Raw genomic sequence first — 116,483 nt, 5'->3', positions numbered from 1 at the left:
CGTCCAGTCCATTCTATGAGATAGAAAACTTCCCATGTGAAGGTCTTACCTGCAGAAGTGGAAGCACTTCCAGACATGGTGTACCTACTCCATATCTCCTACTAATTCTTCCTTGATATCCATCCTCAGGTACCTGCTAAACCTGAAATTGCTGGGATTGTTCCTGAGCTTGATCTAGGCTCCTTTAGCTGCCATCACTTCACTCTATTTTTTCAGTTAAGGGTTTCTCTGTCTTCACATATCCTATAATAGCAAAATTCCTTGAGGGTCTCCACCTGTTCCCTCCAGTGTGAGACTCTATCCTGCCCTGGGACCTCAGTTCAGTACCCTATACATTAAGGGTACATCTACACCGGAAGAACCAGGCTGTAGCTGGCCCACATCAGTTGATGGGGGCTCACGGGGCTTGGTCTAAAAATTGCTGTGTAGATATTCGGTCTTGTGCTAGAACCTGAGTTCTAGGACCCTTCCCCCTTCCTCCCAGACCTTGGGCTCTAGCCTGAGCCAAAACATCTGCTCAGCAATTTTACAGCCCCCCAGCCTGAGCCAATTGACCTGGGCTAGCCAGAGGTGTTTAATTGTTGCATAAACATATCCTAAGGCGGCCTCCTTTTGAGCCCTAGGCAACAAGCTCACTGCTCCCTCTATCCTTCAAGACTTCATTCCTGGTGGCAATCCCTCACCCAGAAGCGTAGCAGAACTTGGAGCCCTCATAGCTGACCCCTCCCCCATACAGTGTTGTAGCCATTTATATTGCATCCCCACCTTCACTTCCTCCCTAGTGTCAAGAGTTCCACATCAATCAGGCCATTCAACTGCTGGCCTTTTCCTCCAAGCCTCACTTGCTCCAGGAAAAAGACCAGCCTCCATATACTGGATGTAAGATGAGCCCTGGCTTCTTACCTTCACTGAACTAAGTCTTTCAGGGTCCCCCCACAGGGTTTTTGTTTTCCTTATTGAGAGGATGAGGGGTCACTCCATCTTCTCTCAGCTATAGTGGGTCTCAGGGTGCATTTTGGCATGCTATGAGTCCACTGAGGTGCACCCCCCCGTCCTAGAGTTTCACAGTTCACACCACTAGGGCTCAATCTACTTCCATTGCCCTCCTTAGGAAGATACCATTAAGGATGTTTGCAAGGCAGTCACCTAGCCCTCAGTTCACAAGTTTTCCCAGCATTATGCCTTACTCCATGATTCCAGAGTGGACGTGGCCTTTCCGAAGCTGTTCTACACTGTGTACTGTAAACTCCCCCTCCCCCTTCCCCCACATTAAGGTACTGCTCAGGAGTCTCCTCAGATGGAGCCCCAGAGGGACAATAATTGAAAAAGGAGAGGTTATTTACCTTGTACCATAACTGAACATTTTAAAGATACTACCATGCTCTACAGTTGAGAAGGAACTGAAGTGGTGCAGGTCCACTCCTCCCTATGCCTTTGTAGTGGAGCAAGAGGAAATGTACAGCACAGGCACTCCTCACATTTGAGTTCACAGAAGTGTGCACAGCATATCCCTCATTTGAAGAGCCTCTAGGGACAAAACATCTCAAAGAACTATTACTGTGTAAGTAAGTATTCTCAAAAGTTCTGAACTTTTCAGAGCTTGACTTTGCAATCTTACTGTTCTTTTAATGTAGCTTGTGCACGTGATATATAAAATAGAACAGGTGTTCCCAAAGTGGGGTCCCACCATGTGTTATGCAGGGGCTCTGTCCCTTGAGGAGTACTGCAGTGAAGCCAGAATGGCGTGCCAGCACTTTTAGCACTCTGCATGAGAGATCATGCTGGTGGGAGGCAGGGGCTGGGTTGCTGGTAATACCAGTACTTGCCCATTCAAAATGACACAATAAAATGTTAATGTGAAAATAAGAGTGATGTGATAACTTGTAATAATTGCAGACTGGTTTTTGGTTCCTTTGGGAGTCTTAATTACAACATTAAAAAAAATAAACTTAATAGAATAACATGAAACTTATGGATAAAAAATAAAAGGGGTCCAGGCAATTTAGTCAGATGCCATAGGCTGGTAAAAAATATGGGAACCACTGAAACTCAATGATGGTTTGCACTCCATAAAAATAGATGAATGTGCAATTATGGCCCCAGCTAGCATTAGTCATGCATCTGTATTTATATTTTCCCCAACCTAAGGTAACAGGAGATACAATTTTGTTTAGCAACTGCAAAACAGCTAGTTTATGAAAAAAAAAACATTGTCCAGAATTGTTTGTCTGATTGTTTACTTTATCAGTCATTTTTTATCCTGCTGTCCTTGCTCCATTTTCTGCCTATCTTTTATCTTTAGGGATAAAGCCACCAAGCTGTAGCAGTAAGGTGTAGTAACACCTCTGAAAAATGCCAGTAGTCTGTTTCTTCTTTTATGCCAGAGGGCTGGCGATAAACATTCAATTAAGCTTAGTTGTTACTGTCATTCTCCCTTTCAGTGATTTAACCTTTGTTGGCAACATTAAAAGTGTAAATAACACTAAGAGGTATAGCTTCTTTCAAAGCTTTCCCGGAGCAGCTGCATTAGTCTCAACCCTAGAAATAGAGAATTACAATCTCAGCAATATGCAGTATAATTCCTCCCAACTATTGCACTGTGTATTTGTAGTATTGCAGATAGACTTAATAGGCCTCTCTGTACTTTGAGAAGCAGGAACAAAATTCTTTAGCAAGCCTTTTGTTACAGCAGACTAAGGCCTGGTTTACACTTACCTTAAAATTTGGTGACAGTCAACGGGAGTTATGCAAGCTAAGCAGAGTAACTTGCATAACTCTCGTCGACTTCTTAACTTCTGTTGTGTGTGACGTCTTCACTGCACTGCACCACTTAAGGGGGTGGTTTTAACAAGTCGACTTCTGGATCGATTGAGCAGGTCTTCACTGACTGCTCAATTGATCCAGATAAATCAATCTGACGGCAGCGAAGATGTACCCTAATTTCCACAATAGATCTCAGATAAAGTGAATGGTATAAAACAAGTAATATTGTAATGATCGTAAATTCAAAATATGCTGCCTCTGGTACAGTTTAAGGAGTTCTTGGGAGGTAGGGATTGTTCAGAATTGTGGAACAAACACAAAGCACTGGATGCTAAAATAATTAAGTTTAATGTTGACAGTGCAGTGTTTACGTTTAAAAAGTCAACATTCTATTAAGATGTATGGGGCAGTTCATACATCTCACAGCTATTGTATTAAGCTGTCTGCAGTAATGGCTGCATGAGTCTGTATTAATTTACATTCATTTCACTTACAGAAGGATTTCTTCAAACAACAGAGTGGGATTTTTTAAGTGGAAATTTAGAAGATTGTGCCATGAAAAACAGCAGGCTTTAATTGCAACTGAAGAAATATGTTAAGACTGAAACAGCCAGCCACAAAGATGACTGCAGCCTAATCAAGCAGGATTAGTTTCTCAACACTGGAGGCTAGTGAAGTATGACGGGGAATTAGCATGGCAGATCATCCTCTGCTACTTAAGGCATTTCCTATTACAGCATTGTTACAAAGTTATTGGCCCATGCACAATGTCTACTCGCTCCATAATAGAAAGAAAAAGTTAGTTTTACTTGTCTGTTGAAGTTTTACTCTCCCTGGGAAAGTAAAATATTGCAACAGTGCACTATTTGTATTACTGTAGAACCTAGGAGCCCTATTTGTAGACCAGGACAGTGTTGTTGTACAGACACACCTGATGGTCCCTTCTCAAAAGAGCTTACAATCTGAAACCTGTTCTACTCTTAAAAGTTAAATAAGTCAAGCTAAGTCACTTTAGGGTGGTAAAAATGTTTGCGCCATTATTACGTCGACCTCCCACCCCAACGTAGATGCAGAATTCTTCTGTGATCAGATTCCGCTAAATTTCAACTTTCCAAAAAATAAATAAATTAATTAAATAAAAATCTAGCCCTAACAGTGGAAAAAATGCTGAGCACATGAACAAAATGTAACTGATAGACAGAGGCTCTCCCTACCAAGTTAACCATGAAATAACAGTTGAGTGTGTCAATACCCTTGCTCCCCCATTAGGGTGTTACTTCTGAAACATGACACTTTTTATAAACATTAACTATTTATTTAATCTTATCAGACAGAAGATAGGAATAAAGCCCTTGGGAAGTAACCAGTTACTGCAGAGATAGAGGGGACAAGAGACAAAGAGGGAGGGAATTGGTGCCACGGTTAGGCATTTTTTCCAAGACTAACACTGAATGCAACAGTTAAGGGGCTGATCAAATAACTCAAAGATGAAGTTATAATATTAAGATCATATTCTACCCTTGATCTTTGGACAAGGTCTATTAACATCAGAAGGACATTAACCATGTATCACTGGTAGCATAGCCTAGATCCTAAAAGAGAATCCAGTCATCTCCACCGCAGGAGCAACTCCCAAGAAATTCCCTTATTCTTACACTAGTGAAGTAGTACATAGTAACTTTGGATCTTTTATAACATAAAAATAAAGACTTTTGAAGTTTTTGCTATTTAAAAGTACAAGTTGCCCTGAGAAGCTCTGGCTACAGCTCTTATAGAAGAAGAAATAAAATTAAAATCTGCTAGTACAAACAAATAGGTTGTTTGCAGTGTTAGTCCCTGGACACGAGAGACAAGATAAGTGAGGAAATGTTATTAGACCAACTTCTTCTGCTGGTGAAAGATACAAACTTTTAAGCTGCACTGAGCTGAAGAACTTGCTGTAGCTTGAAAGCTTGTATCTTCCACCAGGAGAAGTTGGTACAATAAATCAAACAAACAGGAGGCCATGCAAAATACTTATACAAAAAACTCACATTTACTTCATTTTTTTACTTCACCCTTAGTTACTAATTCTGCTACCATTGAAAAGTGCTATGATATTTGAGTATCAGCTCCTGTAATGGTTGTGGAGCATACACAATTGTACATCTTAAAAATGCAGTAGGTAATTTACAATATTTGAATTTAGCACTATTTCAGGAGATATTAAGTTCTCCTACTTCAGTCTGATGGCACCTCAAAACACAGCTGTTGCTATTTTAGGTTATTGCCAGATATTTGGCATAACCAGAATGCATACTTCAAAAGACTTCCTAGGTCATTAACCAAAAACCTCCATGATTTATTATGTGATAGCTCCAGTACCAGTTGCTGATCCTTACCATTCTAGTATCATGGAGTGGGCTATTGTCCAGTTGTCACAGCCTCTGTTCTCTCATTTAGATGATTGTATTTTCCCTACATAGCTCAGATTTTGGGGGGGAGGAGGGGAATCAAATAAACCATTAATTAAAAAAGCCTGAGGTACTAGGATTGCGGAGATCAACAACTCACGCCAGAAACAAGATTGATTGTAGTCCTTTGCTCAATGCATGGGGGAAAACATTCCTTTATCAATGGAATTAAAAATTAGCATGTAAGTACTTTCTCCTCTATGCCTGATACAAAATTTCAGGCATTTTCCCAACACATTGGAGACTTTAAAACATAAGTATGCCTTCTGTGGATGAAGAGGGAAAAGGGAAGCTTCCGTCATCTTCCTAGATATAGAAAGGCAGAGAGAAATAAGAGCTCCTATCCTCTCAGCCAGGGAGGGAGAAGAGTCCTCTTTTTCTCTAACAAAAAGAAAAAAAAAATCAACAAGAGAAAGAACCCATTCAAGACTCAACAGGAAGACATCTGGACCAAGGCCTAGCTCCTGTGAACGTTTTCTCTATATGAAAATATACCAGAGTTTCAGTTCCTATTAAGAACACTGTATAAAGGCTGATCTTGAACAACATCTGATATTAGTATATTTTGAATCACTCTCAGGAACTTGAACTCAGTTTCCAACAGCTGTTTTTTCAAACTACATACTGCTCAGGAATAACCACCGTACAAGCGGTACTACATCTCCAAGTGTTGAAGTGCTGCAAGATGAGGTATTTTGAAGTCCTAGAAGGAAACAGTTCCTTGCTCCTCAAAATCCAGTCCACTTCCCCAGTGAGAGCTATATTTCAGCAAAAGCTTTTCACACATGTACAAAGTGGCAATTTAGCTTTCTCTGATATTTCTCAGGGTGATTGTTATTTCAGACTGCATTGTTCACCACAAGGAAGAAACCTTCAGTGATACACAAATGGTTCCATATTCTATGATGGCATATTAATTGCTCTACTTGATTCTTGCAAACCCTGGCTTTAGGCCAACTATCCTTGATGCATAGCCCTGCTTGTCAGCCACATTGTTCTGTTGGTTCAGTTCTTCCAGCCTCTTAATCAGTAACTCTAGGCGCACATGGACCACCACAAGCTGTTCTTTCAGCTACAAAAATAAAAAAGAAAGAAAAAAAAATGTAAGGGTAGATAAAGAACAGTTATTTACCTTACACTAGCTGTGGTTCTTTGAAATGTGTTCTCCAGATTCCACTGTCGGTGCACCTGTGCCAGAGATCAAATTATTTTGAATAGCAGTGTTCTTTGCAGTGGTGTCTATAACCCGGAGTGTCCTTTAACCCCTATAGAAAAGGGCATAAAGGGCAGAGTGCCTCAACCACCAGTCCTTTGCTAATAAGGATCCCATAGCAACAGGACTCCAAATTAGCAGAGGAGGGCAAGACATGGAATCTACAAAGACAACCCATCTCAAAGCTGTGTTACTGTAAGGTAAATAACCATTCTAGTGATTGTCTATACAAATTCCACTCATGGTGACTGAGGTGACTTGCTTGGAGGTTGGAAGAGGAGTTCTACTTAAATAGTGATTGCAGAATAACCCTACCAAAATTAGCGTACAATCTGGAGGCTCATACTAGGGAATAGTGAGCATATGGGTCAAGATCCATGTTGCTGCTCTACCTAACTCTGATGTGGGAATATTAGACAGGTAGCTAAAGCTACCTGGGCCCTAGGGGAATGACCTGTAATATGATTAGCGATAATCTTTTCTAGCTAACTCATAACTCTTATAGAGCCTGAGATCTTTTGGACAACTTCTGCGTCGATACAGATAGATACAGGGAACAAGGCTGCTGAGCTGCCCAGATAGAAAATCTCTTCCATTTATCTTTGTATGTCAGCCTGGTCAAAAGGTTTTCTACTTCAAAGTAAGATGTTTTGAACTACAGCAGAGCAACCTCTCATCCAGACAACATCTAGGTTGTCAGGTGCAAGGATGTCAGATTCAGGTGAAGAATCAGGATATTGTTCTGAGAGATCAGGTCTAGCAAAATCTAAGATAAGGTTATCGGTCTGTGGACAAACATTCACTATGCCAGAGCACCAAGCTACATCTTGTCTTAGCTTCTTCACAATTGTGGATATCAAGGAGATTGGATGGAAAGGCATGCATTAAGTTTGGAGCCCACAGGATGAAACAGGAATCCATGAGAAACCCTAGGCTTACACCTTCTCTAGAGCAGAACATCTGGTATTTGTTGTGCATCACGTCACAAGTAAGTCCACTTCTGGAAATCCCCATCTGCGAAAGATGTTGTAGAGCAGTGGTTCTCAACCTTTCCAGACTACTGTACCCCTTTCAGGAATCTGATTTTTCTTGCGTACCCCCAAGTTTCATCTCACTTAAAAACTACTTGGTTACAAAATCAGACGTAAAAATACAAAAGTGTCACAGCACATTATTATTGAAAAATTGCTTACTTTCATTTTTACCATATAATTAAAAAACAAATTGATTGGAATATAAATATTATTCTTACATTTCAGTGTGTAGTATATAGAGCAGTATAAACAAATCATTGTATTAAATTTTAGTCTGTACTGACTACACTACACTAGTGCTTTTTATGTAGCTTGTTGTAAAACTACAGAAATATCTAGATGAATTGATGTACCCCCTGGAAGACCTCTGCATACCACTGGTTGAGAACCACTATTGTAGAGGATTGAGGTGTTGAGGAACACTCGTGGATCTCTGAGAAGTCTCTGCTGAGTTGGTCTATCAGCACATTCTGAAGGCAGGGAAGATGTACTTCTACTAGTGGGATAAGGTGACAGATATACCAATCCAAAAGAAGCATGGCTTCTTGGTAGAGTGAAGAGGATCTGGCTCCCCTTTGCCTGTTAATATAGGGCATTGCTGTGGTGTTGTCTGTGAATACTTAGATTATCAGTCCCCAATTGAGAGGAAGAAAGGCTGTACATGCCAGCCAAATAGTCATGAGTTTTACACAAATATTCTAGAACAGTCTTCTGAGGATACTATTTCCCCAGTATTTAAATGGTCAAGGTACAATCTCCACCCTTGAGTGGAGGGATCTATTACTGGATTCTGGTTAGTAGAGGTGTGAAAAATGGAACACCACTCCACACTTGTGCTGGATCTATCCACCAATTTTGTGATAGAACTTCTGGAGGGATCATTACTAGCAGATCTGTTGGGTAGACGCACTGATCTCAGCCACCTTTGCAAAGGATGAAGGTGAAATCTGGCATGCAGTCTTAAATATGTGCATGCTGTGTTCATGAGTGAGACAGGTTCTCACTTGTGTCTTGGGGTGTGCTTGAAGTTGTCTGAGATCTGTCATACTTTGGAATCTCTACTGAGGGAGGTATGCACTCACCAGTGTGAAATCTAAACAATTCTAGGCTTTGAGTTAGCACAAGTGTGGATTTGTCTCTTAACTTGAGGCCCAGCAAGATGAAGATTTAAAGTCATATGAAGAGAGCGGATTACTTGCTATGGGGATTTCCCTCAAATGAGGGAGTTTAAGTAGGGGTATACCTGGATACTCTGCCTTCTCAGATAATCTGCTACCACTGTAAGAACTTTGAAGACTCATGGAGCTGTGGAGAGGCCTAAGGGTAGGAGCCTGTATTGTTAGCGAGATGCTCCTATGAATCTCAGCTACTTTTTGTGAGCTGAATAAATCTAAGTGTGAAAATAGGTATCCTGAAGTTGAGAACCACAAACCAATCCATTGGATCCAAAGAGGGGATTATAGAAGGTAAGGGAAGCATGTGTAGAATATGAAATGATGGATGAAAGCATTGAAAAGGGAAATAGAGTCCCATCTTCTTCTTTGGGATTAGGAAGTAATGGGAATAAAAGCCCTTGCCCACAGAAATCTAGGAGCATTTCATTCACTGCTCCCAGTCATATGAGAGACTTGTTAAAGCAGGAGGTAGATTCCCTCTTAAAAAGGGTTCCTGAAGAGAGACTGGGAGGATGAGAAAGGCATTGGAGAAGTTTAAAATTGGATGCGATACCCATTGATGATTATCTCGAGGATCCATAAATCTGAGGTTATCCTAGCCCAGGCTTCTTGAAAGTAAGGCAGTTGCCAGGCAGGGGTGAAAAAAGAAGAATCTAAAGGTGGTCCAGCCAGCCTTTTAACTGTGGTGCCACTTTGATTCCTGTCTGATGCCCTAGACTGTGAGGCTACTGAGGAAGAGGCAGCAGTTTGGCTTAGGGGAAGTCTCTGCCTCTTTCTTGGGGCTCTGAAAATCTGAGAAGAATATTGTGACAGTCTTTTATCTATAAAACAGCTATTGCCTCTGTTGCTTTCTCTTTGGGGCTGTATATTCCAGTCCCCAGATTGCTCTTGAGTTTTTCTGGGCGTGGAGTGCTCATCTGTACCATTATGAAACAGCTAGTTTCCCTCAAACGGGAGGTCATTAGTGATAACTTGGACCTCCCTCAGGATCCCAGATGCTTGCAGCCAAAAGGACCTTCTTATCATGACAGCAGTGGGCATGGTTCCTGCTGCTATAACATATGTATCTAGTGCTGCTTGAAGTGCCATGCTGCCTGTAAGATGACCTTCTGCCATTAGAGATTGAGTTCTCTTGGATCTCCTTCAAGAATTTGCTGAGAAATTTGGAAAGCCAATGCCAAATCAAAGAATCATATGTGGAGTAACACCTGGTAATCTGCCACTCATCTGGAGGCTCAACAAGTAGATTTTTCTACCAGAGATCTAGTTTCTTTGGATCCATCTCTCAAGGGATGGACTTCAGCTGTGCTGGTGTTTAGATTTGTTTGAAATGCCTATACCACCAGCATGCTTAACGTAGGATGCTGATAATATTCAAATCCCTTTGCTGATATCTGGTACCCTCCTGTCAATTTTCTTGGAGGTAGCTGGAATTGAGGCATATGTATGCCAAATTATCTTGGCTGGTTCCAGCAGTCCATCACTTCTTTTAGCCAATCTCCTTGAAGATGAAATTTACAGGATGTCATGATCTCCAGTGGGCTACCCAGCATCTCCACCATTCTTCATCTCATCAAGTCTTGAAAGACTTTTTTAGCTCATCCAATGAGACAACAGATAGAGGATTAACTGCCTCATCTGGAGTAGGAGGAGGATAGGGCATGAGGTGGTTGTCTCCACTATATTCTTCCTCAACTCTCATGAGTTGTGGCTAGGACAGGTACTTGTGCAGATTGGAGTTGTTTCTTTGGTGATGGAGCTCTGGCATTGTAGACTGTGAAGGATGTGGACTTCCTATGATATGGTTTCACAGCTCAGGGGGACCAGTGTGGCCAGGCCTGGTAAGGGCAGTGGGAAGGAGGGCTCATGGGTGGATACCAATGGAGTGAAATGACTTCCTGACATCCCTCAGAGATTAATCCATAGCTTCCCAGTCCAACTCCCATTGTACTGCCCACAGCGGCTGGAAGAGGATGCTCAGGAGAGGATGCCTGGTGTGTCCCACTGAGTAAAACAAAAAGGAGTGAACCCACTTGAGAGGTGGGGCAGTCCTGTCAGGAATTCCTGTCTGGTGAGGGTTGCTGTTGGTGCCCTAGATGGGTGAGAAGTTGGGAGTTTGGTGACCACCTTTCCAAGTCACTCAATAAGAGGTGACTCCAGTGCTGGGTCTGTAACAAGATCTCTTGATACTGTGAAGTTGTACTGTTGCCAAGGTGCCCAGGCATCTGCCGTGATGGTTTCAGACAGTACCTAAAAGGCCAATGCTGCAGACAGGGCACTTGGTGCTGAGAGGTCCTTATGCTGCAAAGGAACTATCAGTCCAATTTCAATATGGAGGTACTGAAGCAAGACTCCAATTTCAAGCTCTTCATAGTAGTAGTCTTAGGAAAAGTTCTGTCTCCTGCTTGGAAAGGAGTGGTACCTGCCCTGATCCCCGGAGCAGCTCTCCTTACAGCCCTTTTTGGAAATAAATGTGAATGTGGTGGACAAACAGGACTTATGAGAAGTGGAGCAGGAGCTCAGAGGGGCATCTCAGTTCACTGGGGATCTGGAGGCATGACTGACCTAACTGGTGAAGTTCTGCCATGGGTTTGTGATCTGATGAGGCTTATAATGGTTTTTTCAGGAGGAAGAGCTTAAACTTTGCCTCCCTCACCTGCTGAAGTACATTTAGAAAAGGACTGGAACACAGAGCAGCACTCCCAGACATATCCCTCTCCTAGGCAAATTAGGCACCTAAAATATCCATTAATAATGGGCATTGCTGCATCACAAGAGGGGCATGTTTTGAATCCTGGTGACTTGGTGTCAGGCATTTTAAAATATTGTATGTGGGGGAGGAGGGAAAGAAAACGTATCCCTTTTTTTTTTGTTTGTTTGTTTTTTTTTAAATAAAGCCAGTGGGTAAAAGTAACCTACAGAATAAGTAGTAACTATAGTAATGCTAAAGTAGCAAGGGATACAGGCACTGAAGGGGTTCTGTCTCACAGCCACAGGTCACAAGAAAGAACTGAGTGATGGCTGAGTCTTCTCTGCCCATGTCCCCAACTACAGGGGGCAATGAGACATCCAGGATACAGGTGAAGCCATAAAGGATTCTTTTTAAATAGCAGTGTCCGATCTCACGCACGTGGACATCAGCAGTGGAATCTATATAGACAATAGTTGGAGAACCTGAGATACTATCAGGCTACCACTGTAGACACCAGAGTCCTGCGCAGGTCATTATTTTATGAATGGCAAACATTCCATAAAGACTTCAATCCTGTGATCACTCTAGCAACATCCCTTGTAAGCAAACCTTTCAAAAACACTGTTTGCACTTCTGAGCAAATGCTACCATTATTTGAGCAAAACATTGATTGATTTCAGTGGAAATTTTGCTTGAACAAGGACTGCAACATTTGACTTCTTAAAATATTTAGTGTGACCATTAAGAACAGAGTGGTCCCTATTCAGGTCTTATGACACAGAGGATATGTCCACACAACAAAGAGACACCCACAGCTGGTCCATGCCAGCCAGCTTGGGCTTGTGGGGCCGTTTCATTGCTGAGTAGACTTCTAGGCTCAGCTGCAACCTGAGCACTGGGACCCTTCCATTCCATAGCTCAGACTCCAGCCTGATGCAGTTGCACCGCTATAAGATCTCTTGTGTAGCCGCTTTATGCCAACGGGAGAAAGCTCTCCCATTGACATAATTAATACACCCCCAACGAGTGGTGGTAGTTATGACATAGTGCTGTTCACATTGGCACCATGTCAGTGTAACTTACGTTGCTCAGGGAGTAGAATGTTGACCCCCTGAGCAACATAAATTTTGCCAACGTAAGTAGTAGCATAGACATAGAATAGCAGCATTCTCCTATATTTAGCACAGCCCAAACATTGCACTATAGACGTCAATTAGATAAGACTGACAAACTGTTATCCATCCTAAGTGTGATGCAGAAGGTAAACATCGGTGATGAAGAATGAAATTTGTTTTTCTTCAACTTAATAACAGGATGCTGACACAGATAAAGACTATATGTTAAATTAAACCTGCTTGTGTCCCTTTAAAGATAAGTTGCTGTCCTGTGCCAGAAGAACAAGCACATCCATTTGTTAATGGGCTCGTGAATAATGGCTGCTGCAATAGTTTAGTGTATTTGGAGTGGTGCTTAAAACTTAATTTGTATGAAATTTGCATTTCTTCCTGTTTTTACACACAAAATCATAAAGAAACTTTACTTTTCCCAGGTGTTCCTTCAGGCTCAAAGCAGGAAAGTTCATCTCAGAGGCTGCTATTATGGCTTTAGTTTTTAAGAGATAGCTGAAAAACAAAAGTCAAAAGAGAGAATAGTAATAAAAACCAGAGAAACATTCATTATATAAAAAGATGGTTTATGCAGAAACTAATGCAGGTACCAAGCTGTGACCAAAAACAGTCAATGTAATCGTAAAATAGAATAATAAAGCTTTCATTTTTCCTCAATTATTTGTTCTCTCCTTCACCAGTTACAATTTATAGCTGTCACAGATAGATCTTCAGTCTAAAAAGATCACTTTTGCTTAACAATCAGCATGCTATTATAACAATAATATATTAGTAACTATGATCTAATTCTAGTGAAGTGATATTTGACTGTGATAGATTTCAGTACTGTGAGGAACAAAACTTAGTGTTTATGACTAGGCTGGCTAGAAATAATCTTCAAGCAATACAGATATATTAGCTTAGATCAGTGGTTCTCAACCTATTTACAATGGTGGGTCGCATATGCAGCTCTCTATGTGTTATGTGGGCCACATCCACACAATATATATATTACCTGTATGGCCCTTGAAGATGTTACATGGGCTGCAGCTGTGCGCTGATTGGGCCGTGGGTTGAGAACTACTGGCTTTGATGTATTAATTTGAAAAGTTGCACTCTTTCTACTTCTAGTACCTTGCAGTAGAAAACAAGGGCTAACTAATTTCTTCAAATTAGGAATTTACATAGATGTTGCAGGCGCAGAATGGCTGCCTAATCCTACTACAACAGTGGCTACATTCTAGTGGTGGTATAAGGTAGAGCAATATAATGTACATTAATTAATACATTATAAAACGTAGCCAGTATCATTCTAAACAAAAAGGATTTATAACGATACTGGAATATTTGTTGAACACTCAAGTTTAATGTGCCTTCTTATAAGCTTCTCACCACTACATTAAAAAACGTAGAGTAGGTTGAGGATTTTGTTATTTATGGACAAAGTAAGGACTTCCACAGGAACCATTTTTGTTATTAGAATCCACATAGTTTTCGGTTGATCTGCATTTGCTACCAGAAGAGAAACTATGAGCAAGCAGTTCAGGGTTACCTTTGATTCTATCAGTTCTCACTGGCAGCACCAATATCAGCAACCTGCTTCTACCATTCTTGTTATATACAAATCAAGGTATTATTCCTTATACTGGTATTCTTCCCTTCCCAGGAAGAACTCTGCCCTGAAACTAATTTCTAAGTCATCATTCTCTGTCAGATTGGTGTGTACTAACCAGAGGATGCTGTCCTTGAAAAGACAAAAGAGGCCTCGCAGGTGAGCCAGGGCAGTGAAGGTGGAATAGAGACTGAAGCCCACCATTAATCCACATGAACGACAGTACAATGCATAGTAAGCGCTGAAAAGAGAGAGAAAAAGGTTGCAGTAGAGTGGAGATTTTCCAATTGTAGTCCAGACACTGCTTACTGTTGCCATCAGGACATAATACATGAAGTATTACTTCTCAAATAAGCAAGCATTATAATTATCACAGAGATTATGAGAATCCTAAGTAGTAGGGTAGGTGGTCCTCAAGATAGTCTTTGTATTAAAGGCAGTACCCACTCAAAAGTTTGGGAAACCCCAGAAGCTGAGGTTAAAATATGAAAACTGAAAACTAACTTAAAGGGACATTTCAGGACACCCAGCTGCTATTGAAACACATCTATGAATTTAAGAGAAAATAATTTCAGCCAGACTTAAAAATGAAGACAAGAGAGAAAGATGCACAGAGGAAACAGACATGTAAAACCGTAACAACATCAACTGATTAGCTGTACAACTATTAAGTTTTGCTTTTTGTCCTGTTCTTCCTAACCCATTAGAAAAGAAAAGCTAAAAATAACCACAAGAGAGGTTTGAGATACCTGTTGTGTATTAGTATAAAAGTTACAAATTGTGCAAGATGCCTATAGCCAGGACTATAAAAAATTCACTTTCCCATGGGTTGTAGAAAGCATCCCAGGCAAGTGCTATTCCCTGCTGCAGAATATAAACTTTCATTTAACAAAATTTCTAACTTTGACAGTTGTGACAAACCTTCCAAATGTCAATACATGTCAAATTTGCAGACAGCTCAAGTGTCTGTATCTACTCAACTTTGACAGCAGCAACCCCGAGTCAAACTCAGTTTTTTATTTTCTTCTGTGAAGTGTAATAACACTGAAAACCGTGCTTGACAAAGATACTCCCCTCTAGCCACTTGCCTTTATGCAGGGTTTTGATTAACTCAAATTATTTCCCTCCTGTTAGAATAATAATTTTCTTTACCTATTATGGGGTGAATCTATCTAGGTGAATTAGCTTCTACTGATTGTTTGATTACTTAACAGCAAAAGTTGTTCACTTTTCCAATATAAAAAAACATTCTAGCTTAACAGGTATATAAACATTTCTTTTTGGATAGAAATTGCTTAGTTTTTTGATTTACTCAAACATTCCCTCCTCGCCCCCCACACCTCAAGGATAAATAGGGCAAAAACCTATTTTTATTTGGAGGGGAAAATGGAGGATGGAGAGGGAGATAATACAGGCTATTGATTTACAAGGTGCTCAGTTGAAAAAGCAGTGGACAGGTCCAAAAACAAACTAGGTATTTGTCAGTTCCATGAGACACCTCTGGAAGGATTTTATAAACTTATTTTCTTCTGGCACAAAGACATTTCTGAAATTCAGAGGCAACACATTAACTCCTTTCTGCCCTGCTTAGTGACCATCTCAAATTGATAACTAATATTAAAAGCAAGAAGCAACATCTGAGGTACCTACCATCCTAGCAGGGCTCCTTCAATACCAACCATTAAAGAATCTTCCAAAACAACATCATTTGTGACTTCTGAGAAGATAAATCCATAGACAGTCATACATCACTGATCATTAACCAATATTTCTATTTGTCCCCAATCCTAAGATTCTGAACATTCTATCCTTAGGCTGGGAAGGATTCATTTTTCTTCTGTTTGTTTTAATGGAAAACATATTTTTAATCCTAAGGGGTTTTTATATGTTTGTGTCAATTTAAATATTTGCACTAATAGAAAATTAAAATCCTCCAGTACTGTTATTCAGACTATGTGACTGAATCCAAGATTCAAATATGGTTTGTACTATTTAACTTGTGTAAGCATAATAGAATACTGACTTATTTGCTAGAGCCAACCACTAGCACAAATACAGGTCTATTTAAAAACTCATGCAATTCCACTTCTGCTCTAGTGGGAGCATCTTTCTTGCACTGGAGCACAAGGAAAAGGAAAGGGACAGCTATACAGATCTCAGTAGGAATGAAACTAACAGTTGCTGACCAGGGCCAGGGGCTAAGTGGTGGGGAAGGCAATACTTTTACAGCCACTTATGTCCTCACTGAGTTTACAGGACTGCTGTATTACTTGCAAACTGAGTATAGCCGAGAGAGAGAGAGAGAGAGAGAGAGAGAGAGAGAGAGAGAGAGAGCGCGCTACTGATGGAGTCGTTTTTATTTTGTCACTTTAGAGCAGAAGTGCAATTGAAACCACATTTTATGAAGTCTCTAAACATCTCGTACTTTTCGAGCATGCATTAGAGGGCCGTTTGGCGGCCCAGCGAAAACAAGCAGCTGCAATTCCAGCTATGGGCAGGATAACCCACTGGCAACGCTGCTGTCCACGGAGAGGATGCTAGGCCCGCAGCCAGATTACCGAGGACCACAACTGCAGCAGCCGCATCCCTCCCCACAGGCACACGCCAGCGGCTGTGCAAGGTAGCTCTGTCCTGGGGCTCAGCCCTTCCGTAGGCAGCCAGGGAATCCAGCCCCTGGGGAGCCGTCCTGCCCTCGGCAAGGGGTGCTGGAACAATGTGTATAGCGGGGGTGCGGGGAGTCATTGAACCACGCTGCAAACCTTGCACAGAGTGGAAACCACTCCAAGCCAGGGGTGCAGCACCGCTCCGCTACTTCCAGCCCCTATGTCCCTCAGCGCCTCCCCCACTCCGAGCCCCAGGGGCAGCCGGGCAGCCGCCGGTCCGAGCCCCGCGCGGCGACTCACTGAAGCAGACGAGGACGCGCAGGCAGCGCTCCTCCTGGGCGCAGAGGTGCAGCGAGTCGCCCAGCACCGCGCGGCAGTCCCTGCAGTGGAACAGGGCGCACTCCTCCAGCCGGAGCCCCCGGCGCAGAAGAGTCTCGCCGCCTGGGCTGTCCGGCGCCTGCTGGGGGCGGGGCTCCGCGCCGCGCGGCATGACCGTGCCCGTGCCCGCGTCCGCCGGCGGCGGGCGGCCCCTGCTCCGCGGAAGGCCGGGCCGCTCGAAGGTGATGGCGCCGTCAATCTGAGGCTCCTGGAACAACTGCTTGATGCGCCACCGCAGCGCCATCTTCTCCAATCTCTCGCGCCGACACCGCCCAGGCCGGGCCGCGGGCCCGCCTACGAGCTACACGCGCTCCCTCCCGCCACGGATTCGAATCCAACGCCGGCCCCCTTGCCATCCCAATTGGTCTGCTGCCCACAGCTCTGCGTTCCGATTGGGTGAAATGCACATCAGTCACTTCACCATGGTCTCACACCAGGGAAGTCATCTCCTCCGGCCATTGGGTAATGGGGTTTACCGATCATTCTACTTCCCAATCAGAGAGCGATGATTTGGGTTAGGGCGGGGCTTTATCTTGAAAGACTGCATACAAGCGCCTATCGCGTTTGAAAAAAACAAATCTCCTTGCTCAGGACGCTATTGGTTGTCGGCGTATCTCCAGGCCCGTCCTCCGGTAGAGGCTCAGCCAATGACAGGACACGAAGGGCGAGTTCGAACGGTGGGGGTGGGAATCGGGAGTAAGCAGCCGCTCGGTGGCAGTTAGTTGAGCGCGAGATTCGAAGCCAGCCAGAGCCCGGCGGGCGGTTACTGCAGGCCGGCTGTTGGGATCTCGGTCGCTGCGATAGTCCTGCCGCCATGGGCCCGCCCTCGCCGACGCAGCTGGAGTCTCTCAAATACAGCGAGCTACAGCAGGTGGCCAAGGCCGCCGGTCTCCGGGCCAACCTGAAGGTGAGGGGGCGGCGTCCCGGCCGGGGAGAGGGTCCCCGGGCTGCTGGGAAGGGAGATGGGGGGGGTCCCCGGAGAGAGGAAAGGACACACGGGGTCTGGGCCAAGGAGGGACCGGGCGAGAGGACTCCTCCCTGAGCGGCGGGGCGGGGTGCGATACCTCTGGACGGGGACGTGGGGGAGCGGGGCTGACCCGGTGGAGAGCACTGGGTGCGCGTGTCTCTGTCAGGGCTGTGTGGACGCTGCCAACTTGCAGTGCGATCCCCGTCAAACAGGGAGCTTCGGCGGGACGGGGAGGGGGACGCAGCCCCTGAGCTTCCCTGTGGACCGCATGGCCATGGTCAGACCAAGGGTCCATCTTGCCAGGTATCCTGTCTTCCAAAAGTGGCCAATGCCAGGTGCTTCGGTGGGAATAAACAACCAAGCAATTCTGGAGTGATCCACCCCCACCCACCCCCCCTGGCCAGGCCAAGCAGCTAACAGTCAGAGGCTAGGACAGGGATACCCAGAGCATGGGGTTGTGTCCCTGATTATCTTGGCTCAGGTCCATCAGTGGAATATCTTTCATTAATTTATCTAATTCTTTTAAAAGCAAAGTTATATGTTTGGCCTTCACAACATCCCCTGGCAGAGAATTCCACAGGTTGACTATTGGTTGTGTGAAGAGATACTTCCTTCTGTTAGTGTTAAACTTGCTGCCTATTAATTTCATTAGGTGACCCTGGTTCTTGTGTTATGTGAAGGGGTAAATAACAGTTCCTTATTCACTTTCACCACACCATTCATGACTTTATAGACCTCTATTATATCTCCCTTTAGTCATCTCTTTTTCAAGGTGAAAAGTCTTAGTCTTTTTAATCTCTCCTCATATGGAAGTTGTTCAGTACACCGAATCATTTTTGTTATCTTTCTCTGTACTTTTTCCATTTCTAATATATCTTTTTTTGAGATGGGGCAACCAGAGCTGCATGCAGGATTCAAGGTACAGGTGTACCCTGGATTTATACAGTGGCATTTTGATATTTACCGTCTTATTTTCTATCCCTTTCCTAATAGTTCCTAACATTCTGTTAGCTTTTTTGACTGTCGCTGCACATTGAGCAGATGTTTTGAGGGAGTTCTCCACAATGACTGCAAGGTCTCTTTCTTGAGTGACAGTAGCTAATTTAGAACCCATCATTTGTATATGTAGTTGGGATTATGTTTTCCAGTGTTCATTACTTTGCATTTATCAGTGTTGAATGTCATGGGCCTTTTCGTTGCCTAGTTACCCAGTTTTCTGAGATCCCTTTGTAACTCTTCACAGTCAGCTTTGAACTTAACTCTTGAGTAATTTTGTATCATCTGCAAACTTTGTCACCTCACCATTTACCCCTTTATCCAGATCATTTATGAATATGTTGAACCCCTAAAAGAATTCTGCACTCTCATTTCTGATTCCCTTCCCCGCTAGCCCCCCATTCTGTGTGTGTCAGTAACTCGCAACACAAGGCCAGATGCGTTTCTGGCTATAAAGTACTGTCAAAGGCACAAAGTAAAATAGGGCAGGGGAATGTTTCCTCTCACTTGTCTGCTGTCATATGATAGGTAGCATCAGGCATGTGCAGGGTGTGTTGGTTTTTTGCAGTTGATAGTGTCCCTTTGTGGTGGTGTGTGGACTTACCCAGAAAGCACACATTCTCATTACTAGCTGAGTAGGGATGTAATAAATAACGTTTTTAAAAGTGCCCATTAAAATTATATAATTTCCCTGATATAATATTAATAGGTGGGCTGGCTTGAGTGGCAGCTGCTGGAATCTGGAGAGAGATCCTTAGCCCCACATTTACCAGCCCCCCACAACTGCCAGGTGGCTGCCAGACTGGGGAGAGGACAGCATCCCAGGCAGTGCTATCCTGACAATGCAGCGGTCATGAGCCCACATGCAGCAGGACAGCTCTGCCATCCCTCAGGACTGGACTCGCTGTCTGACATCGCTTCCCTTCACCTCTCTCTGTGGAAGCGGCAGCCGCTCCTCAGGTCAGCGCGTGAGCTTCTGCAGCCAGCACTGGCCTCCAAACGCTGTTTTCTGATTGGCTGTCCATCAGCCCCTCGCACTTCTGCTCCCCTGCCCTGGCGGCTGTTCACCATTGGGATTTGAACAAAAGCATGGGAAAGACTAAGGATGTGTTAACGGCAAGACTAATACTAAACGGTTAACCGTTAATAAATGGTTAACCCTTTAACATTTTACATCCCTATAGCTGATTTCCCTGGAAAATGTCACTAGAGGAACTACAGTGAATAGAGCTTGGCAGCTGTTGGGGAGCAGCAGAAAGTTGTGAAATAAGCCCTACGTAGGCTGATCCTTCCCATAGAGCAGGAGTGTCAAAGATCCGGCCCGCGGGTTGGATATGGCCCACCAACCTTTTTGGTCCGGCCCCTGGCGGCCGCACGTGCTGCCGCAACATCTCACAGTGTGGTACTCTCTGGCGGCAGCACACAATGCTGTGAGATCTGTGTACTCTGGTGGCAGTGCGTGGAGCGCTGTGTGCACGAGACACAGCGCTCCAAAAGGCGGGAGAGGGACAGTGTGGTCTTGAGGCATCGCGCAGTACTATAATTCTTAATCATTGATCAATTCTTTTAATCGTAAAATAGTAGTAGTTGTAGAAGTGAATTTACTGCAGTTTTTATATCGCTGATATCTAGCAAAAAAAATATAATACTACATTTGGTTGTGCCTAGTATTTCGATTTATGGTATGTATGGCCCATTTGAAGTACATTTAATTCAAATCTGGCCCGCCATAGCAAATGAGTTTGACACCCCTGCCCTAGAGACATAAGGAGAGGAGGTATGGACCATCATAGTTACAGGGCTAGCTGCACCTCTGTCCCCTTCTTTGCCTCTTTGAGTGCAGCCCCTTAGGTATCAGGCCTATAGCCTTTACATATCCTGGGATGGAATTTAACAATCTTTCTCTTTTAAGTGGGACTAGGCTATGATACCTCATGTATCCACCATTTATTACCCTACAAGTTCAATTGAGTTTAGGCATCTGCTGCCTTCCCTTCAGGAGACTGACCAGTGGTATATAGTGACCTAAACAGGCTTCTTAAAGCAAAAGTAATATTTACCACTAGGAACAAAACATAAGAGGATTTTAAAACAACAATCTACACTACACGCACGTCTGTCTACCTAGAATACAGTCCAGTCTTGGGGTCCCTAGGCACACTCTTGGGGTGCAGATCCTCTGTCTATCATCCTATTCTCAGAGCTGTGACCACATGTTGCCTTTGCCCAGTTCCTGGAACCAATGGTGATTCCTGGATTCCCTCATACCTTAACCACAGCCTCTCCCTGAACTACACCCAAAAGTGTGAACTTTCTAGATTCCTTCTTCAAAGGGCCACATGGTAGGTGGAGCATATAGCATAGAGATGCTTTGCACAGAATTATACCACATTATTGCTGTCACGCTGGCTGGATTGGGAGGGCATTTATTATATTATTTAACATCAATATGTCAAAATCATAATAATTCACATAAACTATGCCATGTCAGGTACTGTTAAAAAGGCTATAATGTGCTAAGTAAGATAATGTTTATGTTCATGTGTTAGATGTGTAGTGGAAGTTATGGATATGTTTGATATATCTATATTTCAAATTGTGCTGTGTCTGGGTGACACTCCAGACAGAATGGCTGCAGAACGAGCCTGCTTAATGGCCCATTAAGAAATTCACAGGTTCAAGGGTCCAGGGAGAGAAGCCAGGGATATACCTGATGAGTCACCAGGACTTACTCATGTGACTCTGAACTCCATCTTATTCCTGTAAATTTCCACAAGCAGCATGGCAAAGGCCAAAGGACATAAAAGGCAGCTGCACCACATCCATTTTGTCTTCAGTCTGTCTTCAGTCTTCACCTACCTCTGGATCAACTCATCTACAGCTGAACTGAACTTAAGCTGTGAAAAAAGGGACTGACACCCATCCAGGTACTGGTCGTATTCCAGAGGGACTATACAAGCCTGCAAACTCCAAAATTCTATTAGAAACCTGATATTTATATGGACTTTCAAATCAATTATATGTGTCTGATTGCTTTAATCCTTTAACACTTCTCATAGTTTTTGTTTCTTTCTTTTTATAATAAACCTTTAGTTTTAGTTACTAAAGGATTGGCTGGCAGAGTGGTATTTTGGGTAAGATCCAAACTTACATTGATCTGGTACTGTGACTGACCCTTTGGGGTCAGAAGAAACCTTTGTGTTGAAGAGCATAGAGTTTTAAATAACTGATCTCTTTACTGGACCTAGTGGCCGATTGGGAGCCAGAGACTGAAATGCAGTAAAGGGGGCTGTGTATATTTTTATTTTGGCTTCTTGATAACCAGTGTGGGGAATCAGAAGCACTGTTTGTGGGTGGTTGGGAAGTCTGACTTCAGCGTCACCCACCAGTGTTGGGAAAATCTGCTCTCCTTTTACAGCCTGCCCTGACCTTAGCATTTTCAGGTGGCTACTTTAGGCACGGACGGTCACAGTTGCTCTAATCATATGAGGAATGCGCAGAGCTACCCAAATGAACTCTACGTGTATTTCCCTGCCTTCATTTCCTTGCCACTCCAGGGTATTCTGTGGGCTGGTGTCAGAGACCATTGAGCCCATCCATAGTCCTTCTTTCTGCTCCAGTGTGTGGCTTGATACATATTGACACAGGGGCGCTCTCTGATATAGAAATTTTATAACTGTTAGGACTCCTGGGAACTTAAAACAGTGGTTATGCAGAGGTCTTCCAGGGGGTACATCAACTTATCTAGACATTTGCCTAGTTTTACAACAGGCTACATAAAAAGCACTAGCAAAGTCAGTACAAACTAAAATTTCATACAAGAAATGACTTGTGTATACTGCTCTGTACACTATACACTGAAATGTAAGTAAAATATTTATATTTCAATTGATTTATTTTAGAATTATATGGTAAAAATGAGAAAGTAAGCACTTTTTCAGTAATAGTGTGCTGTGACACTTTTGTATTTTTATGTCTGATTTTGTAAGAAAGTAGTCTTTAAGTGAGGTGAAATTTGGGGATATGCAAGACAAATCAGACTCCTGAAAGGGATACAGTAGTTTGGAAAGGTTCAGAGCCACTAGCTTAAAACACCTGGGGATTCAGCAGTTGGGTCCCTTCACAGCCATCTAGTGAGCTGCCAGCAGGGAGAGCCCAACCAGATCTGTGACAATAACCCATCCCAAAAGTTAAATATGAGATATACATCAAAAATTGTAATCCATGGAGGCTGGGTAGTCACAGGATGCTGGCTCTCCTTGTTTTCATTTCCTAAATTACATTAACTGAAACACAAAACATTTAATATTTTCCTAATATTGCTTTCCCATGTAGTGGGTGTTGCAGGTGCTTCATGGATATTACATGAATGCACATGGGAGAGGAAATGGTCCATGAGACCATCTCTGTATTGAAATGTGTATTGTAAAGTAATCAAATTTGAGAATCCTTGCAATATTTCATTTTGCTACTATTTTAGACAAAGGAAAAGTGGGAGAAGGTATTGTGGAAGGAAATGCTTGGTAAAAATGCCACTCAGGAAGACAATGGAGGAAACACTGCCTCATATGACCAAAAAGAGTTCTGATGCTTGCTACAGTTTTTCATGGCAACAAACCAAGCAAGTTGCACTCCTTGCTATATATTTAATATAAGTTGTTCTTGTATGTAAAATTGTCCTGTTCTAAAATCACTGAATTATTGCTGTTTTGTGGTGGTTCAAAAGAGAGCATGTCTGTACAAGATTTTGAACAACAGGTACTTTAAATTTCTGGGAATAGGAAATTACAAATGGTGTTTAGCCAGTTCTTGTTTTTTATCTCTAGACTGAGCACATCTACAAACTAACTTTGCAGTATTCTCTGATGCAAACCTGAAAAAAAGTTGCCTTATCTGTAAGGTTTAACAAAGTTGAAAAACAGCATTTTTGTTGTCAGGATAGAGCCAAAGATTATAAAGTGGGAGATGTGGAAAGAGTGTAGCTCTTTAAAATGTAACTGGTAGTGCATTTCAGTAGCTTTAATTTGACCAACTGAGAAAGCTGTACTGACTTCTGGCCTCTTTGCTAGAATTAATGGTTTCACAACTACTTTAAACATGGTATTGGACTGAAAATAGCCATTCCTTTAAAAAATCCTAGTTTTGACTCACTCAAAAACTTTTCCAAAGCTTTCCCTTTGGTCTGGAATCTCCTAAAACTTCAAACTCAATTTAATATTTTGGAAAGCTTCTACCAATCACTTGGTTGTCTCATATACAACCAGTAGGGAATAGAAAATAGATGTGCCTATAACATGTTTGGAACTAATATTTTTTAAAGTGCTAAAACCACTGTGTATTTAGAGCAAAAAAGGAGTCATGCCAAATGGAAGGTGAATTTGACTCTCTTATCTCCAAATGGGATGCGCACCCTTCTTCCAATTTGGAAGAAAATTGGCATATATATATAAATATAAAATCTACAAGAGCTTTTAAATGGTTACAGGATATACTGTGAATGGCTATTGTTATTTTCAAGTTGCTTATAGTTTTCTTTGAGCCACAATGTCTTCAAATGTGTGTTGGGCCGAGATTTCATCTGCCAAGTATAATAAACTAAATAATTTGGGTTAGAGTTAAACTAATTCATTTTATTTAATTTGTTTTAACTTCTGAAAATTAGTTTATTATGGAAGTGCAAATGTCTTAATTACAATGCTGCAGAAGTGACACATTGATTTTTATATCATTCTAAATTTGAAAACATGGCATTGGCTAATCCTTAACATTCATGCAAAGGGAAATTTTTACATGAGAGGAGATAAATGGGAAAAATCAACACAGTATCAAAGTTTAAGTCCTTGGAAATTTGTCATTAAACAGCTTAAAACTTCCATTATGCATTATTCCATTATCCCCTATTGGCATTATTTGCTTAGGAAAGTCTGATCTGCCTCTGAGCATGGCTCAAGGTAAGTAATGCTGTTGCAGACATTAGATCCAGCTTTCATTAGATTGTGTTTAAGTAGACAAGTCAACATACCGTGTCCTAAAACTCCTTTGGAAAACCGATGGCTTGTAAGATCTCTGGTCAGGAAAATCTACATCTCAGCTCCAATGAAGCAAACTAACTATTCAGCCAAGCTCTTCAGCACATTAAGTCCCATTGATTTGATTTTAATGAGATTCAAGTACCTACTTAATGTTAGGCTATGTCTGTTACATACCATTAGCAGCGGCATGTAGTGTACACGTAGCTACATGCTGCAGAGAAAAGCATTCTGCGTCTTCATTGTGGTGTGTAGCTACGCATACCAGTGAAAGGCTCTAGCAAAGGGGAGGCAGCAAGAAAAGGCTTCAGCAGCTCCCTGCCACTGGAGCCTTTCATTGTGGCAAGGAAAGATTCTGGCGGGGGGGGGAAGCAGCAGGAAAACCCATTCCCTGCCCCCTGCCAAAGCCTTTTACTGCTTCCAGAGCATTTTCTTATGGCAAGGAAGGACTGCGGTAGCAGGGAGCAGGCAGAACGTTTCCTGCTGCACCCCTGCTGCTGGAGTCTTTTCCTGCAGAGGGAAAAGGCTCCAGCAGCAGGACATTGTACTGCTCAAAACAGCAGTGTAGCTGGGGAGGCATGGCTTAGGCTATCAGAGAGCGTACAGGCTACATGCATATATACCTACATCCCTCAGGCATGTCTTTACCCTCCTTGCCTAAGATATGCCTACTAGTTACACTGCTTATTTATACCCTTGCTAGAGGGCCTGTGTGGGTATATATTCTACATGCTGCCGAAAGAAGCATGCTGTGGAGACATACTCTTAAACATGTGTCTTGTTGAATAGAAATGGACTTACACAGATGCTTAAGTGCTTTGCTGAATTGGTCAGTATACAGGGTGGGCTTATGTAATCTTTGTTTAATGGACTAGTATCCTCTTTGGGTCACATTTTATACTTTGACTCCTCTGCAGGCAGACAAATTGCTGAAAGCTCTGAAGCGGCACTTTCATGAGCCAAAACAAGAAAATGAAAGTAAGGTAAGAACAGATGTCTGCTGACTTTTTGTAGTCTTATGAAAGACAACAAGCTAAAAAGTTCTCAGAAAATTGCTCCTATTCTGATGATTGTAGTGCATTGCATTTAATGAAAAGCACTTTTCACATGGTGCAAACAGTAATAGAAATTGAAGTTTTTACTTAAAATCATGCTTACTGTGCTCCCCTACTGCTGGAAATTGACATTTGTGGTATTCAGCTTTGGAATGGTCCCATATATGAGTAGGTTAGTGTCCATGCTAGTAACGGAATTGTGACAAAACAATTTGGAATTAAAACCTAACTCGTGCTCTAATACATATGCAGATTTATCTTTAGCTCCAGACATTAGCCAATGGGAAGTGTACAAAATTCTCCATTGTGTCCTTTGAGAGATCATATTCAGGAGCTGAACCAAGCTTAATGACAACCTAGATTCAGTATAATAGAGATTCTCAAACTGGGCCCCCTCAAGAGGTCGTGATGGGGTGGTGTTACTATGGGGTGGTGTTGCAAGCTGTCAGCCCCCGTGCATGCCATGGCATGCAGCTGTCAGTCCCGGGCTGATAGCCAGAGCCCTTTAGAACTAGGTGGCCAGAGAGCAGTGGCTGGTGGCCAGGTGCTGTGAAAGCAGTGCTGTCCCCAGTAGCAGTTCAGAAGTAAGGGTGGCATGGCATGGGGGGTGGGTAGCATAGCCTTGGGGGGGGTCAAGACAGCCTGAAACATTTCAAAGAGGGTCCCAGGAAAAAAAAGTTTGCGAACCCCTGATATAATACTAGCTGGGAAGCTTTGAACCCACCACCAGGGAACACCTGTGCTGCTTCTACAAATAGTTTCCAAGGAGAGCCTACGAACAGGGAATGCCAGGTCAGATCAGTCCATCAAGTCTGCCATCCTCTCTTATAGTGGTCAATACTAGATGCTTCAGAGGAAGGTACCAGGAACCCCATACTAGACAATTATATGAAATAAACAAGCTTGTATGGTAAGCTTCTGGGGGGGGGGGGGGTGGCCCTTCCATTTTTTTATCCTAACTTTATATTCTCAAACTGAATGTTCTCACCTAAAGGATGTCTAATCCTATTTGTCTAGCCATTTTGTGCCTCTACACTTACAAGTTACTCCTAAGGATGCTATAACCAAAGGACATCCAAGGGAAAAAGCTTTATTTTTTTAGTTTGTTTTTTCCCCTAATATCTTGTGGGGGGGGGGGGGGGGGGGGTTTGGTCTTTTTTTAAACAGCGTAACAACAAAAAACAACCTTTCTCTTTTGTTTAAATGTGTTGTCTTTCAGTTTCATTGTATGTCCCCTTGTTCTTATGTTGAGAGAAGGTAAATCAGAAGCTTCTTGCTCTGTCATTATGTATTGTATACACTTCTATTGAGGCCCCTTTTATGAAACCATTAAGAACTGGTATGATCCTTGTCAGATTCACTCTTCTGCTGAGTCCTTGGGCTGTGGTATAAGCAGCAGCAACAGCATAGATAAGCTTTTTCACTGCTAGGGATCAGAGTAGCTCAGTAGGAGGAACACAGATGACATGATCTTTGCAGGATTATCTATGAGATTCTCCCAATCAAGTGCCAAATGATGCTATGTGTTAAATATCTTGACAGAATGCTATGCATACAATAAAACAAATGAGAAGATTTCAGATAGTGATTTTAGGGCAGTTTGTTAGCCTTCTAACTTCAGTATTTGGGGAAAAAAACTGACATCAGCACACTGACTGTGATGCCAGTGAACAGTGAAAATGCCAGCAAGTTTGTTTTGTGAACAATGGGAGTGACATATCTGTGCTTCATTAATAACTTGTGAAGCTTTCTCCTTAGACAGGAATATGCACACATAAGGATGTTAGAGAATGGTCCCATTTCTCTTATACAGGACTCTGGAAGGAGCATATCCTCCTCCCCAGACACAGAGGTGATCAGCAGTCCGGAGCAGGTCATACCTATTCCAGTGTCCTTTGTCACGAAAAGGCGTGGAAAAGGGAGGAAAGTAACGATTGGAAAGATGATCTCCAAGGAGGAAATTAATACTAATGAAAAAGATATGGTGCTTCCTGTTGAGAAAGAGGTAATTCAAGTTTTTCAGGTTTTATTTTTTTATTAAGAGAAAGATTAAATAGAACCTTTGGTCCATTCTACCACCACTTGGCAGGAAATGCATGCCTTTCAATAGGCAAACCCAGTAATGTTATTGACTTTTATTTTGTTACCCTACTTTTCTTAAACTTGTGTCAACTGCTAGCTGCAATCAACTATTCCTGTTCTCTAAGCTTATTTATCAACTTCAGATCCCCTGTAGTCTGTATGGGTCTTTCCCAGAGTCATAATTTGACTTTAGGTGCTCAGTACCATAATTGGTGCAGTTTAAGAACCTCGATAGAGATTTTTAAGTACCAGGACACTATAATCATGTTTCACTCCCTTTTCAGGCTGAATACACTCAACTCTTGAAGTCTTTTTCTTAACAACAGACATTCTGATCACCAAATGAGCCTAGTAGCCATCTTTGCACTCTTTTAAGCATCAAAATAGCCTCTTCCTTTCTGTTCTCTACATGACACAATGTCTAAGTATGGCTTTAAAAGTGCTTTGTAAAATAAAGCCATAATTTCTCTATTTATAATCACAAACAAAACCATTACACCTGGTTCCTGACTTGCCTTTGTAGGCATTCTTTTAGTTAGGAATGGAATAGCACAAACTCTTCAATTTTTCCATATAGTTAAAATTTGCTGAAACTTGCTTAAATTTGAAGAAAAGTTTTTAGACTATTGGTCTTTTTTTTTTTTATTGTTCTTCATAACTACAAGTTTCTTCACCAGAGTTTGACAAAGCATGTTCTTTAGATAATTCTGAATAAGAACTGCCCTCTTTTAAAATGGCCACTACTTTTCCACCCATTGTCCCTAATGAGATTTAAACCAAGATGTTCTCAAAGAAGATATGATGATGATGGTCCCTTCTGCTGTCAGTTTTAAAAATTATTTATAACTTTTGAAATGTCCTTGAGGAAACAACCAATTTTCTGCTTGTATTTGTGCAGTCTGAAGCAGAACTGCACATTATTCCAGGTTGCACCAAGGGTGCAGGAGCAACACTATTTCTTAATTTGGTTCTGAAGATGTTGAATTTCTTTTCCTCCTCCTCATTTACTCTGGCAGAATAACTCATGACCATCAAGAATTTTCTTTCTCATCTGCTATCTTTCTTGAAATATTTTCCTTTATGTTTGCTCTCTTCAGTTGAATATGTTCTCTGCTCCCACATCTGTGTATTGCGACATCCTTGGGTGTTGCAATAAAAGAGTGGAACTCTGTGCTGTACCTGATACACCCAGCACAGCATTGGTGCCAGGCATGTTTATCATCTAGCCAATCAACTTACATTAAATGCCATGCTCCTACCATACTCTTTATCTCTGCTGGCTAGCTTTGATGAAAAGGGAGTTCTAGCAAGATAGAGAACTTTGCTTGCCCTACCATGTTTATAAGCAGTCTATCTAATTAAAATAACATGGTAAAAGAATCTTTACCTAGTGTTCCATGGATATTGTGTAATTGCCGAGATAACTGGGTGATCTCACACTTTATCCTAAACATAAAGAGTGTTGGTCAGTTTGGAAAAATAGAGTAAAGGATGTTTTCAATTTGTCACGCCATTTTCTGAAATGTTAACTAATATATACAAGCAACACCTAAGATGACCAGAATTGAAAGAAAAATGCTCTTCAGTTGATTTGTTTTGTGCATTTAAAAGCATTTGGTGTCTGGACCATTGCACTTTCCCTTGTATAGATAGTAGGTCTCCCCTTGTGTAGGCCTTTCTCTTCAGGTTGGCATGTGAGGCTTTTTGGTTTTTGGTTTTTTTAAAGTGGAGGGCGGGGAGGATTTGCAGCAGAAGAATGTTTGTAAAGTGACAAATTGGTATAGTATATTAGGCCAGGTCTAAACTAACTGTATAACTGCTGGTATAACTGTGACAGATGTTTTCGTGGGCTGCAACCCACTTCATCAGATGCATGAAGTGGAAATCACAGATAAGAGGTGTATATATATACATCCAAGGGTAAGAAACATAATGGGGAGGGCAAGTGCTAAAAAGTCAGTTCAGTTAGGGTAGATGAGGCCTATTCACAACCGTTGATTAGAAGATGAGAATGTGTGAACAGTAACAATTTCTTCTTGTAATGAGAGAACCATTCCAAGTCCCTATTCAGACCCAGTCTGATTGTGTCAAATTTGCATATGAGGCAAATTTCGAATGTTGGCTATGCAGATACCCAACTCTTTGAAGCTTCTCTCCATGGAAGAAGTAGAATTAACTGGTTTTACCTGGTTTAGGAGGCCTGGGAGACACAGGCCCAAAAACTATATAAAGAGTCAGCTTGATCTGACTCATGGAGACATTCACGCATGGACCTGCCAGGATCTCATGCAGATGATGGGTCATATTTGGTAAGCTTAGGATGTACATTGATTGATTTTGTTTTTGCATCTTTTCTCTGTGACGCTTTTGACCTAAATAAAAGTACTGTGCTTTGCGAAAGCTGGTTGGTCACTGACTGTCATTGTTTCTGAGAGAGCAGAACTGCAAGTGCTGAACTAAAGTCAGACCTGCTGGGAGAAGCAAAGTGAATTGCAAAGGGACTGCATCCCTAAAACTCTGATGTGAAGGGAGAAGAACATGGGTTCCTGGCCTGACACCTAAGGGGATGCTCTTGAGGAGGCCACAAATGGGGGAGGAGACAGAGGAGCAGTTAAACCTAGAACTATGACAATAGCAATGTCACTGGGTTTTTTGTTTTGTTTATAAGGGATGGGGGATTGTGATACATAACAAAAACCCTAGTGTAGATGCAGTTATAGTGGCAACAAAGTGACTTTGTCAGTAGGGCTTATTTTGCTTAGAAAAATCACTTCTTTGCTGGTGTCAGCTGCATTTACACTACTAGGATTTGATGATATAGCTATACTAGCAAATCTTTTCTCCTGTAGACCTTGTCTTAAAGAACAGGCAGAACATCCTGAACAAAGGCCTAACCTAAACATCTTTGAACTCCAGAATTATTCAGAAATGACAGAAAATGAAGTACCCCAGCGTGGGGAAAGCAAGAGACTGAAAGGACGCCAAAATGAGGAAGCTGTAACTAAGAACAAAGCTCCTTTGAACCTGACGATGCAGAGCCAGCAAAAGGAGAAGATGGAGTCTGCTAAAAGAAATGGAGTTGAAAGTAAGGGGAAATTGCAAATAGTTCTTATTTTGGGTACTTACAGTACTTCAAACAGGAATTTTGATTTATGTACTATGTCCGTAAACATACTGTGGAATGTGTTAGTGGTCAAATAGCCCAGATTGTTGTCCCATGACAGACCAAACTTTGTTTGAGAAACACCTTTCACTTAAAGGTGACATGAATAATCTTTTAAAATTGGCTTTGTGCACTTGTTTTCTTTATGAATTGTAAAGAAAGCTGGAAAATTGGAAGTGTGTGGGGGTTCTGCTTGGGTTTTTTTTTTTTTTTTTTTCTTTTTTCCCCCTTAGGAATGTCAAGTCTGGTCTTTTACAGATCTGATGAAGGACTTCTTGAGGGTCTGAGCATGCCCTTACTTAAATATGCTAGTGCATCATATCTTTAGCAAGATGTCCCTTTCTCTCACATTACTTCATGGAGAACTAATAAAGTAAACTTCACAAGCTTAAAGTGAATGAAAGGTGAGCAGTTGAGAATGGAAGGAATTTTGTTTCTGGCTGTTCAAAACCTTTTTTGTTAACTATTTAAATCTAGTCGTCATAGTCTTTCTGGGTAGGCACGACCTGAATTTCTAATATGAAAAACAAGCTGAATATTTAAAAAACCTTTCAGACCTTCTTTTTATAGCGTATGCAAAAAAGATGAGGTGCACAGTCCCAATTTTTTCCTTTGCAAGTCACCTTTAAATTCAGTGCCTCTTGGATTATCACAGAGGTGGTAATCTCTTCCTAAGGAAAGGTTGTATTGTGCTTCATTGGCTTCTGCTTGCAGATGACTCAACTTCCCCAGATGTGGAGTTAGTATAAATTTATGTGCATGCTAGGGGGAAAAAGATATTACTGTTGGGCAGCTTAGACAGCCAAAAGTCATGTCCAGGCAAGTAAAATTTCAATGTTCCCTGTCTGCTCTATTTGATGAAATGCTGAAAATCAGAACAGGCTTATTCCTCACTTTTGTGTATCTGTGTATGTTTAAATGCAGTTGACCTAAAGGGGAACCTCCAACCCCCAAATATATATATAGATGTCTGGTCTGATACTTTATTGCTATGCTAAGTCCACTAAACCATATACAATCCCATGCTCTAATCCAGGAAGATGGCACATTAGGTATATACAGTCCCTGAGTTGCAGTATGGGCATAACTTCTGTTCAGTAGAGTATATAAAAAAAATTGTTATGGGAAGCCAACTTTAATGTTTCACCCTAAGTCAGGTACACCAATCAATCAACACACAGTGGAGTTTTTCAAGCAACACACAGTATATAAACCAGCCTTCTGTTTGACCCAACAAATTGAGCTTTCAGATTGAAAAGCAGCTGCAGTATCCCTTTCTTACACCATGATCATAGATCTTGTTTGAGTTTCATGATCTACCCTTGCTGCCTTCTGTCTGTGCAATGGTTCCATCTAGTGACACAAGTGTTGCGTTTCTCTGTGTGCTGGTAACAGATGGTTAAAAGAAATTGCTAATTTTCCCTTCCCTTTTTCCCATTGTGGTGGGGTCCCCTCCACAACATCTTGGGGCTGTTCTGTACTTTGACTTCAAGACAGACCTGAAATAATTGAGCACTCTCTGTTTACAAATGCTACCATCCTCAATCTGTCTTTACAAAATATAGCAGTGTTTGAATTGTTTTAATACAAAGAAAGAAGACTAAGTGAACTCAACAATAAAAACATAGGTGTTAACATGATGCAAAAGAAGTGGAAATTCAAACTTTAAAAATCAGGAAAAGACTCAAGATTTATTGACTAAATGTTTAGTCACTGCTTTAAAATGAGGTTCTGCTCTCAAGTCTAAGTGAAAATTGTCACCTTGTTTAAACAGATAAGCTCACTGGTGTGTACTCAGGTATTTCTGCTTGCAATAGCCATGGAAACTTTTATTATTACTAGTATTAGTGCTGCAGAGCCAACACACCTAAGAGACAGTGAGTTGGGCTCTGTTCTTATGCATAATCACCAAAATACTACTACATTCTAATTACAGAGCCAATCCAATTATACTTTGTGCAGGCAATTGGGTTGCCATTCAGGGCACAGTTTGACCTGCAGAATCTTTACTGATGGTGATGCATGAGAAGGAAATAACCTACCTTGACTTTCTGATAACACATTGAGCTTGCAGTTGACAGACATCTTATTACTTGTGTATACCTTTGTGGAAGCCTTTGAGAGACTATAAACATGGGACTCCACAGTTTCATTTTTACTCCTCATACTAGAGGCACAATTTAAGTAAGTCAGTACCCCTTTGGCATACAAGCTTTCAGAGTTTCATGAAGCAAAAGAATAGCTTGAGTTTTAGTAGCATTAAGCTAACCTTTCGGTAGTTCTAACAGACTTGTCCGATTTGATTGCACCAGATGATGCTCTCCCAGCCCATCCTCCAGCTGGGAAGATCCCTCGGTATGTAGACCATCTGTCTAAAACTGGAAAAACAGGAATGAAACCCATTACGCCAAGTAAGTTACGTACTATCTCTGAAAATAGGCCTGTTGTCCATGTATGAAAGGAGACTTGCCTGTTATTACCTAAATGAATCCAATCTCACTTTAAAAAAAAATATGGACAAGAAAACACACGGGGCTTGGTTGGGGAACACATCTTGCTCTCTTTCATAAAATAATTGTCATGGCTCTGAAGTGTTCCAGTATGGTGTATTTCTGCCTGTGTTTCTCCCAAGAGCTGGCTATGTGTTGATAGCAGATTGATTTTAAATGAAGCACAGAAGTAGTTTGTCAAGTGCTTTGAGATCTTTCTGAATGAAAAGCATTTATATATGAAAGGGGTTTTTTAATGCTAAATTATGTTGCTATCTCTTCTTTCTTTGAGCTAGTGATTTGCTAGTATAATAGACTGCTAGTAATTGAAGAAATAATGACTTGACATTCATTTATAAGTAGGAAAGGCTGCAAATATGCTACCACTTCCATCTTGGTTTTAATCACTTAGACACAGGATACAGTCAGGAAAAATAGTGTACTTACATTCTTTTTTTCCCATCCTCTAGTGACATTTATTCCAGTTTTGCTCCATTCTCTGTGACCATTTACACTTACCTATAAATGTCTAATCTTAATAATTTCTCTTCCATATTTTTGGAATTTTTAAAGATTTCAAGAAGCTCCATGAGGCTCACTTCAAGAAAATGGAGTCTATTGATGCCTACATTGAGAGGAAAAATAAACTGATTGAAAACTTCAGCAATTCTATCCATGAGGTCAAGGTAGAGATTCATATCCCTAATCCCGACATTGTTCTAAGATCTAGGAAGGGTTCTTTCTTCCATTGTCTCCCTAGAGTTCTTCTGTATGTGTTATGCATTTACCCATGTGGCTAGAGAACCATTTTTGAAGAGTAGTTGGCTGGTAGGGGGCACATGCAATTCCACCTATCCCATAGACTGGGAGGATATAAGAAGTCTAGCCTGAGTTGTCTGACTGTCCCACCAGGCCTCTTTCTGTCTGCCACAAAATTAACCTTTTTTCTGACTCTGTCATAAGTAGACTCCTAATTACTTTGGAGGGTTGTATGGCTTTTTTGTCTAACTTCTTAATTGTATCTGGATTGCCATGGAACTTGAGTGTCTTAAAAAGGGGTTTAAATGGTGGTCTTGACATCTTAAGTTTTCTACTTTGGATGGGCATTAAGTGCTTTTTTATACCTTAGGGAAAAGCATTCAGTCAATGGCTGCATTTAACTCACCCTCAAAAGACCTGGCATGTAGATGGTTATTGATGGCCCTTGATCTCTCTCAGAAACCTGTGCTCTAAACTTGAACATGTGGGAATTCCAAAATAATGGCATTTCCTGGATATGTGACAAATGTATGCACACACCAAGATTTACAACAATGCAGACCAATAAATATGGTCAAAACAAGAAGATTGAAACTTATTCTGAATGTTGCATTTCTTATCTTGCTGATAGATACCAAGTATATGGATGAGTATTTAAGACACTTTACGTTTTATTTTGGCAGATGTTGGCTAAAAAAGCTAACCACCCGAAGGCATGTGAGAAAGGAACTCCACACAGCAATTCTAAGGTGAGGGATTCTCTCCCCCCCGACCCCCAGATAATCTTGTCTGTCTAGTTACAAGAGAGATCTTCTCTTGCTTTTGAAATATTATTCATTAAAGCAGACTAGTCTGTGCACATCTGATTAAATGCATCATGTTCTGTATCTCCATCACAATCCAGACAGCAATGCCTTTCCAAATATCAAACCCTTGTAGAATGTGCTAAACGTCCCTTTCTGTGTTTCTAGAAACACTCCAGTGGCAGAGTGTGCTTCAGCCCACATCCCCAAAGAGGAAGATTCTCTACCAGTTGTACTCCAGGCAACCTGCGGTGCTCCCCACACATCTCTGTAGGCACTGAAAATCAGAGTATTTTATCTCGGAAATCTTCATTCAATCCCTCCATTCTCTCAACAACCAAAATGAACGTCAGGTAAAGAGAACTCCCCAAAAACATTAGTCAAGTATTTGGCATAATATATAAATGACACAGATTAATCAACACATATATTGATTTTTCATACTACAGTCATAACACCAAAAGTGGAAATTCCAAAATCATGGAATTAAAAATTGAACTTGAAAATTAAATTGCAACAAAAACATTGTTTGTGTGATAGCTGCATTGGTTACTGATAGCATTTAATATGGATTCAAATTCTTGCATATTCCTGACCAGGAATGTGCCAAAGGATCACGTGTTGCAGCATTTCATATTTTTTTCGGTGGATAATAACAGACCTAAACTGATTGATTTGAAGTGTTTTTAATGAGCACCTGTTAATACAGGAAGGTTCAGATCTTTATTCTGACAAATAACTACTTCCTTTCAGATTCTCAGAAGCTACAAAGGATAATGAACACAAGCGCTCCCTTACCAAGACTCCATCTAGAAAGTCACCATTCTTGGAGGTCTGCACACCTGATAGCCAGAAAAGTGGCAAACCAACAGTTAGAAAAAGTACTAAGGGAAATGCAACAAACCATGAGCTGACTGCAACAAAGACCAACCCTAATGGTAATCTTCTGAGAAACTAATGCTACAAAATTTACATAATATTTGGAAACAAACTTTAGTGCTTCAACAAAGGGCAAGGGGGAATATATTCCATTTCCAAAGACTGGAGTGATTCTTTAGGGGACTTGTTTTTAAATTTATATTTTTTTTCAATCCTTTGAACTGAAAATGGTAGGGTGCTAAAAATCTTTGGTTAAGATAAAAGAGAAGAAATTATCCCCAGTCTAGCTGTTCTTATTGTGTGTGGTTGAACGGTTTTTGTGTTCTCCTATTAGCACATAAAACTGCCCCGAGAAAACATAAAAGCATCATTGCAGACTTGGTATCAGAGTACTCCAGAAGAGGTTTAAGTCTCCTTGTATAAAAGCTCCCAAGACCACCAAATAACCCGTTCCCTGTTCCGTTGCACTGTTATCAAACTTGCTGTGGAGAAGTGGAAAATCATATAGGGTGTGATGCATGATTTACCTGTCTTGATATATGCTCATACTATTGTACAGAATTCCCATTTCTAATAATAAAACTAACAATTCATATCCCATGGAGTACTGAAGTGGGGGGGGGGGGGAGCAAGTTTTGGACTGCATGTGATGGTCATGTCCTGAAATAGAAATAAATTAAATAGCTAAAATAAATCAAACCTGAGCAAGAAGTCAGTATTATAACCATTTGAGTGCTTTGCTTTGAGTAGTTCAGGATTAGGGTTAAATTCAATATTTTCTAGAAGTGTTGGTGAAAGTTTGTATGGGATAGTAGTTGCCTACATAAAAGGAATATGGCACCCAAGGTTGTTTTGTTTTCTTAATCATCTTAAGAAAGGATTGAGCTCACTCATTCAGACCTCAGGTGCTATGTGGCATAGTTGACCTATGTGTCAGGGACCCTACAATGGCATGCAGGCATTCATGCCAATCAATACAGTATCCATTTGTTGATTATCTGTTTTTTCTGTTGAAAGATGAGATCAAGACACAGGACCTTGAACTGCTAGGCTTGAGAAATAATGTTTTAAAATGAAAACTTACTTATGTAGCATCTTAAAAATAATCCATGGCTCTGTAGCAAACTACATGACTATATGAGTTGCATAATATGTGTGACTCACAACTTTTACTTGGCACTAACAATGTGCTCAGTGGTGTGCAAGACACAGATAGTCCCTACTCAGAGTAGGACTGTTAACAGCCATCCAGTACCCTCGGTCTGTTCCAGTGTGGACCAAATGCTGGACTGTGTCATGGACACTTCTCTTCCCATTCATAGTTTTGGGGATCATCTCCCCTGCTCCTTGTGATTGCAGACCATCCTTATGGCATCTACAGTAACTGCTTACATGGAAAAGTAGCATTAATGTGACTGAGATAGAAACAAGTAGCATCATGTGATCAGCTAGCTCTCTGTAGACCACTGGCAGGCCACAGGCCAGTTGAGAACCACTGAACTAGATCTACGGCTTAGCAGATCTGCTCCATATCAAGGCTATCTACTTAAAACCAGACCAGAAGTGTGAGACCTTCCACATCTGCCCTTCGTACTTTATTGCCCCATATTGTTTAACCTTTTCCCTGTTATCCCAAGTGTTAAGTGTGTTTTCAGTGGAGTACATTTTATAGCATGTGGGTCCTTGGTAGTTTGTTTTGATAAGACCCTATGGTCTTTCGGCTTGGTTGGCTTACAGAATTGGTTTGTGTAGTACTCTCCTTGTGTAGTTTCTCAAATGTTTTCTTAGAAGAAATTTTTATTCCCTCTCACTAAACATGGTACCCTGGTTTTCTTTTTAGCTGTTACACCATTTAAGTTTGCAGCTCAGACTGTGGAACCCACAAGTACTAAGAAGTCAGCATTTGATCTCAAAGCAAGTCTGTCAAGGCCACTTGGATATCAGCCACACAGAGGTACTGTGACCTTGCTATTTTCAAAGAGGAGTACTGAACTTATATGAGAAGGCATTCTTACATGCAGCAACAAAACAGCTGTCATCCTACATATTTGATCACACACTCTACATGGGGATACAGCCTTAAAAATTATAGCTTGTTCTCTGAAATTAAACCATACAAAGTATGTTCCCTAGAAGAGAGGCTTTTGCTAAGACAATCTGGACTTTTAACAGTTGGGCTTGTCCTTTTTGTTTGCTGCTAGAAGAATTCTAGTTTGTCCCTAAGTGTTGAGACATGCTGCATTCTAGGAATTAGAATATCAAGTTCAAATACACAAGCAACTTTTTCCAATCCCTGTTTAATATCTGTTCACCAGGCTGAAAAATACACCCTCCAGTTGGGCCTGTAGACTGGATTCCTGCTGACTGAGCTCTGGTCAATTAATGCTGCCCTCCTACCACTATCACACAAAACAAGCCAGTTCTGGGACACCTCCACAACAACATATGTCCCCCAATAAACCAAGTTCTGTGCAACCCAGAGTCCGCTGCTGGGTTGGCAAGAAGACAGCCCCACACAGAGCTTTTTGCTCAGATGGCTTGGAGCTGAGACTGCTCTCCTCCTGAATCAGGCCACTTCCCCCTTTTAAAGCAGGGTGCAGTGGATTCAGGAACAGGAAGGCCTTGGTCAGCCAAAGACCAGTGGTGGCAGATCTCTGCCTTCCATGGTAGTAGAGAGGGCTCCATTATGGGGTGGTCCCCAACTGATGCTACCCCACAGGCAGGATTCTGAAGGGAGGCTTCTGCCACCCCAGCAGAAAGCTTTTGCGTGACCCTTCTGCCACCTCAGGGCTCTTAAGTGTAGTGGTTTTTTGTTTCTTATCTACAACCAGTCTAGCAGAGAGGTTGGGGGAGTGTGTCTACCATAGGGTTCTGCTTCAGGGAGCCTTTTTTCTACTTCTGCCATATAAAGAAAATTAACAAACATTTTCAACTAAGAGCTGTTTTTCCTCTTGGTTCAGTTTTCTTGTTGATTTAAGCATCTCTCTCTTTTGTGGTGATTGTTTTACTGCTGGCTACTTCCTAGTTATAATGGATCACCGAGCACCAAATATTTGAGGGAGAAAGGTAACATTTTACAACCTGTAATTTTCCTTCTATGAAGTGGGCACACAGTGCTCCATGAGATCCCACCCGTGGCATTATCTAACTTCTATTAAATTCCAGTTAGAGGGGAATATCTCAGTCCTTCCCTTTTTTTCCCCTATTCCTGCTAGGAGAAATCTTGAGGTTTTCTCATGTTTTGCCCATTTTTTTTATGTAATCAATTAATTGTTTAGACAAGAGTGTTCTCCTTGGAGGTGGCTAATCTTTTATAACAGTTGTTAATTGGAATGTAGTTTATTCTCAGTTTTGGCAGTTAGTGGCAGTCTTCTGAACATCTCCACATCTGTGAAGCTACAGAAGTTCTTAAAAAACAAACCAATACAAGAGGAGCCTCCTTGCTTGGAAGATGAAAAAGAATAACCCAGTTGTAATCTATCATTGAACACTAGGTGCCCACTTTGGAGAAGAAAAAACTGATGAGTAGGGAAGTAAATTTCATCTTCTGCTCCCTTTGTGAATGTCATACAAGAAGCATGAAGTGGTTCTTGAGAGATTCTTAAGATTCATAAGAAAGAAGCAGAAGAGTTGAACTAATGTGCGTGCACTTCAGCATGTTAAATAATTGACTGTTTTATATAAAACCTCTCTCCAAATAGCTGGCTAGTATACAGATTGATGTAATTGATTGGGGTGTTTGTGCTTGATCTTAGATGCAATCAGGCCATTTATCTGTAGAGTTGAGGATGAGAATGCCAGTATTAGCAACATAAAGGCACACAATTACTAAATTTTAATAACTAACTGGTCTGCTTCTTTTCTTCTTAAAATGTAGGAAGACTGAAACCTTGGGGTGACTCAAAAGAAAATACTGTCCTGAATAAATCTATGAATAGCAGCGTCTCTTCACACACAAAAGATTACAAACAGCCACGTCTCCAGACCAGGTCAGTACAAGGCTGTTTTAGGTGATATTTTAACACTAGAACTCTGTAGGAGAGCATTAAGACTGAAATGTGTAACAAGCCAACACTTTCAAATAAATGCTCTTTCCTGAACCAGAGTTAGGTTACAGCAATTTTTCTGTCTCTATCAATGTTTAGTATCAGGGTGGCCAAAGTGTAGCTCACAGCTGCCATCTACCTTAATGCAGAAATATGACTGCTAGAAAGTAAAGGTCCTAGCATGCTAGGCCCCTCCTTGATTTTAACTGGTGGTTGATCAGCTCAACATGTAGCCTTATATGGTGGGACCTGTACTCTTTTTGGGCAGTGCTTCTGCAAAAGAGTTAATAACAGTCACATTTTTAAGAACCGGTTAGACAAACACATATCAGGATGGCATAGGTTTACTTGGTCCTTCCTCAGTGGAGAGGGTTGTACTATGACGCCTCAAGGTTCCTTCCAGCCCTACGTTTCTATAATATGCAATCTAATGTGCAAAAAATGGAGCAGATGGCAAGTGCAACACATTGGCTAAGTGAGCCTGGAATCCTCTCATGTAGCTAATCTAAAGGATTGCTTATGCCTATAGTGATCTCTGTGTTTGTGCAATTAACTGCTCACTTGTTCTAATTTAGTGTTCCCGTCCTTTTCACTTTCAGACAAGGGAGGCGTGAGAAGCATGAGCAGGAGAGAAAGCAGAAAAAGGCCCTGATGCTTGGAACCCGCAGAGGACTGGTCATGGCTTAGGAGGAATTTAGAAACTTCTTAAGGACTTGCTGTAAATACTGTTCTCAGGAAAAATCTTTCCTACTTCTGTAAATATTTGTTTGTAGGGTTTGCATTAAAGGATAGTCCGATCACTTGACTTGACTGGATGTAACTAGCCATCTAGGGCAGGGTTTCTTAGTGCTGTTGAGCTTAACATGGTAAAAGATTTTACAAGTTGGATAAAATATTGATACTTTTAAGTCCTTTAATAGGTTTTAAATAGAACCCAGAGTATCTCAAATCACTTGGAGCTATTCATCCAATTAGGTTTTAAATAAGCTGGATATTCTTTGATTGTAAATTTGAACAAAAGCTTTCTATGGCAGCAAATTCCATAAAACTATTAGACTGAAAAGATATTAAGGAAAAAAGAGAAATGTTAAAGGGATAATCATGAAGCCTATTCACATTGAGTCACTTATCTGTTGGGAATAGTTCTCTAGATGCTAAATGACTTCAAAATATGTTCCATTATCAAGAAATTAAAGACACTGTAGGAGACTTCCCTGACAAGTAGGGTATGTGTAGCAGCAATTGTTAAATACAGGAAACTGCTCTAAGTCCTTTGTGAAGTAAACAACAATCTCTAGGAGAGGGAAAACCACATTATAAGGGCTTTCTGGAGAAATAAAAGCCCTAAGTAATGATATCCTTTTAGAATGAAATAGGAAAAATAGTACGTTAAGACCCACCTTGGTAGGTTGCTAACCGGATATGTGAAGAGCAGTTGGGTAGGTTTTTTTTGGTCCCCCTCCACACTTATTACAGGATATCTTAAAATTTGGCATAATAGAATTGTTGTCTGGCCTGAAGTGTTTACAAGATACTCTATTAGTAAACCAAGTTCTTTTGAGGTATGGTGTACTTAGATTAGATTTAGAATGCTGATATTGCTGCTACAGGCTACTTTCCAAAGGCAAGCTGTAAAGGAAAATCTTGATTTTTATCATTAAACATGGAATAGACTGGGGAGAGGGGAGGCACTGTAGTTGCTATTTCATTATAGCTCTTTGGACTTGAGTAAATATTTACAAAGAAATAGGTTCACATTTATGTTTAGGCTTAACCTTTCCTGTGATATTTGCTGAAACATTACATTCAGAAATAGGAAAGCTTTTTATATAATGTTTTATACTGTTTAATTGGGGGAAAATAAACTTTTTTGTATTTAATGCTATTGCTTATGATTTAAATGGCACAACACTAAGAAAAATGGCTGCTAATGTGAGTGTGAGAGAGATTGGGGACTCAATGTAACTATGCATTTGCAAGATATACATACAGGTCATATCCTTTCTTCCACTAAAGAAAAGGAGTGCATTACCATTTGCCAAACTTAATGGTCTACTCTACCTAATCACTTTTACTGATTCAGTTCACTTTTTGGGATGTCCTAAATTAGAGTTTTGAAACCCTTTTATTGATAGTGTTTAGCAGGGTCAGAGGGATGTTTAGAAAGGACTGAATACATAACTACTTATGTAATAAGTATTCAGAATACAGAATATGTTACACACTTTGTTTTTGACAATATTGTGTATAGTCCTATCACTTTACTGTCTGAGTCTTTGACACAACTGAGAGAAAGATATTTAAATAGGAAAACATGCCTCAAAAGGGCAGGGTTAAGTAGATGTAGCATCTGAACTCTAGATTTTAAGTTGAGCACTTTTTAAAACACTATTTTGGCAAATCCTTTATTCAACAAATCTTTCCTTAGGATTATGGAAGAACTGAAACCCAGCACCCCTTAGAAACATAGAATATTAGAGTTGGAAGGGACCTCAGGAGGTCATCTAGTCCAACCCCCTGCTCAAAGCAGGACTAACCTCAGCTATATCATCCCTTGTCTGGAAAAAATCTCATCAACCCCTCTGCCCTTGCCACATCATGTATAAATTAAGATGTGTATCCCTTTCCCAGCTTTTGGACCCTCACTTTGGAGAATGCTCTTCATATACTTCCCCTCCTTTCTTAAAGGCTTTGATTAATGAAATACTTTATCAAGATCATCATCACTGACATCACCCATTGAAATGAGGCAGCTGACACCTCAAAGCTTTTTTTTTCAGACTCTCCCCATTTATTACCCAGCTCATGTTTTGAAGATTTGCTTTGTAACCATGACAGCTAGATTTTTTTTTTTTAATGGAAAGCTGAGACTAGACTCCTGGCCACCATCCTCTCTACTCCCTCTGTGGGCCTCAGGGCAATTTGCTCCACAATTTAGGGAACAGTCCTAAGGTCCGTTAAGACCTTTTCACAGCCTGAGGACTATAGTTTTCTGTCTGCAATACTATGAAACAGGGAAGGTTATTCTAATTCTAGAGGTGAGACTTTAAATACAAACTAGGCAATCTTACAGCAGTTCAAACACCTCATTTTATGAATTGCTTGTCAGTTTTGGGTTAGAAACTGCTGCCCAGATATGTTCTGTCACATGCCTACTAGTTAGAGGCAGTTTAACATATCTTTGCACTAGCGGATCCTGATTCCAGTTTGTCCCCAACCATGCAGCAATAATTTCACATGGTCTGTTTTCAATATGGACTTCTGCAACGGTCTGTTGGAAGGCACAAGAAATCATCTAATACAATAGGTCATGAAGCTGCAAGTCTACTCAGTTTATTATGTAGTCCACCCCACTCACTTCATACAGTTACTCTTAATATTTATATGAACTCCTTCCCCCACCATAGATGAAGGAACTCAAGTTTAACATAGTGATGTATAAATATTTAACAAAACGAGCCATTGAAGCATGTTCCACAGGATTGCAAGCCCATCTAGGTCTTGGGATTTTTTTCATATTTTTCATAGGCAAATTCTTCTGTGTGAGCTCTGTCATTCAGCAATCCAATAAAGTGGATCTCCAGTTGGAAAGGGCCATTTGCCTTGTCTCCCAATGTGAATCCAATAGTACTAATCTGATAAAAGAAAGTGGTTATTCATTTGGATACTGTTTCAAGTAATGATGAGATTATATATAGTAAAGCCTAGGAAACTTTTCATGTTCTTCTTACGGTGCACTGACCTAATGAGCATATCCATGTTACAACAGAAAACTGTTCAACAGTGCAACGCTGCTGCATTAAAGTTAACTCCTGAAACACTTTGGATTAATACTACAGAATGTGATTGAGTTTTACAATATGCACTTATGTATTTTCTAAACAATGAAATCTTTGAGCTATATGGAAAAAGGAGTTGATCTTGGAAAAGTCCTGGAATTTTTAGCCTGGGAAATTCTTCAACACTGCAAATTTTTCTGATTCTACCTTATGTATACTGCTAAATATGCAGGCTTATTTATCCATGGCAAAATTCCCATTGACTATTTCCATGTAAGGTAAGATTTCAGACTTAAATAGATTGCTAAAGGTTTCCATAAATAAAAATGGTAGAATGGAGGCAATTTTGGGGGGTGTAGGGAGGAAATGTCAGGTATTACACACAGGAATTACCATACCCAATCAGGCCAACTATCTAGTACCCTGTGACAATAGCCAGAACCAGCTGATTCCAAGGAAAGTGCATGAAATTTTGTAGCCAGTTATGGCTTATGTTACTGACTCTGATAGTTCTTCCTGGCCCTCAAACAGAGGGTGGTTAATGTCCTGAAACACAAGGGCTCTCTTACAAGATTTTGGGTTTTATTTTTAATCTTCAATAATGTAACTCTGGATGGTCTCTAATTATATAAAAGGTATAATCCTTTTTTTAACTTAACCTGTAGTCTCAAAAATATCCTGTAATGAATCCCACAGGGTAACTTGATGAATAATCTATTAGGTTTGTATTTAAGCTTTGATTTAATTGAATTCTCCTTGTTCCAGGTGAGTACATAACATTGATTTATGGAATGGGTACTACATAAAGTAATTTTTCCTATTCTACCATTGTTTGCTTTTGATAGACACTGTACATTGACCAGTCCTCATTCTTCTGAGTTAGTTAACGTGGAATACAGTAAGGCCATTGCTTCCAATGCACATTACTTTGCAGTTGTCAGTGAATATCAAATGCTACACTATTATCCATTCACCTAGCTTTAGTTTCTTCAGCCTTGACTATCCTAAAGAATTGTTGACTACAAACTATCACTGCTCACCGCCTTTGAGGTTGCAAATACCTGTCCAAGTACACTCCAATTCCTTGCTGTAACCCATAACTGATCATTTATACCTACTTTTCTTTGACAATTTTTGGTCTAAATGCTGTACTGTGCCTCATCAGTGTTTAGTTTCTTTCAGGGCTCTCTGAAAGCCTCAAGTAAATTGTCAACTGGTTCGTAGTGACTACATCTCTTCAAATTAGTTCTGATTAATTAAATTAGGATAATTGAGAAAAGAAGCAAAAATTTTTTAATAGCTGTGGAGAAAAAAAATACTGCAATTTCAAATTCATACATCTGTAGATGCCTTGAAGAGTTTTAAATGGTCTTCACTTATACAGTTACTGTCATTTAATTAGAATTTCAGTAGTCTATGGTGCAGAAACAACTTACTTTGTCTAACCAGAGTGGGTACTGAGCATCTTGGATTCTCCCTCGACTAGACAGGAAGAACTTGGAGAATGGAATCTGAAAATAAGAAATATAGACTTTAGTTTTACTTGTACACATACAAAGTAGTTTAGGAGAACTTTTGCCCATAAGGCTTAAAAACCCATTTTATGCTTTGTTTGGCTCCTACAACAGTGCCAGTCATATACATGGCGTTAACACAGAAGAGGGACCAGACCAAACTCATTCTTTTTGTTTCCCTCTGAATCCAGCTCCAGCCTGTATTCTTCTGTGGTGACTGTTGCTGGTTGCCCTGTGGGACTCCATGACCTGACCCTGTGACTAGAAAGGCGTAAGCTAGTAGTATGGAACAAGTACTTAAGTATAATACATTAGGACATTAATGTTGCATTCACACTTCTTGCATTTAAATTTTACTTAATTACCACGGGAAATAACTCCCTACAGCTGGAAAACAGCATACGGCTGTAGTATATTTAAATAAGATTCAAGTACATGTCTGGCTGGAACATCATACTTGTGAGTTGGCCACTGTTACGGAGCACAGCAGCTAGTTTATTTCTGAACAAACTATACAAACATGCTAAAGATACAATGCAGATGCAAGTTGAAAAATAACTTCTGAAATTTTACTAGTGAAAAACTGACACCACTCTGCCCCATTGAATGATATTTTAGCTTTGTCTCCAAAAGAATCAAAGGTTGAGAACTACAAGACACAGCATTCAGGTAGTTAAGTACCTATAAACAGTGATTTATAGTACAAGTCTTACAACTACCACATCTCTACTCAGATTAGGTGTTACATATAAAATGAGTCACCACCTTGAATGCAGCTGTCTGCCCACAGCTGGGAACAGAATCCAAATCTCCCAGTTCCGTGTTTTAGAAAACAAGATTTCAAACAGACACCCACAGCGATAGCAGGTATAGCTCAAAACCAGGCTATCTTCAATAGGAGCTGGCTGTTCAGCATTTTTTTTCAAAACAGGTTATTTTGGGGTCTAATTTAAGACAACTGAGTTTGAAAATGTTGGCATTAGCATTCATGGCATTTTATAATAGTAGTTGCTATAACAAAAACTTTAACGGACTAGTTGTTTTCTCAATAGAAAGGGAGAATAGCTTTGAGGAAATGTATCCCTGTCAGTACTGATAACTAGGTATGCATAAATGCAGAGATCTCTAGAGCAGTACAGTACTGAAGAGGGTTAATTTTCCTCAGTCCCAAGGAAATATTCAAAGTTACCTTAATATCCTGCCAGTATGGACCCCCTCGGGTGAACATGAAGTAAGTGTACAGGTCATCCTTTTGATGGGAGAAGTATGGGTTTGTATAGATGTTTATCATCCAGGGTCGACCATCACCACGAACACGTAAATACAGACTATTAAAGTTTGTCCAATCGTAATACTTCATTTTTTCAAACGCCCCCTAGAAGGAATTAAGAAAGCATGTTATTGTAGCTCAATATTTTAATGAGAATTACTACTATGAAGACCACAGGTGACCACTGCTTTGATCAATTTCCTCTTTCTGGGCCTCCTCATGCAAGCTATTATTGTGACCTACTGGAAACTGGAGGATAAGGAAAACCAGAGTGAGTGGCTTTCACTACACTATCAGTCACCCTGAATTTCAATAATGAGTTAGAGGCCTCAAAATGGCCTGAGGACTCATGCTTACCGTTTCTTCAATCACAATAACAAGTGAGACTTCATTCCTAGCACCAGATTACCTTCTTAAAGGTAGCAGCCCCACCTTGTTTTTTATCTCCACACATATAAGAGGGATGGGTAGCACATCAGACCAATGCTCCATCTAGTCCAGTATACTGTGGCCAGCATGCTTCAGAGAAAGATGCAAGGAATCTCAGATGGCAGATGTGGAACACTCTGCCCCCCCAGTGAAAGTCCCATTCTAATCCCTAATAGAAATTGGCTTGAGCCCTGAAACTAGCATTTATATCCTTTCCAAAACGTGTTAGTATGCTTGTTAGCCATATAAATATCCAATTCCTCTGAATCTTGCCCACCTTTCCTGACTGTCTCATCACCTTTATTTTATAAGATAGGGCCCTGATCTTGCAATTTGTTCCAGACAGGCAGACCCAAGCACCTACAAGGAACTGCACTGATGTTAATGGGGCTCTGGGGGAGCGCTGGGGCCTCCCTCTGCTGAACAGTTGCACACACAGGGCTTAGGATAGTGCCAAAGAAGCTTGTTAAATTTCCTCTCAATTTTGTGACGCTCCATGGTTACTTAGGAGAAATTTTCTTCCTGCTCACTAGTCTTTCAGGTAATATGGGCAACAGATAATCTTATGCTAACCTGAGGGCTGGAACTGTTCTTTTTAGGCTTGTGGCAGTGCTGAGATGTGCATCTTCCTTAGTTTAAAAATTATACTTTGCCTTTATGCCTCATTGATTAGCCACAACATGGTCAAGTTCACAAAGCAAGTCAGTGGTGGATGTGGGAATATATGCACATCTAAATGTCGTGTGTTCCATTCTTTGGATTTTGCTGCCTCCCTTTGAATGAATGTTCATTCATACACTTGGTTTGTTCCTATTCTAGTTGTTATATTGCTTCTGTCCCCATGGCAGCTGACTGAACCTGTTCATACTTTCTATTGTCCATGGCCTTAGTCCTAAATAAAAGATTTAACTAAGTATCTTATTTATTCTGTTTTATAACTGCAGTGTTGTTTATACATTAACTCTAAGTTCTATTTTCTGACTGGGTGTTCTTCCACTTTTTTTGTAAATATAAAATAGGAAGAACAATAGTTCTACTTCGAGTGATTGCTCATATCAATATAGGTGAGTGCACGCCACCATGCACTGGTTCCTGGAACTTTTTTCCCCTTAGCAGACCCTGTAGGGTTGGCTTAGGCGCCCCCTGGAGTACCGCGCTCATGCCGTGGTATATGAGGCACTGCCGACCCTGCGGGCCTTCAGTTCCTTCTTTCCGCCTGTGATGGTTGCTGGAACATCTTGCCTCTTGCCTTTTAGCAAATAGCATTTCCTTTACGGACTTTAATTGTTGTTGAATAGTTTGTATAGTGAGAGTTAAGTGTTTGTTAAGTAGTTAGATAAGTTAGAATTAGCATAGAAACGCCCTTAGGGGCTTAGGGCTGGGCCATGCCCAGCTCTCCTGGTTTCAAATCTTGCGCCACTTGTGGCAAGCCTCTGCCCGTGAGCGACCCTCACGCTCGCTGCCTCAAATGCCTGGGGGAGCAGCATCGTAGGGACAAATGTAAAATTCTATCTTCGAGTGATTGCTCATATGCATTCCAATGTAGGTGTGTGCGCGCCCCGTGCACAGATTCCCGGAACTTTTTCCCTAGCAAGCCCCGCATGGCCAGCTCAGGCGCCCCCTGGAGTGCCGCGCTCAGATCGCGGTATAAAGGGCGCTGCTGGCACCGCGGGTCCCCAGTTCCTTCTTTCCACCTGTGACGGTTGCTGGAACTATCGCCTCTTGCTGCGTGCAAGTAGCTCATTCCCTAGTGTTTTCTTACTGTTTCAGAGTTGTTGTTCATTAGTTGTTATATAGTTAGATAAGTTAGTTAGTTATAGTGATAAGGTTAGAACCCCGGACGGGGTTCCTTCTACGAGGAAGTCATGCCGGGTTCCACAGGCTTTAAGAACTGTGACTTGTGTGGTAAAGCCTTCCCGATCAGTGACCCGCATGACCGCTGTCTCCGGTGCCTTGGCGAAGAACACCGTCGAGACAAGTGCAAAATTTGTAAGTCCTTTAAGCCTCGGACTCAGAAAGAAAGGGACGCGAGGCTAAAGGCAATTCTAATGGAGTCGGCGCTCCGTCCAGCTTCCGAGCCGTCCCGGTCTCCGTCGGCACCGAGTGTGTCGTCGGTGCGGAGCGCCCCCCACCGGCACCGCTTTCGGCACCGCCGCGGGCCTCGAAGGTGCCCAAGAAGACGGCATGGCCCCTGGCCGCACCTAAGGACTCCCCCCGGCCCGTGCAGGGCGGAGGGAGTACGGAGACGCCCCAGCCAAGGGCCGTAGAGATTACTCCGGCACCGGGGTCTCCGCGCGGGTTGCCTCCCCCGACTCCTGGGGGTGGGGGAGTGCACCTGCAAGGGCCGTCGACGCCGGAGGCGTTTACTGCGGCACGAGCCCTCATGGCCTTGCCCACGCCTCCGTCCCCCCCTCGGCCGAGGGACAAGGGACCTGCGTCTCGGGGCAAACCCGCGCTGGGTGGTCCCGGTGGTTGGAGACACTCCCAATCCAAGTCTCCTTCCAGACGGTCACGGAGGGTGGAGAGCGTCGGCTCCCCTCCGAGCTCCGACTCTAGGTCGTCGAGCGACTCGGCACCGGTCACCGTGGGTGGTCCCGAGTCCATCGCCGGAGAGGCCAGCTCCGATCTGAGCAGGGACCGGAATCTGGCGGCACCTTCGGTGCGGAGCCCATCCCGGCACCGATCCAGGTCACTGTCGGCCGTCTCGAGAGGCAGCGACTCACATCTGGCGGCACCGCTGACTCCGGCACCGCTGCCTGCTCCGGCACCGATGGGCCCGGCACCACTGCCTGCTCCGGCACCGATGGGCCCGGCACCGGTGATGGCCCCGGCACCGACATCGGGGCGACTGGACTCCCCTCAGCATCGCCATTGTCAGCACCGCTCTCGGTCCCAAGGGGGTAAGCGGCACCGCAAGTCCTCTTGCCGCAGGGGCAGGTCTGGTGCATCGTCATCGTCGTCCCCGACCTCCTCGTATCACCGGCACCGCAGACGTCGGTACCGGTCCACGTCGTCCTCGTCGGACCGCTCCACGCGCCGGCGACATAAGCGGCGCACGGGGGGCTCCAGCGATAAGAAGGCGGTGTGGCTGCATCAGCCTTCCCTGCAGGCCGCCGGGTGGACCCAGGGCCCTTGGCAGTGGCCGTATTGGGGACGTTGGAATGCCCCTATGCCCCAGGGCTCGGTGTCACTACAATCGGTGGTGGCCCCCCCAGTACCCCCGGCCCCTAAGGCTCAAGAGCAGGGTTCGGAGGATTCGGACCCAGGGGAGGGACCCTCTACTGCACCCCTACCTTTCTCTTCCTCATCCTCGCCTGATGAGGCAGCAGCAAGGGACCGTAAGGGGCCCCTGTTCGATTTCAGGGCCCACCAAGACCTCCTAAAGAGGGCTGCTGAGAACTTGGGCATGGAGTTTAAGCTCATGTCCGAGGAGGAGGACTCCCTCTTTGGGCCCTCGAGCTCTCTGGGACCCTCCCGGGCGACCTTGCCAGTACATAACAATGTCATGAAGATCGCAAGGAAACTTTGGCAGACCCCCTCCTCCCTGCCTTCCACTTCCAAGGGGGTGGAACGGAAATATTATGTCCCCAAGGAACCATTTGAGTTCCTCTACAACCACCCCGCGCCAAGCTCCCTGGTGGTCGATGCGGCCAACCAGAGGGACCGTCAGGGGAACCAGGGTAGCACTCCTAAGGACAAGGAGGGCCGTAAGCTGGACTTATTCGGGAGGAAGATCTACTCTACTGCGGCGCTGCAGTTTAGAGTAGCGAACCACCAGGCCCTATTTGGGAAATACAATAAGAACCTGTGGGCCTCGATGCAGAGGTTTGCCTCCCAGCTGCCCCCTGACCAGGAGGCAGATTTCTCCACTGTCCTCCAGGAGGGGGCTGCGGTGGCTACCGCTGCGCTACAAGCTGCTAGCGACGCGGCGGACACCGCCAGTAGGGCAATGGCCTCGGCGGTCGTGATGCGCCGCTGTTTGTGGCTTCAGGCCTCTGGCCTCACCCAGGAGGTTCAGCAGGCCATTCAGGACTTGCTGTTTGATGGCCTGGGTCTGTTTTCGGAGAAGACAGACGACAAACTCCACGCACTCAAGGACTCTCGGGCCACCCTGAAGTCACTTGGGTTGTATACCCCTCAGGCCTCCAGGCAGCAGTCCAGACCTCAGGCCCAGAGGCAACCACCACCCCCGCCCAGGCCGGCTCCTCGACCCGCCCAGCAGAGGAGGGGTCGTGAGCGCTACCGCGGTCCCAGCAGAGGAGGCCGCCAGGGGTCCTCTGCGGGGGCCAGCAGGGGCCTGCAAAAGGGGGTAATCAGTCTAATAAACGTTTTTGACCCAGAGCAGGAGGGTAGTACTCTTCCTTCTCTCTGGGATCTTGGCCGGCCGTTTGCGGATAGGCTTCGCCCTTTCCTTATAGAATGGGAAGCCATTACTACGGACCGGTGGGTCCTGGAGGTGATTGCCAAGGGGTACACCCTCCAGCTTACAGCCTCCCCCCCCAACACCCCTCCAAGGCCGTCCCCCATTGGGGATCTGGCCTCGGTCCGACTCCTAGTGCAGGAGATCGAGTCACTCCTCGTGCTGGGGGCGGTGGAGGAAGTCCCAGTGCCCGAGCAGGGCCGGGGATTTTATTCTAAATATTTCTTAATCCCCAAGGCGAAGGGAGGCCTTAGGCCCATTTTGGACCTACGTCGCCTAAATAAGTATATTAGGCGTGTTAAGTTTCGTATGGTCTCCCTCGCCACAATTATTCTGGTCCTTGACCCAGGGGATTGGTATGCCGCCCTTGACTTGAAGGATGCATACTTCCACATCTCTATATTACCGGCCCATAGGCGGTTTTTGAGATTTGTGGTAGCGGGATGCCATTATCAGTTTCGGTCCCTACCCTTTGGGCTCTCCTCAGCACCCAGGGTGTTTACTAAATGTATGGCCGTGGTGGTGGCCCACCTGCGCCGTAGAGGTGTTCAAATCTTCCCCTATTTGGATGACTGGTTGATCAGGGGGAGGTCGAGTTCACATGTGCAGCATAGTCTGCTTCTCACATGCGAATTGTGTGCTAGACTGGGGTTGCTTATTAATGAGCAGAAGTCCACACTTACTCCGGTGCAATGTATAGAATTTATTGGAGCCAGGCTGGATGCGGTACAAGCCAGAGCCTTCCTCCCTCAAGCGAGGTTTGAGGCTATGGCAGCCATCATATCTGATCTCCACCTGTCCCCCATGACGACAGCCAGGCACTGCCTGCAGCTGTTGGGACATATGGCAGCTTCTACATATGTAGTAAGACTGGCACGATTGACGCTTAGACCTCTCCAGAGCTGGTTGGCTTCGGTATACGTACCGCACAGGCATTCTCTAACTAGAATGGTCCTGGTTCCCCCACAGGTTCTGTCGTCCCTCGATTGGTGGAGGGACCCGAGGGAAGTGATGACGGGCGTTCCCTTCAGAGAGTTTACCCCATCTGTGACGCTCATCACAGACGCATCCGATCGGGGATGGGGAGCCCACATTTCTCACAACCAGGGCACCCAAGGGCTTTGGTCACCGGAGGAGAGAGCTCTGCACATCAACGTACGCGAGCTCAGAGCGGTCCGATTAGCCTGCAAGGCTTTCCTCCAATACCTGAGGGGCAGGGTAGTCCAAGTCCTCACAGACAATACGGCAGCCATGTTCTGTGTGAACAGGCAGGGAGGGGCACGCTCGTCGGCACTCTGCCAGGAAGCTATTCGCCTCTGGGACTTCGCGGTGAGACACGGGTTTCATTTATCTGCCTCTCACCTCCCGAGGGTACGAAACAACGAGGCGGACCACCTCAGCAGATCCTTTTCTCCCCGCCACGAATGGTCCTTACACCAGGACGTGGTGGCTTTCATCTTCCAGCGGTGGGGTACTCCCCGTCTGGACCTGTTCGCTACAGCGGAAAACAGAAAATGCCCGAGGTTCTGCTCGCTCAGGGGTCGCGAGCCGGGCTCTCTGTCCGATGCCTTTTTGGTTCCCTGGACAGGGGATTTAATGTATGCATTCCCCCCCGTCCCGCTCCTGCCCCAAGTTCTCCTCAAGATCAAGAGGGACAGGGCGAACATCATCCTGATCGTCCCAGCGTGGCCGAGACAGCACTGGTACAGCGTGCTGCTCGACCTCTCCACCACCGAACCGATTCCGCTACCCAGACGGTGCGACCTGATCTCCCAGGACCATGGAAGATTGTTGCACCCCGACCTGGACTCCCTCCACCTCACCGCCTGGAGACTCTGTGGCTGACGGAGGGAGAGAGAGCCTGTTCCATGCAGGTTCAACAGGTCCTCCTGGGCAGCAGGAAGCCGTCCACGCAACTCACATATAAAGCTAAGTGGCGGAGGTTTTCGGGGTGGGCGGAAGAGAGAGGGCTGCACCCAAGCCTATCCCCTATACAGGCTATCTTGGAGTACTTGCTGCAGCTTAAACTGCAGGGCCTGGCTTTGGCCTCCCTCAAGGTACACCTAGCGGCCATCTCGGCCTTCCACCAACCCATGGAGGGCCGCTCCCTATTCTCTCACCCCATGTCGGTAAGGTTCCTTAAAGGGGTGGAGAGGACTTTCCCTCAGGCGCGGGACCCGGTGCCACCCTGGGACCTCAACTTGGTCCTCAACGGGCTGATGGGCCACCCCTTCGAGCCCTTAGCTACATGCTCCCTTCTCCTTTTATCATGGAAGGTAGCCTTCCTGGTGGCTATCACCTCGGCTAGAAGGGTCTCCGAACTGAGGGCGTTAACCTCGGAGCCCCCTTACATGGTTTTTTATAAGGATAAGGTCCGGCTGAGGCCTCACCCGGCTTTTATGCCTAAGGTGGTGTCTCAGTTCCACTGTAACCAGGACATTTTCCTCCCTGTGTTCTTTCCAAGACCCCATGGGTCGGAGGAGGAAAGGAGAGGACATTCGCTGGATGTCAGGCGAGCCTTGGCCTTCTATCTTGAGAGGACCAAGCCTTTCCGGAAGTCGACACAGCTCTTCGTAGCGGTGGCGGACAGGATGAAGGGCTCACCTGTCTCCACCCAGCGTATCTCCAAGTGGATTACTGCCTGCATTAAGGCATGCTATGAGCAGGCAGGGGTACCCCTCCCAGGTGCGGTAAGAGCACACTCCACTAGGGCCCAGGCCTCTTCCGCAGCCTTTTTGGAGCGGGTTCCCCTGCAGGACATCTGCAGGGCAGCGACCTGGTCGTCAGTCCATACGTTCACGTCGCATTACGCCATCGTGGAACAAGCAAGGGAGGACGCAGGGTTCGGCAGAGCCGTGCTGTCAAGAGCAGGTCACCGATAACTCCTACCCTCCTCCAAGGTACGGCTACGCAATCACCTACATTGGAATGCATATGAGCAATCACTCGAAGATAGAAAACAAGGTTACTTACCAGTAACTGTTGTTCTTCGAGATGTGTTGCTCATATCCATTCCAAACCCACCCCCCGTCCCCACTGTCGGAGTTGGCAGAAAGAAGGGACTGGGGACCCGCGGTGCCAGCAGCGCCCTGTATACCGCGATATGAGCGCGGCACTCCAGGGGGCGCCTGAGCTGGCCCTGCGGGGCTTGCTAGGGAAAAAGTTCCAGGAATCTGTGCATGGGGCACGCACACACCTACATTGGAATGGATATGAGCAACACATCTCGAAGAACAACAGTTACTGGTAAGTAACCTTGTTTTTGCAAAGCCTTCAAGCCGCGGACTCAAAAAGAACAAGATACCCGGCTGAAGGTTATTTTGATGGAGGCGGCGCTCCGCCCGGACTCTGAACCAGCACATTCCCCTGCAGCACTGAGCATCTCCTCAGTGCAGAGCGCTCCACCGGCACCGGATTCAACCCGACGCCGCCCGTCTCTGCTGCCCAAGAAAAAGAGATGACAGGGCACCGAGTGCCAGGGCTCCCTTGCACCGCCTGCGCGGCCAGGGTCGAGCCAGGAGATGCACTAGCCACGGCCTGTTGAGTCTGCTCCGGCGCCTGCATCTCCATGCAGGGAGCCTCCCCTGACTCCTGGGGGTGGGGGAGCGCCCCTGCAAGGACCATCAACGCTGGAGGTGTTCCACGCGGCACGGGCCCTACTGTCCATGCCTACGCCTCCGTCCCCCCCTCGGCCGAGGGCGCAGGGACTGGTGTCCCGGGGTAAACCCGCACTGGGTGCCTCAGGTGGATGATCGAGACCCCCCTCAGGGGCAAGGTCTCCCTCCAGACGGTCAGAGAGGGTAGAGCATGGCAGCTCCCCTTGCAGCTCCGACTCTGAGTCGTCGAGCTCCTCCTCCCCGCGGCACCAAGGACGGTCCGCGGCACCGGAGGCATCACGTTCGAGGCGGCGTCACTCCAAGTCCGCCTCGCGCAGTGTGCGCAGCTCCCACACACTGGCACCGAGCCCTCCACCACCCCGGTCCTGATCTCCGGCACGGAGCCCATCACCGAAGGAACTAGCCACCTTTGCACGTCGCCGATCGTGGTCCTCGGAGTCGGGCTTGGCACCGAGGCAGCATGGATGGCGCTGTTCCTGGTCCCCGAAGGGCAAGCGGCACCGGATGTCCTCAGCGCCGAGAGGGAGGTCTTCGTCCTCCAGCTTGTCAAGCCATGCATCCTCCCATCAGCACTGCTCACAGCGGCACTGATGGTCCTCAACTTCATCGGGGTTGTCAAGAGGCCGGTCCCCGGTGAAGAGGAGCAAAAGCCGGAGACATTGTCGGCACCGCTCCAGTGGCTCTGGGTCCCGCAAGGACAAGTCCCGCCACGATGCTCTGCAGCCGGCACCGAGATGGCCACAAGGGCCCTGGCAATGATCTTACTGGAGCCCATGGGAGGCGCAGATGGGCAGGGAACCGTATCTGTCCCGTCTTCAGTGGCACAGCCAGTGCCCCCTACCAAGCCAACAGGCTAAGGGCCATTCCTCGGAGGCCCTTCCACAAGCCTCCTCCTCTTCCCGATGAGGCGGCCACCAGAGACCACAGGGTGTTCCTCCCACACTTCAGGGCCCACCAGGAGCTCCTTAAAAGGGTGGCCAATAACTTGAACATCGAACTTACGGAGCTCTCTGAAGAGGAGATCCCCTCTTCGGGGTGGTTGGGTCAGCGGGACCATCGAGGGTGGCCCTACTGGTTCACGAGAGAGTCCTTAAACTGGCCAAGGCTCTCTGGCAAACCCCCACCTCAGTTGCCCCTACCTCCAAAGGCGCCAAGAAAAAGTACTATGTGCCAACAGAGGGGTTTGACTTCTTGTATACCCACCCAGCCCCAGGGACCCTGGTGGTTGATGCAGCCAACCAGAGAGACAGGCAAGATAGCCCGGGCACCACGCCTAAGAACAAGGACAATAAAAAACTTTACTTGTTCGGCCGCAAAGTCTATTCCACCGGGGTCCTACAACTGAGAATTGCGAACCACCAAGCCCTCCTAGGCCGGTATAACCTGAACCTCTGGAACTCTATTAGGCGGTTTGCGGAGGGGTTGCCCCAGGACCAGGCGGTGGACTTTGCCACAGTCCTGGAGGAAGGCGTCATGGTGGCAGGGACCAGTGGCCGCCAGTGACACTGCGGACACCGCAAGCAGAGCCATGGCCTCTGCAATAGCCATGCGGCGGTGTTCGTGGCTGCAGTCATCCGGGCTGTCCCAGGAGGTGCAGCAATCTATTCAGGACCTGCCCTTTGATGGGGCAGGCCTATTCTCCGAAAAAACGGATGAGACACTGCATGCTCTAAAGGACCCGCGAGCTACGCTCCGGTCCTTGGGACTGTACACCCCCCAGGCCTCGAGGTGTCAGTCTCTGCCGCAGACCCAACACCAGGCCCAACCGCCCCCTAGGCCATCACCCAGACCCTCTCAGCTCCGTAGGGGCCGAGACAGGAACAGGGGGTTTGGACGCCACGACCATTCCGGCTTGTCCGCGGCCTCCCAGCAGGGGCCCTCTAAGGGGCATAATAATAAGAAACAGTTTTGATGGTGCGCCCAAGGATGGCACCAATACCTCTCTCCTGGATCCATTCTTCCCGTTTGCGGAAAGGCTAAAACCCTACTACGCCAAGTGGCAGACTATCACCTCAGACCGTTGGGTCCTCGGCGTAGTTCTCAGGGGATTTGCCCTTCAGTTCACGGCTTTGCCCCCATACTCCCCCCCCACCTGTCCCTCTTCAGGGACCCCTCTCACGAGCAACCTCTTTTGCAGGAGGTGAATTCCCTCCTCCTCCTCAGGGTGGTGGAAGCGGTTCCTCCCAAAGAAATAGGGAGGGGATTCTACTCCAGGTATTTTCTCATCCCCAAAGCAAAAGGGGGCCTGAGACCCATATTAGATCTACGCCGAATTAACAAGTTTATCAGGCGTCTCAGGTTTCGCATGGTCTCCCTAGCCTCCATTATCCCTGCTCTGGATCCAGGATATTGGTATGCCACCCTCGACTTGAAGGATGTGTACTTTCACATTTCCATCCTCCCCAGCCACAGGCACTTCCTCAGGTTTATGGTAGCTGGCTACCATTACCAATTCTTGGCCCTGCCCTTTGGTCTCTCATCTGCCCCCAAGGTCTTCATGAAGTGCATGGCGGTAGCGGTGGCCCACCTGCGCCACAGAGGGGTGCAGATCTTCCCCTGCCTGGATGACTGGCTGATCAGGGGCAGGTCCAGGGCCCACGTTCGGAACAGCCTATCCCTCACTTGTGCGACATGCACCAGACTGGGGCTGCTCATAAACGAGCAGAAGTCCACTCTTACCCCGGTGCAGCACATAGACTTCATCAGGGCCACTCTGGACACCACCCAGGCTAGAGCCTTCCTCCCACAGCCTCGGTTCAAGGCGATGGCTGCGATTATCGCCCAACTACACAGGTGCCCCATGACAACAGTTAGGCACTGCCTGCAGCTGTTGGGACACATGGCAGCCTGTACGAATGTGGTGAGGCTGGCTTGCCTCAAACTCAGGCCTCTCCAGGCGTGGTTAGCCTCGGTGTATGCACCAGCCAGGCACTCCTTGAACAGGGTGGTCACGGTTCCCACAGAGGTCCTGGCCTCCCTGAACTGGTGGAGGACTCCAGGGGAGGTGTTGAGGGGGTTTCTTTCCGCGATCTGGCCCCATCGGTCACCCTGATCACGGACACTTCGGACGTGGGGTGGGCGGCCCACATCAGCACCGACCTGAGCACCCAGGGGCTCTAGCCAGAGGAGAAGAGCCTCCACCTCAATGTGCAGGAGCTTAGGGCAGTCCAGTTGGCCTGCAAGGTGTTCCTCAGAGTCCTGAGGGGCAGGATGGTTCAGGTCCTCTTGGACAATACAGCGGCCATGTTCTATATGAACAGGCAGGGGGGAGCGCGCTCCTCGGCCCTTTGACAGGAGGCCATTTGACTTTGGGACTTTGCGGTGAGGCACAACTTTCATTTATCTGCCTCTCACCTACCGGGGGGTCAGGAACGACGAAGTGGACCGCCTCAGCAGGTCATTTCTACCCCGCCACGACTGGTCTCTACACTCAGAAGTGATAATTTTTATCTTCCGCAAGTCGGGTATTCCCCAACTGGACCTGTTCACGTTGTCCTGGAACAGGAAGTGCCCAAGGTTCTCCTCGCTCCATGGTCGTGAGCCGGGCTCCATCTCCGACGCGTTCCTCATGGACTGGACGGGGACCCTCATGGATGCGTTTCCCCCCATTCCGCTCCTGCCCAAGGTCCTCTTGAAAATCAAGAAGGACAAAGTGGACGTGATACTGATCGCCCCAGCCTGGCCGAGGAAGCATTGGTTAAGTATGCTGCTGGACCTGTCGATCGCTCCACCCGTGGAGCTCCCGAGGCGTTACGACCTGCTCTCCCAGGACCAGGGTCGCCTGCAGCACCCGGACCTGGACTCCCTCCACCTGATGGCCTGGAGGCTTTGTGGCTGAAAGTACACCTGGTGGCCATCTTGGCCTTCCACCAGCTGCTGGAAGGGAGATCCTTATTTTCCCACCCCATGTCAGTCAGGTTCCTCAAAGGGGTGGAGAGGCTATACCTGCAGGTCCGTGACCTGGTGCCTCCATGGGATTTGAACCTGGTCCTTGCCAGACTAACAGGGCCCCTCTTTGAGCCCATGGCTACATATCCACTGCTTGGCCTCTCTTGGAAGGTAGCCTTCCTGGTGGCCATTACGTCGGCTATGAGGGTCTCCGAGATAAGAGCTTTAACCTCGGAGACCCCCTACGCCATATTTTATAAAGACAAGGTGCAGCTGAGACCCCATCTGGCCTTCCTGCCTAAAGTGGTCTCCCAGTTCCACTATAATCAAGATATCTTCCTCCCTGTGTTTTTTCCAAAACCGCACCGGTCAGAGGAGGAGGAGTGGAGATGGCACTCGCTGGACGTGAGACGAGCCCTGGCCTACTACATTGAGAGAACACGGCTGTTCTGGAAGTCGACGCAGCTGTTTGTGGCACCCAGCGCATCTCCGCGTGGATCACCGCCTGCATCAAGTGCTGCTACAAGCAGGCGAAAGTACCACTTCCAGGGACTGTTTCAGAGCACTCAACCAGAGCCCAGGCCTCGTCGGCAGCCTTCCTGGAGAGAGTGCCCCTGCAGGACATCTGCAAAACAGCTACCTGGTCGTCGGTGTATACCTTTACGTCCCACTACGCCATCGTGCAGCAGGCGAGAGAGGATGTGGGATTCGGCAGAGCCGTGCTGATGAAAGCAGCTCACCGCTGACTCCTACCCACCTCCAAGGTATAGCTTTTTAATCACCTATATTGGAATGGATATGAGAAATCAATTGAAGAAGAAAACAGGGTTACTTACCAGTAACTGATGTTCTTCGAGATGTGTTGCTTATATCCATTCCACACTCACCCTCCATCCCCGCTGTCAGAGTCGGCAGAAAGAAGGGACTGAGGGCTCGCAGGGTCGGCGGTGCCTCATATACCACGGCACGAGCGCGGTACTCCAGGGGGCGCCTAAGCCGACCCTACGGGGTCTGCTAAGGGGAAAAGAGTTCCGGGAACCAGTGCACGGTGATGTGCACTCACTTATATTGGAATGGACCTGAGCAACACATCTCGAAGAACAACAGTTACTGGTAAGTAACCCTGTTTTCCTCATGGAGTGTAGGAAACAGACAATAGTAAACCATATCAACATCACCTCTTTTGTTGTTGTTCTGTTTAATTTAGAACTAGGTTCAATCTCTTGGCAGAAAAAGATTTGTCCCTTGCATATTCTGACACTACAGAACCCAAGTGCAGATCTTTAAAAAGGCACATTCCAATATAGATTTTCCTCTCCTGACTCCACTAAAAAAGGAAAAGTGCTCTGATCCAAAAGTGAGTTTGGATGCATATCGTGAGAGTTAGGGCCTAGACAATTAGGCTGGAGAAAGAGCGAGATACACACTCTCTCTCTCTCTCTCTCCAGATAAGACATTAAACCAGTCATTTAAAACAAATTAATTCTATATACAAAACTTTTTTGCAGATCTTTGCTTTGTCGATAGACCATATACAAGGTCATCTTTTATTCAGTTATCAATGGTGAAGTAGGAGTCCCACTTATACTGATTTAAAAAACAAAAACAAACAAAAAAACAAAACAAAAAAAAAAGTATTTTGTTTCTATCCTGAGAAGGACGATCTAGCCCTGAACTAAGGCTTCATTCAGCTTGCTCACAGAGCAGAGTAGTAATTACATCACCCAATGGACTGATGCAGCAATGTCTCATTCCTTCAGATGCTCTGATACATTTGCCACAAGTAAAACACCACTTATTCTGGCTGGTATGACAAACAGTTGTACAGCTGTAAAACAGTGCAATAGTTTTTTCCTGTTAAAATCTCAAGTTCTAAGCTTAGGTGAAAGGTGCCTTTATTTTGGTCAATTTGACACATCATTTGTTATAAACTTAAATTCAGAAACCTACTCAGCTAACACCAGTAAAAATTAATAGCATGAGTTTTGCATTTTTGATTCAATGGACATTGTGAAATGTGCGGCATAGTAACAATTCACCCTTATGCTCCCTGCACCATGTCAAGTAAACACCTCAGTTATTCATATTCACAAGAAAAAATACCCAAGAGGCATAGTTTTCTCCAGTTGTGCATGCAGTGAAGTCAATTTTGTGCAATAAGATTGAGAGACAGTCTGAAAGTACAGACTGTTTCTCTTTTTATTGCGTCAGGAAGCATTTAATCTAATTTAGGAAAGAAAACACATGTCACAGAAAGGTATTCTAGAGAGAGAATCTCCACTCAAGTCTCTTCTGCTCCAGTCCTAACTGCAGAGAAATGCTGACTGATTCAATACTGAATATTAATAACTTAAATCACTAAGTTATACCCACCTTCAGTAATTTGGCTCTCATTGTACAATATCCACTGTATGCTGTCTCCCCATCACGCGGTACTTCAGTATTGAGGGTCCCATACAGCAAAGCAGTCTGGTTATTCTTACCCAGTTTTAGGTAGGCTTCACTTTTCCCTCCAATCTCTAAATCAGAAGAAACCACCCAACCATCTAAATCTTTCTGGCTGTGAAATTCCCAGACCACTTTAGTCTGCTCCAAAAAGTAATCTTCGAAACTAGAACTCCCCTCAGGCACTGTACAGTGATCCACCATCTCCTTCTTTAGGAGGCCAAAATGTTTCTTAATCTCATCCACTCCCTTCTTAAAGTTGAAATTCATCTTCCACGGTGGAGTGTTATCAGGGGATGTCCCTGGTCTCCTATAGCTACTGTACAATTTTGAGGTGCAATCTGTGAAGAGAAGTCCAAGCAAGGGATGCAAGGCATTTTGCCTATGGCACCTATTAGAAAGAAAAACACTGTCCAGCAGTTTAAATGATAGAGCCATAATGATAAAAAAAGGTTGGAGGATAATCAGAATTCCTTGAGAAAGATAGGTTTGAAACAAATTCTTCACAAAAAAAGAATATACCTAGATATATCCTATTTTGGTTAATGTAGCTTGCCTCCACCTGTAATGAGAAGAAACAATTAGAGAAGCTGCATCTGAAGCATTCTTAGAAGTTTAATTTAAAAGGGACACCAACTTGAAATCCAGTCAATTTAAAAAAATGAGTTAAAAGTATTTCAGGTACTATACCTTCTGAGTCTCCTGTCAATTTTGTGAATTTAGAGTGACATTTTCCTAATTTTAAAATACTTTGCTGCCCTTGTTTTGTGAAAGACACACACAAACAGGAGAATTACAGAGTACTGTCAAATGCATAAAGTAAATCAACTGAAAAATATTTCCCCATTTTAGTTGCTACTTGTAACAACAGTAGATACAACTTTTACAAAGATAAATGTAATTCTTCAAGTAGATGGTGTCCCTTTAAAGCATTCTTTGAATAGAATTTTGTGAACAATTTTGACACAAACCAGTTATGGAATCATTACCTAGTTAACAGTGTTTTTAGGGCAACTAAGTACAGATTGCATGAAACTTGGTAATTTGGAACGGAATTTCCTCCTCACTTTTTTTTTTTTTGGCATCTGTATCTTGTTATCCTTCTCAATTACTATTAATTTTCTAGTTCATGACAGCATTTTAGAGTTCATACCCAAATCACCCTTCTAGAGACTCACAGACTGAAAGATACTTAAAGCCTGATAACCCAAAACATAATTTCTAATAAATATTTTTTAAATTTGCAGTTTCTGAAGCTAGATGGAAATTAGTGTGCAGGGAATACTCTAAGCTAAAGAAAACAGAAGAAAGCCAAAAAGCAAAAAAAAGCACGTGAGCTCAAAACTACACTTCTTCTCTTTGTATAAGTAGCTCCTAAATATCCTATCATAACTGTGTTAGAGGATTCCTGAATTCTAATTAATAAATCTGAACACAAGATAACTATATGTCTGGAAACAATCACTACATGTGTGCATCTTATCCTGCCATGATGTAAGGAGTGTAAAGAGAACTGCAGATAGATGATTGCATAGAAATATTCCCTGGCTAGCTATTAACCTGAAGATTGGGACTCAGACTCCAAGGCCTGCGGTGCTCAGAAACAGAGCATGTTGAATTCTGTCTCAGGACAGGAGGAGGCCACTTGACAAAGGTAGAGCAATAGCTCAGCCCCCGCTTTATATCTCTTATTTAGGAACAAGTTAAAAAGACAACCTTCAAGGAACTCTCATAACATTTGTTCTTCTTCGAGTGATTGCTCATGTCCATTCCACTATAGGTGAGTGCACACCACCATGCGCGGTTCCAGGAACTTTTTTCCCCTTAGCAGACCCCATAGAGCTGGGTTTGGTGCCCCCTGGAGTCCCACGCACATGCCGTGGTATATGAGGCACTGCCGGCCCTACGCCCCCTCAGTTCCTTCTTTCCACCCGTGATGGTTGCTAGAACTAGCCTTGCTCTCTGCAAGTACTATTCCCCTTCTTTCAACTCTTTGTTATTCAAAGTACTTCAGTTAGTTTTAAATAGTTGTTAAGTAGTGTTAAGGGGTTGGTCAGGTTCCTTCAGAGGGTGGAGAGGCTGTATCCACAGGTCCGCGTGCCTCTCTAGGATCTCAACCTGGTCCTCTCGAGACTCACGGGGCTCCCCCTTTGAACCCATGGCTTCATGCCCTCTGCTCATGCTTTCATGGAAGGTAGCCTTCCTGGTGGCCATTACTTCAGCTAGGAGGGTCTCTGAAATTAGGGCCTTGACTTCGGAGCCCCCTTATACAGTATTTTATAAAGATAAGGTGCAGCTAAGGCCGCATCCAGCCTTCCTGCCCAAGGTGGTTTCCCAATTTCATTGTAACCAAGATATTTTTCTCCCAGTGTTTTTCCCCAAACCGCACGGTTCAGAGGAGGAGAGAAGATGGCATTCGCTGGACGTGAGATGAGCCCTGGCCTTCTACATCAAGCGTACAAAGCCATTCCGGAAATCGATGCAGGTCTTCGTTGCAGTGGCAGACCGGATGAAAAGCTCACCTGTCTCCACCTAGCGCATCTCCTCGTGGATTACATCGTGCATCAAGTTCTGCTACGAGCAGGCAAAGATGCCGCTTATGGGAACCACCACAGCGCACTCAACCAGAGCTCAAGCCTCATCTACGGCCTTCCTGGAGAGAGTGCCCCTGCAGAACATCTGCAAAGCCGCCACCTGATCGTCAGTGCATAACTTCATGTCCCACTATGCCATCGTCCAGCAGGCAAGAGAGGATGCGGGATTCGGTACAGCTGTGCTGAGGGCAGCTCACCAGTAACTCCTACCCAGCTCCAAGGTATTGCTTGCTAGTCACCTATAATGGAATGGACATGAGCAAGCACTCGAAGAAGAAAACAAGGTTACTTACCAGTAACTGATATTCTTCAAGATGTGTTGCTCAGGTCCATTCCACAACACCCCCTCGCTGCCAGAGTTGGCAGAAAAAAGGGACTGAGGGGGTGTAGGGCCGGCAGTGCCTCATATACCACAGCATGTACACAGGACTACAGGGGGCACCAGAGCCGGCCCTACGGCATCTGCTAAGGGGAAAAAAGTTCCGGGAACCGTGCACGGTGGCGTGCACTCACCTATAGTGGAATGGACATGAGCAACACATCTCAAAGAACACCAGTTACTGATAAGTAACCTTGTTTTCCATGACTTCTTTAGATGAAAGACCAGATTCAGTCCAACATCCCTTGCGATCTTTGTTCTGGCACTATCATCCAATTTTGGCCATTCCAATAATAGAAGCAATCTGGTATTTAACATGGGGGAAAAACAGGAACACATACTAGGAGACCAATGGCCCATTTCATCTTATATATTTTGTCTCCAATAACAGCAGATGCCAGATATGGAAAAACTGAAAAGCCCATAATTCATCTGCACAATATTCTTCCGTGGGGGAAAGTGACAGAGTGGTGTAGGCCTGGTCTACACCAGAATTTTTCATCAGGATAACATCTCTCAGGGTGTGAAAAATCCACAACCCTGAAAGAGAGATACCGACCCTAACCCCCTTTGTAGAAAGTGCTAGGTCGACAGAAGAAATCTTAGCTACTAGTTGCCTAGTACTGTCTCTTGGGGAGGTGGCTTACCAACACCAATGGGAGCACACCTCCTGTCAGCATAGGCAGTGTCTACACAGAAGCACTACAGCAGCGTAGTTGTAGCATTTTAAGTGTAGACCAGCCCATAGGGAAGAGCACAACAGCGGGACCCTAACACCATATGGACTGCTATGGTCCTTTATCTAGCATTCCATTACGACTTTTCATATGGAAATATGCAGAAAGTCTAAGTAGCCATACAGTACCTTCCCTTATTCTGCCTTTCATTATTAAGTATCACCTAACCACCTTGCTTCCTAACATTTAGGCTAGCACCATAGAAATGCCAGGAAAAGTGAAATTGGCTGGAGGATTTAAAATGGCAGATTGCATCCCAAAACATCCCCAAAAGTGTTTGTGAAGCCACCCCAAAAATATGACAATCTTCCCCTTAGGAGAAGAAAGGGTGTTCTCTGTATCTTTTTGGACCCCCATACACACACATACTTCTTCCTCTATTTCACATCCCTAATGTTCAAGGCCCCATATACTATTATAATTTCAAACAAGTAAAACTAGATTGGATTTGGACTCCTGATTTTTTGCTATAGAAATTGACCTAACATCATTTTAAGATGCATTATTTCCTCTGGGATTTTAAGAAAGGAGGTGTTCAAGATAAGTATTATCAAAGCGCCAATAATGTGAGTGATAGCTGTACTTGTTCTTTCCCCTTGGGAAGTCTTAATTTAAAAATCCAACCTCCCTTATCCCAGAATTTCTTCTGAAGGTTGATGTCCCATATACTTCCAAGTTAAAAAAATGTGTGACTCTTATCTCCAAACCTCTGCATTTGATTATACCTCAGTCCTTCTCACTGTCTTCTTCTCTTTTCCCCTCCTTTCCTTGCAGTGTCAGAAGCAGTTACATAGGAGCAATGACCTCAAGCACAGAAGCACATTACACCTAGTTTCCTGATGCAGTCAGTGCTGTATCAAGTTATAATGAGTTTGTCATTTGTCTCCACAGCCAGCTTCAGTACTATCAGTGTGCTGCTACTCTGCAGCAGCTGTTGCTAGTTGTCCTGTGGGAATCTGCCACCTAATTAATGATATGTCCAAGCAGGCAGTAGCAGACCAAAGATTAGAGAGCATGGCAGAAGAACATGTGTGTCAAGACAAAAAGAAAGTGTTGCTTATCCAGCATGTAACTGCTGTGAGAGTGGAGAAGCAGATTTCAGCATTACAGTAGAAACTCAAGAGTTACGAACACCAGAGTTACGAACTGACAGGTCAACCACACACCTCATTTGAAACTGGAAGTACACAATCAGGCATCAGCAGAGACAAAAAAAAAAGTGCAAATACAGTACAGTATTGTGTTAAACATAAACTACTAAAAATATAAAGAGAAAGTTTAAAAACGATTTGACAAGGTAAGGAAACTGTTTCTGTGCTCGTTTCATTTAAATTAAGATGGTTAAAAGCAGCATTTTTCTTCTGCACAGTAAAGTTTCAAAGCTGTATTAGTCAATGTTCAGCTGTAAACTTTTGAAAGAACCATAATGTTTTGTTCAGAGTTCCGAAGATTTCAGAGTTACAAACAATTTCCATTCCCAAGGTGTTTGTACCTCTGAGGTTCTACTGTATTGTTATTCTCATATCCCACGTTTGCTTTTTGGCAGATCAAGGGATAGGTTTTGTAGCCTAAAATCATTTTCAGGACGAGGAATTCCCACCCTGCAAACTCACACACTCAATTCGAAACACAAGACCTGTTCAATCTGAATGGCTGGCAAGGAAAATGCACAGGTTTTGCAGTTCCCTGCTGGCTAGGGAGGAAATAAAGATCCTCCCTAAAACAAAATACAGTTACCAACTAAAAGAGAATTGATAGTCCTAGGAATGTTATGCAGTGCCCAGCCCTTCCAAAGTGCAGTGAAGATTAATGGACCAGGCTCAATATAGATTTATCCTGGTTCCCCGTAGGCTTCGAAGATGAAGGGATGGGCAAGTCTGCTATTCATTCTATAAATTATATGACAGTTCTGATCTCCACTTTAAAAATATGTAAATGCTGATTTAAAAGACAGAGTACTGATAAAACTTAACTGTTATAGAACTTCAATTTTGAGTCAGTTAAGTAGAAATTATTTGCATAAGTTTTTATGCTTAGTCAGATTTCAGCACAGCAGGATTTATCAGCTGAAGACCTGCTGAGTTGGCAGATTTTGAAATTTAGGCCCAGATTCAGCAAAGCAACGCACTTCAGCATTTTCATGGACAGGAAATCATGGAATTAAGATGACAACCCTGAACACACAAGTTAATGGTTACCGGGAAAGGATTTTTTAAGTATGGGGTTTATGCCCTTATTTGCTTCTTGGCCTGAAATTTTTTGTTTGTTTATTTTTTCAAAAAAATGCCTTTTCTTTTTTTTCTTACTTCACAAATATCAAGAATGTTAACTCTACTCTTCCTGGTTTTGCTGAAGAGCTCAGCAGACATATATTAGCAGTGAGCTCTTTTACTCTTTAGCAAAGACATCCTTCCTCCAAAACATTAATTTATCACTGATGTTAAATAGATGTTAAAACAACTCAAAAGAGAGTTTTAAACAGTCTGACTAAAAATCCCTTCTCTCAAGAGCTCAGTTTTTACTCTCTTGATGCTTGTGATATCACCATTTCACTAGTTTGCTGGTCATCACAGAATTTTCAGGGGAGACAGGACCCAGATTTCTAAAGTAAAACACAAGGGGGGGAAGAGGAGGCATGAGAAAACTATTTAAAACAAGAACAACTTTCAGCCCTTCGTTAAAGATCAGAGAAGCAAATCAGAGCAAAAGCCCAATTTATTCTCCTCTGCAGGTTACCTTTAAAGTTTGCCTGGCAGGCACCCCACTGCCCAAAGTCTCCAGCTGCCCTCAGAGACCTCTGGAGAGTTGGGGTTCTACCGCATCTGCAGAAGAGGTTTGTAGGGATGCAGCATTTCGTGACTATAAACAAACGCACCCCTAGCTGAATCCCCCCGTATTCACTCCCCCTTAACACACAAGCGCTCCCACCCCTCATACGCGTTTTAAAAGGGTTTTAAGCACCGCCCTAATTAACGGATCGTCCTCCCTGATGTCTGAGGGCGTGTGTGTGGGGGGGGGGGGGACATGCCACATAGCACAAAGGGGCTCCCCTATTTACCTTTGGGGGGGCCCGAGACCCAACCTCTTCCAGGCATGATTACATCGGCCCTGGACGCTGTTCTAGGGCTGGCTCAGCAGCATGTCAGGGACACACTGCGAGCGCCCGGACACGTCTTCGGAGCGAGGGCGGCCCGGCCAACCCCTCTCCGGACCAGCTCACTGGAGGACACCAGGCTGGGCGCGCACGGTGTCTTCGGCGCTTCGTTACCCCGATCGGTGCTACGGAGAGGCGGGCCGATGCCAGAGCCAGGCATCTCCTCCCCGCAGACCTGCCCGACTCCCCGGGGGAGCCCGCCATGGGACAGCCGCTCTCCACCCCCCCGGCGGCCTCACCTGACAGCAAAGACCGCAGGCGCTTCTCCCCTCACCACAGGCCGCGCTCAGACAGCCTCTAGCTATCCGGTCCGCCCGCATTCAACCCCCGTCAGGGGAACCCCGGCCGCGTCGCAAAGGTTCCGCTCCCCGGAGGCGCTGCAACGCGGTGGCGGTCTGGCTTCACGTGGGATCGAGGCACTGGGAATCTCTCAGCTCCTGCTTACACCCAGAGCATTCTCCCCTCAGCCTGCTGCATGGCACTGTCTGCTGCTGGGTTCCCCAGGCTAGTCTAGGGTGTGTGTGTCCCTCCAGGATACAGATCCCGCTGCCAGGAGACAGCATCATCTACTGGTTAGAGTAAGGGTTTGGGAATCCGGAGTCCTGGTTTTTAATCCCAACTGTCCCACTAACTCCAAGTGTGACCTTGAGCAAGTCGCCTGTGTGCTTCAGGTTTCTCTTGACCACTTCCTACCGCACAAAGAGGTCGTGAAGGTTAAATCATTAATGCTTACAGAGTATTTTGAGATCTTCAACTGAATTTTTAATGAGATTTATAAATGGAAAGTATTATTTCATTTTTATATGTAGTGTTATTGGGACATCAAAAGTTGTTTTTTTTCCCCTGTTTGTTATGAACAGCATTAAGGAGTTGTTTTTCTCTCTCGTTATCTGAGCTGTTAACTAGTTAAGCCTGTGATACTTAGTACAGGCTAATTTACATTACATTGAATGTATCCAGAATAATGACAATACATACTCTGGGGGGGGATCAGAGTTAAGGTTGTTTAGAGTACCTTATGTCTTTGGTACGTCTCAGCATTTGTTGCTTGGGGTTTTTAAACTTTACCTTGAGGTTTGTGGCTTTCCAATATATTTTAAAAATATCAGTTGTATTTTAAGGGTTCGCCCTTAGATTATATATCAGGGGTGGCCAAATTGCGGTTCAGGAGCCACAGGCAGCTCTTTTACAGTCGAAGTGCAGCTTGCATAACCCTCCCCCACCCCAATGCTCCCACCCGTTCTCTGCTTACCAGAATGGAGGGAGGGAGCTCCAGGCTTCTGACCTGCAGCAAGGTGATGAGACTAACAGCTTCTGTGGGGATGGGGGTCTTGGGGCTTCAGCCCCATGGGGCACACCTGCAGGGCTCAAGTCTTCAGCAGGAGCAAGGCTGGAGCCCCAAGCCCCAGAAGGCACCTCCTACAGGACTGAAGCCTTGAGATCCCCCATTCCCCAGGGCTGAAGCCCCTAGTCACACCACCCTGCCACAGAGCTGAAGTCCCAAGCTCCAGCAGGTGCACCCTAGCTCTCGAACTTCTGAAGATTGTTATACATGGCTCAGAGGGTCAGTAAATTTGGCCATCCCTGTTATATGCATTGATTTACAATCTTAACTATAATTTATTGAAGATTTTTGTCGTGACTAAAAAAAATTATTCTTAATAACAACCATTGTACAGATGTACACCTATGTACAGCTAAGAAAATATCTTGACAACTACAGAGACAATGAGCTCCACACAAGTGGATCTTGTGCCTATGCAGAGCTTCATGCAGAATTAGGGATGAAGTCAGGAGCCATCCTGGAAGGAAAAGTGAAGGTATTATTCCATGCACAACCACAGGTTCCACTGAAATGAACAGTAGTGAAATAGCTTACAATATTGTCATTTTAACTCTTGTTAAGATCAACATCCTGTTGAGAATAATAGATAGTTTACACCTTTCTCAAAACCAAATTCTTTCCTCCTACAATCTCCACATGCAAAATCCAAGCAAGTAGGCTTTGTTAAGAAAATGTTAGGTTTGAAAGAAAAGGGTTTCTCCTCTTCCAGCCTGGCAACTTGCCACAAAAATGTCCCCAAATCATTGCAGATAAACACTGTAACACACTGGAGTTTTTGAATTATTATTTAGTAATGATTTTAATGCTCTATTTGCAGCCTTACAGATTTTAAATTAATCTTTCAGATAATCAGGTTTGCCAGTTGTGCTAATTATAACAGGGCACTTGAATGCAGAGGCTTCTTGTACAGTTGTATATCTACTCTCTACAAATGGTAGAGCCATAATGTCCATTCATCTATAATTTTCTTACTTTAGCAGCAAGAAGTCTGAAAAAGTATGTAAACCCTAAAGCTGCTGACTGCTAAGGGAAAGTCTACTTTAGATCAAGTGAAGGTGACCTGTGTTTTTAGAACAGAAGGTTATATTCTATTCTCCAGGGCGAAATTTTGAATTCTGGTTCTGTCATTTTTTATATGGTACCTATCACCAAGGCATGGTTATATGAGCACTTTGCTCAGTCAAAACCCTCTGACATCAGTGGGAAGTTTGCCAAAGCACAACCTCATTAAAGACTTCAGGATGTAGTCTCATATGTACAGCTAGCTGACTGTTTTGATGTTTGTGTGGTCATGGCTAACTGTAGTGCTCTATACCTTTATTTACAAAAACGTGATTTTAATAAAGCATCCTGCAACCCAATGTCATTGAACCCATTCAAAGGGAGTCAATTATAATCTAAAACCTGGCTACAATCTGTCCACATTTCGGGCCTGATCCTGCACCAGTGAAGTCAAAGGGAGTTAGATTGTTCACTTCAATATTAGTGGAAGCAGGATCGAGCCCTTGAGCCCTAATCCTGAAACAAACTCGGTGTGGGTGGACTCTTGCACCCCCAAGGAACCATACTGATGTCAGTGGGGCTTTGCCCCAGGGGATGGTGTTTAGTTCGCTATCTAGTAAATTTCAAAGCTCAGTTAGAAGTAATTTTGGGTATTACACACACACATTTGTGCTTCTCCCACCCTTCCTCCCCCCTCAGTTTAGAGACTTTACAGTCCTTTTCCCTTGTTTTAAACGTTTTTTCTCCCGGGTTGCTCTATGATCTATCACCCCATGCTCCCCCCCCCCGCCCCCACCTTGGGGCAATCGGCCTGCACCTAGCTCTTTGGGATGGCTGCACAGCGATCATGTCTGCATGTCTGCACACAGAGCGCTGGCCAGGGTTGCTGACCGTTGTAAATTTACAGACAGTCAGTCAAAAAATGTACAGTTTTAACACTGTCTGTAAATCTGTGAATAAATGAAAATGTCTGTCAAATTGGGTAGAAATAAAACATGTATTTTGACATTGATTGGCGTCGTTCAGAATCACTCCTTGTATCATAAAACTACACTGATCATGACTTCATCAATTTCCTGTTTCCTATTATTGCACAGGCCCAAAGAACTGACTTGATCAACTAAACTGCAGCTAAAACAATTGCGTGATTCCGAATCCCTGTGTACAGAACATCGGGAGGGAGTACACACTTTTGTGCCATTGTTGTGTTGTTGACGGTATTTTTAGTGAGGTCAGTAAAAAGTTTATAGTGTCAGTGTAAAAAAAAAAAAAAAAATTCAACTTCAGATCTTCCTGTCAGTAAAGACTCAAATGCAAGGCTGGCAACGCCCAGGGGCACTGAGACCACGCTGCCGCACTGGATAAGGGAGGAGAACGCATTTCTCCCCAATCCCTGTCAGCCGCAGTCCCCCCCCCAGGCTCGGCGCTGTAGCGCGCTGGCGGCCGAGGACTCCGTGGGGGCGCAAAGTGGTCGGCGCGGCGCGGCAGGGATGGACCCCGCCCCCCCGGGTGCCACCGCGCGTCCCAGCAGCTCAGTGGAGTCCGCACGGGCACGTGCATCCAGCCCGGGCCCCGCCCCGCCCTCCGCCAGTGGCTGCGGAGGCCCCGCCCCAGCGGGCGGGGCGGTGCGGGGCGCATGCTCGGTGCCCTTTGTGTCCCGGGCGGTCGGGCCGCTCTCAGCGCCGCACCGACCGCGGGCCCCTCAGCGCGGCGGGGCCGGCTCCGCCATGGTGAAGAAGCGGAAAGGCCGGGTCCTCATCGACTCCGACACCGAGGACAGCGGCAGCGAGGAGAACCTGGACCAGGTGCGGAGCTGAGCGGGAGGCAGGCCCGGGGCCTGGGCTCGGGCTCCCCGCCCGGAGCACACGGCTGGGCGCCACTGTTCCCCCCCGCCGGGGCCGGCCGGGGCTCGCTCCGCCTCCTGCCGGGGGAGACCTCGGACCCGCCTCCCCGGGGGTCCCGATGGGCTTACGGGCCGGGGGAAAGACCCCCCTCCGGGCCCAGCGCATGGGCGGGGTGCGGGGGCGCTGGCGGAGAGTAGCCCTGCCCTGGGGGTGGCATGGGGTGAAATTGGCGGGGGTGACAACAGAAACGTTAGCGTCCTGGATACAGGTGTTGATTAAGGTAGCAACCTTCACCTCCGGGGATAATCTAAGACTCCATGGAAACCTTGGCATCGTTTTGGTCTAGATTTTGGGGCAGAAGGTAAATGTTTGCAGTGCAGAATGGTGGCTACTTTCATCCAGGCCCTGGAAAGAGCTCATTTGTAAAGTCACGTCTCAGACCTATTCTTACTTGCCAGGAAAAGGTGTTAGCATGTTGTGTTTTTAAGGTGAAGGTCTGAGGGTTACTTAGGCTACTAAAAGTTGGAGAGAGATTGATGCTCTAAAATGCTTTCACCCACTGGACTTAGTCCATGGCGCTGGCTCCAAGGGATAATAAGCCTCACTCAGTTTGCTGGCCCTTGTCACATGAGGGTTCAGGTGGCCTATGGCTATAGGTATACCAAAAACTGTGGAAGAGAAAGTGGAATATACTTAAAGGAACAATTAATTTTCTCTGGTATTTCAGATGCTAAGAGACCAATTAGGGGGAGATAAATACAATCAGGTCCTGTCTCTTTCCACATCCTCTAGCACTGTATGCCTGTAGAGGGTCTGGATGGGTTATTGTGGGAATTATGAATACACATTCATTAGTTTCCACTGAGCCTCAGTGACTGAACCTGGGGAGCTCGATTGGTGGGAGGTGACTTGAGGTTAGGAGCCCAGAAATTCTAATGAGGTAGAGTGTCTTTGAATCCCCTGAGGAGTCCCAATGATAAATACTATACCTGGCATTAATTTAAATGTGTGAGAGCTTCAAAGAGGAAATGGAAGTTACACTCCTCATCTGGTACCCGTTGGAGGGGACTTTGTTTGAAAGACTTCCTGTCTTTTTCATTTTTCTGTAATCTTAAGTCACTGGTGCTGTGATGTATAGAACTTGTACATTCTGTACAGTATATATTATAAGTCACAGGCAGATTATGAGTAGGCAGATTCATCCAGTTGGGTATCTTGACTGGCTAAATATTCTTAAGCATATATCTGAAGTGCATGTATGTACTGAGCCATTAACTGGTAATTTCATAGGAGAAGTTGTTGGTGTGTTGGGAAATAAAATAGAAATGTAAACAACCTTTTGCCCTTTAGAGTTTTGGTAGAAAGATAAAGACTGAACATCACCTGGGCACTGCATTTGTCTCTGAACCAGGGAGATGGCTCCTTCGGGAAGGGCTGAGAAACAGTAGTGGCGCATTGATGGGAAGACTTACAACCAGAGCATTTGTGCATCTTTGTTTGCATACATAATGAACTTAAGTCTCCAGGCCTGTCAACTCTTCACCATCGCTAAATACACTTTAAAACAGAGTTAAAAAGCATGAGAGTGACCACATGCCAGGGCTAGAGCAGGCTGGCATAGGCCAGAAAAGAGGAACATTGGGGTGAGGGAAGCTGCGTGATCATGGATCCTCACCCCCGGACTCTATAAGCATGAGTTCACAGCTCTGGGTGAAGTACTGGGTGGCTCCATCAAGGCTACCTATCTACTCTTTCTGTTCCACAGACAGAGGCCTTTAAGACAACTGTATTAGCAGCTTACATGTACTTGACTTCAGACTCAGTTAGCAGAGAGCTGCAGTTTTGGCTGCTTGACTCCTTGGGGAAAGCATATGCCAAATACGGCCCAAATTTGTGCCCGCCCTCTAGCCTTGCAGCATGTAGTCTTTTGGTAAATTGGATTAGGAGGAACCCTTCAGAAAAGTTACTCAGAAAAAAAGAAAATATAGAAATGATTAGGACAGAAGAAGGAAAATGGTCAAGAATAAAAGGACTGGTAACTGTATGAGGGTATATACAGGAATGTGGAGTGGAGGATGCCATTCATCCATTTCTGTGCAAGGGGTTGGGAGTTCCAACGAAAACGGCCAGGAACCACTGCTTTTTAAAAAAAACAAAAAAAAAAAAAACTGAATTGTATATAAACTTAATCTTCTGGTGTTACATGTCTTTGTTCCAGAGAGAGGCTTGAAAAAGCTACTTGCCAGTGGAAGCTTTCCTGGCAAGTGTGGGGGGCCTAAACCATCAATTTCTGCAGAATTTGCATTCATTTAAAAACAGAGTTCCAGCCCATATGGTTGTGAAGTCAAGCTGCCCTTTGTGGAAACTAGTGTAAATCACCTTAGTGTTATCTTCCCAAGACTGCTGAAGTTTCCCCATGGTGATGCTGCTGCTGGTAGCTCAAGTTCAGCAGCAGCAGTGAAATATTTTTGAGAATCTGGTAAGTTTCACTACTGCTGTTGAGAACCATGCAGGCAACAGCTAAACTCTAGAATCATGTCAATTTCATGCTATTGCTTGTGCTCTTTGAAAAAGCTATGAGAGATACCAGGTAATGGAATTATTCATGATGGGAGGGCCGAGCAAATAGGTAAAGGTAGAGTAGTGGAGACTCTTCACATCCTTACAGCAAATAGAAGACAAAAAGTTCCTTTTCCTTTTAACAGCTAGGGAGGTTTACACTTCTAGTTTATCAGACATGAACTAGACAAAGGCTGCTACAGAAGATGGAATCCCAGCACCTAGCCCCTTCCTAGCAGCTGAGGTAGCAGAGCAGGAGTGTGGTGGTTTTTTTTATATTGCTCCTTGACCTGCTAGTGGAGCCCTTGATTCTTCACACTTGATATCTATTTTTGGCTGGTAGATTTCCTCCTCTTGAGAATGTATTGTGTATATTTTTTTCAGTTCCAATTTTTGAAAGTTGTGAGAGAGTGACTCTGCTAATTTACAATCCTTCAGCCTGGGGCCTGCAATATGAATGTGTTCATACAAGGATTTGGTGTGTCTTTTTATTGTAATTATGGGATGTGAAGAGAGATTGAATATACCAATTAGGATTCTGAACTATGTGTATGTCATGATGTTTTTGCAACTTTAAAGTAACTCCTTTTAAAAAGTATATAACTATTAATATGCTTCAAAAATTAGATTACTTAAGAATTACCTGACTGGTTAGAGGCAGAAGGCCTTTGAGTTCATGCAACAATGCACTTAAGATGTCTGTAACACACCTTGCCATGTGTCATCACCAACAGGTAATCTGGCTCTGAAAGTAATCAGTCTTGATGCCATGTCCCTTTACAAAGTAAACAGTAATAATAATACTTAGCACTTAGTGTTTATTGTCTTCAAAATCTTTTTCCAGCATTGATTTGTTTTTATTTTTATGTAATACAAACACAGACTTGATTGATGCTGAGTGAGAGATCTACTGCTTTTGGAAAGTATTTGGATACTATAGAGAGGGGTACAAATATAAGATCTTGCATTGGCAGATCGAGCTGTTTGGCTTTAAAATAAGCATACACTTCTTTTTGTACTAGGAGCTCTTGTCATTGGCCAAACGGAAACGCAGTGATTCCGAGGAAAAAGAACCACCTGTTAGCAAACCAACAGCTTCTTCAGACTCTGAGACCTCAGACAGTGATGATGAGGTAATTTTACCATGATATATCTGAGTTGCTACATCTTGTTTGTCTGAGAGTTCTGACATTATACAGTATGCTCATAACCACTGTGTATAGGCACATGTGAAGTGAGGTCAGCTTCACCATGTGAGAGGCTTTGAGAGGCATGATCAAGCCTAGAGAGAGAATGGCTTCAGAAAGAACTTTTCCTTCTTTGTCTTTCACTTGGAATTGAACAAATGTGGAATTGTAATTATATGCTCAATATACTGAATATTCTGTAGAAAATTCAGCACTTATTTAATACTATGTGAAAAATATCCTAGATGGTTTTTGACTTATTTGCTTAAAACTACTGCTCTCCCCATATGATATTATCATAGATCAGTAGAGGTGCTTGAAAGTCCTTCAGTTTGAGGGGCTGCTTGCTTTAGAATTGAAAATGTTCTCTGGGGCTGTGTGGCTTGGTGTCAGAACTGCCTCCTTTGCATCATTCTCCTCTAATCTCCTCCAGAAAATATAGTCTGAAATAGCCCAAATTTGATGATCATCAGAACATGCTGCATAGCACATCTTTTTACCAGAGCTTTTGAGGAAGAGGGGGTGCCTGGGGAGAGCAAGATATTTCTGATCTCTCTTGTTCTAAGGGTTTGCTGGCTTTTGGCTTCGTTTTTTGTTTTTGTTTTGTTTGGGCTGAGTGTCTAGGAATTCTAGAACTGGGGATAGATGCCTCCTAATTTAGTTTTATTTAAAATGTAAATAAAAGTGACCCAGTAAGACAGAGGAAAATTAACAAGATGGCTGCACAAATATGAGGAAAAATATTCTGTTGTGATGTGACAGTTGGCTTTGCAAACTTTCTGCAGGAAGTGGAGTGATGGTTCATTCCACCCTTAAAATGGTCACATCAGGAGCTGCTTGAATACTACTTTCTGTAATTGCAGGGAAAAACATTTTGACAATTTGAAAACCACTAGCATAGACCAATGCTGAACAGCCATTCTCCTAAATTTCAAGTACCTAGTAAAGTGTTTTTCCAATAAATATAAATGAGTGGGAAGAATGTTATTGGCTATAGTTCTCCTGCTGAAACATTTTATAGAAAACCAGGATTGAAACAAAACTGTGGTGTTAACTCTTTAAAGCCAGAGATGATGGTGCGAAGCTTCATTCCAATGACTTTCTGTTATATCGAACACATCTTTGAGATCTACAGATGAAAAGTGCTATATAAGAGCTAGGTATTATTATTAACAAGGACATTATTTTATTTGATGACTGTTGGCTTATGCATTCTGATTGCCTGCACACAGCTGATTGGTACTAAGCCATTTATTGATGTAGTTTTAAGTGTAGTGTACATCTTGGAAATGTGAAAAATTATCCGTTCATAGTCATTCAGACGATCTTATCACTTTGCAAATATTTATTTTTGTTCAGTTTTTGAACTCTGAATAAATATTCTGAAGCTTAACTTTGAATCATGATGCAATCAAGTCCTATCCACAAACCTCCATACTCATTATGTGCAAAACATGAAAATAAATGGGTTTGTAAATTATAGCAAAAATAAACCAAAGTGTTCAGTTTTCACCCACTCTGATTTTTAAGATGCGAGAGATGTTTCTACTCAACCATGTGCTATTGAGGCACTTTGATCGTTGCAGTACATTTTTCCATGAATGAAGATTCTGACTTTAAACTGTCTTGTATGCAACAGAGGGAAGTCGTCTTAGCAGGAGAATAACCATCTTCTTTATCTCCCTTCTTCGTTCATTATGGCTGAATTCTGAAGTGTTTGGTTCTCTTTGCATGGTAGGATTTGCAAGAAGGGAGGGATAGGGTCATAACTGTTCTCCTTCAGTCAATTATCCAGTTGCACGTACACTGCATCCCCAGATTTGTAAACTAGTCCAGTGTTTCTTCTCTGAGTCAGCAGTGCACTATTGTCACTTACAATTCTTGCAGCTCTTGAGGCTCCTCTGGAGCTTGCTCTGCTTTGGTGAGAAGGGTGCTTCTAAGTCAGTGATCTGTAGCAGACATAATTATAACTATTCAGCAACTCATTGGTCTCTTAAGTGAAATACAGCAGCAACCTCTGCTGTATCAATATCTTGGGAGGTAGAAATGGGGGAAGGAAAGCTATCTGTTGTGTTCTACTTCACTCCCTCTCTGCTTTTTTCCTTGCTGAACAGCCATGTGGAATTAGGGCAGAGCTTAATGTTAAAAGAAAAAAAATCCATAAAAGATCCAAAAAAATTGCATGATTGTTGCAGGTCTTTAACATTTGTGACATTAAGTGGAACACTTAGAGGGATGCTGAGAGCATGGAATACACTGATAGAAACACCTGGCTAGTCATCTGTAAAATCTCAGTATCCCAGGATCTCACAAGATCATTAGCTGTTAGTATTCATAATAGCTACTATTTGGTCTTGAGACAAATATACTTTAGCTGTCTGATCAGTCTATAGTACTTTGATACTTTTTGAATTGTATACAGGTGATGGATCTATCCTTCTACACTAATGAACAAAGTAACATATTTTTAGATATTTAAACATGGGAAGAAAATGCACTGTGCAGTGTTTTTGCAGATCGCAGTTGGATGCAGATCCAAATTTTATAATTAAAGCCCTGCAAATCCGTGGATATCTGCTTTATATCTGTGGATCATTTCTGTAGATTGCAGAGTGGATTCGGATATACATTTTGTTATCTGCATAGGGGTCTAAGGTGGCACAAGTCTGAAGCAGCCTTGGAAACCAGGAGTAAGATTTATTGTTTTCAGAGAAAGCCAGTGAAGGTGGTACCAGAAAAGGGGTTTCATTGGTACTTTTTAGCAGAATATGTCACTAAATTGGTCACAGCATTCTGTATCCTATGAAATTTAGAGAGTAGGGCTTTAGGAAAGCCGAAAATCACTTCCCATCTCAACAATTGCAATTCTCTTTTTCAAAGAAGGAGTTGCAATAGTTGAGTTGGAAAGTGATTTTAACATTTAGATATTTGCATAGGGTCAAGCCAATTAACGATTCTGGTTGTTAGAAAGATCAGTTGCAAATAAGGAGAATACTGTTGGAGTCAGACATGAGGCCATTGTAAAATTCAATACATGAAATCATGAGTGCGGGGACCTGATAGACCTTAGTGAACCCAGGTTGGCGTACAGCCACATGTCTTTCACGTAATGCAATAATCAAGGTTGAAGCTAGCAATTCAGATGGACAGATTTGTGGCACTATATCAGAGATGTAGTGATTATGGTGGGAGGCTGGGCTTTCATCTAAAGGGTAAAAAAACTTCATTTTGGACCATCTGTCTGTTTTGACTGGTAGACTTGAGTTCACATAGCTGATGTATGTGTCAGAGTCAGAAGGTGCTAAAGCAGGAGGTCTGAGGTCAGAGGGAAGCAATTTAATCAAGAGCTAGGGAAAATAAAAAGTTGTTGACAGACCAGCGGATAAGGTCTATAATTGAGCTATCAAGGGAGTTAATTTAGAGAGCTATTGTGTCCAGGCATTCTAGGAATGGCAAGCTAACCAGCTAGAAAAGGCTACTTGCTGAAGGAAAAGAAAGTCAAATTTGATTTTAAGTGGCCAGTGATTGTAGGCAGGGAGGATAGGAATTGATATGTGCCAAAAGGAATAAAAGGTGTGGTCTGAGGTGTGTATGTGACTCAGTTCAGGTCTGACATTGACTCCTAATAATACCCTAGTTAGACAATAGTTATGAGTGTCCTCTCTTTTTAAAGTAGCCTAGGGGAATGGTCTTGAGTGCAAGACCTCATTCATGCAAAAGGATATCTGTTGATATCAGAAGGGTTTTCTGTTTAAGGGATTGATTGCTTAAATTATGTCAGGTGTACTTGACCCTGACTAGCGGCGGTCACAGGGATGAGTTTAATGTAATGGCATGGTGGGAAGATACAAAAATTTTAAAACTCTTCTCCCTTGGTGGAGGTAGAGGAGCCTTCTTTCATATCCAGTGGGAAGTCCCAAAAGTATAAGACTACTGGCTGTTAAGGACCAGATCATGTGACCATGCTGTAGGTTTATGGAATGATTGTTGACCATTCTTGTGGGTCGATCAGCTGTGACTGGGTGATGTCTGGTAAGGGAGGATGAAGAAATCTAATCAGAAATTATATTGTATAAAAAAAGTAAAAGGAATTTGTGCAGCTACAGGGACACAATGTTAATCTTTTGCACCGTGTCCTAGTTGCTGTCCATGCATACCCATAGACTTATAGATGGGCAGAAGGGACCATCATGATAATCTAGTCTGACCTCCTGCACGTTGCAGGCCACAGAACCTCAACCACCCACCCTCATGCAAGAAGGTACAATCAGGCACCTTATTATCTAAGAATATTAATGAGAGAAGGATGTTAAGAGAATGTTGAGGTTGAGCCTTTTAACTATAAAAGTTAAACTAAATTTATAGTTCCCATTGCAGCTGTTATCATGTTTCTTATATATGTGGAAATATTTTGTATTATTGCATATGGTGTTTTTCATGCATTAATCTAGGGACAAGAAAAAATGCAATTACTTGCACAAATGATACTTGCCTGTTCTGGGTATTCCTAGTAGGGGTTGAGGATGAGGAATTTCTGCAGGACTCTGCCGCTATACCTCTTTTCCATAGTGGAATCTAAAATATGATTGTTAGGTCTAGTGGGATAAATGCAAAGCTTATTTGCCTCACTTTTCCTGTAGTATTGATTTATCTTCCAGCTGTCTGTACATTGGGTTGTTTCTCTATTTCTTACACTGTGGTGTGTTCTTGATTCATTTTGAGAGTAATGGGTGGGGTCTTCTAGTTCCTGGTCTCATGATTCTGTCCTTTCCTTTTACTTTGCAGTGGACTGTTGGAGGTTCTAAAAACAAAAAGAAGGGAAAGGCTGGGAAAGTAGAGAAGAAGGGAGCTATGAAAAAACAGATGAACAAAGCTGCCTCCTCAGGCAGCTCAGATAAAGACAGCTCAGCTGAGAGTTCAGCACCTGAAGAGGGTAAGAAAACACTTGTGCACCAGCTGACATTGCTACCCAGAATGATGGTTCTTCATTTTATGTGATATACAATGTGTCAGTGATACCTGAGATCATCTTCAGAATACTTGTTTTATGCTCCTCATGATGTGGATGGTCTTGTCAAATGATCTTTAGACTTGCTGTAGCTTGGAGCTGACCTCAAACTGCATGCAGTTGAGTATAGTATTGCTGAAAGCACTTATTAAAAATGTAACACTAAATACTACTTCATCAGTATAATTTTGGTTAGAAATTAGAGATGGAGAACACAGAGTTCTTAGGTCCTTTAGTTTGTTCTTCCCCTTTAGGTCCCACTACCTTTTATTCCCATGGATGTTCCCCGTCATTCCCTGCCCAAACTCCCACAAACTTTTCCTTTGACTGTCATTGCAGGTACTGTGCTGCATGGGGAATACTCATTTATGTATTCATAAATGGCTGCTAATTATCCCGTACACTATATCAAAACTCTTATACTGTGTTGCTGAAATTTTAGAAGAAAAGTCCAGTGTAACTTTGTGTTTATGGTAAAAATGTCAGACAGGTATCTGGTGAAGGAACAGATCTAGAAAGATGTTAGACAGCTGGTTTATTTATTCCATTATCCTGTTTTGAACAGTTGCTGGTAACAGATATTTCAGAGGAAAGTGCTGTATCCATGTTTATGCAAAGAAAACTTTCAGTGACAGTTTTAGTTGGATCCAGACACTATCCAACCCACTCAATCTTAAAAGCATGAAAATAAATTTAGAGAAAAGTGTCCTGTATTCTTTGCCACTTTCATAATGCATGTGGTGATGATGATGATAACCTTCTGAAAAGTTTTGGGGTAGTTGTTTCCATTTCCAACAAATACTGAAAAGCAATGTGTTCCCCAGCTGTATGAAACTCACTCTACTGATGTCACTATTATGTTTTTCCAGTTAGTGTTAAGGTGGAATAATTTCCTAAGTGAATGAACTGTGTAGCAGCTAGATATGCCAATATGTTGATTGATACAAGAGCATATGATTTTGTTTAAGGATTTTTGCTAGATTACAAATGTGAAGTTGGGGAATGGTATTGTTTTTTAGTATCTGTGGGGGTTGGGATCAGAAATCCAAGATTCTATCCATGACTCTGGGAGGTCAATATGGTGTACTTGTTAGAATAACAATGTGGAACAATCAATCTCAGAGGCAATATGGCAGGCTAATATTTGGGTAGTCATAATAGAGGACTGGGTTCGGTTCTCAGCTGTGTGTGAAGTGGTGATGAAGAGGAGGTACTGGCAGTTATAATTGATTGCCTTCTAGGACTGTGGTCATGGCCTTGCCTAACAATAATATGGGTGGTGAACAGCATGGAATATAAACGAGGTGAGAGATGAACTTATGGTCTCCTCAAGGAACTATCCCTTAGGTTATGAGGAGGCTGTCTCAACTCTAGCCTGTGTTGTAGCTTCGCAGTGTTGTCACCCGAAGTCCTATGTAGAAAATGTTCTGTTTCAACAACTATGGGAATGATGATGTTGACAGTACTTAAGCTATCAGTTTCATGTTGGTGTATTAAAACTAACTTGTAAGAAACTTAGAACCTACTTTTAAGTGGTGGTGTGTCCTACGTAGCAGATGTAAAGTAATATGTGAGTCAAAAATTAGACCACAGGACCGTAACACTCTTGTCAAAAGGGGTTGAAAAATTCAAAAGTGATAGTCACTTTTGATGTCTTCTTTAGTTGTATCAACCTGATTGGCATCAACCCCACAAGAAAAATTCACACACTGTCACTCAATATTTGTTACTTTTTCTGAAATGTAGGAGTAGATTTAATAGTCCTGTCAAAATGAAAACTTGATTGCATCTTTAAGTGAACATTATGGTGGAACAATAGTGACACCGTAATCTCTTGGGAATTCTGCAAAGTCCTTGGACTCCATGGTATCTTGTATATAGTAGTGCATTGCAAAGTATTCCATTTTGAGTTTTTTAAAGTGTTATCTTTCAATTTAAATGACTTTATTCTGATTCCTTCTCATTCCATGCTATCATTACTAGTGGAGTGGAGGACAAAAAGGAAGCTGTATTCCACATCCCTTGTTGGCAGGGTCAGGCTGGAGTACTTAGTTTTATCACAATGTAAAATAACTGTCCCATGGTTTCATTTCAGGTGAAGTGTCTGACTCTGAGAGCAACAGCTCTTCCTCCAGCTCGGATTCAGATTCATCATCTGAAGATGAGGAGTTCCATGATGGCTATGGGGAGGACCTGATGGGAGATGAGGAAGACAGAGCTCGGCTGGAACAGATGACGGAGAAGGAGAGGGAACAGGAGCTGTTTAACCGGATAGAGAAGAGGGAAGTGCTGAAGAGAAGGTAAATTTATGAATTAAGAAATTAGCTTTTTTTGACTGCCGCTGCACACTGAGCAGATGTTTTACAGAGAACTATCCATGATGACTCCAAGATCTTTCTTGAGTGGTGACAGCTAAGTTAGACCCCATCATTTCTTATGCACAGTTTGGAAAACATAATCCCATGGGCATTACTTTGAATTTATCTGCATTGAATTTCATCTGCTATTTTATTGTCCAGTCACCTAGTTTTGTGAAATCCCTTTGTAACTCTTCATAGTTAGCTTTGGACTTAACTCTTGAGTAATTTTGTATCATCTGCAAACTTTGCCACGTAACTATTTACCCCTTTTTCCAGCTCGTTTATGAATATGTTGAACAGCACTGATCCCAGTACAAATCCTTGGGGGACCCTGCTATTTACTTCTTCCTACTGTGAAAACTGAACATGTATTCTTATCCTTGTTTTCTATCTTTTAACCAGTTATTGATTCATGAGAGGGTCTTGTGACATTACTCAGGGTACTGCTGGACAACTGTGTCCCCTCAATTCTCCAGCCTGGGGTCCCTTTTACACTGCTTCATTGTGAGAGCAACCACTCCTGGCCTGCTCATACACAGCCTCTAGTATGTTAATTACTCCCAGGCGAGTTATGAGTGCTCTAGCCAGCCATTCCTGAATTATACTGCAGTGATTCCAGCAAATTCCCAGTCCCAGACTTGCCTCAGACTTGTCCCCAGAAATGTGCCCCAGATAGTGTGTGTGTGACAAGATCCCTGGGGTACAACCAGGACTGTGGGACCGCTGAGCCCTGCAACTGTACCAATCTGAGCTGCCACTGACACTATGGTCCTGATGTCAAGCTACAAATCTCTGTTAGGTAGTGCATTTACACAGACATCCACATCAGGAACACAACCAACTGAGTTACATGAATGATTTCCCAGTCACTCATGCACTATCAGTAGAGAGGCTCCATCCAATGCTCCCTGGCCTTGAACCCCAGAACTGTACCATCATGCACTACTGGTCAGAAGGCTGGCCAGTGTAAACTCATTACTGAATTCACCACTCCAGCAAAAGGGTAGTGGACGTGTAACAGCCCTTGTTAACCTGAGCTGAGGTTTCTCGAGCACTTAAAACTGTGTTTTGGTTGAAGTAAAATATAAAACAGATTTACTAACTACATAGAGATTTTAAATGATTATAAGTGGTAGGCATAAAGGTCAGAGATAGTTATCTTAAGAAAATAAAAGGTAAACGTGCATTCTAAATCCTAAACTTCTAGTCTAAGCAAGAGTTGAATCAAACCACGTCTCACCCTGACAGGTGGTACAAGCAGGTTACAATTCCTCAATACACAGGCTGGGATTACGTTCCAGCCTGGGACCGCCCTTCCCCAGTTCAAAATCTTTGTTTACCAGACATTCTTCCAGGTGTTGAGATGGGGGGAACAGAGATCAAGTGATGTCACTCTCTCTTTTTTTTTTTTTTATACCTTCTCCTGGCTGCTAGAAAAATCCTTACTGTGATGTGCGGGTTAGGCAGCCCTCATTGGTCAGGCAGTCTCCATTGCCTACGTGCTGTCTCTGAGAAGTCTCTGGGATGGCTGTTGGGAGAGTGGATTCCCATACTGAGCCATCAGCATATGTCTGGCTGGTCTTTTGTTGCAATTGAAAGGTTGGCTGTGGGCATCTCACAATTTATTTCAGTAACATGTTTTGCAATACTTCATAACTTCACATACAGTTCCACAAGATATTAATGATCAGCTGATCAAGACTTTTAAAATGATACCTCACAAGGCATACTTTTGTATAAACATATAATCATATCTCAGTGGTGAATACACGGGTTCTAGGATGCTATTTTGAGGTACAGAGTGTCACACTGTCATTTGATTAATAGAAAACAAATCCTGTTATTTCAAATGGAGTTTCCCAAACACTTCAATCCAAACAATACATGGTTTATATAAAACAATAAAACAAGTTTATTAATTTCAGAAAGATAGATTTTTAAGTGGTTACAAGTAATGAGGCATAAAAATCAGAATTAATTACAAAGAAATAAACGGTAAAATGCAGATTAATGCTAAATGTAACAAGCTAAGTGAATTTTAAAGCAAAAAGGTTTCTCACCATATGCTTACAGCAGTCTGGCTGCATTCCTCTCAACCAGGATCCCTCCCCCGGTTCAGTGATGCTTCCTTTGTCTTTCAAGTGTTGTTGAGGCCATGAGTAGAGATGAGGGGAGAGAGGTAATTTAGGGAGTGTATTCCCCTTTCCTATAGCATTTCCCTCCATCATCTCCAGCTGGGGTTCTGGCGACAGCAAGTGTGTTTGCACGAGAACTTCAAGCTGTTCTTTTGCCAAGATGTAAATTTCTTGCTCACATCCCTTTTTCCTGCCAAAGAATGGCCGTTTAATCAGGTGATAGTCCATTTGATTTTGTTGACAGCTGGCTGAGGCATCAGTTTGCCTTTTGCCTTCGAGGAACTGGTTTGTACCTGCTTTTCTAAACTTGGAATATCTTTCAGTAATGTTATATAGTAAAATTTTGTTACTTTATATACAGTGTTGCCACATATATTTTATCAGGATAATAATGGTCAGCACATCTTGAGTTTTCGGTTGATACCTCACAAGGCATACTTTGTACAAAACTTATCATAGTCTTATAAAAAGGGTGAACATATGGGTACGGACTGTCACAGACTTTTCCTTTTATCCCATGATTCCTTACTTTGCTTAAGAGCCTTGGTTGTGGGGCCTTGTCAAAGGCTTTCTGAAAGTCCACATACACTATATCAACTGGATCCCTTTGTCCACATGCTTGTTGACACCCTCAAATAATTCTAATGGATTGGTGAGGCATGATTTCCCTTTACAAAAGCTGTGTTGACTCTGACTCTTTCCCAACATATCGCGTTCATCTATGTGTCTAATAAATCTGTTCTTTACTATAGTTTCAACCAATTTGCCTGGTGTGTATCAATTATTACAACATTTTTTCTGGCCTTGGCAAATGCAGTCTTGCCGTGTTCATGTGCATTCAGAATACTGCTGCAAAGATTCTTTTCTTAGCCCCTTGATTTGAGCATGTCATTGCCTCTTTGTATCCCTCTTCTGGCTCCCCCTTCTCTGTCATATCAGACATAAAATTCCTGTTTTTACTTTCATGGCCCCTCAAGGTCAGTTCCCACCCTACTTCTCTCATTTTCAATGGAGAGGTGAACTCCTGCCTCCAACTGGCCTGTGATGATGAACTTTCAAACAAGCCCTTTTGTGTTCTCCTATGCTGCCCCCAAGGTTGGGAGAATCTCCCTGTAAACATCCACAAAGCCATTTCATTATTCTTCAAATCCCTCTTTGAAATTCTTCTTTGCCATGGTGCCTACAATATGATGACAGTGAGTACACCGTTAGTGTGCTGAGATCACTGCTGATCATTCTGTTCAAGATTGGGAAGTACAAGGAAACAATGAGACAATCTATCCTTCTATCTCACATTTATCTTATAAGTTTTTTGGGTCCAAGTCCATCTTTATTTTATTTGTACAGCACCTAGCACACTTGGGTCCTGGCCCATGACTAGGGTTCCTAGGTGCAACAGTAATACAAATGATTAATAATAATCTGTATAGAAACTGGTGTTACAATATAGATATTAAATTGAAAGAACTATTAATGCAACCATCAAGTTACACAATTGAAATCACAAATCCTACAGCCACATTAACTCGTTGCACATCTTATGTGTTGTATGCGTTTTACAAGCCATATAGGAATAGAAACTACAATTTGTGGTGAGCAACTGTTGCTGGAAGCCTTACATTTTACTGGTTTTGTGATTTACAGTGTGCTGCTTTGATGTTGCATTATCACAGCTTTTTGTATTTAATTTATTTTTAAACAAAAAAAATGAAGGAGGGAGAAGAAAAAGGAAAAAAAGAATAGTACAGAAATTTCATTAGCAGAGCTAATTGGCACCAGTTGGTAAAAACGGACTACTGCTCACATCATGTGGAAGTGTAAAGGAGAGATATGGGGGAACTGAGGAGTTAACATGTGCTCACATAGAAATCCAACCCCTCAGTTTTAGGTTTGTTTAGAAACATCACAGTGCTGGTATCGCATCACAACAGAGAGGTAGAATCTGTCTAGATATGATGAAAGAGCAGCTCCAGAGGAAGTTAAGACTTAAGGGAGCTGAGAGAATACCTGATCCCTTTGAATCTAAGTCTCTAAAAGCATCAGTGCAGTATTTTTTAATAGAGATTTCCCCCTTTCTTTGAGAATCCACCAGAGGAAGGAGGGTTGATTGAGGCTTCCAGATTTCACTACTACTGGAGATTAGATGTAATCAATATGTCTAGTAGCCTGTTCTGTTCTGTCAGTTCCTATGTTCATTAATTAACAAGGCTGTATACTGCATTAATCTATTAATTTGTGGCATGTGAACTGGTGGCCACCCATGTCCTGGAACACCACCAAAAACATATAGACTTGGAGGTAGAGGACACCCCCTCCAGTGAAGATAAAACATGGGCACATCTTAATGTTCTAACACTCAAATGTTCAAGTATCTGTAAAAGTTTGTTTCCTCACTGCTGGATATAATAGGATGGTCTCTGCCAACTACTGTTAAAGCTCCTGCTGCTTCTTAGGGGCTTGTTGCCAGCTAATCTGTACAAAAGAGAATCACTTTCCCTTCTGCCTTTCCCCATTACTCTTTTCTAAAATACCATTATATGGTCTGAGAGGCTAAACAAGGAGTATACTTTGTCTAGAGTGGTAAATCTAACACTTAGTGTTGGGCTCCTGAAATTTTTTCAGAAATCCTGAAGAGCTGTAGAATGGGGCAGCACACAATTAAAAAGGGAAAGGAAACTGCAGAGGGAGTGAGAGTTCTTGGATGTGCCAGAAGTGGGAGGGAAGCTGTAGAGGGAGCATCTGGAAATTATCTACATAAACTACCTCTGCATCTATTGTCAACTCATTTTAGCTACACACAATCAAAAGAAATGATGTAACTTTCCTTCCTGTTTTCTTCTGTGGGCCTCTGAGCATTCTCCTCTTACTAATTTTCAAAGGTTTGTTTCTGGTTTCCTTAGATTGAGTGATTTTTTTTTTTTTTTTTTTGTGCCTCTCCTGTCAAACTTGCTATTTCAGTTAATCCATTCAGTTAAAGGTGGTGCTCTTGTGTGTAACTGACAAAACTCTTGTTTATGTGAAACAGATTTTTCCCTTCTATTCTTATTCTTTTTCTCAGTGGTTTTCTTCTCTGCTCCCTTCCTGTTCTCTTGCAGGTCTGTAGAGGGAAGGATTCTGGTCTACTACCCATGCCAGTATGATCAGCTATGGGCTCGTCATGAGTGTGGCCCAGCCTGGCTGTTACTAGAGTCTGCTTTTAGCAGTTTCTTCCAAAGTCTTCTCTGAACTGTCTCTGTCTTAATATGGTTCAGGGATCAGCTTGGATGAAAAATTCGTGGTATTCTACCTATCCTGTATTCACAGCCCCAGCGTAAATGGATGTTCTACTAAAGAAATCAGCCGTGGAAGTAGTTGAAGCTGAGTATTTAAACTGTCCTCACTAGGTTTGAGTTAACACTTCATTAAGGTGAATGGATGTAGGTTTTGTGCAGAGGATCAGAGGGTAGGAGAAAAAGGAATCCACTCTTTTCTCCCCAACCAAGCGGCTTGTTAATGGAGCAGCTACATAACCATTCTGATATTACAGTTATGTGCCATAAGAGAAGCTTAGGCCCCTCAGAAGAACATTTCCTTTAATTTTAGAAACTTGTAAAGGCTTCTGCACTGCTACTGTTTCTATCCATTCAGTGCAGAAATCGTGATGCTCAGGGTAATTCTTGCTGTACTGAAAGTGCCAGAATGGAAGAAAATGTCTCTCTAAATCCCCAGGGAAATAACTTGAGAATCTCCATCTCTTGCAAACCATCTGCTCCATTGGTTTAGTTACATGCTGGCTAGGAAAACCTACAAACAACTGAGCATTGCCAGGAGTGGCTCAAGGGCTTTTAAGGGTCTTCTGTTTAATTTTTTAAATGTAACAAGTTGCCAAACTTTAAGTGTTTTGCAAAAGTTTGCTAGATGAGGGGGGAGTGTCCTGAGTTTAATTTCCCATTTTAGGAAATACTCAGAGATATACCCATGCAACTAAATCCATGATGTTTTGGATCCACCTCAGTTCCTTGCTGTTATGTTGTTCTGTGCATTAGGAAGATGGAGTTTAGCTAAGAGAATTTTTAACATGTTAGTGAATATTTTAGATGATTATCCTTTAGAATACTGAGATTTAATACCTTGGAATAGTCCGCTTTGAATATTTAGAGGTGTCTGCTGAGGCAGCCTGGAGGGGGCCATGCTGGAGAAGAGGAAGATGAAACTGAGTTTGGATTCTAGGGAGGAGCTAGTCCCACATGGCCGCCTCCTCCACCCTTGTGGGGTAATTCCATTTTCTGCTGGTCTGTGGTCTTCAGTGCCCAGTTTCCCCTCCATTCTACTTCCACCTTCTCTTAAGGCAAGGTGGATTGCACGCTGAATAAAATGTGGGAAGGCACCAGCCTGGAGCTGGTGGTTGAAACTCTAAGTGGAAACACTAATTGTAGTTTTCTGATAACATCTTGGGAACTGGGGCCAGGGATACTCTGCTTAAGAAGGTTACCTTCTTCGAGTAATGTCCCTGTGGGTACTCCACTTTAGGTGTCGCCTTGTCCTTGGTCGGAGGTCTTTTCAGCAGTACTCGTCCGGGCCGCACGTGAGCAGCTTTCGCCTTGCGGCACTCTTGGTACCTCTTCTGGTGCACCCGTGCGACTTGACCCCCTCAGTTCCTTCTCAACCGTTCATGGTCCAAGATGGAGCAATAACAGCAGCTGCGATTTCACTCGTCTTACCTAGAATAATATTAGAAAATAGTTTAGTCATAATTAAGTTAGTTTTAGTCAGTAATTCACCTACCTTTCCTTACTAAAAAAAAATAAAAATTAAAAATTCTAGTTTTTTTTTTCCCCTCCTAATAGAATAGGATAGAGGCATCAGACATGCCAGACTCCCCAGGATTTAAAAGATGCACCCTAGAGATGCCATGTCAGCGTCAGATGGACATTCACTGTGTGTACGCTGCCTGGGTGAAACCCATGTGCCATAAAAGTGCACTCATTGCAAGAACCTTAAAGCCAGGGCTAGGAGAGAGAGGGATCTGAGGTTAAAACTCATAGTTACGGAGAAATCCCTCTGACCCGGGACCAGATAAGCCTTCCTCAGAATGCACCATGAGGAAGAGAGCCTCATCGCTTCCTGCCATCACTTTGCTAAAGAAAAGGTGTTCACCTAAGAGGCTGTCCCCTTCACACAGTACCAAAGAAGCAACAGGTTCCTCAGGTACGACACGGTCTGTGCTACCTAAGGGCTTGCAACGTCCAGGTGAGGAGTCGAGAGAGACACAAAAACGGTCCTCCTCTGACACCGCACCGAAGAAGGATACGGTGCAGAAGCCGTTGGACCAATGGTCAACGGCACCAACTACGACACCGTTAGAAGCCGTGGCCCTGAAGAAAAGCATGGTACCGAGAGAGAGCACGGCACCTATGTCGGCACCGGAATCAATGACGACACTGACAACAGCTAAGGTGCCGACCACGGCACCGACCACCACTACGGAGCCGATGAGAACCGCGGCACCGATACCATCCTTAAAGAAAAAGTGCAAATACCACCACCAGACAGAATCCATACTGATATTGTCGCCACAATCACCTACAGTAAAGATCGTGGAATCACTGGTGCACTTTGTGCACGATGAAGCATTCTCCCCAGTGTGTGCTTTCAGTGGAGAAGACAGTGAGGCAGAGAGAGCTCACTTTTCATGGGAGCACTGCTCCCCCACCAGACCATCATTAGACGCACCTGAATGTGACTCGCAGGGGAGCCAGGGCATATCCCTGGTACAGTCTGCCATGGCTCAGACCTCCTATGCCATATCACGTGAAATGGCATGATTGAGATGCCTGGTGAGCCTACTCTAAGGCATACAGCAGACCATCCAGCTCTCCTACAAGCAGGGTGAAATCATCTAGACATTCACCCCTAGCTGCATTAACAAAAGCAGCGGAAGAACAGGTAGGGGACACAAGCGTGGAGCAGGAAACATCTCCTACACATGACTTCTCGTCCTCACCGGACGAAGCAATAATTCCTCCCACACCTACATCAGTAGAAAACCCCAAACAATTCAATGACCTCTTCCTGAGAGTCACTCAGGATCTAGAGATTCCCCTGGAAGAGCTCACAGAGTCACTGCATAAGTTGCTGAAAATTCTGTATACAGCAATATCATCAAAAAATGCACTTCCCATGGATGAAGTATTGATGGAACCGGCTTATACCATATGGCAGCCACTATTCCACCTACTAACAGGAGAAATGATAGGAAATACTATATCCCCTGCCAAAGGGATGGGGTTTCTATTCACCCATCCAGCTCCAAATTAATTGGTTGGTGATCATGCAAACCAAAAGGGCAAGCAGGCAAATTATAAGTCAACACCACAGGATAAAGACTAGAAGAGGCTTGATCTGCTAGGCAGAAAAGTTTATTCATCTTCCACTTTATTAATGAGTATTGAATTATGCAGCCTTACTTTCCAACTATGACCACAGCATTTACAAAAAAAATCACAATTTACCGACAACATGCTGGAGAACAAAAGAGAACAATTCAACGAAGGACAACTTGTAGCTAGAACATTGCTATAAGCTTCTCTAGATGTAGCCGATACAGCAGCCCAAACAACAGCTACGGCCATAGTTATGCGCAGGGCTCCTTGGCTCCACTTGACAGGCCTTCCCAGGGAGTTACAGATGAAAATAGATCTCCCATTTGATAAGGTCCAGCTTTTCACAGAAAAGACAGTCCTTCACTCTATGAAAGATTCCAGGGCAACGCTTTGAACTCTAGGCATATATACACCTGGAACAAAGAGGAAAGAGCATAGATTTCAACCATATACCTGTAGATAACCCTTTTCATTCACAGTACAGACAATATGAAGCACAAAGAGGGAAACAAAGAACACAGAGACTCAGACAGCTGCAGCAAACACCTTCAACTTCTCAAACAACATCATCCAAACAGCAGTTTTGAGAATTTGGTTGAGGGTCTGAGAACCCCACTCAGCAAACTGCCAGCATCATTGACAAGAAATTTTGAATTCTGCCTCCGAAAATTCCACCACAATTGATCAGCAATCACTACAGACAAATAGGTCTTAGAAATCATTAATCGGAATACATTATCCCATTCACATCCATCCCTCCTACCTGTAACTCTTCCCCGTCCCTCTTCAGGGTTTCATCTCACATGAAATACTCTATCAGGAAATAGATCATCTCCTACAACTAGGGGCAATAGAGCATATACCTTTGCAGCACAGATGGGGTTCTATTCCCAGTATTGTGTGGTACAGAAAAAGAATGGGGGATACTAGATCTGAGTGCATTAAACAAATTCATGAAGCAACAAAAATTCAAGATGATCACACTGTCCACTGTAATACCGGCACTGCAGAGAGGGGACTGGTTCTCAGCCCTGGACCTTCAGGATGCTTATTTCCATATCACTATCCACCCCGCACACAAATGTTTCCTAAGATTTATTGTGTCTAGCAACCATTACCAATATAATGTGTATATATGTATTTGGCTTCTCTACAGCACCAAGGATCTTCTCCAAAGTGCTTGCTATATTTGTGGCACATCTGAGGAGACAGAGAATCACAATCTTCCCATATCTAGACCATAAAGGCACCCAGTCAGATTCTGGCCAGACAAGCTACTGGCCAAACCATAATGCAGTTTCAAGAGCTAGGACTCAAGATAAACAACGAAAGTCCACTTTGAACCCAAAACAGCAGTTGGAGTTCATAGGAGCAGACTTGAACTCAATAACAGCCAGGACATCATTACCAATGCACAGATTCAAGGCCATTGCAGACCTAATACTAGTCAGACCAAACAGACACAGTCTAAACAAAGTGGTGTTGATGATGGGGAGTGCATCTGCACAACCATGCAATGCAGGGGAGATAGTACTAGGTTTAGGTTAATTGGTGTTGTGGAGGCACGCATGACTGGAAATACTCTTTATGCAGACTGGTTTTGGTTTTTGACTAAGGGCCATTACTAGGACACCATTCTAACCCTTATCAACATGCTCACTTCTCCATATGTCTATGAAAGTAGCATTCCTAGTAGCCATCACATCAGCCTGACGCGTAGGGGAGAATAGCGCACTCATGGCCCATCCACCATACACGATATTTCATAAAGATCAGATCACTCTTAGACTTCACTCAAAATTCTTACCAAAAATAGTGTCAGACTTCCATATTAACCAACCTATTCATTTACCTACATTTTACCCAAAACCACATACTAATGCACAGAAAGCAACACTCCACGTTCTGGACATCAGATGGCGGTAGCATTTTACCTAGAGAGAACAAAAGCATTTAGAAGATCAGATAAGCTTTTCATGTCAGTGGCAGAATGCACGAAAAGCAAAGCCATGTCTAGCCAAAGGCTATCCAAATGGATAAGAGGATATATCCAGCTATATTATAAACAGAAAAATTTACAAATTCCCTCCGGAACTAGAGCTCACTCAATGAGAGCAATATCCACTTCCATAAGGTTCCTGAACAATGTTCCTATCCTGGACATGTGTAAGACAGCAACATGGGCCTCAGTGTGTACTTTCACAAGGCATTATGTAATTGATCATGCATCTACTAGAGATGCTGCAGTAGGTCTAACTATACTCTCATCTGTCCAAAATAACCAACACTGAAGTTCCTCCACCAAACTTGGGGCACTGCTTTATAGTCATCTAAAGTGGCGCACCCACAGGGACATCATTTGAAAAAAAGGGTTACTCACCTAATGCAGGAACTGATGTTCTTTGGGATGTGTGTCCCTGTGGGTGCTCCACTACCCACCTTCCTCACCTCTACTGCTGAGTTCTAGCATGGGACTCTATGGTAGAGAAGGAACAGAAGATGCACCAATGGCACCACGAGGCGGGAACTCTGCACACGCGACCTGGACGAGTACTGCTGAAAAGATCTCCGATCAAGGACATGGGATGCGGTTTGTCAACATTCTTCTTGGGGGTTAGGTGTTCCAATGGAACTACTGATCTGTGTAAAGTTACTCGTGTTCAAGCATAGGATTGGGCTCTTAGAGTGAAGATGGTGTTCTCTAACCAGAAAAATCTAGACTCTTCTCTTCTTTAGAAAAAAGTAAAATTAACACTGTTTCTGTGGATTATGTTCAAACCCATAAGGCCCATTTACATAAACAACACTATATGGGTCAGTGTTGAGTTTGTACAAGCAAGCATCAAATGTGCTGCTTTTCTCTGCTGTGGGCTCAGTCACTCTCCTCCAGCACTCCTTCCCATTCTGTGTTTGCCGCCTCTCAAGTGGCTGGTGTTTAAATGGAAACCCTAATTGTATTTTATAATGTCAAGCCACATCTTTGTTCTCTGGTATGTTTTATAACATGCAAGATGTGTGTGATAGCACTGGGACCAAGTTTGAAATGCAATTATGGATTACTTTGTTCTTGTTGCTTATGATACTAGATGCATGCTTTTTCTGGTTCTTTTCGAAAGGTCTGTAGCTGTGGAGTTGAACACTGAGGTTTGTATGGGTGCTGCAAAGAAATTTCAGAGGCTTTTAGGCTGAAATCTAAAGAACTTGATTACATTTAGGCACTCTTCTGCAGTATACCAAATAATAAAATTTGCAAGTTAATATGTCTGTTCTCCCAGGTATCACGTGTACCTTTCCAAAGAGCGTATGTCTCCGTTCTAGATTACTGTCAGACATCAACTACTGGTTCTTGCTGTACTTTGCTCATGCCAAAACTGTGGCTCACCTGTGAGATTCTAAGCATTTATCTATTTTCTTTAACTTCATGCACTATTTCAGTGATATAGAACTCAGTTTATCTTTTTACACTTCCTTTCCATCTCAGTTTTTAATCCATAATGCTCTTTTAATCTGATACTGTCCTTGCCTCTGAGTCATGCTACCTGAAATTGATTTCAGCCCTTTCATCTACTTTCTTCACCCCTGCTTGTTTATGCCCAGATTTGAAATTAAGAAGAAACTAAAAACAGCAAAAAAGAAAGAAAAGAAAGAGAAAAAGAAAAAGCAAGAGGAAGAGCAAGAGAAGAAAAAGCTTACACAGATCCAGGAGTGCCAGGTAAGAAACACAGCAAATTCTCCCCTTATCCCACAGAGGAATCACCTTCCTCCTTGCCACTCTCCAAACCCCTTCCAGCAACCTGGCTGGGGCCAGTTAAAGTCAGCTCATTTCTGTGCTGAATGCAATCTTGAGGTTTTTCAGATCACTTAAAGAAAAAAGCTACCAAACTTTTTTTTTTTAATTGAGGGATGTACAGGCAACTCTTCACAAAACATATGCATTGAAGAAAAAATTATAGCTGTATTAGTTGTGTTACTATAATAAAGTTGCTTAACTGTTTTCATTATAAAGAGTTTTTTGTTGTTGTTGCTTATATCTTTGTCAAACTTTTACCTTTCAAGCTGAAACTTCCCACATTTGATCTATTGCTGGAAGTGAATATTTTAGGGGAGTTTGACCAAAAACAGTTCAACCATTTTTGAGCACAAAGATGTTTTAAAAAAAATGTTTTAAATAGCTCCTTAGTGCCTCTATGATGAAGAGCAGAAACCTAAAAGGTGATAGGGACATCAGCACATTTTCAACCTTCAGAATTTCCATAGTCTGGTGAAAATCTGTTTATAGATTGTCAAGTTATAAGGTCTTAAATGTACATTGTGAATATATTCAGACTTCTATACAAGAGTTCTCTCTGAAGAACGACCTCTCAATATTCTGATGAGTCTATTGAGATGAGTTTCTCGTTACACGTCCAAGTGCATATGGCAATGTTCTAGGAGGGCCAGAGGTAGGGCAATGCAGGAATGTGTTCATGTCATGAAAGACTATAAGTCACATCCACAAGGGTAAGAGTTAATTATGCATGAATACTTTGGCATTTCTTACCGTTTAAGTGCATTACCTTGCAACCTGAATACTCTTTCAATATAGCTTTTTGTGTGAAATTTAACTTACACAATTTTACTCTTCTAACAAATATAAAGAACAGAACCCACTTTGTCTAGATAGTCTTATCACCTACCTGGGAACATCTTGTGTGTGTCTACTTATGTGATAAATGTCAGAGCCATTTGATACATTTTTCTGCATCTTTAACTGGCTCACATGCATTCTGCCAACTATTCCATCTTTCCTAGGGGCTACCTTTTAAAATTCCAAATATTTGAACAACTTCAAACAGCTGCCACTTTTTTCAAAAAACAGTCTGCCAGAGAAATGAATTTTTTTGGTCTTTTGCCCTTGCAAAGAAATGTCACTGGTCTGAGGCGCAGGTCATGCAATATGCGGTCTTCCACCAATGACAGATTTTAAAGTCTGCTTTCTCATAACCCAGGAAGGCTAGAAATGGGAACTTTATACCACATTGAAAGGGAAGAGTCTGAGCTTTCTACTTGTGTTCTGTTGGAAAGTTCTGAGATCAGACTTTAAAGTGATGATAGTAGAGCTGCTTTAGGAAACTTCCAGATGCATCTAAAATTTTTAGTTGGTTTTTGGTCTTGATGTCTGTGCTGTGTTTGGGCCCATGGTACCAAGAGGGGGAAAAACAGTAACTCTTAAATCCTAAATCTTTTGTACTATAGTGGTTCCTGTAACACACATCATAAACAGACCACCCAGCTCATGGTGTGATAGCAAGGTTTTCTCTATGCTCGTCCAACAAAATCCTGCAAAATCTTTCAGGATTTATGCTGATAGAATCTTTCATACCACACTACCTGTTGTAGATAGAGGTGCTCAAAATGGAAAAACACTTATGAAAAATGACATCTTGAAATTATTTCCATCTTGCAGAGTTTGAAATGGAACAACAATTTGTTTTTTGAAGTTCTCTCTGAAATATTTTTTTGAAAAATATAAAACTTTTCCCATTGCCCTCTTTTTTCCTCTTTCCCTTTTGCCACTGAGTGCAATAAAGTGATGTCCAGGATTATTTACCTTGAATCTCCTGTTTTTCCTTTTCAAAACTTCTCTCACACTCAGTTAGTGGCAAAGTTAGTTTCATTTTTGCTTTTGCCACTCTGTATCTCTTCCAAAGTTGAAGAAGTTATGAAATTTAGTGAAAAAAGTGAAAACAAACTGTAGGCAACACTCAGTGGTAGAGAGAAATAAGGAAGGAAAAAATGAAGAAAAAGCAGGGGAGAAACAAAAAAATGAAACGTTGAGATTTCAGATATCAAAATCTTCAGTTTTGGCAAAAAGTTTTATTAAATCTCCTCTCCTCCCCCCCCCCCCCAAAAAAAAAACAAAAAACCCCCCAAAAAACCAAAAAAAACCCCAAAAATCTCATGTTTTGAATGAAAAATTTCAATCAGCTCTGATTCTAGAATAGAGAACTTTTAATTTTGTTCCTCATTTCAGTCTCTGAGCTGGGCTAGGTAGTGAGGTATTCTCTATGCACGCCTTTTAGGTGATGTCACACAACAAAGAGCGACGGTCAAAGCGGGATGAGAAACTGGACAAGAAATCTCAGGCCATGGAGGAACTGAAAGCAGAGAGAGAGAAAAGGAAGAATAGAACAGGTGAGTGTAAAAATGTGTTGCCAACCTGCAGAAAGGTAATTTGGAGTGTGTTACCTAAACATGTAACATGGCTATAGCAGATGATGCTTGAGCACTAGTCTGTATACTGATTCAAAAAACTCGGTTAAGTGGGTTGATTTGGTTTCTGAAACAAATGGTGGCCTTCTCACTCTCCATTTTCTCCCTGTTTACCCACAATTTCTGATGTGGGCAGAATTTGCCTAAATCTGCTTCTTCCTAGAGTTCTGCTTCCACCATTTAAGAGCCAGTACATTTTGTTCTTTAATGGCCTACTGAAGTGATTCTAAACACTGCAATATCTCTGGAAGGGTGTGGCTTTCAACTGAAAAAAAATCTTCAATACAGTTCATATAAATTTAGCCCACAGTCCTCAATCAAGCTTCCCCACCCACACTCCTCCACTAATGTGCTCCAACCTTGACCTTTGTTCACTCCTAGATTTTCTGTTTCCGTGTTCACTCTTTCCTTGGTTTGTTGTCTGAAATTGCCAACAAAGGTGGCAGTGATGGCTTGTGAGATGAGAGTGGACAAGGGAGCTCACTGAAGAGTGGACTGAAAATACAACTAATTTCACACAGTCCGTTGAATAGTGATCACATGGCAACATTTTGTTCCTTGAGATATGATTGAACTGGCCAGCTAAAGGTGAAAGATTCCATTACTGACCTCCTAAACCACCCAGACTCTGTTCATTTCTTAGTAATGTTTTGTCTGTGGCTACCTGTTTCTGTACACGTAAACAGAACATATTTTGTTCTTCACATCACATGCCCCAGACTTCTTGTTGCAGGCTACAGGTACAACACTATCTTCTGGCCTTCCTTGGTCCTTGGCTAGAATGGTTAAAAAAGTCTAATATCTTAGGGGTCTGTGCCTTTTCTTGCAAAAGCTGCTGTCATGAGCAGATAGTCTGGCAAGGTAGTGATAAGCTCAAGTATATATGTGTGAATCCTGTTTCCTTATCACGTTGCTGTTCTCCAGCTAGTGGGAAGGGTGTTTCAAATGACCTCAGCTGAGATTTAGGAAACTTCTGCTTACTCCTGTTTGTCTGTTTCAGAATAGTACACCTACGGTGACGTAAGTATAATTGCACGCTATTAGGGATGTAAAAATTAGTTTAAACAGATTTTTAAACACTCTAAAAATAGAACATTTTAAGCGGTTAAATGCTGGGGGGGGGCAGGGGAGCCCAGCTGCAGCTTGCCCCCCACACTGTGCTCCACACCTTCCCGTTGCTTGTGGGGAGCCAAGTCCAGCTGTGGCTCTCCCGTCCTCCCCCCAGCGCGGGGTAGCCGAGCCCAGCTGCGGCTTGCCTCCTCACCTTATGGGGAACCGAGCCCAGCTGTGGCTACCCCTGCACTGGGCTCTGCACTTCCCCACAGCTCTCACTGGCAGGGAGCCAGCTCAGCTGCTGCTCCCCTCCCCCGTTTAAATGGTAATCGGCTGTTTAAAACGTTTAAATTTTAAATATTTAACCTTTTACATCCCTACATGCTAGGCAGCTGTTTTCCAACTTGTGTGCACATAATTATCTAGCTATCCTGTCTTTTGCAACTGGGGAGTTCCATGTGCAAGGAGAAGCTTTCAGCAAAAATAAAGGTTCAATTTTTCCTTTTTCAGCTGAGTTGCTTGCAAAAAAACAGCCATTAAAAACTAGTGAAGTATACTCAGATGATGAAGAGGAAGAAGAGGATGATAAGTCTAGTGAGAAGAGTGATCGGACATCCAGATCATCCTCATCTGATGAGGAGGAAGAGTAAGTACTGAATACAGGTTACGGAAAACTGTTGGGGTGTGTGTGAGTGTGTGAGTGAGAGAAAATTAACAGAACTTAACAAAAAATACCTGTCTGATACTTGACCATGTTTTGGTTTAGGGGATTAAGTGGGGGCAAACTTGGTGCACCAGAAGTGGCTCTGCCTCTTGGCAATGTCATTTATGGGATTCTACATACAGCTAGATTTGGGATTTATTTGCATTCCCTCTTATAGTCCAGCTTCCCACCACTGGATCAGCAGCTAGGATTTAACGCTCTCCTGTGGCCCAAGTGTGTTCTTTGCTGTTGTCTTCAGTGATAGGAAGGTGAGGTAATTCTTGCTTGTTGGCACTAGAGTTTGCACTTGAACCTTGAGGTCTAAGCCAGTTGGGTAATGTTTGAAATTGCCCCAGTTGTGTTGAAAAATTGAAGCTACACACTTGCATTGTAAAAAATGTTGAATATAAGTGGACTAGTTGAGGAGCCTAGTAAAGATGGGAAAAGATCCTACGTCACTGTTCAAATTGTGCCCATGTTTGTAGTGCCTGAAATTTCCTACTATTGATTTGTGGTTTGGTGACCTTGGGCCAGGATTCAATTGGTCTGGCGACTAAAGTACTCGCACCCTGAAGAACATGGCCCATAGGTGAAGTGTAAGGGAAACTGCTAACCATTCTGTACCAGTCCTATGTATAGAGAGGGCTTTGGTCTCCAGAGCTTTTCATGGGCACCTTTCATGAGCACTAAATTCACATAAGCTACTCCCTTCGACCCTGACAAATTGAATCCCCTTACAGATGTTCTCATTGGTTAATATTTGCTGGTCCACACCTTTCTAAAGCCCCTTTAGTTGGTGTTAATAGATATAAATTCTTGCCTTTTTCAAACCAGAAAAGAAGAAATTCCTCCCAAATCCCAGCCAGTCTCCTTACCCGAAGAACTGAATCGGGTACGGTTATCGCGGCATAAGCTGGAGCGTTGGTGTCATATGCCCTTCTTTGCCAAGACAGTCACTGGCTGCTTTGTGCGCATCGGCATTGGGAACCACAACAGTAAACCTGTCTATCGGGTGAGTTTGTCTTCTAGGGATTTGATTCCCATTTGGTGGTACAGCAATATTCACAGCTACTGTTGTTTGGCTGGTTACAAGTATCCTTCATGTATTCGTTATGTAATGAAGGAGCCTCCTGCTATTAGAATAGTGGAGGAGGCTTGTATGAGAGGAGCAAGGTGGCCAAAGAGGGAGCTCCAGCTTACCAATTTCTAAATCAATGCGATAAATTGGTGCCATGCTAAAACAATATTGAAAACACAACTTAGTCTTCCGACCCTAATTGCTGCTGCTCTGCTTCTCTTTACTCGGTTTGAAAATTAGTGTTTGAGTTATTGCTGTGACCAAGTACAGACCAGTATGATCCTTGCTTCCTGTCATTTGTGGTCACGCCCGTAAATTCTTATTGCTTCGTCTGTTGAGAAATCAGAAAGAATACACTACTTTACCAGACATTTCCACTATGCCTGTGCTCTTCAGAAGAGAGGGTAATTGGGGAAACAGTGTCTTTCTTTGCTGCTCCAAAACTGGTATCAAGTTTGAGGACATTAGTAAAGGATTTAACACCAGCTGTGCTCTACAGTGAAGACAAGTCAGTGCTGTCAAACTGGCTTTCTGTATTGATGAGAAACAATTTAGATCCACTTTTATTTTTGTGCTATTGTGTAAAATAAAATCTGATTCATTCGAATACCCTTGGGGAGATAATTGAACCATTTCATTGCTGTTCATCACCGTGACTACATAATAGAATATGGCAGCATCCTCTGAAGCTCCAATCAAAAACTGGTGCTTCAAAGTGATTGTGCTTAATACATGGGGCAGTGCTGAAGGCGTATTTTATTTCCTCCCTATACCAGGTACAGCTATTTTACTGAGAACCATCATGGCTAATGGAAAATATAACAGGATATTTCGGAGTATACCCATCATGCTACTAGGGAAGAATTGAGACCATGTAAACTCCATACCTATTTCAGCTTGCTTCATAAACTGCCAGCTAGTTTATTTCAAGTAACCTACCACTGAAGGTGGAGAAAATACGTAATAGGAAGCAACTTGTACAATACCCCCTAACATAACAGGGAGAATTCCTTTTCATTGTAACTTTCTTTGCTCTAGATGATGATTTCTAGTTAGAATTATTAATCAGACTAATCTTCCTCTCTATTGGAGAGGACTTTGAAGTATGGGGAGTATTCAGAAAATGGCATGAACTTAGTCCTCACAATCTGTTTTTATGGTCTAGGTTGCTGAAATAACTGGTGTTGTAGAAACGGCAAAGGTTTACCAGCTTGGGGGTACCAGGACAAACAAAGGACTACAGTTACGGTAAGGTGACATAGTAATTATATCAGTGCGTTGCCCCTCTTACGGGATGTAATGCTTACTGTGTGGTATGGAGATGAGAGCCATAAAGCAGAGCGGTTCTGCCATCGCAACATGCTTGTTAGAACATTCTTCTCCTTTAAATAGGGAGGTGGTAAATAGCTCACAGTGGGCCTCCTCTCTTCCCTTGTGGTCTGAGAAACTCAGCTGGGGACTGCCAGAGTAGCTCTCTGTATATTCCTACTGTGCTATGTCAGCCTCTGAATTTTTTCTCGCTCACATTTCTCCATTGCCTCATGTGGAGACGATGAATCTTCCTATGGCAGAGGCAGACTAGGGACAGGCACGCAGTGCTGCTTAAACAGCAGATGGTGGATGGGTGGACATTACATCAAATCTCTCTCTCTCTGGTACCTATATGGACCCCATTAAAGATTGTGGTATGGTATCACATGACAATGTATTGATCTTTACAACATGCTGGTGAGGTGAGGAAATGAGACATCTGCTTTCTTAATTCTCCCAAATGTTTGGAGAATGCATATTAGTGCAGGTCTGCAATAACTTAATAAAGTCTAAGACTCTTTCAGAGAGTTTATTAATCATTCACAGTTCTAATGGTTGTTAATAGACTTTGCTGCCTTGTTTAAGGAGAGAAATCCTTGCTTTACGGGGATGTTTCACCAGGGCAACTAACTTTCTCAGCCAGTAGGGGTTGCCTGGCAATCCGAGCCACGTGAGATGCTCAGAAGAATAGAATGCTGACTGGCTGGTGGTTATAACTTCTGATGCTGTTTAGAAACTGAATGGAGTTTGATTCCTTCCCTGATCATTAAGGACAGTATAATTTAGTAGTATCGAATGTCACATTTCAGAATTAAGATAGTGGAGGAGAATCCTATTTATTAGTGAGTAGTGCCAGATGCTGTCAAGGTTTGGGGGAGAGATGGATGTTCTCGTGTTTTTGGCTGGAGCTAGTGCCACCATAAGATGGGTGAGATGCCTGGAAATTGTCAGCTTCATGCTCCTTAGAAACTGGCTACTAAGTAGTTATGGCCAGTCCCTCCATGCACCATTTGTGGCCCAGGTAGTCACTTAACCAGCTCAGCATAGGGAGAAACCAACACACATTGACCAAATGCCCTCTTAAGAAGGTTTCAGGACAGGAATCATTACAACAAACAGTTCACCTGGGCCCTGCTTCAGAGCTCCCAAACAAAGTCCACAAACCCAAGTCTGAGAATCAGGTTGCGCTTTTCTCCTGGTGCCTGAGAGAGAAACCGCCACCTACTGCAGCCTACCTGGCTTCTCCTCCTCTCAGCTTCCTGCTCCTGTGTTTTTTAAATAGCCCAGCGAATGTTGGGATGGAAGTCGACACTTAGGGAACAAATGAGCAGCTTTAATTATCCCTCAATTGACTAGAGTGCATTGAACCTTTGTCTTTGTTTGTATATGCGAGTCATTGCCCTGTATCCAGCTGATGGGCATGTTGCTGTATTGGTTGGCATATGGGTTTTCCTGATAACTTTTTTTTCTTCTTCTTGTTGTAGGCATGGCAGTGACCAGCGTGTGTTTCGTTTGGAGTTTGTCTCAAATCAGGAATTTACTGAAAGTGAGTTCATGAAGTGGAAGGAAGCGGTGAGTTTGCCAGAATTTTTTCTCTTTGCAGCAGCTCTCTGCCAGGGATATTCTGCTGAGTGGAGAATGATCTTGATTCCTTCTGCTTTTTGTATCTAGATGTTCTCTGCTGGGATGCAGCTGCCTACATTAGATGAGATAAACAAGAAGGAAGTGTCCATCAAAGAAGCCCTCAACTACAAATTTAATGACCAAGACATTGAGGAGGTAAACGAATTGACTGTACTTTGAGATGTGGCCCTGTAACTCAGGTCTCCTTGAGTGACACTAGGGCAATGCTCAGGGGGAGGAGGAACTCACAAGAGCAGAGCTCTACCACTTGCAAAGTAAAATGTTCTTGGTTTCATTGTGGTGGGGGTGAGAGGGAAAGGCACAAGTTACAAAATGGATTAAGTGGAGTAACTGAAAGAGATGGCAAGAATAGTTTGGGGTCTAATTGGGCCTGTTCTTTAGTGCCCACTCATACTTTATTATATCCTCTATGTGTTCTGCTTCCCATCTCAGACTTGTCCTGCAGTCTTGTAGAGAGTTCCTTCTTTTTGTTCCCCCGTCTCTGAGCAGAGTAACATAATAGAGACCCCAAAGTAGTTATTGGGATCACACTAACGTTGCCTTTTATCAAGTCATCAGCTCTTTATTAGCTTAGTAATTATTAAGTGTAATTTTTGGTGTCAGTCTGCTATAGGCCTATATAGACTAAAAGGTTGTAACTTGTTGGTTTCTATTTTGATAGAGTAATGAATGGAGAGATCAGGTACAGCTTGAAAAAGAAGTTCTGTGGCAGTAAATATTATCTTATGTTTAATGGGACCAGTTGGTCTGTCACTTGTAGGTCCAGGTTTTATAAAATGAACATATTGTTATAACCTCTCTTCTGTTCTGCTTCCTGTGAAAGATTGTGAAAGAGAAAGAGAGGTTCCGGAAAGCTCCTCCCAACTATGCCATGAAGAAAACTCAGCTACTAAAGGAGAAGGTAAGAGATGGTACTTGCCTACTTAGTGCAAAGCTCTTTTGATTTGAAGAATCAAAGCTTATCTGGAAGCTAGTGATAACCAAAGCACCATGTACTCTCTCTGTTGGTGAGAGAGAAGCTTATGAGTTTTGGCTTTCTGAAAAGATTTCTGATCACTGCCACCAGGTGGCATAAAAGATTATGGTTGTATTGTATATCTCATTGAATGAGGAGGCTGGTTTAAACTCCTATTGCATTAACTAAACTAAAATTCATAATTGCAGTAATAATCAGTCTTTTCCTCTACTAGTCATAGGAAAGATAAGTTCTAATCAAAGCTATAGCAGCTTTCTATACAGGAATGAAAAATTAGCTTCTCTTATATTATCAGTAGAAGTAAGAACACAATTGAAGTAGAACAGGCTAGATGACTCTAGGTATATCCTTAATGTCTGGTTCTGTGGTGGAGAATTATGCCTAACAAATTATCGTTTGGTTGAAGGCTATGGCAGAGGATTTGGGGGATCAGGACAAGGCAAAACAGATTCAAGATCAGCTTAATGAACTGGAAGAGAGAGCAGAGGCCCTGGACCGCCAGCGGACAAAAAACATTTCTGCAATCAGGTAGGTACCTTAAGTTGGTAATTGTTCCCGCAAATCACATCAGTAAAAATGCAAAAGAGGAAGAGAAACCAATAAAATAACACTTAGAGCTACTTGCAAGTTCTGGCTCGTCTTTCCTGTATACATTATGAACTGAATTCCTTGATTGCTAATTATATTACATATCCTTTGCTGTTTTTCTCCATCTGATCATATGTACCAGAATCAGTTTCCTGTTGTCAAAAATGAAACCTTTCTTCCTAACCACCTCAAATAAAGAGCTGTATGCCAAAAAATGATAGCCAGTGAGAGCAGTCACTTAAATAAAATGACTATAAAATAATCACAAGCATATAGGAAAAAATTAGAAAGGCCACGGCATAAAATGAGATTAAACTAGTTAGGGACGTCAAGGGTACCATGAAAACGTTTTACAAATACATTAGAAGCAAGAGGATGATGAAGAACCAAGTAGGCCCGTTATTCAGTGAGGAGGGAAGGACAATAACTGAAAATAGCCAAAGTGTTAAATGCCTTGTTTGTTTTCACCAAAAAGGTTCGCAGCGATTGGGCACCTAATATAGTGAATATCTGTGTAAATAGGGTAGGATCTGAGGCTAAAATAGGGAAAGAACAAGAATTACTCAGTACTGGCCTACACTACAAACTTATGTCCGTATAACTGCATTGCACAGGGGTGTGGGAAATCCACATCCCTGAGTGACATACCAACCTAACCCCCTCCCTACCCACCCAGTGTAGACCGTGCTATGTCGATGGGAGGCCTTTTTCCATCAACATAACTACCGCCTTTTGGTTAGGTGGAATACTTGTGCTGATGGGAGGAGCTCTCCTGTTGGCTTAGGTAGTGACTTCATTAATTGCTACAGTGGTGCAGTTGCAAATGCAGACAAGCCCTTAGACAAGTTACATGTCTTCAAGTCAGCAGGACCTGACTAAATACGTCCTAGAATACTTAAACTGGCTGAAGAGATCTCTGAGAACTTTTGGAGGATGGGAGAGATCCCAGAGGACTAGAAAAAGGTACTATATTTGCCCATCTATAAAAAGGGGAAAAAAGGATAACCCAGGGAATTATAGACCAGTCAGCTTAACTTCAGTATCTGGAAAGATAATAGAGCAAATAATCAAACAATCTGCTTGTTAGTGCCTAGAAGGTAAGGTGATAAGAAGCAGCCAGTTTGGATTTGTCAAGAACAAATCATGTCAAACCAACCTAATACCTTACTTGGACAGGGTAAGAAGCCTTGTGGATAGGGGGAAGCAGCAGATGTGATATATCTTGACTTCAGTAAGGCTCTTGATACCATCTCAGATCACCTCATAAGCGAACTAGGGAAGTATAGCCTAGACACATCTACTATCGGGTGCACAAGTAATTGGAAAACTGTACTCGGAGTAATTACCAGTCAAGCTGGAAGGTCATGTTGTAGGGATCTGTCCTGGGTCCAGTTCTGTTCAGTAACATAATAAATAATTTGGATAATGACATAGAGAGTATACTTATAAAGCCTGTGGATGATACAAAGCTGGAAAGGGTTACAAGTGCTTTGGAGGACATGATTAGAATTCAAAATGATCTTGACAAATTGGAGAAATGGTCTGAAACAAATAGGATGACATTCAATAAGGACAAAGCACTACACTTAGAAAGAAAAAAAAATGGGACATGACTGTGTAGGAAGGAGTACTGCAGAAAATGATTTGGGGCTTATAGTGGATCACAAACTAAGTACAAGTCAACAGTGTAATAGTATTGTAAAAAGAGAACATTGTTCTGAGATGTATTAGCGGGAGTAGGACACTAGAAGTAATTCTTCCACTCTGCTCAGCACTAATAAATAAGGCCTCAGGTGGAGTACATTGTCCAGTTCTGTGCACCACACCTTGGGGAAGATTTGGACAAATTGGAGAAAGTGTAGAGGAGAGCAATAAAAATGATGAAATGTCTAGAAAACATGACCTATGAAGAAAGACTGAAAACACTGGGTTTGTTTAATCTGGGGAAGAAAAGACTGAGGGGGGACATAAAAGTCTTCAAGTATGTAAAAGGTGGTTATAAAAAGGAGGGGATTTTTCTTCTCATGCACGGAGGACAGGACAAGAAGTAACCATTTTAAATTGCAACGAGAGATTTAGGTTAGACATTAGGAAAAACTTCCTAACTCTCTGGGCAGTTAAGTACTGGAACAAATTACCTAGGGAGGCTGTGGAATCTGTCATTGGAGATTTTTAAGAACAAGTTAGACAAACACCGATCAGGGGTGGTCTAGATTAATACTTAATCCTGCCTCTGTGAAGGGGTACACGACTAGATGACCTATGGAGGTCCCTTCCAGTCCTGTGTTTCTATGATTTCCTGCATTTGGGTAGCGTGCACTAAATAACAGTGTTACTGTACTCTGTCTTCTCTCCTCTCCTCTCCCCTACCCTCCCTTTCTTTTTTGCAGTTACATCAACCAGAGAAATCGAGAATGGAACATTGTGGAGTCCGAGAAGGCTCTAGTGGTAAGGAATGTTGCAGCAATACTTGGGCTACAAGAAACAAAAGAATTTGCAAGGGAGTGGTGGGTAGCTAAGTATGTGGTGAGGTTTACCACATTTTATTTTATCCTACAAGATGTTCTTTTTTTATAAAAAGAACTTTGCAAAATGGCATTATGAAGGAAGTGCTTGCCCATCCCATGACCAGCCCCATTCTCAAGAGGTTTCCATGGTGTTTGTAATATCAGCATGTTGGGTGTTGGATGAGTCAGGAGCCAGAAATCAGACTCTTTAAGAAGATAATGGAGGGAAATTCTACTCTGCTTTATAGTGCTTTTCATTCAAGAGACTTAAGTATTATAACAAACACTAAGTAAGCCTCACAACATCCCTGAGAGGTATGCATGTGTTCTCTCCACTTTGTCTTTCAGGGAGTTGAGTGATTTGAGTGTAAAATTTGTGGATATGAACTAATCTCTAGTAGAAGTTATTGGTGGTGCTTGTCCTCTTTCTGACCATGTTGCTGCAGATGGCTACAGTGTCTGTGGGGGGGTTGGCAAAGGCAAGACAGGTGAAAGTAATTGGTTATGTAAGACGGTTCATTGCCTCTTTTGCAGGCTGAAAGTCACAATATGAAAAACCAGCAAATGGACCCCTTTACTAGGCGGCAGTGCAAGCCCACGATAGTCTCCAATGTAAGTATTACACTGAGATCAGTCCAAGGCAAATGGAGGATGTTAGGGAGCAGCACAGACTGTCCCTGTGCGGAATAGAAAGGAAAAGAATAAATATACTGTAGTGGCATAGTCAGGAAGGAATATTGGGAACAGTTGTCCATGTATAATGGTGATACATACTTGGACCAGGATCGGTACAAGGAAAAGGTGTTAGCCCATTATTCATAACAAAGTGTATTCCAGATTTAGTGATCTGGGCATGTGCATGGAGGGGGGGAGAGATGATAGTGCTTTGGAACTCATTAGTGAATTCTTATAGGACAGCTTTGGGACAGCAACCTGCTCTATGTTGGTGGAGCTGTAAGTCCCACTGTGGAACGTAATATGTTTTAATGCTTAAAACAGTCAGTTGAGTGCATAGTTTCCTAAAACATCGGGAACGGGGGAGACATAGGACACTGTGGACTGCAAAGCAGTGACTCTGAAAAGGATTTAGGGGTCATAGTGTGAACAAGCAACTCAACGTGACTTTTGTCCTTTTTTTGCCATAATATTGCACCATAATGTGCTCCTTGTATAAATGGTAATAGGTGTAGGGAGGTGGTTTACTCTCTATACCACATTGAAATACTGCATATAGTTCGGGAGTCCACCCTTTAAAAAAGAGGTTGAAAAGTTGGTGAGAGTGCAGAGAAGAGGCACAAAAATTATTGGAAGATTGGAGAAGATGCATTACAGTAAGAGACTTACCTCTCAATCCTTTTTGATAAGTTTGACTTGATTACAAGTACCTTTTTGGGGAGAAAATACCCCATACTAAAGGGCTCTTTAATGTACAGGAGACAGGCATAAGAAGACCCAGTAGCTGGAAGCTGAAGCCAGAAAAATTCAAATATGAAATTAGGCACTTTTTCTTTTAAGCAGTGAGGGTCATTTACCATTGGAATAAACCACAAGGGGATGTGGTAGATTTTCCCTCTCTTGGTGTCTTCAAATCAAGACTGGGTGCTTTCCTGGAAGTTATGCTTTCACCAAACACAAATTATTGGTCTCAATACAGTGGTATCTGTGTGATACATAGGCAGTGATCTAATGGTCTATTCTGGCCTTAAACTCTCTGAATCTGGGTATTCTGAGTTTTCACATCAAAGCGCAGATCTCACATGGGTTTTACTAAGGAGATACAGTTCCTCACTTTCTCTTTTGCTCACAGTCCAGGGATCCTGCTGTCCAAGCTGCTATCCTCGCCCAACTAAATGCAAAATATGGATCTGGTGCATTACCGGATGCTCCAAAAGACATGGGCAAGGCAAGTACTGCATCCTTCCCCTGCAGTGTTCTTTCACTTTTTATTTAGAATCCTGCAGTTTAATTTTAAGGTATTCCTATTTATTATTTGTATGATCATAGTGCCTTGGAGCCCCAGTCATGGACCAGGAGCCCATTGTGTTGTACAAAGACAGTCCCTATGGTCAATCTAGAAATGTGTGTATTGTAGAAGAGGCATACCTTGACCTGTGTCAGTCATGGGTATAGAGAAGTGTTGTATTAATAGATGAAATATATGGGCCCAAAGACTTAAAGGTGTTAACATGACCCTGTTACTGTCCAGTATTAAACAGTGTTAAACACGGTTTGAGGTTTGGTGTACAGAGACCTAAGTGTCTGCTTAGTACCAAGGTGCAAACACCATTAAACGACTTTTAACCTTTTATTAAAAATACAGAAAAAAAGAAAGCATTTGAAATTTTTAAAGCATTAAGTAAGGTTTTCATTTTAACAACTTTCCTTGTGCCCTTTTGCTGAACAACATTTTCAAAAGGAAACACCTCCACTCCCTCCAACTGGCAGTCTGTTGCATGGTATTAAAGATGCTAATAACTGACCTTTTAGAAGAAAGAAGAGAAGTTAGTTAAGCTGCTTTTATTTGCCTTTTGGTTACAGCAGTGTTGCAAAATACAGTCTTGGCCAGCTAAACCAGACTTTTATTAGACAGAAGGAAAAAGGAGAGGGATAGAAAAGAGAAGAAATAAAGTGGGGGAGGAAAAGGAGACACAAGGGGGCAAGGGAGACAGTGTCACATACCAGGTGGTGGTTGGCATGCAGCTGGGGCAGGTGGAGATGGTGATGTGATTTTGGGTTGCCCCCTCTCCTCCACCCTCCCACTCTGGTCAGGATATATTTGCAGGATTAGGATGATGAAGGCCTAAGAATTATGCGGCCCATCTCAAGGTCCGGGAGTGGCAACCCTGATGGTGAAGCTCACTCTTTCCTGTTCTCCACTCTTTTAGCCAGCATCCACATTTGTCCTTCAATTGTTTTTCCTCAAGGTCTTTTTCTTTTAAGACCCCAAAAGGGAGTGGTGGTGCAATACCTAAACCGTCATTATTTTGTTCACCAATTATATTTTCAACATACCAATTTTGGTTCATTGATTTTCAGTCCCATACTTTTCTTGTTTACTAATGATCTTAACACAGTCCTTGAATTCTATCAGCAGGCCTTTGTTTCGAATAAATCCATCTGTCTCTGTTTTGGACCTCTTATCTAGGTTTGTTACAGGCTATTGTGATATTTTATCTATTTTTCACTACCTTTTTACAATTAAGCTCATCCTTAAGGTAAATTGTAGCCTCTGTTACAACAGAAGGGCCAGACTGAACATGTTGGTGGCTAATAAAACTTTCTCACCTCTGGCTTTGAGTCTACCTTGTTTGATTTGTGCTGCTGTTATTTCTGAAACTTTGTTTAAATTTCAGGGTCAGGGGAAGGACAAAGACATGAACTCTAAATCAGCTAGTGATCTCTCAGAAGACCTGTTCAAAGTGCATGACTTTGATGTGAAGATTGATCTCCAGGTACCCAGCTCAGGTGGGTGTTTCTTATGTAGGTGCAGGAAGGTGATTTTTTCCAGTTTTGCTAGATTACAGAAGTATGTGAGGCTGCCAGTCTAGTTGGGAGTCGACTGCTATCTGGACCACCAGCAGACTTGGGAATGGGACTTGCAGGCTTTGTACTGTAGTTCTGGCAAGTACCTTTAAGAGAAGGTGCTGTACCCCAGGAATGTGTGTGATGTTGCTTTGAGATCAATGTTGCTAGTAAAAGTCTTGGGGCACCAGGACAGTAGCCTAATGAGGTGAGGAGAAAAGGTGTAAATTGTAGCAGTGAACTTGCGGCAGTCCAGCTCAAAAACCTCTCTACGTAGTCTTTATGATGGTGTTTTTTGTTTATGCAGTGCCAGCACTGGGCTTAAGACACATAGGAAGACAAGGCCCCTGTCCCAAAGAGCTTGCAATCTAAACAGACAACTTTATAAATGTAGGGAGTTGGTGGGTATGTAACCTAATGTGCCTAATGAAGATTAACTTGCATCAAGTTGCTGGGAGGACTAGAGCGAACAGGCCTCTTGGAAGAGGACCCTGGGGCTGATACGACATGGCAATTCCTCTGTTCCGAAGTAGTAGTTTCAGGAGGGAAATGAAGGATAAGTCCTGGCAGAACAGGTCAAGAAGGGCCTTCTAGGCATACGGGGTGGTGTGGAAGAAGGTAGAAAGACCAGAGTTGAAGGACACAAAAGGGGGTAGTGGGAGTGAAGGGCGTGGGAGGAATGAAGTGAGGAAGGGAGGCAAATCCAGAAAGAGGACCTGAAAGATAGATGGGGCAGTGTATGCCAGTGCACAGAGATTAAATCTAAAGTAAGAGTGGATGACAAGTTGGGATTTTCCAAAATGCATCAAATTTTTCTGCCGAGAGAGAACCAGTGTAGGTATTTAAGTGTGACTGGATGTTCTCAGAGCAGATAGATTCTTCTTGAAGCTGCATTTTGACATCAGTGTGTCGGATGGATTGAGGGAGAATCAGATGGGAGTTGGAGAGGTCAGAGAGAGGGAGGCTGCACTAGTTAATGCAAAAAAACCCAAACCAACCAAACTTCCTTTTATTATGGAAGTAAAAAAAATATTGCATAGAAAACTTGACTGGTTTCATCCCTTTGTGAGGTCTGTCCTGTGCATTTGCTATGCTCATGTAACAAATGCCCTTCGTTGTCAGAACACTGCAATGCAGCATGTGCAACAGCAACGTTAGTAATTTCAGAGTAGTTTCTTCTGGAAATGGAAGAGAGCAAGTTTGAGGTACAAAGTCAAAACTGAATGTACTCGTCTTGAAATTAAAAACAAGTGATTGGAAATGCCCTTAGTTCAATGTACTAGTATTTCAATTAATGTTTTTAGCAGAGAAGCTAAGCATACTTCCAAGATGAAGTTATCACACAGAAGCTTAGTTTATTTTGTGGTAAGGAAGGCTGGAATCTATTCTCTCCTACAGTTACCACCAACCAAAAGAATTTCCACTTTCATGTATTCTAGCGCTGACTTTCTGTTATTCCCCCAAACAGAGTCTAAGACGCTGGCCATAACCTCTAAAGCTCCACCAGCAAAAGATGGCGCCCCTCGGCGATCACTGAACCTGGAGGACTACAAGAAAAGGCGGGGGCTTATTTGAGCATACCCACTCCGCTGCTTCTGATCCTGCATGCTCCATGATGATGTCCCAACTTCTCTTCTTCCTCCCTTTTCTGTTTCCCTTCTGGGTTGGAGCAGCAATGGAGCTGGGAAGAGACTCTTTAAAACTGCCAGTCATCTGTAACATAAATCATTTGACTATTTACTGTATAGACCTCCCTTCTCGCCCTATCCTCCTGCCCCTTCACAAATGTGGATCTGTGCTATTTGGGATTCTCCCACTTCTTTTAGTTTGTTTTTTTTATTTTTTGTTTTTATTGTTGATGCAGCTCGTTGGTCTACTCTAAGTGTTCAGTATTAGCCTCAAGTTGGGATTTCTGTAGGGATCTCTTTGGTGGTGGCAGCGTCGGCACTTGGTGATCTCTCATTACATACCACCACAGGCATGGCGAGTAAACGTTGGCACAAGACCTTTGTGGCTTGAAGGTCATCTGCACTTTCTTCCTCCTCTTCTTCCTCCTCCTAGTTCTGGAGAAAGGAATCTTCAAAAACTGGCTTAGGTTCAAAGTGTAAATTTTTTGGGGGGGAGGGTTGCGTGACTTTTTTTCAGGTGTTTTTTATCATTTTTTAAGCTGCAGTACTATTTGTATCCGTCTGTCACGTTTCTTTACGGCTGTTTTGAATTTCTACCAGCTGTACTTGCGCATCTGAAATTGCAAGAAAGAAACTCATTAAATGTGATTCTTCTTACTAAACAGGCCTGGCTGATATAGCTGTGTAACTTCACATTCCCCTTTTTAGTCACACATGCTTGTGGAGAGCCCCACACACAGCTCTTCCGTGAGACTCGTGCTCTGTAGATCTGTAGTGCATCTTGAGTCTCCTGCGCTAACTGAATGAAGTAGCTCCTTCTGGGATGCCCCTGGGCACTCATTAGGTGGACTCCTATATTTCTTCTACAAATCCAACTAATCATCCAGCGTCCCATATTTCTCATGTCACCTCGTCTTTACTGGGCTTCAACTTGTTTGTTGTTTTTGCTTTGTGAGCAATTCTAAACTTGGCTTTAAAAAAATCAGTTCATGTTGTGTGGAAGGGGAAGGACAAAGTAGAAACTGTACTGAAAATGTACGAGGGCAGTGGTGGAATATTTTCTATATATGACTGGTACAGGTGCAGTAAAACACAGGCATAAGGATTGTATGGCTTTATGGAATGTTTGACTAGAAACAAGATGACTGCTTGATAATCACTCAGGTGTAAAAATCCAAGTGTAAATATAAGTGACATTTAACAAAGAGCTTTTCCAAACAATACAGCTGAATATACTGAACTAAGAACTAAATTAAAAAAGCATTAGAGGTCTGACAGTTCAGGGGCCCTGATTGAGTTAAGCACCGAAGCATGAAGTTAGGTGCTGAACAAATAGGGATGGTTTCCTAATTTGGGGCTTGAAGGAAGAAAAGTCCTGACACTTCCTGGAGTGTCCTAGCATTATTATTTGTCTAAGAGCCCCACATGGTGGTTATATCTAAACCTGAGTCTGATTTACTTGTTGGATCCTTAATGAAACTTTAATCTAGCTCTTATTTTCATTTCCTTTTGTTAATTTTTTTAACAGTAGTTTTAAAGACATGTCATGTAATTGTGTGAAAATTGATATAATGAACAGTGTATAAAAAAAATTCCACCTCTGAAGCAGCTCTTATTTGCTGTGTAAACAAATTGTGGACTTTTTAATAGCTTATTTACTAGATAGTCCCTAGCTTTGGAATTTCTTTGTGGACTATTGTGTAAATATGTAATCATAGACTCTTTCCTTGATTGTCTGTCTGTTGCAACTTCTCTGGAGCTGTTGTGGGCTCTCATTTACATATGTCCTTTTGACATTTTTTAAAAAGTGGATTTATGGAACCTGCTGTTGTAGCTTCATAGGAGACATCATGATCCACTGTATAGATATGCGTTTGGTATCATTTTGGTTTTGCAGCAACTACAATGATGTTACAGATGTGTAATAAAAAAAACTTTATTTGCAGTAGACAGTTTCCCAAATATCAAAATGTCTGAGGCTTTACAAAAGTATAACTGCAAAATTGTGCAATGCAAAACTTGAATTGCCTACAAAAATTACTAACAACTATTATGCGGTAAAATGATTGCAGAGAAGCTTCTTAACTCATAAATTCTTTTTTACATGCTTTCACTTGATCTGCTGTTTCACCCAGAGTAAATTTATACAACTGAATTACAAACTAAGATATAGGCTTTGTAATAAAAACACTGATGAGATCCTCATAGTGTTGTAAATAGTACATTTGCTTTGTTTTCCCATCTTGATTAATGGAGTTTATCAAATTAAAAAGAGAGGTGCGCACAGTGAATTTAGTGTGCAGACCTTGTAAGGTGGCTATGTCCTGAGCATCCCCAGTTACCAGCTATCACTTGCCATTTTCTGGAAGTTGCAATGGTTTCTGCTGAAATACTTTCTAACAGAGGCAATAGCCATGGAGTCACTGTATGCAAACCACTCTCTGTGTTGAGAATAATGCATCAAGGGAGTCCCTTTCTTGAATAGCTACAGAACTAATTGTGTATGAAGGTGTAATCTTATTTTTGCTTTTTTTTTTAAGTGCATGTAAAGGTGAGTGACACCTCCCGCTCATTGGGGAGGGATGGGTTTATTTGTTTTTGTTTCACTGGTGTCCTAGCAGAGTTCATTACAAATGTACAGACTTCTATAAATAAACTTGATTGGTTGGTTTAATAAGGTTGATCATGTTTTATCCCTTGATATGAGGCACTCAGATCTCTACATGCTTGGAAACCTGTGTTTTCTCCACGGCCTTATGCATTTTTATCTGTAACAGGCCTTGAAATGGTTAAAAAGCCCAGTATGGTAAAATACTTATTGAAAAGTGCTGCTGTTACTAATAGGGAAAAGAACTGATTGATTTCGGAGTAGCTCTCTCTTTCTGAGTACAAGAAA

General features: G+C 43.1%; 4 protein-coding genes across 8 annotated transcripts; 2 read left to right on the top strand and 2 right to left on the bottom strand.

Moving 5' to 3' along the window:
* Positions 1 to 4,056: 4,056 nt before the first annotated feature.
* On the bottom strand, positions 4,057 to 17,310 carry OIP5 (Opa interacting protein 5). Of its 2 annotated transcripts, XM_067557957.1 has the most exons (6): positions 16,952 to 17,310; positions 15,699 to 15,765; positions 14,167 to 14,289; positions 12,871 to 12,952; positions 6,349 to 6,404; positions 4,057 to 5,597 (listed from the first exon to the last, which is right to left on the bottom strand). In XM_067557957.1, exons 1-6 carry the CDS (start codon positions 17,271 to 17,273, stop codon positions 5,348 to 5,350), a joined length of 900 nt encoding a protein of 299 aa, XP_067414058.1. In that variant the 5' UTR covers positions 17,274 to 17,310; the 3' UTR covers positions 4,057 to 5,347. The 2 variants fall into 2 exon arrangements, with proteins under 2 accessions (XP_067414058.1, XP_067414060.1); XM_067557959.1 differs by lacking the exon at positions 6,349 to 6,404 and having other exon boundaries at positions 5,462 to 6,288.
* A 381-nt stretch (positions 17,311 to 17,691) lies between these two features.
* Positions 17,692 to 41,827, top strand: NUSAP1 (nucleolar and spindle associated protein 1). The gene is made up of 12 exons (XM_067557956.1): positions 17,692 to 17,936; positions 25,939 to 26,004; positions 27,890 to 28,081; positions 31,075 to 31,243; positions 33,634 to 33,732; positions 34,384 to 34,496; positions 35,253 to 35,318; positions 35,541 to 35,725; positions 36,126 to 36,310; positions 38,092 to 38,205; positions 40,129 to 40,240; positions 40,897 to 41,827. Exons 1-12 carry the CDS (start codon positions 17,844 to 17,846, stop codon positions 40,982 to 40,984), a joined length of 1,482 nt encoding a protein of 493 aa, XP_067414057.1. The 5' UTR covers positions 17,692 to 17,843; the 3' UTR covers positions 40,985 to 41,827.
* A 1,781-nt stretch (positions 41,828 to 43,608) lies between these two features.
* NDUFAF1 (NADH:ubiquinone oxidoreductase complex assembly factor 1) lies at positions 43,609 to 68,849 on the bottom strand. 3 transcript variants are annotated; one of them, XM_067558153.1, is made up of 6 exons: positions 68,428 to 68,827; positions 62,182 to 62,221; positions 61,588 to 62,068; positions 46,780 to 46,965; positions 45,513 to 45,587; positions 43,609 to 43,932 (listed from the first exon to the last, which is right to left on the bottom strand). In XM_067558153.1, exons 3-6 carry the CDS (start codon positions 61,927 to 61,929, stop codon positions 43,792 to 43,794), a joined length of 744 nt encoding a protein of 247 aa, XP_067414254.1. In that variant the 5' UTR covers positions 61,930 to 62,068; positions 62,182 to 62,221; positions 68,428 to 68,827; the 3' UTR covers positions 43,609 to 43,791. The 3 variants fall into 3 exon arrangements, with proteins under 3 accessions (XP_067414254.1, XP_067414253.1, XP_067414252.1); XM_067558152.1 differs by having other exon boundaries at positions 61,588 to 62,221; positions 68,763 to 68,849; XM_067558151.1 differs by having other exon boundaries at positions 61,588 to 62,221; positions 68,428 to 68,830.
* A 3,674-nt stretch (positions 68,850 to 72,523) lies between these two features.
* RTF1 (RTF1 homolog, Paf1/RNA polymerase II complex component) lies at positions 72,524 to 116,268 on the top strand. Of its 2 annotated transcripts, XM_067557954.1 has the most exons (19): positions 72,524 to 72,675; positions 76,296 to 76,406; positions 81,246 to 81,393; positions 83,564 to 83,768; positions 95,923 to 96,037; positions 98,388 to 98,499; positions 100,141 to 100,276; positions 101,168 to 101,345; positions 102,577 to 102,659; positions 104,207 to 104,294; positions 104,394 to 104,501; positions 105,028 to 105,048; positions 105,190 to 105,267; positions 105,749 to 105,870; positions 108,321 to 108,378; positions 108,972 to 109,049; positions 110,245 to 110,340; positions 111,791 to 111,902; positions 113,428 to 116,268. In XM_067557954.1, the coding sequence occupies exons 1-19, from the start codon at positions 72,598 to 72,600 to the stop codon at positions 113,532 to 113,534; spliced, it is 2,034 nt and encodes a 677-aa protein (XP_067414055.1). In that variant the 5' UTR covers positions 72,524 to 72,597; the 3' UTR covers positions 113,535 to 116,268. The 2 variants fall into 2 exon arrangements, with proteins under 2 accessions (XP_067414055.1, XP_067414056.1); XM_067557955.1 differs by lacking the exon at positions 105,028 to 105,048.
* Positions 116,269 to 116,483: the final 215 nt, after the last annotated feature.

This window comes from Emydura macquarii, unplaced genomic scaffold, assembly GCF_026122565.2.
Source record: "Emydura macquarii macquarii isolate MOO-44397 ecotype Brisbane River unplaced genomic scaffold, CSIRO-AGI_Emac_v2 contig_1876, whole genome shotgun sequence".
Taxonomy (NCBI): Eukaryota; Metazoa; Chordata; order Testudines; family Chelidae; genus Emydura; species Emydura macquarii.
Note: the sequence above shows the minus strand (reverse complement) of the source record. Positions and strands in the feature narration are given on the sequence as shown.

What these genes read in the sequence shown, in the direction of transcription:
- NUSAP1 (XM_067557956.1), top strand. Translation starts at nt 17,844, where the DNA reads ATGGGCCCGCCCTCGCCGACGCAGCTGGAGTCTCTCAAATACAGCGAG. An exon ending in AATGAAACCCATTACGCCAA is followed by an intron (nt 33,733 to 34,383) that starts GTAAGTTACGTA and finishes GAATTTTTAAAG; the next exon opens with ATTTCAAGAAGCTCCATGAG. An exon ending in ACAACCAAAATGAACGTCAG is followed by an intron (nt 35,726 to 36,125) that starts GTAAAGAGAACT and finishes ACTTCCTTTCAG; the next exon opens with ATTCTCAGAAGCTACAAAGG.
- RTF1 (XM_067557954.1), top strand. Translation starts at nt 72,598, where the DNA reads ATGGTGAAGAAGCGGAAAGGCCGGGTCCTCATCGACTCCGACACCGAG. An exon ending in TCATGAAGTGGAAGGAAGCG is followed by an intron (nt 104,295 to 104,393) that starts GTGAGTTTGCCA and finishes TTTTGTATCTAG; the next exon opens with ATGTTCTCTGCTGGGATGCA. An exon ending in TCTCCAGGTACCCAGCTCAG is followed by an intron (nt 111,903 to 113,427) that starts GTGGGTGTTTCT and finishes TCCCCCAAACAG; the next exon opens with AGTCTAAGACGCTGGCCATA.
- OIP5 (XM_067557957.1), bottom strand. Translation starts at nt 17,273, where the DNA reads ATGGCGCTGCGGTGGCGCATCAAGCAGTTGTTCCAGGAGCCTCAGATT. An exon ending in GAAGGAGCCCTGCTAGGATG is followed by an intron (nt 14,290 to 15,698) that starts GTAGGTACCTCA and finishes CTCTCTTTTCAG; the next exon opens with CGCTTACTATGCATTGTACT. An exon ending in AGAACCACAGCTAGTGTAAG is followed by an intron (nt 5,598 to 6,348) that starts GTAAATAACTGT and finishes TCTTTTTGTTAG; the next exon opens with AGAAAAAGAGGACTCTTCTC.
- NDUFAF1 (XM_067558152.1), bottom strand. Translation starts at nt 62,097, where the DNA reads ATGGCTCTATCATTTAAACTGCTGGACAGTGTTTTTCTTTCTAATAGG. An exon ending in TGAGAGCCAAATTACTGAAG is followed by an intron (nt 46,966 to 61,587) that starts GTGGGTATAACT and finishes AATTCCTTCTAG; the next exon opens with GGGGCGTTTGAAAAAATGAA. An exon ending in CATACTGGCAGGATATTAAG is followed by an intron (nt 45,588 to 46,779) that starts GTAACTTTGAAT and finishes TCTTATTTTCAG; the next exon opens with ATTCCATTCTCCAAGTTCTT.